General features: G+C 36.5%; 9 protein-coding genes and 2 long non-coding RNA genes across 24 annotated transcripts in view; 5 read left to right on the forward strand and 6 right to left on the reverse strand.

Annotated features, from left to right (window-relative positions):
* Window positions 1–3,695: 3,695 nt before the first annotated feature.
* Window positions 3,696–8,735, forward strand: LOC119074016 (cytochrome b5-related protein-like). Its single transcript, XM_037179952.1, has 5 exons — window positions 3,696–3,922; window positions 5,219–5,787; window positions 7,775–8,011; window positions 8,198–8,325; window positions 8,386–8,735. Exons 1-5 carry the CDS (start codon window positions 3,760–3,762, stop codon window positions 8,675–8,677), a joined length of 1,389 nt encoding a protein of 462 aa, XP_037035847.1. The 5' UTR covers window positions 3,696–3,759; the 3' UTR covers window positions 8,678–8,735.
* A 4,138-nt stretch (window positions 8,736–12,873) lies between these two features.
* On the reverse strand, window positions 12,874–15,786 carry LOC119074004 (WD repeat-containing protein 48 homolog). The gene is made up of 9 exons (XM_037179938.1): window positions 15,586–15,786; window positions 15,183–15,402; window positions 14,906–15,118; window positions 14,276–14,839; window positions 13,890–14,197; window positions 13,679–13,815; window positions 13,412–13,610; window positions 13,146–13,343; window positions 12,874–13,080 (listed from the first exon to the last, which is right to left on the reverse strand). Exons 1-9 carry the CDS (start codon window positions 15,628–15,630, stop codon window positions 12,979–12,981), a joined length of 1,986 nt encoding a protein of 661 aa, XP_037035833.1. The 5' UTR covers window positions 15,631–15,786; the 3' UTR covers window positions 12,874–12,978.
* Window positions 15,787–17,877: 2,091 nt separating this feature from the next.
* LOC119074044 (maltose O-acetyltransferase-like) lies at window positions 17,878–19,294 on the forward strand. The gene is made up of 2 exons (XM_037179990.1): window positions 17,878–18,911; window positions 18,991–19,294. The coding sequence occupies exons 1-2, from the start codon at window positions 18,381–18,383 to the stop codon at window positions 19,174–19,176; spliced, it is 717 nt and encodes a 238-aa protein (XP_037035885.1). The 5' UTR covers window positions 17,878–18,380; the 3' UTR covers window positions 19,177–19,294.
* Window positions 19,295–25,046: 5,752 nt separating this feature from the next.
* Window positions 25,047–45,364, reverse strand: LOC119073991 (CLIP-associating protein). 12 transcript variants are annotated; one of them, XM_037179909.1, is made up of 25 exons: window positions 45,215–45,364; window positions 43,717–44,184; window positions 34,647–34,924; window positions 34,453–34,577; window positions 33,506–34,385; window positions 33,327–33,445; window positions 32,676–32,726; window positions 31,840–31,962; window positions 31,614–31,727; window positions 31,310–31,330; window positions 31,117–31,218; window positions 30,908–31,046; window positions 30,697–30,844; window positions 30,494–30,631; window positions 30,246–30,419; window positions 29,927–30,180; window positions 29,635–29,866; window positions 29,478–29,565; window positions 28,986–29,078; window positions 28,509–28,901; window positions 28,299–28,440; window positions 28,056–28,230; window positions 27,791–27,997; window positions 27,599–27,723; window positions 25,047–26,848 (listed from the first exon to the last, which is right to left on the reverse strand). In XM_037179909.1, the coding sequence occupies exons 2-25, from the start codon at window positions 43,906–43,908 to the stop codon at window positions 26,791–26,793; spliced, it is 4,371 nt and encodes a 1,456-aa protein (XP_037035804.1). In that variant the 5' UTR covers window positions 43,909–44,184; window positions 45,215–45,364; the 3' UTR covers window positions 25,047–26,790. The 12 variants fall into 12 exon arrangements, with proteins under 12 accessions (XP_037035804.1, XP_037035802.1, XP_037035809.1 ...); XM_037179907.1 differs by having other exon boundaries at window positions 33,258–33,445; XM_037179914.1 differs by lacking the exon at window positions 31,840–31,962.
* Window positions 45,365–47,778: 2,414 nt separating this feature from the next.
* Window positions 47,779–51,490, forward strand: LOC119073993. Its single transcript, XM_037179919.1, has 7 exons — window positions 47,779–48,527; window positions 48,602–48,867; window positions 48,939–49,087; window positions 49,147–50,489; window positions 50,559–51,051; window positions 51,116–51,224; window positions 51,294–51,490. The coding sequence occupies exons 1-7, from the start codon at window positions 48,024–48,026 to the stop codon at window positions 51,403–51,405; spliced, it is 2,976 nt and encodes a 991-aa protein (XP_037035814.1). The 5' UTR covers window positions 47,779–48,023; the 3' UTR covers window positions 51,406–51,490.
* Window positions 51,491–54,894: 3,404 nt separating this feature from the next.
* On the reverse strand, window positions 54,895–79,101 carry LOC119073995 (monocarboxylate transporter 14). The gene is made up of 7 exons (XM_037179922.1): window positions 78,429–79,101; window positions 58,881–61,365; window positions 58,017–58,750; window positions 57,831–57,940; window positions 57,567–57,748; window positions 57,174–57,414; window positions 54,895–56,841 (listed from the first exon to the last, which is right to left on the reverse strand). The coding sequence occupies exons 2-7, from the start codon at window positions 59,881–59,883 to the stop codon at window positions 56,697–56,699; spliced, it is 2,415 nt and encodes an 804-aa protein (XP_037035817.1). The 5' UTR covers window positions 59,884–61,365; window positions 78,429–79,101; the 3' UTR covers window positions 54,895–56,696.
* A 693-nt stretch (window positions 79,102–79,794) lies between these two features.
* On the reverse strand, window positions 79,795–81,399 carry LOC119074056. Its single transcript, XM_037180008.1, has 3 exons — window positions 81,310–81,399; window positions 80,194–80,549; window positions 79,795–80,126 (listed from the first exon to the last, which is right to left on the reverse strand). The coding sequence occupies exons 1-2, from the start codon at window positions 81,367–81,369 to the stop codon at window positions 80,196–80,198; spliced, it is 414 nt and encodes a 137-aa protein (XP_037035903.1). The 5' UTR covers window positions 81,370–81,399; the 3' UTR covers window positions 79,795–80,126; window positions 80,194–80,195.
* Window positions 81,400–90,906: 9,507 nt separating this feature from the next.
* On the reverse strand, window positions 90,907–116,981 carry LOC119074021 (cAMP-dependent protein kinase type II regulatory subunit). 2 transcript variants are annotated; one of them, XM_037179958.1, is made up of 9 exons: window positions 116,606–116,981; window positions 110,028–110,255; window positions 97,840–98,024; window positions 97,483–97,583; window positions 96,884–96,979; window positions 96,678–96,825; window positions 96,524–96,599; window positions 95,465–95,647; window positions 90,907–92,541 (listed from the first exon to the last, which is right to left on the reverse strand). In XM_037179958.1, exons 2-9 carry the CDS (start codon window positions 110,242–110,244, stop codon window positions 92,411–92,413), a joined length of 1,137 nt encoding a protein of 378 aa, XP_037035853.1. In that variant the 5' UTR covers window positions 110,245–110,255; window positions 116,606–116,981; the 3' UTR covers window positions 90,907–92,410. The 2 variants fall into 2 exon arrangements, with proteins under 2 accessions (XP_037035853.1, XP_037035854.1); XM_037179959.1 differs by lacking the exons at window positions 110,028–110,255; window positions 116,606–116,981 and adding an exon at window positions 102,898–103,101.
* Window positions 116,982–118,308: 1,327 nt separating this feature from the next.
* On the forward strand, window positions 118,309–124,309 carry LOC119074027 (palmitoyltransferase ZDHHC15). 2 transcript variants are annotated; one of them, XM_037179968.1, is made up of 8 exons: window positions 118,309–118,619; window positions 118,706–118,827; window positions 119,228–119,334; window positions 119,400–119,496; window positions 119,550–119,690; window positions 119,754–119,886; window positions 119,948–120,077; window positions 121,003–121,711. In XM_037179968.1, the coding sequence occupies exons 1-8, from the start codon at window positions 118,475–118,477 to the stop codon at window positions 121,196–121,198; spliced, it is 1,071 nt and encodes a 356-aa protein (XP_037035863.1). In that variant the 5' UTR covers window positions 118,309–118,474; the 3' UTR covers window positions 121,199–121,711. The 2 variants fall into 2 exon arrangements, with proteins under 2 accessions (XP_037035863.1, XP_037035862.1); XM_037179967.1 differs by lacking the exon at window positions 121,003–121,711 and adding an exon at window positions 124,044–124,309 and having other exon boundaries at window positions 118,310–118,619.
* A 7,192-nt stretch (window positions 124,310–131,501) lies between these two features.
* Window positions 131,502–134,406, reverse strand: part of LOC119074065 — an 8,574-nt gene continuing 5,669 nt past the window's right edge. Inside the window, exons 2-3 of the long non-coding RNA XR_005087133.1 lie at window positions 133,827–133,829; window positions 131,502–131,512 (exon numbers count right to left, since the gene is read on the reverse strand). This is a non-coding gene — a long non-coding RNA (uncharacterized LOC119074065). The remainder of the gene's footprint in view (window positions 131,513–133,826; window positions 133,830–134,406) is intronic.
* Window positions 132,132–134,406, forward strand: part of LOC119074063 — a 17,137-nt gene continuing 14,862 nt past the window's right edge. Inside the window, exon 1 of the long non-coding RNA XR_005087131.1 lies at window positions 132,132–132,299. This is a non-coding gene — a long non-coding RNA (uncharacterized LOC119074063). The remainder of the gene's footprint in view (window positions 132,300–134,406) is intronic.

The following is a 134,406-nucleotide window of genomic DNA, read 5'->3' on the forward strand; positions in this document are numbered from 1 at the left end:
AAGCTCCTTTTCCAGTAAAGTGTTGCAAAGTCGAATCGCAAAAAAAAACCAAACGCTAAGAAAAACCAAAGCGTGAATTATCGCCAAGAAAAATCGCCAAAACGTATGAAGTTTCGCCAGGTACAAAGAAATAAAAGTTTGTATGTCTTCCCGAAATTTCACGTCTGAGCGTCTTTTCTTGGCGATGCTTCACCTTCACCTTCTATCGCCACAATACTTTAGCTTTCAAGACAGTTCCAAATTTCATTCATTCATTCATTCTCGCCTCGCCATACAGCGTTGGAAATCGCGCATACGTCGTGGTGCAAAGGCCCAGTTACTTTGACACATCAGACGCTTTGGATCGTTAAACTTTAACTTTTCTATTCATACAATTCGCGTTGGTGCGGGTCTCTCAAGTGTGATAATTACTTTTCTCTAACCCAAACGCGATGTTAGCTCATTTTAATTAAGCTGACAAATTACAATTGATGGCAAACCAACAATCAATGTGATTTTCGATTCGTTAGATGCGTGAATATTGAATATAACACTACACACACTATAACATCAGCACCAAAATTAAAATATTTCTCTGGGTCTGAATCTACAACTTTTGCGTACAGGCGCAGAATGCCTCACCCTCAGCGATATCAGTTATGTTTTAAGTAAACAAAAGTCACTTTCACCATTTAGAGTTTTTTGATTGATATATCATGTCTTTTGGAGTTTTAGGGTCGATCGTAATTGTTTAAACGTTTACAATTAGTATCTGCAGTTGAAAATAGCAATTACCACAACTTCTTAACATTTAAGTATAGTTTCCACTTAAAAAGAACACTCCGTTTAGCCTCCGTTTACATGACAGTTGTAAAATAGAACAAAAGAACTGTCACGCAAACGGAGTGGAAATTGAATTTATTTCAATTTTGTACTCCGTTTACGTGACAGTTCCTTTGTTCTATTTTAAAACTGTCATGTAAACGGAGGCTAAACGGAGTGCTCTTTTTAAGTGGAAACTATACTTTAGCCTCTGTGTTGTAATTATGGTACTATACGACACAACTTGACTATTGTGCAATAGAACCACTTATTGTGTATGTAGTGGTAACGAATCCCGGCAAAACTCTTTCAGAGCAAAGTTGGACGCAGTCTACAGTCTATATGTGTGATAACTTCTAAAACAAGTGATATCACTAGAGGTGAAGCTGTCAGCGTCGTTACGCAAAATTGAATTTCACAGCCAATTAATTGAAATTAGCTGGCATAGTTTTCCAAACCATTCGACAATCAATTTTTTCAGAAAATATTTGAACGAACAGAATTTTGACTGATAAATTTTCAACAAAAAATTTACCAAAAAAATTCTGCGTCGCATGTGGCAGATTAAAGTTCTCCGTGAGCATCTTTGCGACTTTGCGACGCAGAATTTTTTTGGTAAATTTTTTGTTGAAACTGCGGATTGTTTGTGATCGTGTTGTTCTGGACGCCATGGTAATGGGGGACTGAAGTTTCCATAATTTCGATAGACAACATAATTCTAAGCAAAAAATTATTCTACACTCTCGTAAAATTACAAACATTTATATTTTTAATTAATTGTTTTCTGATTTTCAAAGATCACGAGGTTTCCATCTGCCGTATTTTTCGAGTTATGGCTGACATAGCTCGCACTTAAAACGCTCATAGCTCTCAAATAAGAGACTTTTTAGGGAAACCATGAAACACGCATCGACTAGAATCTAAAACTCTATAAATTTGTATTTTAAACAATTTCTGAGTTATGTGTCCTATAGCTCTTAAGCTTAACACGCTGATAGCTCCGAAATTATAAGCTTTTATAAAAAATTAGTTTCAAATTAGTTTCTTAGAATTACGTCCTTAACATACTCTGAAAATTTCAGCCAAATCCGCCGGTAAATTCAAAAGTTTCGTTGTAACAAAGTGACAAAGTAACAAAGGTTGGTAAAATTCATCAATTTCAAAATGTATGAAAATCAATTTCTTCATACAAATTTCTACAAATTTCCAAGTTTTGAAATTTAATATATCGGCCAAATCTTAACCTTATGAGGCGTGTGATAGCTCGTTGAACTCGTATGGACGCCCAGATTACGAATAAAATACTTTGGGGGAAGTAGGAGCGGAGGGGGAAAAGTCAAAAGAGTTGTGTATGTTCCTCAGTCCTACGGAAAAAACATTTTTCAGTGTGAACGGACTTGTGTCACGGCCCTTCACTAACGTAGGGCCATGATTTGTTTTATATGGATGGTAATTGAATATTAAAAAGAATGTGGATAAAAAAGTTTCAAATTTAGGCCCTTGGACTAAGGCCGCTTTGTGGCCCTGTGTGGCCTTTTTGTTTCGTTTGACAGATAATTCAATACCGAAAGGAAATTGGTAAAAAAAGTTGTAAATTCGGATTCCAAAAATTACATCGTAAACTTTTGTTTTATACTTGAGAAGTACTTCGTACGGGCTTTTGTAAGCTAAGCGTAATTTTAAAGAAGAACACTTACAGTTAAATTAAAAAATTTTCTTTACCGTGAATTACTCTACGAAAAGAAAACTCTTTCGAGTACTGTGGAACGACAACAAATTCAAAACAAATTTTACGCGCCTTATTGTTCCAACATTAAAATTTTTTATTCGGGAAAAAATTCCCCGAAAACGACAATTTTATAAAACGATTTTAATGACACAATCCAAAAGGTAAAACAAACATTTCCTCCCTCGAACACTCCAGAAAATGTAACCGATCACAATATTACACAATAAACTACAAATTTACGCTGATTCTTTCTGATTCTTTCTTTTCGTAGAGTAATTCACGGTAAAGAAAAATTTTTAATTTGATTTAGCTGCCAAGCAAGATTGAGTAGAGTGTCTATTTATCCGAATTTATTTTGCTATCTTGGATAGAAAGAATTAGGTTTTCAGTACACTCAGACTGACAAAAACAAACATTTTTTTCCTTCGAGAAACCTCTATATGTGACGTCACGATCCTTTGTTTCGCAATATGCCGTTCAGACTGTGTTGTGTTGTGATCAAATTCAAATTATTTTTTAGTTTGAATTTGAACACGCTGATATGCACATGGTTGCGAGCAACAAAGGTGCACTGATGAGTCTTATAAAGACGAAATCAGCGTAAATTTGTAGTTTATTGTGTAATATTGTGATTACTTACAGTTAATTTGCAAAAATATGCAATAAAGTCAAGTACGCAATAAGGTTACGGAAGCATTTTGATAACGGATGAATAAGGGTTACGGGCTTATTAGGGCTACGGACATATAATGGTTTCGGGCAAAATAGGTTTACGGGTCGTACGGGACGGGGCTCAGTCGCAGCAAACGCTCCGACTGTTCTGATGGCTTGTTTTTGGAAAAGTAACAGCCGCAATAAAATATGGCTGGTGATTTGAAACAAGATTGAGGACATGTAACAGGTAATAAATAAATACAGTCAGGTTTGGAATTGTGTTACGGACGTAGAAGCTAGCGATTTCCTAACAAAAAAAATACTGGTTACAGCAAACACAATCTTTGCGCTTCCCTCATTATAACGAATATTTGATCCACGCTGTTCAAAAATACCTTATCTCCTCATATGTTATTATCTTTGATTATTCAACAACGTACAACGCGTTATCTAATCGATTCTCTCAACAAATTGTAATTAATTCAAAAAGAATGTTCCTATGTCACTCTACAAGTTTGTGCACATCCATAACAAGAAACTGTCGTTATTGTATAAAGCAAAAAGAAAATTCTTTGATGGCATCCAACACCAATCTAGAGCGGTCAGAGCCGTGTGGCGCCAGACAGAACCCTAAACAATCCACTTCGAAAGGTTATACTCTAAATTCAACATTTCTCAACCTGAAGAGTTCTAGCTTGCGTGGTGTGCCATTCCCAAATATTTTCAATTGGTTGAAAGGTAAACGAAATGTTCGCGTCCGGACAAAAATTAATTTGACGAAAGTGTGGTAAATACCCGTGTGGAATTAGAAATGTTATCGTAATGGGTGGTCGAGGGGGAAATAGTGAGACAGGTGATATTGACCAGACACCGTTCGAATAAGGTTGGATGGGATCGTGGGGATCGTAGTTCGAACTACGTGAGGAAACTATGTCCCATCTACTTCCATTAGCGTCTATTGGCGTACTATTCCCTTCTATTGATTGGTCACCAATACTGCAGTAATTTGTAAGAAAAACAATCGTTTTTTTTTCAAAAATATTTGTGACCGATTTTGCAGAAGATTGTCTTTTATAAAATTTTGAAAAAAGCTTCATAAAAACAATCTCTAAAATTTAGATGTTAAAAAACAATCTCTCGAAAAATCTTATTGGTCGATTTCATAAAAAAACAATCTGCAATTTTTAGCGATCTCTTCTTTTTCAGCCTGTTTCTATCCACTGCTGGACGTAGGCCTCCCCAATTCTCTTCCATTCCGAACGATCCGTTGCCACTTGTTGCCAATTTGCGCCTGCAATTCGCTTTATACTATTATTCCATCACTCTGGTGGTCTACCTCTAGGTCTTGTTTTGGGTGGTCTCCAGTTCAAGATCTTGGTCTTGGTCTTGGGTCTTGGTGATTTGGTCCAACGTTCGTCCGTCCTTCTTGCGATATGTCCCGCCCAGCTCCACTGTAAAGATGCTATTCTTTCCATGACATCAACGACTTTAGTTTGTTGTCGAATCCATTGATTTGTCATTCTATCTCTGAGCGGAATTCCAAGCATACTTCGTTCCATGGCTCTTTGTGCCACTCTTAGTTTATCACACGTATCGAACACTCTACGTTTCAGACTATTGTTCATTTTGCTTTTGAAAATTAGCCTGAGTTCATCTTCAGACCGATTTTGTTTGACTCCTCATTTAACTGTTGTAACATAATTTGCGCCTGATCTAGATCAGCTGCCATCACTCCAGTCTAATTTCTTAAAAATACTCTCCAGAATCAATGTGAATGAGGCTTTTAAGCCCCATAAGAAAATGTTGCTTTTTAACGGAGATATTCAAGTTTTTAGTTTTACACTAAACCGGTTATTTTACCGGTATTACCGGTTCGCGACACCCAAAAAAAATTAGTTCCACAACTTTGACCCCTCTATCATATTCCATAGTCAAATTTTCGATAAGTTCCCCAGCGCGCGCGGATGGACATAAGAACCCAGACTATGTTGGGATATTGCATATTGATGAAAATTTAATTATTTACACATCTAGTCAAACGCCACGATGATAATCTGGGACCATACTGGCGTGTTCATAATAAACTTTACGATTTAAACGATTTCATCGTAAAACATCCGGGCGGCGCTGACTGGTTACAATTTACTAAAGGTATCGATATCACTGAAGCATTTGAGGCGTCACACATCCGCAGCTTTCCAAAAGTGCAACACATTCTGGCCAAGTATTATGTCAAAGACATCGAATCACCACGAAATAGCCCGTACACGTTCGATGATAATGGCTTTTACCGAACGTTGAAACGCCGAGCTGACCCAATTTTGCAAAAGGTGGGATCCGGATCCTCTCCCAAGATTCTTATGATTCAAGACAGTTTGGCTATTTCATACATAATTCTCGCATCGTTGGGCATTGCAACATCTAGCAGAAGTCTACAAATACTAGCCGGCATTGCGCTTGGAATGTGTAGCATTGGAGGACATAATTTCCTGCACAAGGCAGATAATTGGCGACAATATTACCTTGATTTGTGTCCCTTATCATCGTTTGAATTTCGCATAACACATGCATTCAGTCACCATCTCTATCCGAATACAGTTCTTGTAAGTAAATGTACCTACCTCAGTACGATGTAGGCCAAGTACCGTGTTCTCAAAAAGTGTTCGTACATTTAAGTAGACGAGATCGGAAAATCATATTAGATTTTCATACGAAGAGCTTCTGGTATGCCATGGATATAAAAGTGTGACGTCGATGCGGCGCAAAATTTGAAAATTGAAATTAAAAAATAGATAACAATTTTCTATTAAAAGACATTGTTTCGCATGGAAAGCGTGAAACAGTCGACTTACATGAGACTCTCTTTAGTTGTATTGTTAACGATAATAGACAGTTTGCGCAAATGACGTATAAATTATACGTCGACTTATAAATATAAACTTATAAGTTATATGTAAGTCAGTTATAAGTTATAAGTCGTAAGTTATAAGTTATAAGTCGACTACTGATAAGGTCAAATTTATAAGTGCTTAAGTTTATACGTGAAACCATTAAACGTCAGAGGTTAATACGTCATACGTCTCTAAGTGATAAGTCCATAAGTGTTCACGATTAAACCATATGAATGAAATATACAAGTACGATATTATGTATCATATACACGCGCCAGGCAATGATTTATAGACATCTTCGTTGCTATATTACGTTTAAAAAAGTGACAGAATTCTATTACCTTTTCATTAGTGTTCGCTCCGGTCAAAGGTGTACACTTTAAGACTGGTTATTAGGACCTGACATATTGCCTTAGTACACCTAGCTTTCAAATCAAAAGGAAAAACCATTTTCTGACAATAACCTTAAGAATAGATGGAAAATGGGAAATTTACTGGTAATTGAGTTACAAACAAATTTTTTTTTTATTTTTTGTCGATGGAGAACCTAATTATAAGACACTTTGTCTCGTATCATATGCCAAAAAAAGTTAAAACTTTTTTTATAAATCATTTTGAAAGTCACTAAAAACACGAAAAATCGAATAGAAATACAGTATGTCATCAAAAATTTTTGTATTTCGATTCGAATTTACGTGTTTTCAGTGACTTTCAAAATGATTTATAAAAAAAGTTTTAACTTTTTTTGGCATATGATACGAGACAAAGGTTCTCCATCGATAAAAAATAAAAAAAAATTTGTTTGTAACTCAATTGTGGGTCATAATGTATGATTATTTGTTGTTTGATCTTGTTTTCTGTTTGTAAATATCCTGACATCATTGTGCAATCGAAACATAATATTACCAAAAAATTGTTGGATTTTGAGAAATATCCTAAAACGGAATTGCATATTACCGAGACTCCTTTCAAATCAAACGGTTTCTAAATTCGGAATGTTTGGCATTTGTCCGTTTCCGCAAAGATGATATAATAAAACTCACCACAAATTTGTGTCATTACTTATGGACTTATCACTTATAGACGTATGACGTATGAACGTCATTTGCACAAACTGTCTAATAAACGAGCGACTACTGCCATTTTTGTCTACTCCTGATTATAAAATCAACTGACTTTGTTTGTTTACGTGGACCAGCTGGTCAGACAGCTGAATCGAAATAGTGCACAAAATTGAAAGTCGTTCTCTGTAACTTGAGCAAAGAACTTGCTGGAAAGGTAAACAATGTAATAGTTTCTCCATACGTCAAGTTTTTTTATCGCTGTGACTATACGCACGCGAGTGCCATTCCACACAGATACAGATACGCGGGTTACACACCACAGTTGATGATAAAATGGCCGATTTCATACAAAAATTCACCTACTCTGATGATTCTCGTCGTCTTGATGATGTGGTGAATTTTTTGTATATGTAAAGTCATCAGAAGTGGTGTGTTCCCGCGTATCTAATAAAATGGCGGTCTGCGTGAACTCCCCAAAGTATACAGCCTTGGTTTTAGAGTATTCACAAGCACGCGCGAATAGCAATTTCACATTGGATTTGGTCTTTTTTTATCACATATCACCGATTAATAATCAAAATTGGATCTTAAAAATGAAAAAAAAATAATTTTTCCTTCTGACTTTTGCTTTATAGGATTTTGAAGTTCTAATCGCTGAACCATTAATAAAATGGTTGCCAAATCCTACCAAAAATGTCGTACAGAAATATCTTGCTCCTTGCTACTTCTATTTTCTGTATTCCATTTTTATGTTAACACAACTTATTGGTCGTATAATTTCACTGGCAAACGGTCGGCAAAAACTGAGATGGGAAAATTTGATAATATTTCTCGAGCTAGGCGCAATTCTGACATTTGCACCCACAATTTGGGTGAGTGTTGAATGAAAAAAATCCGAATCATTTCATATATTGCCTGGTGAGATGTGGTATTTTGAAACTCTGCATTGAAGAATGCAAAGCATCAAAGGACGGATACAATCATCTATCAGATCGAAATTGAGGCAAAGTTTACCTAAAAATTTGTTTAGTTTGTTAAATGGAACTAATTCTCTTCAGATGGGACTAACCTCCTTTCTATTAATTGTTATGACGGCATCTTTCTGGTTCGTATTCGTTGGCTTCGCCCATCATCATCCGAACACTTTTCATGACGGAGATGAACCTCGACCGGAACCAGATTTCGGGTAAAATTAGTCACAAGTTAACTTGCAAGACATTCCGCCTTGATGACACTTCTATATTAGACTCTGTCAACTGGATGCAACCATGGGCAAAACAGATTGGTTTCATAAGCCGTTAATATCAGTGTTGGTAACATTTGGTGAACATCCCTTTCATCATTTGTTCCCAACGGTGTGTCATTCAAAATTGGAATATCTTAAGCCGACGGTTTACCAAACGTTGCAGGAATTTGGAGAAGATTTACCGAAAGCATCACAGTTGGAACTCTTTCTCGGCGCTCAAGTGCAAATGGGTCGAACGGAAGGAACTACCTGGAAAAGCAGGAAAATCAATAGGAAATTGATGATTGGTTGAATATATCAAGTTTTTCAAATCGACTGAGTTTCTGGAAATAAACTATTCAAAATTGAAATCGAAATGAGTTTCCTGCATTCAAATCAAAAAAGTCGTCTATTTTTTCTAACAAATTCCAGAGAATTTTTGTAGTTTTTGATGAGCTTCTTCAATAATTTTGTATTTTAAAGTCGGATTAGCTCAGTTTATTCTTTTATTACGCCAAATATTTCGACTTCAAATCGAAGTCATCATCAGTGGCTGTAACAAATTTCATCGAAAAATCAGCGCATTGGACACAATACAACTTTTGTTTTAATGTAAAATTACTTCAAGGTCAAAAATCAAATCATAAAGTAAATTACATCCCAACAAAAATCTCTTCGAGAAAAGTGTGACGCAGTCTTTGAAATACAATTTCTAAAATGAATGATATCGCTAGAGTTGACGCTTTCAGCTTCGTTACGCAAAAATTAAATTTTAGACCCAATTAGTTCCAATTAGGTCCAATTGTTTCCAGTCTAAATTTTTTTTGTACAAATTATTTGGCAGATGATGAGAAAACCTAAGCCAGCTTGTTTGAACTAATTGGGTGTAAAATTTAATTTTTGCGTAACGAAGCTGAAAGCGTCAACTCTAGCGATATCATTCATTTTAGAAATTGTATTTCAAAGACTGCGTCACAATTTTCTCGAAGAGATTTTTGTTGGGATATCAGTCGTTTTAGAAGTGTAGTCAACACTGCTTTTTATAACAGTTTACAGTTTTAATTCAAAAATTTTACGAAAATCGAAAATTTGACGAAATTCGAAAATTTGATGAAATTCGAAAATTTGACGAAATTCGAAAATTTGACGAAATTTGAAAATTTGACGAAATTCGAAAATTTGATGAAATTCGAAAATTTGATGAAATTCGAAAATTTGACGAAATTTGACAAAATTTGACGGAATTCGAAAATTTGACGAAAATCGAAAATTTGACGAAATTCCAAAATCTGACGAAATTCAGAAAATTTGACGAAAATCGAAAATTTGACGAAAGTAATTCTCTATCTGCCACCATTCAAGAAATATCTCCAAAACCCCAATTGACCCACCCATTTCAAACTTTCGACATTTTTCACATATGCCCCTCTGTTCTACTCGTAAAGCTCTGAGACTTTGCCGAAGAAAGTAACTCTCTATCTGTCACCATTCAAGAAATACCTCTAAAAACATAATTGACCCACCCATTTCCAACTTTCGACATTTTTCACATATGCCCCTCTGTTCTACTCGTAAAACTCTGAGACTTTGCCGAAGAAAGTAATTCTCTATCTCTCATAACCCAAAAAAATATTAGTCCTTTCATCCTACGCTCGAGTAGCTCAAAATTTGGTCACTCTAATCACTCTAGCTCTAGCTCAAACGAATCTGCCCCGATTTTTTTAATTTTTTTGTTCGAATCGTGTTACGAATACCTTTCATTTGATGGGTCGCACGCCTCTGTAGGTTTCAATACAGCTAAGCTACAGCCGAAAACACGTTCCCGACCCTCGAAAACCACACTCAGAAACCACTTCGAGGCCAATAAAACAAAATTCTGATTTTTCCTGGGGTAATGGCGTATCACATTTTCATTTTTATGCCCACCCTGAGGTTACTGCAAAATTTCATGGAGATTGGCTGACTAGTTTCCGAGATCGACCGTCGATAGATAGACAGATAGACAGATAGATAGAAACATACAGAGCAAGTTGAAAGATTTTGATTGTTTGGAAAACGTTAATTTGGTGAATTTTCTATCAAAATGACCAACTTCAAAACGATCTAACATAAGACATTCGACCACTGTTTCGATCTGAGAGAAAATTTAAATACGTCTCTCGACGTTTTGCATTAATATGCAGTTCAAAAATACCATTTCTCATCAGGCCATGGCGACAGTGGTACTCGATACAGTGCTCTAAGAACACTATACCGATTTGCACATGTGGGGGCTTTTGGTAAAGAAACCACCGGACTGGCCACGAGTTAGAAAAGTTTGATGATGAGTTGAAACTTCATTTCAACTATGATTCACTAAACTTTTTCGTGTGCAAATCGGTATAGTGTTCTTAGAGCACTGTATCGAGTACCACTGTCGCCAAGGCCTGATGAGAAATGGTATTTTTGAACTGCATATTAATGCAAAACGTCGAAAGACGTATTTAAATTTTCTCTCAGATCGAAACAGTGGTCGAATGTCTCAAGGCTGTATACTTTGGGGAGGTCACGCAGATCGCCCTTTTTTTAGATACGCGGGAACACACCTTTTCCATACAAACAAATTCACCAATATTGAATTTGTATGGCGTGGAGAATTTTTTGTATGAAACGTGGTGTGTAACCCGCGTATCTGCATCTGCGTGACCTCCCCAAAGTATACAGCCTTGCGAATGTTTTATGTTGGATTCGACATTGTGCCTGTCTAATGGCACGGATTCGTTGTTGATGTGCTGAATGCTTAGCATTCGATTCAACCACATATAATTGATGACTTAGTCATCTGGTGGTTGAAAATTCAACAAATGTAGATACATTGCACTTCGTATCTATAGAAGAATCAACCATAGTCGCATATGGGTGGCTTATGAAGGTTTGAAAAAACTTTCATTTGTTCACGTTTAAACATATGTGCAAACTCTTCTTCAAAACGATGTATCTCCGGCAATTTTAAAGTTACATAGTCGAGTGATAGCTCGTTTTGCTCGTATTTGAAGCGCGAATAAGATAGAATAGGATTTGTGGTGATACAGGGCAAAGGAAAGAAACTAAAATTCTCGCCTATATATAGTTGCCGCGTCTCAAAAAAAATTTCTTCTTCTTTTTTTGGAAGTTAGACCACGTCAAGTCCTCCGCTATCGCTCCGGACATGATCATCGTCATAGTATATCTCCAATTCTAAAATAAAATAACAAATTCCTTTACATTAGAACTTAATAAAAATAACATTCTGTAATTCGACAATCTTACATAACATCGGTGGTCAAAACAAAAACTTTTCTCTTATTCCCTTGACTGTAAGTCAGGGTCTTATGCCGGAAAATACCCTAAAATGTTTGTCCCGAAGGTTGTATGAAATGTGATGAAAAATGGAATTGTTTGTCCAATAGCTTGTAAACACGATAACTTGAGTAATTGTCAACCAATTACCAATTTTATTCTTTTAATCGACGCAGAATTGAATTCCTGAGGTTAAGTTCGAAGATGGGCTATGTGGGATTAAGGATCTGGAAGTTATTCCAGAAAAACAGTATTTTCCACTGTTGGAAATTCAATCAATCGAAAAAGATTACTTTGATGGAAATTGATTTTGTCGGTTAGTTATATCCATCTATCACGGTGATAGTCAGCTATCACGGTGATAGTCAGCTATCACGGTGATAGTCAGCTATCACGGTGATAGTCAGCTATCACGGTGATAGTCAGCTATCACGGTGATAGTCAGCTATCACGGTGATAGTCAGCTATCACGGTGATAGTCAGCTATCACGGTGATAGTCAGCTATCACGGTGATAGTCAAATCGCAAAAAAAAATTAAATCGCCAAAGTGTGAACAAACACCAAGTAAAGTCGCCAAAGTATGAAGTATGAAGTTGTAGAGTTTTAGATTCTAGTCGATACGTGTTTCATGGTTTTACTAAAAAGTCTCTTATTTGGGAGCTACGAGCGTTCCGTCAAATTTTCGATTTTCGTCAAATTTTTGATTTTCATCAAATTTTCGAATTCCGTCAAATTTTCGAATTCCGTCAAATTTTAGATTTTCGTCAAATTTTTGATTTTCGTAAAATTTTCCATTTTTGTCAAATGAAAGCTGGAAGGTTGATATGAAAGAGAAAGTTATATAGTTATGTAAGAAGAATTTTTTCGTTCGCCTTCAACGCTGCCTAACAAAACAACATTAAAACATTGGACATAAATTATAAAAATCGGTTTTTATTTGATATACTACAATGATGTTGGCTTGTATACCGATCGACACTGCACAGTAACAAGAAAACAAAATCAACAATAGAATAATTCAAATAAATTACGTTCGATGGTGAGTCCAATAAAAACGAAGGATGGGAGAAACTGTCGTTAATTTAATTGCTTAAAAACTATAAGGATCCGCTTTCAAGTCCATCCATTATTCAACATAAATCATTGTGACTGTCGGTCGATCACATTTCGTTATCTGATTACAATTTTTTCCCTCTCACTAAATACGTTCAGCAACTTGCTTATGAAGAGTCACATTCGTGTGCAGCAATAATATAGAGTTTTGTTCACCTAAATCAATTCTTTCCCTCATCTCATCAGTTAAAATTTGGCTTGGTTTTGTAGTGAAACGTTAGGTCTCCGGTTTGTTTCCATATGAAATGTCGAACCGTTCGTAAATCCATATTGGGATCGAGTGTCTGATTGATAGCATGAGCACGTTAATCGAAATGAGAAACAAACAATGAATTTACGACGATCTTACCACATCATTGCACAACAGTTCAATTCGATCTTCCGGTGGGATTTGTGATCCTCCATCCGAATTTCCATCGCTTTGACTGTTTTGCGAATTGTTCGTGACTATTCCAGAACTGGGCGTTGTTTCGGCACCGAGTACCTTGTCCAACACATGTTCGCAAACTTTTCGGCATTGAATGAATTCGTTGGCAACGAGTCGATCCTATAATGGACGGATTGGCCATTCACTTCTATTGAACATATTTGGAATGCTTTTGCAAGTGAGCTTACCTTCTTCATACGGTCTTTCTGTCCGTTCACCATTTGAGGATGAGGCAGGAGATAGAACGGGATTTTTATGAATTTCGGCATCGTTTTCTCAATAACCACATCCGTAACCCAATTCGGTACGTTCTCATTCAAGAATGTTGTTTCATTCTCGCCAGCCGTATCACGAACTAATCGTACAAGGGTGCGACCCCCAACCTCACTGTATGGCAAAATCAAATCAATTTTGAGCATGAACCACTCGAGCTAAACATTTTTCAATGAAATTACCTCACAACCACCGGCGTATGCTTGGGAATTTCAAAGTATCCGTTTCCTCTCATATCATTCAAATCGTTCGACTGCGGATTGTGGCTCGGCGTCCAATGTTCCAACAGAGCTTGTAGGAGGAGAGTGCCAAAATTCAACTGGAAAGGACAAAATGAAAAGAAAAAAATTCTTCTCAGCGTCGGTCAGGCTAAAATCTTCCGGAAAAACAAACCTTTAAATCAGATGATCCAGCCTCCACGTAGTCAGGCAAACCACCTTCGGCAGAAACCCATGCCGCAAAACAGTCAACCTCATCCAGGACAATGGTTGGCATACCGATTTTCAGGTCAACGGTGAACCAATTCGGAATGTACACTCGCTGATTCCGCTTCTTCACTTCTTCGTCGAAATCCACAGTACCCAAATCTTCCACTTTAATCACCTTCAAAACGTCATACAGGGCGACATTGTTGTCCGAATCCTTTGTGAGAATGTGTCGTTTGTCGTTCAGCACCGAGAACTTCTTTATTGCCGTACCACCTAATGGAAATCGTGGAAAATGGACAATTTAATGACTCGTTGGTGTCTTTCTTTCGAGAGGAACTGGTCCGGTCATACCTTTGATATTTACAATTTCCGTGGTATTGATTGCAGGTCCGTCGGAATGATTTTCGCAAACTCTATCGGTTCGTGGCAATTTCCAACATTTTATGTCTGAATCCCAGGTCGTTGCCCACACACCACTTTGATCTAAATTGTAACACAAACTCAATACTGGCGCCTTCTCTTCACACACTAGCACACTGTTCGCTTGATTCCGCAATTCCGTCATAACGATTTTCTTATCTCGACTGCCCGATATAACGTGACTGAATGTATCGGTCATTAGCAGTGCCCACACACCTTCTTTATGCACGGTAATTGTTTGTACACATTGTTGCTGGCCCAAATGCCACACTTTGATTGTACCGTCGGAACTGCCAGACACAACTTTATTGCCGTCGTTGGATATAACCATTGCACGTATATTCTCCGAATGGCCACGCAGTTTCATTATACGTGTGCATGAACGAGGATCCCAGACGCGTATGGCATTCTCCGGTGATCCACTACAAATTATTGTGCCGGATGGATTCATCGCCAAGCTGTAGATGGAATCCCTTGAACCCGATAGACTAGATGCTATACAGGGGAGGGATGAAGAAAAGGTTAAAATCGTCATGGCATTTCGAGTGCACATATACTCACTGGTGACTGTGTTATTACTGGCTGTTAATGCTGTTAAGGTCGTTACATCCCATAAGAATATTGATTTGTCTAAACCAGCACTAGCCACCTGTTCTTTATCTTTTGCATAAGCCAGCGCTTGCACGTAGTCTCTATGTGTTCGTAGTGTTGACATACAAAACCCTTTGTGGGCATTCCATACTTTGACTGTTGAATCACAACTCGCACTGATAACTGCAATTGGAAATCGGAAATTAATAATCGGGCGACATTGTCATTGGCTCGGATTGACTCTTACGATTTCTTCCTCCACAGCAGAGCACAATGTCATTGACCCAATCGTTGTGGTGTTCCATGCTGTGCAGATATTCATTTTGATATTGTGATTGAGTATTCCACACCCTAATTATCGCATCTTTGCCAGCCGAATACAGTCGCCCATTGTTTTTGTCCAACTGTAGAGCATTAACACCGTTCCTATGTTTCGGCTCTTCCGCATCGCGTATCACAAATGATAACTGTTTGCGATAGAAATCAAATATTTTAGTTTTGCCGGGCAATTTATTTTTTCAAATCGTAAACATTGCAACTTCATTCACATTTGCATTGGTGCATACAGCCAGAAGGAATTTTTATCAATGTTTTTCTCTCTCATCGCTGTAAATACGTCTATTCTTCTGACATTTTATTGGTATACTCACTTGTAACTTTTTGCAGCCGGATTGATTGTTTTTGTGGGCTAGCATGTTTTCCCGTTATATTGTCGAATCGATCAATGTGTGTTGAATGAACTGATTCACCAAATTCAACTTCGAACGGCGTCAGAATCGACAAATTGGCATTTTTTAATTAAAAATTGTAAATTTGCGATCAATGAATTTTGACTTTACGCTTTTTTTGATGGTTTGTTGGTAGTGACAGATGGTAGGCAATATTTTCGTTAGATTGGACGTGACTGCAGGTGAACATATGAACTGATTGGCCGTGTTGGACGATAGTGTCTGATAATGCGTAGAAATGCCATCGTTACTGTCCAATATTGGACATTTGAATTAATCTAAAAAATTGAACATTAACTTGAATAATTATTAGATTAAGAAATGAAAAGTAAATTAGGAAATGATAACATCATATCGGAAGATAAAACATTAAATTCATGGTCAGCTACGTAAACATTTAGTAAAATGCATTCAAGCATAATGTGCAAGAAATGCGTTCATCAGCTATGAATGTGAACGTAAACAATAATGTAAACAATAAACATAAACACTGATGATATGAATTATGTGAAGAAACAACGCACTGTCTAGCACCGAAGCGACAGTGCGTTGGAAGAAACATGATATGAAATTGCATAGAGGTAGACTACCTAGAGGAATTATGACCGAAATTCATTGAAAAATTATATCACACACACCACTAACACGAAAACGTTAACTTTGCTTTGATTTTGACATTATGAGTCCCTTCACTTTTGACATTAAGAGTCCCGTGTACTGTCTGTACACGGAGCTGTCACACACACATTCAAATATATGATTTTTCATTTTAATTTGTCAGTTTGTTCTATTGAGAGGGCCCTTGTGAAATTGTATGAAATAAATCGTTATAAATACGATGGAATTTGGGAAATAAAGTTAGTTATTATTAACTCACCAAAACGAGCTTGTCCTTATTGTTCTCTGAGCTCAGGAGAACTTCCAACTAAGAGCTTGAAAACCAGTTCTCTGAGCTCAGGAGAACATATCAATCAGTTCACATGGGAACTGGTTACAACGAAGTCTGAACAGACAAAATCTAAGATCTTGGACTTAAGCGAAGGAAAGGACAAACATTGGTAGTTACAGTTTGGAAAGTAATTCAGAGCTTGTCTTATTAAATGATCTCTTAGCTCAAGAGATATTGAAAGAAATCATTTCGTGCAATTGCATAACATCGAAGGGTGCATTCCAGGTTCAGTACACTATTTAGAGTACCACTCATGATTGAATTGCGGTGCTTCACGTTGTAAACATATACTTACTATATATAAGTGTCTAGAGCTACTAGTGTCTAGAGAGAGTAACCAAAGACGGTAGGTAAAAAGAAGGTTCAGTGTAATGAATGGCTTTGTTCTTGCATTATGTCCACGACAAGGTTCTGAAAGAACTTTTGTCCTATGTCGTGGTAGCATGAGTCGTACTCTCAATAGGGTACTGAAACTTGACACTGTGTCAGTGCAAACTCTGTAAAAACCAATTTAATAGAAAATAGTACTCTATTTGGCAGCTGTCACGTATGATCAATTTTGCTTGAAGTATTTTTTCTTCGTTCTCATAAATATTTGATTTTTGAAATTAGCCTGTCATAAGTCAGAACAGAACAATACCCTCTAGAGGGTATTTGTCAGAACCAAGAGTCTGAGAGAACAGGTTGAGACTCCACTGAATTGATCATAAAGTTGATGGCAACAGAACTTTTTGTTGGTACCTCCATCTACTTCTCAGGTAGCGTTATGTGTCTAAAAATTGATTTATGAAAAAGTTCCACTGAACCGTTAATTTTGGACCTGTCGTTTCCTTAACCTGTTCCTACAGAGCCTTTTGGTCAGAACAGTATAGACTAGTTACTTGTCATTGAATATTTTTATAGAAACCAAGGTTCTGAAAGAACATGTTAAGACACTTACGAAGGCGGTGAAACACAAATCTTGACAATTCAAACATGTATATCGTTTGAAAAGTCAACTTGAAAACAATTTTTTTTTGTTAAGTTGAAATCGTCATATAAAATTTTCCAAACCTAGTTGGCGCTGCAGGAAAATTTTGATCACACCGCCTTTGTGATCAACTCGAAAGTGTCTTAACCTGTTCTTTTAGAACCTTGATAGAAACAAGGCAATTTAAAATCAGCTGATCCGATTTCCTTCATTCTCATCATAAGCAGTCAGCAAAATGTGAACGAACATTTTAATGTCGATGTCATTCATCTTCGATATTGGTGTGTCAGGTGTGTTGCAATCTCTTCTTTGGAACCTTATTTGCATTGTTTACTAACTTCATATTGTACACTCTACCACCATAATAATAAACAGTGGCCGGCTTGACCGGCTTTTCATGAAGGAAGTGATGGTATTTTTGTTGCGTCAAATGTTATAACTTGTTGATTAACTGTCAAAGTCATCTCACCTTTTCGTTTGTTTGTTATGAGGTATGAGGTAATAATGTGTTGAGTGTTGTTATCTTCAGCTTATCATTCACAATAAATAGCAATCATGTTTTACTCAGCCTCTGATTAGTAAAAGCTTTCAACTTAGTAGCAATTCACTAAAAGAGTAACGAACAATAATTGACTGCATTACGCGGAAGAAATTAGGTTTTTGAGTGTTTCTGGTGATTCTAGTGGAAAATCACAACATTTAGCCACTTCCGACTTCACAGACCAATCGATTCTATAATATTTTACCACTTGACAACAGTGATAGCTGCAGTGAAAGTTTAGAAACTCAAAACTTGCGATGGACACAAATATGCCACCGGTGAAACCATTTCCAGACCATCCAGATCCGAAGGAGTATCTCCATTTGTCGGAATGGGAGAAAATGTTAAATGGATTTCCATACCGGCCCTTTCACAGCAGCTTTCAGGAGCCGAGACTACGTTGCAGAGAACTAGTTCAAAAGTACAATCGAACATCGTACAACGATGAGAAAACGCGACGTTCCATTTTGGACGATTTGTTCCATCCCTCGTGCAAGGCCAACAAATCCATGTACATTGAGCCGAATTTCCGGTGCGATTACGGAGCAAATATCAAGGTTGGTGACTATTTTTATGCGAACTTTGATTGTGTCATACTGGACTGTGCTCTCGTTGAATTTGGAAGTAACTGTATGCTGGCACCCGGCGTTCATGTTTACGCTGCTACACATCCTTTGAATGCAGCCTACAGACAATTGACGGATATGCCAAATTATTATGAATTGGCAGCCCCAGTCAAAATTGGGAACAACTGTTGGCTAGGCGGTGGTTGCATTATCAATCCTGGGGTAAATATTCTTTCAATTCGTTAAATAATGGAATGCACAGCCTACAGTCATCTAATGTAATCCCCGTTCATTCTATCAGGTCACTCTCGGAAACAACGTTATTGTTGGAGCTGGTGCTGTGGTCACAAAATCATTTCCCGACAATGTTGTTATCGGTGGAAATCCGGCTAAAATAATTCGACATATGCCCGAACCATCACCGGACTCCGAACCGTTTTGGAAGAATATGGATGGAATCAGTGGAAATCTGATGGACTTGGAATGATTTCGTCGGTCCATTCAAAAACGTTTTTGTTATTTTTCGGTGTAAATCTTCTGTTGAGATTGATTCCGTTTCAATAAATTTATTTTCAACGGACGTGACGTTGAAACTATTTACAGTTTTCCGATCTGTTTCTTTGTAAACCAGACAACCATCTAATTCCATTAAATATTTCGTCATCCAATCTCAACGCATTTATGTTCACCAGATTCACCATCATCGATTTTATTGTATCTATCGTTGCTCTCTTATCGTCGATATAGCCGATACTAAGGCCTATATTACCGATAGGCTAATCACAACTTATTTAGGCATCCATAGTTCGTCATTCAGTGGTATCGTTGTTATCTTTAACTTTACCATTCGCAAAAAAGCTAATGTTTGTCTTTACAGCTGATTAGAAAAGGTTTTCAATTTAGTTGTATTTCTCTAAACGAACAAAGTAGTGCCGCTCAACTTTTACGATGGACACAAATTTGCCACCGGTGAAACCATTCCCAGACTATCCAGATCCGAAGGAGTATCTCCATTTGTCGGAATGGGAGAAAATGATAAAAGGTTTCCCATACCGGCCGGACCATAGAGACTTTCTTCAGCCAAGGTATCGTTGCCGGGAACTCGTTCAAAAGTACAATCAAACATTTTACAACGATGAGAAAACTCGTCGTTCAATTTTAAACGATTTGTTTCATCCCTCGTGCAAATCCAACAAATATTTGCACATCGAGCCAAATTTCCGGTGTGAATTCGGAGTGAATATTAAGGTCGGTGAGGGTTTTTATGCGAACTTCGATTGTGTCCTGCTGGACTGTGGTCCCATTGAATTCGGAAGTGAATGTATGTTGGCACCTGGTGTACATGTTTATGCAGCTTATCATCCTTTAGACGCAGCTCACAGGACTGATGTGGAAAATTATTTCGAATTGACTTCTCCAGTCAAAATTGGCAACAATTGTTGGCTAGGTGGAGGTTGCATTATCAATCCTGGGGTATTACTCCATACTAAACGTGGTGTCATTAAGGTGAACTGATTTATTACGACAGGTTACGCTGGGAAACAATGTTGTTGTTGGTGCTGGTGCCGTTGTCACAAAATCATTTCCAGATAACGTTGTAGTAGGTGGAAATCCAGCTAAGGTAATTCGACATATGCCGGAAAATAAAATCTAATGCAGGTAGAGAAACGATAGATGCAGTTGGTTCCATAAAACCTTAATATAGTTTCGTTTAAAAAAGGATTTCGAATGGATTAATATTTATTTATGACATCGAATGCAAAGTTCTTAATTAGGCTCTAAGATGTGTAATTGTAACTACAGGTGAGTCACAATACACATCGTGAGCCTAATAAAGTACTTTGCACCGAGATTCATACAACGTTTTATGCAATTCAGTAGGGTAATCCGATACTTACGCCGCCTGTGTGCAGTGTCTTATGAACCTTCTTTATCGCACTAGTGCGATAAAGGATTTCCATATAGTTTTATCGCACTAGTGCGATAAAAGCCACGTGGTGCTGACGTCACACTACAATTATCTTCGATATTTAGTCGATTTTCTTCATCGCATAAAACGTTGTATGCAACACGAATCGTATGCAATTACACATCTAGAGCCTAATAAAGTACTTTGCACTGGATTTCATAAATAACTATTATACCATAGAGACATCCAAAGTTTGCAAATTTTGCATATTATGATGTTGAGTGGCAAAAAAGCTGATTAAACGTGATTCTGGTACTTCAGTCTGAAACGTTCATGAGATTCGATAAGTTTTGAAACTAAATCAGATGAGTATTAGGCTTGTCTTATATGTAGCATAAAATCCATGTACAAGAATTCTTCAGTGAACCACAACCGAGTCTACGACCAAAGCACCGCTTAACAGTATTAACATTCTTTATGTGAGTTAAAACACACAATTTTATAGGCATTTATAAAAATTGGAGTCATGCGTTTTGCTTGAAGCTAGAGTGCTATGTAACAGATTTGATGACGTCAAGATAGGATTTCCGTTTCAACCCAGTCGCTTAAAATGTTCGGTTTTTGGAACATTTTTATCCTACTCGCTTTAACGACTTTGAATTTTATTTGTCTCGCTCGCACTTATGGCAATTCCATGTGAATAGATCGATCAATTGAATTATTATTATTGTGACGGACTGTGAAGGGGTGACTTTTCATTAGATGATGTGTGTCCATCTAAAACATTATATTGATTTGCTGATGTATCATGACTCTGTTTGAGAGTCTTCGTCTACTTTGTCTATACTTCCATCCTTCATCTGTTTGTTACATTTTTCAGGATCTATGCTCAGGAGAATAGTGTCTGGTTCACTTTACGTCATACTCTTCATGTAATACATGTTTTGGAAGTAAAACGAACGTGACAGGCCTGCTCCTTTGAATTAGCTCGAAATCTTTTTTCTTCGAACAACTTCCATGAAAGTTTATCTCATCTACTAATGAAACCAATTCAGAAGAATCTAAGGTTCTAAGAGAAGTCTAATAGATTCGCGCTATTTTACTTTGAAGTTTCGTTAGCCGTTGCTCAGTCCACGGATTTTTTAAGTTAAGCATTCTGATAATTCTAAAAAGAGAATTTGACAGCAAGAAAGAATTGATCGCATGAAATAGAAAATTCGACCGCAGAATACATTTTTCTTGTACAAAATGACTTGGCTGTCAGTTCCTGCAATCCTGGTAGCAGAGATGTATATGTTCCTGTTACAAAATTATCAAGAAAGAAAGATTTATCTTCTACTGCGGTCAAATTATCTTTTGCTTTCGATCAATTCTTCTTTTACTTGCGATCAGTTCGCTTTTTTATGTAACACTTACTCGTAGATATTCTAACAGTCCGTTGCCAGTTCGAAACGTTAAAAATATCGAATGTCCTATTTCACACGTATTGGTTCACTTTTCTGAAGTATCCCAGTTTTTGGTTAGTTGTTTGCGTGTGATAAATGATCCTCGGACCTTGGGCTTCATTATGGAACAGTTCGATGTACCAAGAAAACTAAATTCCTGATAGTCGCTTTTTACCAGAAATTTTCGTTTTCATGGGTTAGTGGAGAATTAATAGTATTTTACATGACTAGGGATAAAAAGATGAAAAGTCTCGTTTTCGTGTGAACTTTGTTGATTCGAAGCGAAGCCGAGGTCGATAAACACACGAAAAAGAGACTTTTTCATCGAAAGTAGGGCTTGAAACATGAAAAGTACGGTTTTCGACGCATGTAGCATGTATAATGATTTTTTTTTCGATTTTTATAGAGAGATATGCACCAGGTATGTGATGACTGATAATTGTTTTAAGATTGTTTGCTTATTAACTTTCATCGCAATATATATTCTTTGAAATTGCTTCTATGATAAAATATTTTTGGAAAATAGTACGGAAACTATGTTTCTTATTGTTTTTGTCAAAATCTCATTTATACAAAAAGAAAACGAAATTTTCTGGTAAAGAGTGAGGACGATCAGGATGAAAAATTTCCAACGATTTTTCTAACAGCTCTACCACAAAAACGACAATTCCAAGAGAGACGAGATATACCTCGTTGAACTCGTAATGAAGCAATGAAGCCTTAGGGCATAAAGGAACCACACAGCCTTCGGATGCTAGATGAAAAATGAGTAAACAACACGTTCGGTGTATATTGTTGGGATTTTGTTTATTAAAGAGAGAGATTGATAGGGGTAACTTTTACAAACAACTGATTCGCATTACTATATTTATAATCAATTTTAAACATTTACAATTTTAATGTTGCAAAAACTAGAATTTCTTTTTTGAGTTTTTAGTTCTTTTCCCTGACACAAACTATTTTTTTTAGGATTTTAGGATTTTGTGTTGTAATTTTTGGGTAAATTGTGTGCGGTTAATTGAAGAAATCTGTAAGAAAATGTTGGGGTCATCTTAAGTAACAAATTTTTGTTTGTTTTGTCTTTCTTTCTTCTATTTACTTTGTCATTTTAACGTTAACGTTTTATAGTTTTCACTGGATTTAGTTTTCTTTTTCGTATGGCTTTTTGTACGGATAATATTTATACTAAGCAGAGATAAATCAATTCGAAAAGCTCTACTTTCTTCTTAATATAAAATAATTTTGTTTAATTAAATGCCTTAGTAGTTATAGGTAGTTCTTTAATGCAACTTCTTAAAAATTTTCATCCTCCTGCGTCAACATAATGTTTCAGTTTTTTTTTTGTTAAATTATTATTAGTACGAAAGAAAAATAATTCGAAAAATTATTTACAGTAAAATGTGTAATGATTTTTAATATCTACATTCTGAACGTTCTTTTTTTGTTTTTAAAATAAAAAACCAACATTAATTTCAGTTGTTTGAATAAATTTTCATTTTTATTTTCTTTGTTTCTACGCTTCTCATTGCCATCCGTTTCAAAAAAAAAAAAAAACTACAAAAATATTTCTTCCATCCGGATCAGTGTTCTCATCATGTCTTTTACATGGATCTTCAACATTACACATAACTAACACTATGCCTCGTTTGTGTAATTTAATGCAAAGCAATCACACATGCGCACAATCATTACAACAGTTAAATCTTTTGATTTTCACGTTTCGTCTTTAGCCATTCGGCAAGCGGCAAGCGTAGAGTAAATTACATCATTCTCTCACGACGTATTGCCTTATATTTGTCACAAAATCTTGTACTTCATTAAATAGTTTTAGCAAATATTTTTCTGTAGAAGACCACACTAAGTTGAGATCATTTGCTATTTTAATTGAGGAACAACATAGGCGCTTTTCAACTATCCGGGCCTGGATGAAGGGTGTGATGAGTATGCTTTTTACTCGTGTACTCGTGCCAACATTATACGGATTCTATTCAGACAGTATTTTCTATAATTTCAACATAACATGAAATAGCTGAAAATCAACGTTCATTCTCATTGAACTCACGTCATTTTTCAATAAGAATAACTTCTAACTGGTCGTAAAAGACCACCCTGGGCGTAGATTCTCGTAGCGTTCATATTATGACAGTTCTTATGGGATTTTATGCATGCAACTGTTTCGAGAATCGGCGCCCTGGGTGTCTATTCTCATAAAGAGTATAAAATCCAACAAGAACTGTCAAGTTGCGAATTATTCCAAAGACAGTTACGAATATTTTGAGAATCGGCAATTTTTTGTGGATTTAACAATTTCAACAATCTTAAAGTTTAGACTGGTCCATTGGTATCCATACGATTCGTAACTTCTAAGGTGACAACTTTTTAAATTACGAATTCTTAAATTCACGAGAATTGGCGCCCTGGTAATTTACGCAGGATTGACGATAGACGATTTAGTCGAAAGAAAGAAAATCCTCAAATTTGTATTGTTCGGATCTACAGAAAATTCACTGTCAGATAAACGTAACGGAGTTTCTTAGAGAAACTGTAACAATAGCATAGGAATTGGCAAAACTTAGCGCTGCTGCATACGAAAAGTTCTTTATCAAACAGGTCAGCTGAAGATCTTTGCAAATCTGGAATTTGATTTTACTTTTTTTTTCTATTTTATACAAAAAACAAAGGGAAAACACTTCCAACGACAACATTGATATATAAGCTTTATACATTCATTCGATACAATAAGTATAAATTGTGGCTTTAAGCGTGTTTTGTGGTCGAAACATTTTCATTGCCCGAATATCGAAATATTCAAACAACAACAACAGCAACAACAAAATAAAAAGTTTTCGCATAAAATTTACGTATCAATTGAGACACCTTAGCAACTAACTTAAAATTTAATATCAAAAGAGGATTAGTAAATCACAAAATTGCGGAAAATTTATTTTTTTTTGTTTTTGTTTTTAATTTGCTTGCATTACGACCTGGCGATTAATGATTTCCTTTTTGTTAGCTTTTCCATAAATAATTTTCATTTAATTTCATTAAACTTAAATTTTCTTCTTTTGCTCCTCGAAACTATTAGATAGCTTCGGCTGTGAATATTGTTCTCTCTTTCTTGAATCTTGAATTTTTTGTTTGTTTATTTAAATCTTCTTTTTTTCACTCTAATAATTTTGTCTACACCAACTCGGTATCAAAAATGTTAAAAAATAATTTTCTATTCGCTTTGTTTGGCGGTGTGAATGATCGCAGAATAACACAAAATTAAAGCAAAATCATTATGAACTAATGGATCGATGTTTAATGCACATCATGTGAAAATTGCTACCACTGTCTGGTCTGGTAGAAACACCACGGTCAATTAACTCAAAATGCAAATCTTAAAAGAGTGGCATGGACTGGGATAGATAAGCAATTGAAATTAACGCGGCTCTCTTGTCGAAAAAGGATAGTCTATCAATGGACGATAATGTAAATGAAAAACTTTTTTAGAATTCGAGCGACGTGTTAAGTGCAAACGGAATGTTTGCATCGTTTCCGTTGATGGATTCACTTGGAAGTACCACCATCACTATGAGAATTTCATAAAAGGAATAGTGTACGCGTAGGCGTAACAAATCACTTGTGTAATCACTGGCAAGTTAAATTAAACGAATTGACGCCATAAGTGCGCCAAAAATTTAAATATTTTCAACTGACAGTTGCTCGAAATAACGCTGAGCGTTAAAATGACTTGCTTTGCGGTATGTTCTAAAATAGAAGGCGCACTTACGGTGTGAATCGTCACGATTTGTCACTACAGTTGAACACGTAAAACTCACAATGCACACCACTTCTGCATGAAAAACTTGCGAAGAGCCGCATCTGTTCTCCGTCAATTTATAACTCGAGTGAAAATAAAATCGGAAAAGGATTTTCCTTACTTTTTTAACATTTTAGGAGCGGCAACCTTATCGTAACCAAATTAAATCTGCTACTTCCTTTGTTCAAAGTATCGCGTTGCGCTTGATGCACAATCTTTCAGTTGTTTAACACATATTTCGCCATATAATACAACACTAGGCGGATCTTATCACTTATTCCCTGCGTCGTTATCGATGACAAATGTGATTAATGCGAAGCTCGGACTTGGTCCAGGGCAGACAAAAGACGACAGGGCAATAGAATTTGTGTTCAACGAAGTGATGCTTTATTAAATCGCTGGAACCAGTAAATTACATTTTGATAAATTGAAATTATAAAATTTTTCACTCCTAAACATTGAGACATCCGCTGACGATCTCACATTTGACATACAAATAATAAAAAAAAAAATTGAAAGAAAATTAATTAAAAACGAAAAAAGAAAAATTACCGTCCCATAGTATCACAGTGATGCGATCCATAGATAAGTTGATGCGTGAATTGAATGAATGAAAATTGCTTGGATCGGTTCACCGTTTTGTGATGTTAAAAAACAATCAAAATCTTCTAATTTATCGAAATTTCAAATTTTAAAACGCAAATGAAGGAAGGAAGAAGAAAGAAAATCATCGAAATTAGACGGGGAACAAGAGAACTAAACTTTTTAGCAATTAATTCTTAGATCTAGTAACTTTTGTTGTTCATTTTTTTTGGATTTTTTTTTGTTTTTTTTTTTTCTTTGAATTTATTCTGGAATAACGCCAATGGTTTTGCTTATTTTCCTCAATTTATTGGCAAATTTCCTCCCCTTAGCCAGTAATCACTTGGCATTTGATTTTGATCATGACGACTGTTTCAGCGATTGTTGTTGGTACTTCGCAATGTAAACGTCGAGCAGTCTGAAATTAATGAAAAATAAAATTTGGCGATTGTCGTATCAGCGGTTGAGATTGCGATTGAGTGTGGCAGTCGCTAGCACGTAAATAAAATCGAGATGAAGATCTATTGTCCTCGGCTTCGACTCACATTAGACTTTACTCACTACACTGGTTCTCTATTTCTAAATCGAATCTATCAAAGGTCAGAAGAGCTGCAAAAAGCTGCAAAAAACTAAATCATGACACTAGGAACCAACGCGAGATTTGGTTGAACATACAGTCAGAGGCGGGGAAATTTTAGCTTGAATTTGCCTTAGCTATTTTTCAGATGATCCACACATACAATCGAAACTGTTTATACGGTTTAAGCTACACGCAAGCGCATGGTAAAACCGTACAAACTAAAACAGTTTTGATTGTTTGTGTGGATCAGCTGAAAAACAGCTGAAGCAAATTCAAGCTAAAATTTCCCCGCCTCTGACTGTAGAACTTACTTTGTCATTCTAGAAAAACCTTTGGAAATCCTTTTGAAAATTCTGTGAAGAAAATCAATTCTCAAATCTCCCTGAAATTCGATAAAAAATGGTCGAAGAAAATCGATCCTCGATCCTACATGCACATTCGATCGATGTTTTCGCTTGAAAGAAAATGATTTAAAACTAGAGTGGAATCCACAGCAGCGTGCTCAACTACGTAATAAGTACTGCTGCACTGCCAAATATTTGGCATCGTTCTCGGCCCAACGAAGGAAGACATCAAACTTTTCCTTACCTGATTTTGCTCGAATTCAAAAGCGAAAATTTTGGTCTAACACGTTCTTCTCCAAGCCGAACATACAGCCGAACGATACAGAATACGGCTGCCTTCCTCACCATTGATTGATTCTCATCCGTCCGCTGCAAAGGAAAGAGAAAATGTTTCATTGCCAATCGGAAAATGGCGATGCCATCATGTCACACATACCAATGCAAGGACCGACATAATTGAATCCAATTGCTTATCGGTAATTCCAGTTCCCTTCGCATCAACCAATTCGGTTAACAATTTGATTGCACAGAGATTGGTCGGATATTCACCGGTGCCGATGATGGAATACAGAATGTTGAATGTGGGTTCGAATGGGAGATGGTTCGCTATGCGCGGCAGAATGAAGTCAATTTCTCTGGAAGTCTAAAAGGGGTGTCGTTAGTCTTGCAAATCCGGAAACCGGGATCGAAACGGCACTCACTTCTTTGCTCATTTTGTAACAGTCGATGATTTTTAACAACAACAATTCTAAAAAGTTCAGCCACGTGAGCTTCATCGGTTCGCTACGCATGATTTTGGCCAACACCTTGATAACGGCGATCACAATTTCATGTTGCGGCGAATCGACCAATATGAGTAACGCCTTCATTATTGCTCTGTAACGGAAGTTGCAATGAATTTCGTTGACGATAGGAAATCATTTGACCGGCGGTCGGTGACTTACTTAAAGTGTTTGATCGGCAATTCACAGTTACCGTGCCTAATACAATCACCCAGGTTATTTAATACTTGCAGTGTCGCGTCTGTAGGCGAGTCCAACGATAGCATAGTTGCCGTTTTGACAATTTCACTCTCTTCCAGATCACCTGCGTGAAAAAACGATTTGTTAGTTCGGCCACTTCCCTCATTAAATCTTATGTCGACGTGTCCGTACCATCAAATATTAATTCACCGGTTTGCGAAACCACAAAATTGGCCACATACTTCTGACTAGTTAGGGTCTTATGATTAGCATCAATGGTATCTAAGCGAACTGTATTCTCCGGCGTATTCGATTCCGTTGTGGTTGCCGATTGTGACTTTGAGCCGTTACACGAGTCATCCTTTTTCATCAACATGTGACCATTCAGTCCCGTTACCAATGACAGATGATCGGCTTGCTGATCACACATTTGACTAATGCCCGAATCTTTACTGTTCGAGTCCCGATCCAATTTCGTCTCGAAACTATAGTTCTGAATTTCAGCCGTTGTCTTACGCAAATTTCGGTACACCTCCTCGGTGTTCATCGGTTGACTTTCAACGGAAGATTGACGAGATCTTTGACCTGCGTAAATGATGATTGGTTATCGTATGGTCGATCGAATGCCACCACAATTTTGTGCACAGTTTTAGCAATGGAAATACTCACTAGAATAATTTTGTAGACTTAAGGGTCCTTGATTCGGACTAAGCAATAGTTTTGGACTTTGCGACGTTAATGGTGATGATGGACTATTATTACCTATAAAAAGCGAATAAATCTAAGTTTTTTGGGGGGCTCTAGTTTAGCCAAGCAAGTTTACAGTTCGGATGGCCGATATAGAGGGAAATAATGAATTCGATCGTGTAACACAAAGCATAAAATTCGAGACTATTAACCACCAGCTTCTCTCTTAACCTTTTAGAAACGGATCTGCCAAAAATGAGCCTCCGCTCATGTTATCTTAAATAGCAAAATGAATGTTCAACCAAATGAAGTAAAAGATTTCTTTTCATAAATGGTGGGGATGATAGAGGTAACCAAAGCAAGTAGCAGATTTATAAGACTAAATCGCGTCCGTTTCTGAAAGGTTAAGATTACCAACAAGAACAATGAAGCAAGAGGACAGAGGTCTTACAAACTATTTGCAACATCACTTACCCGACGTGCTTCGACGTAAATGCTGTTGGATGATCGTTTTGGCTGTATCCTGGAAGTTTTTCGGCATACCAGACAGGAACGCGGTCATCTATGGAATGGAAAATTAAACGAAAATTAATCGCTCGAATATAACGAAAGGCCATTGATGAACGCATACATTCGGTGTGCTGCAATTATACAATGAAATGATGCAGGATCGTGCCTGGTTCCGCAATTCCAAACTTTTCTGATCAACGGCCATTTGTACGATTTTCGTTATTGCTTTGTCAGCTGGTGATTGAGTGGGAAATTCGGTGGCTGTGCAATAGGTGGTCGCCAAATCCGTCAGAAACTTTAGCTGTGCAATCTTCGTTTTCGTTGATGGAGTCTGGGCCGCATCGCAGATTATTCTAAGTGAACAGATTCGGTTTCAAAATGACGCGACGAGCAATGTAGTCCAACACCAATACCTGAATGAAGCGTGCATTTGCAAATCCGGCGGAAAATATTCGTGCACCAGTTGCAGCGTCTTCCAAATTTTGCCATGCATCGAGCCCAACAGCTCTGTGCCCAACTTATTGAATAGCCGTGTGAGTAAAATGAACAGCCAATCGTGTAGGTCATTCGAGTGAGACAGAATCAGTTCATTGACGCTGTCCAGAAATAGGGCGTAGACCTTGGTGTGACTGTCCATGAACATTTTCCGAAACAAATCCAAAACGGTCTGCGTAGAATTCAATTCATGTAAAGTCTCTTCTCATTATCGAGCTATCAATGCAAACAACAAACCTGCAACTGGTCCGGTGTCAATATGTTTCCGTCCGACAAATAAGTAGTCAAGCTGGTGAGTCCATCTTTTCGTTCACCCCAATGCGTGGATGAGCAATACACAATTATCGTGTCGATGTCTTCGATCAACCTTTGACTGTCCAGCTTATTTCTTGATCCATTCCACGACCCAGACTGAATGGCACAAACGAAAAAACATCAAATCGATTCCGTTACCCTCGGTAAAACTGGGACAGAAAAGCACTCACATCATTCCGTCTGTACGAATCAAAACTCCTTTCCGAACACACTGACGACGCTTCACTTTCATCCGATTCATCGCGAGATACTTTTCGATTCAAATTCAGGCGGCCCATTTCCGACGACGGATCAAAATCATCGGGTGACTGTGGGAAAACGATCAATCGAATTGATGTTAAACATTCGGAATCGAACAGAATATCAAATTTACCAGAGCATCGGCCAGTGCATTTTCTGCCTCACGACTAGCTTGAAGAATTTTCTGCGCCAGAACCGGTCGAGTTGGATTGATCGGTGGACGATCTCTACGAGGACTACTTGTCTGATACGGCAAACGTTTAATGGAACCCATTGGCGTCCTGGAAGAGACACAACATAATTATCACTGATAACTCAACCACAATTTCACTGAGTTTCAGTACCGAGTTGGACTCGTTTCGCGTGAGTTTGATACGGATCGTGGAATGCCAGAAGATTTCTTGGGAATAGTACCAGTTTGTCGATAGCCAGAATAGGTGCTGTACTGTGACCGAGACGACGGTGATGTGCTTCGCGATGCAGCTGCATGGAATTTAATCAAAGTTTTAATAGGACCACCACTTCCGGGTTTTCTTTTCTCTGAAATACTTACGTTGTGACTGTGACACACCAGAAGTGCGCCGGGAAACAGATCGGTGTTCTGGCGAAGCTTGTTGCGGCGTTGCAACATTGTTTACAAGTTTCTTCGCTCGAGCTGTACGGAAGAGATTAGTAAATTAGTCTAAGAAAGGAAGAACTGCAAAGTTTTCAGGTCTTGTAGACAAAGTAGCAACAATTTCGTGTACCTTGTTGGGCCATTTGTCCCTCTAAAGTGGATTGAATGCATTTGGAGAAACAAGTAAATTTAAAGTTTATTTCTAGTGATTTTATTGGATGTGTGGACTGTGGACGTGAACACCCGCTCATTATTATGCGCGGCAATGATTGCTTTACGAGAGGAATGCTAGGTATCAGTCTTGATGAAGAAATATTGATCGGGGACATAGTCGTGTCGTCGTGTGTTACATAGACTGGTTCAGTTAATACGCGATCGAATATTGTGACACAAAGAACCGGCTTGAAAAGATAAAACTAAAAAATTCAACTTACGTAACGAAGCTGTACCGGCTGTAACCTTCATCCTAGCCATATTCGAGTACTGCGCTCGTGCTCTCGCTCGTTGAACAGCTGCTGTGTCGACTGCGGATATACTGCGAAAACCAGCTATTGGAAAGAAAATGAGAACATTAGCAAAGCCAGCCAGCAGTAACGACTCTCCGGTGAACGCAAACGAAAATTGAACAAAAAAAAAATGTTTCTGAACATCATGAACAACCTCGAACTGGCGGTTCTCGATTAGCAACGGGAATTCCACTCCGATTCCGATTATATGTTCGAGGCAATGACGGTGCCCGTTGCAATTTTCCAGTCATTAATAAATTTTCCGTACTTGTCGACGCTGTGTATCGATGATCCATTCCGAATTAAATGTTAGCACAAACAAACATAAAATCGTTTTGTATATTAAAGGCGAACAAGCCAGAAACGGACGCACACATAACAAATGACATTCAAGCCAGAAACGATCACGAATAATTTTTCGAAAAAACAGTTTGCTTAGATGTTAAATGATCAGGACCGTCCATTTATTACGTAAGGTGGTTTTGGTATTGTTGTATACGGTCCTACTACCTTTCACCTTTTCATCACTCTTACGTATTACATGAACGATCCCCTTCGACATACACACCAGTCAAAGACAATTGTGTTATTTTGGACAGGACTTTCACAAATAGAACTTACGGTCGGTGTACCTTTACAATAATGCGGATATTGAGGGAGGGAAAATGGAACGGTTGTTTGAAAAATTAGATGCGTAGAATGTGCTTGAAAGAAATTGTAGGAAGTTTCTGAAGTGCAGGTGGTGTGGATGTACAGGGTGATGGATCAAAAGCTTCTCTTGGTTTTAAATACTTATGGGACTACATCAATCAGCGATTATGGGGTTCGAATCCGATGACGCGTTGAATCTTTGTATTGTAATTTTGAAAGAATTAGGAATTCCGATGAATAATTTGTCAATGAGTCAATCGGATCGGATATTGAACCACAAAATCGAACTGTTCATTTAAATAGTTCAAGAGTGCTGGTAGTGTCAGACTCATTTTTTACCTGATGGATTGGCAGTAGCTGGACTCCGTAAACCAGATGACAAACGACGTTCTATAAATTACACACAGAAATTTAGTACACAAAATTAAATCGAAAACAAATGAGCTACGAGAATTTCTATAGGTTTTGAAGAGAGCAAATTTTATTGATTGTTGGACAGACATCTTTTGAAATGAAATTGTGTAGTGCGAGAACACACTCAGCTTATGAACCGAACCAGCAGCAGATTCGTCAGCAGCAGAATCGCTGGGTGTTCCGAAACTTTTCAGGCAATTAAGTCACTTCTTATTGTAATGAAAAAGACATTCTGAGTCCAATGTTGGTTATACAGAGAACCGAAACTGAAAAAGCTGCAACAAGCGCTACATATGCACAAATAAACGAGAAATCGCTTTCAAGTCTACTGTTCTGTTGTGCTATCAAACAAAGCTCTAAGTTTTGTAGGCTGAAAAAAAAAATCAAATTCTTAAGCGATCTGAGAGTTAGCGTAGTCAGCAAACGAAAAACAATTTGCTAAAACCTCTGATGTCTAGAGTAGAAGAAATTAAATTCATGCAATGTATACCAGACAGCCACACGTACTTATAACACTACCAGGCATTGAGTTAAGACTTGAATTACTGCCACGTAGACTAGCACTCATTGAACCACCTGTACCGTTTGTTGCGGTGTCCCGTTCACGGTCCAATGCCCGTTGCACGGACGGATCCAAGTTCGAATAGATTTGGTCGCCAGCATCCGGAAAATGACGTTTGAAACTCCAGAAATTTCTGCGATAAAAAGTTGAATTCAGTTTTCGCTTCGAATGGTTATCGTGCGACAAATGTTACCTTCTGCTGTATTTCCTGGCATCGGAATCCGCATCGGCAATCCCTTTGATAAGACTTTCCTTCAAATTTGGCAAATATTTCTCCATCGAACGCGGCGCCCAATCGTCGAACAATAAACCGAGAATTTCACACAAATTTGAGCGAATATCTTTTGACTTTGATTGGATGAGATTCTGTGTGATAATCGGTATGAGTTTCGGTGCGTGAGTGTATTTGATGACGAATTTCAGCGCAATGGAACCAGCGGATGCGATGACCTTCACCGAATTGGGTACCAGATTTATCAATTCTTGAACAATGTAAACGCAGAAACCGTCCAGTTTTGATTTGAGCGTCTTGCTCATAAATGCTATCGTTATGCATGCCTCGCGAATCACTTGCGACCGAAGCTCTTTCAAAATGTCCAGAAAAGCGATCGACAGATCTTTGAAGTATGTACTGAATATAGCCTGATCCATAATCAACAACGACCGAATTTTACGCAATGCGTCGACCCGTTTCTCCCAGTCCATATTCTTGTTACCGATAATAACGTTCATGGCTTTCAGATTGTCTTCAATATCTTTCGGACTAAAGATCGTTAATTGCGGCACCACTTCAAACGAAGCCTCAAATACTTCCCATGTCACTGCACCAGCATCACCGGGAGTGGCAATGTCTAGAGTCAACTTTTTAGGGCACGGGAGTGTTGCTGGTGTGCGTTTCATTATTCTGGGCTTCGCCGCAGAAGGTGTGTCTGTTTCATCCGGTTCCATGGCGCTTCTCAGGGCTGATGGTAGTAAAAGGCCGTCTTGACGAACTTCGTCGAATTTGTGTTCCAATGCCGCCATTTTTGTTGGATGAATATCCTTTTTCCTTAAGTCTATGCGAAGCTTATCACCTGAACGGGCAAATAAAATTGTTAGAATTCACGGCAAACCATAAATCGACAACAGTGACTAACGTACCAACATGTTTGTAAATCTCTACTAGAGTTTGAATTGCAGCATCACGAACAGTAGACGTTGGATCTCCAAGTAGTGAAACTATTGGCTGAATATAGGCTTTCACTGACAGCGATTGTGTGCCGTATCTAAAATGAATTTCAAATTAATTGAATCCATTTCATCCGGCGAATCTGATGAAAAAACTCTTTGCTTACTCATTCAACGTGCTGACGATAGTTTGGAGGAATTCTTCTCGTATTTTGGAATTTTTGTGTTTGAAGCAATAAATTAATTTGTCCAACAGTTGTTGTGGCAACAGCACACGACTTTCCATCAATTTGAAGAGCAGAAGTTGTGCTTTTTCTCGTACAGTCTCACGGCTGTCACCTAACCGATCGACCACTTGCGGTAAAACGGTTGGTGTGTATGCGCTAAAGTCTTGACCAAGTCTACCAATTAGTTCTGTGAAAGCTTCGAGGGCTCGCTGTGCAATCTGTGTGAAGAAAATATTTGAGGATGAGAATGAGAAATTGTAGTGCAAAGTTGGAACGCGCAGAAAAAGAAACCTCGATTCGAGGCACTTATTTTACACATAAGAAATGCCTAATTCGCAACTGTTCATTAATGTAATCCAGTCGAATTTAATATTCTAATTTTTGTATGGAAAATTGAATGAAAGTTTAACTATGGCCTTGGTTCATACAAATTTTACGTAAAAAAGATCATTTGTCAAGTGGATAATTGCTTTAACTTATATTCAAACGATTTTCTGGAACGCAGATTAGGATAATTTGGATAGATTGAAAATGAAGATTAGTTAAGCGAAACAATCAGATATCGCAGTTTCTTTCTAACATTATTCACAACCGTGACCTTTCATTATGTCTATGCAGTTCTTTGATGACTCAGCATTGGAGCAGAAACGAAAGAAATATTTTGGCTGGTAAATATGAAAAAATGCTTTCCAACCTTGCTTCAACCTTTCAACATTATAACAATAACAAAACCAAGAACAAAAACGTCGATTGAACTATGTCGGAAAATTCGTCAATCTATTTCCCTTCCTCTTTGAACAACAAAGACGTAATTTGTGTTTACAGGCAAGTTATACGACTAAAATGAAGAAGACGATAAACAGAGTCGAATAGAATAGACGAAGACACTAAACGCGACATTGCGATATGTATAGCTATCCAATGAATATTTTCATAAATTAGAACTTTATTCATGCAACACTGATTGAAACGACTACCGTTGACATTTTATGATTTAAGCGAATTATTGCCGTGCCTCAAAAATTTCGTAGGTGAGTTTTACATTGTACGATGCGTTTGTATTGGCAGCAGAAAACCAGAAAAGAATCAAAAATTGAATTCATCTCTTACTTAGCTTCAACGATAAGCTCTAGCTAGAACTGTTTTCTGTAGTAAGATGTATGTTACAGCAAGTGAAGTACAAGATTTTGTATGAAACATCATATAATTGTTTAAAAAAACAAAAGAAACAGTTCAAATGATTATAATATCGTGCCATTTGTTGACAGGTAAAGTCATCAAAATATATTTAACCTAGACGTTCATTGAAAAAGTAAGCCAAGAATTTAGATTCAACATTTGAATTTGTCATTTTTTTTGGTCTCATAACTGGAAGTAATCGATTGAAAGCAATGCGCCAACTGCCAACAAATAAAACATCAATTCCCAGTTTGTTTTCGAATAGCAATTTAGGTTACCAGAGTAGGGCATCAGACATCAGTAATACGTCCACGTCCAGGCATATGAGATAAAGTAATGATGAACACAATTTATAGGAAATAAAATGTCTTATGACGAAAAATGGCAAAATTTCGATTGATTGGATTTGCTCTTTTCATTTACGTGCTGGGAAATTCGACGACTTTATTATTCTATTTCATTACGATGAAAAGTATCGAATTCGATGTGATATTGAAGGCTATAACATTTATGAGTCAACGACTCCAGCTTTCGGAAAGTTGCCTGCTATCTAATACTATGCGATACTTTAAAGAAGAGGGATTCTTTTGAAAAACAGCCTACCGAAATCAAGCGCATTTACTAGCGGAACTTTTTATATGTACCTAGAAAGGACCTCGACCCTAGAAGCCAAAACCACTTTCAAAAATATTCTTCGAAGCTTGTGTGGCTAGTGATCAAAAACCGAATACATGCACTTTTCTTACAAAAAATTTTCCAGTTACACGAGCCGTACAGGGTCGTGTGGGGTGTCATTAGAAAGGTAATCACATGTACTATTGAGCCGAATAGGGACTTATTGGTTTTAAAATTCATCCACACTAAAATATGTGCAGTTGAAGGTTTTAATGGAAGACGTACTCTACAGAAATTTCTCCAGTTACACGAGCCGTACATGGTGGTGTGGGGTATCATTTGAAAGGTAATTTTATGTGCTTTTGGGCCAAATAGGGTCTTATTGGGCTTAAAATTCATCGACACTGAAATAGGTGCAGTTGAAGTTTTCAACCGAAGACTTACACTGTTCTTACTGAAATTTCTTGAGGTACACAAAACGAACATGGTCGTGTGGGGTGTCATTAGAAAGGTAATTTTATGTGCTTTTGGGCCAAATAGGGATTTATGGGGTTTCGATGCATCTACGATGAAATAGAAATTGAAATATTTAAGTGCCCATATTTCAGTATCGATGAATTTTAAACCCAATAAGTCCCTATTCGGCTCAATAGTACATGTGATTACCTTTCTAATGACACCCCACACGACCCTGTACGGCTCGTGTAACTGGAGAAATTTTGGTAAGAAAAGTGCAAGTTTTCGGTTTTTGATCACATTTCACCAGCCACACAAGCCTCGAAGAATATTTTTGAAAGTGGTTTTGGCGCCTAGGGTCGAGGTTCTTTCTAGGTACATATAAAAAATTCCGCTAGTAAATGCGTCCGATTTCGGTAGGCTGTTTTTCAAAAGAATCCCTCAAAAGAAGTAATAGACTTAATGTTGATAAAGAATAAAAATGCAGAGGATTGAATACCATATGAGCAGCCAGGCGAGCAGCTCATTAGCAAACTTGATTGATTCTTAGAACTACGTAATTTTGAATTAATGGAGCACAAGGTCGAAGAAACATTTTGCTGAAATTTTGCCTTTTGCAGGAAACTTTGCTGCGATTTAGCGGAATAATTGGCACTTGCTTCATCACAACACACAACATTTCATTGATTTCAAATATATTTTTTTTTTCAATTTGTTTAAGTGACACACGTTAAACGTTTAACGATCGACAACGATATTATGAAGTCATCGTATAATAGATTCAACAAAAAAAAAACTGATCAGCCAAATTGCTTATGATAAACGAGTAGCATATGTGAAAAAGAAGTCGTACCTAAACAAACACAATCGTTCAATTACATTTTTACACATTCTTCACGACACGGCGTGTTATGATAATATCAAAGGCCGAAAGAACAAAATGATATCACTACCTTACTGCAGCAGTAATGATTAGGCAATACGCCTTGACAGAGTAATGTGAAAAAAAAAATCTTCCACGGTCTTTATGGTTCAACGAGTTATTTTACCAAAAAAAAAACTTCCAAAATAAACAAAAAAAAAATCCGTTCTTCAGATGCAACTCTCAAGTCTCCACGTAGAACACTAAATTTGTATTATAGATAATCTCAGAATGTATTATTCTCGTCCTACCGATTTGGGCAAAGCGAAAAACCAGCAACCGAATCATTGGTAAATAAAAGCAGTTTTTTATACCTGTTGCTTAGCCGACTATTTGACCATTCACAAACGAAAAGTCGAGATATGTTCATTCAATCAATTTCATCTTCTGTTGAAAGTATCGCATGGAAAACCTAGCTAAAACTTGGAACTCGGATGAGGTCAAGAGAGGTCAAAATTTTGGGAGAACAATTTGATCTGATCGACCTGACCGACCGTCGGAGCTGACATATGCACCTTGATTCATTCAAAATTCGTAGAAATTTTTCAAGTGACTGGATGAAATCAGTATAAGCCTCCCGATGAACATCTGATCGCTGTAAGCAGGCTTCAGGTCAAATTTGATCGTGGAAGTAGAAGGTCGTTCAGGTGAAGACAGCTATTAAATGTCAGGTAAACCATACCTCATTCGAGCGTTGCTTCTTTGGCTTTAAACATTCTTACTATTTTCCCGTACACAACAATAACTTCCAGAGCTCGTCGCTTAGCTTTTGTCGTCGTTGTCTATAGTAACAGACGACTATAGCTGTTAACCGAATTCGAAATTGAAATTCATGTTGAGACAGACAACGACGAAGAACAATGAAAATTAAATGAATTTTTTTCTTTTCTCATTTAATCGAGAAACTGCATCTCCGACTGTTAGGTGAACAATGCTAAGTGATTTATTTTACGTGGAATGTTACAAAGGTAAAAAAAAATACGAAAATTAGTCTCAACCCATGCATTTCTTGCGGGAATAAAAATTCGTAAATATATATCTACCAGCCAGCACCCACATACCCACAATCGCTTATTCATATTTAGCTTTAATGAATTTATAATAGCGAATCAAAATTACGTGTGTAATGGCAAGAGCACATTGATTCTGATGTCACACACATGGTCTTCTGATCGGTTGTGTGTAATAGATAATATGCTCAATTTATGCTAAGTTTAGGTAAACTTAGGACGTGTTAGACGCTATATTAAAAGTAAATTAAAAAATGCAAATTTTGTTGATTGGTTATATAATGAAGTTGTGCGTTTGTATCGCTTGTATAAATATTCAGTTGTGGTTCAAGTTCACACATAGTATGTATACAAAATATATATTGAGCAATTGCTCTAAAAGTTTGGGAACACTCTGTAGAAATTCCATTGCTTAGTGGATAAGCTTTGTTTTCCAGAAAAAACTGGTCGATTTTTATATTTTGGAAAATGAAGTCAATTGTCTTGTGAAGGGCTCCGATATTTTGTTGAAATGGCATGGCTGGTAGTGGGTTTCCGTTACATACATACTCCGCTACAGTAAAGAGACGAGAACTGTAAATTGGTAGACTTCAACTTGAACTTCAATATTGAACCTGAAGTTTACGCGTTTCAGATTTAGGCTCACATATATGGTCTTTACGGTAGTATAGACATGACCTTAACAATCGAAATTATTTTTCAAGATCCAAAATTGACCTGTTGACAGAGGTCGTTTTTGAGGACACAGTTTTCGTATATTTTTGAAATTTCTGGAAAGGAACAAACGACCGGGTGAGATTGTTTTTAAATTACTCTAAAAACGACAACAAATTGCTTGCAGGGCGCACACAGATCTGAAGTTTAGATCAGAACCTGATGTCATCGTTTCTATAAAAATCTTATCTCCAAACTCTTCCACAATCAGAGAAACTATTGCACAACAAAACGAATCGTTCATAACGGACACAATCAATATAATCTTGGCAATCGTACAACATTTGTATTTTGTTTTCGATCAATATTTTTTGGCTTAATATAGCGCCGGCAAGTATGTACGTAATAAAAATGACATATTTCTACATCATTGCTAATATACACAGCTACGAAAAAACAAATATTATTAGTGAAACTGTGTCCAGATATGACCTTGGTACGTTGGCAATAGCACAACATTGAAATTTCCATGAAACCTACATTTTTATGGTGTACTGTTACAGTTGTTACAGCTCTTAATATTGGGCTGGTCGCCGCAATTTGCTATAACTTCTTTAAAATTTTAATTTAATTTAGTCAAATTATGGCTTCAGTCATAGCATTCGTTTCTATGCATAATAGCACAAATGACCACCGACACCGAATCGTCGACTAAACAGTTTTGCGGATTAAACCGCCTTAAAAATGGATAAAATCAATACTAACTAAATAGTGGCTAATCATCGGTTACCGACGAATGAAATGAGAGTTAATTTGTTCTTATTTATAGTATATTATTTGAATGGACGGAAGTGAAGGCGCTCGCACCAAACCGAATTCGATGGCGATAATTTGTAGACTCTCTAAGCTGCCTCGAGGAGAGGAGTAAAAAGTCAGATGATGATAATGTAGTAAAATGAACAAAACGTGACTGAGCTATCCAATAAATTTATTACCTAATACTGCTTTGTCCTCGGATAAAAAACCCACTTTCGTATCACAGCTATTAGATGCTTTTCCTCTTTGTTTCTCTGATTCCTTCTATTTCGTATTACAGTAATAAAAGTAATCAGAGAAACAAAGAAGAAGAACAGCTTATTATATAAAAGTGGGACTTTTACGTGTGCAAAACAGTAATGATTTAGAAAATAAAATTGAGCTGCAGTGAGCCCTGGACATAGTTAAAAGCTTGTGCAGATACTTCAAATATTAATGCAGGCAACACACATCGCTCCATCTCTCAGAGGCGCCGACTACGGTCTTGCCGCGAGGCTCGGGCAACACTATGACCAAATTAGTCGAGGCTGAGCAACACTATGACTCGACGACACAATAAATATCATTTTTACATCAAAAATGATTTAAACTGTAGAAGAAAACGAGCATGTAAGTCAAAAATTCTCGCTGCGTGGCATTTCACTTTAAGAACAATTCCAACGTTAGCTTCACTACTTTCTCGGAATTCTACATAATTTAAAAGAAATCCTTCGGTTCCACACGATAACTCGACTAACATCTTTTTATCGCTGTTCTAGTTTTGTAAGAGTATGTTACAACATTAGGAAAGTAAGTGAGTCATTACATGACAAATTTGAATGTGTGTGTGAGTATATGTATTCAAGTGTGAATGTTTATGAAACAAGAGCGTCAGCAAAGTTTTTGAGGGACCGTATTGAAACGGACTTTATCTTCATCCGAATTTACACTGGCAGCACAATTAAGAAAAAAATCGCTCGCTACGCTCGCAATTATCTTTTATTCTTTACAAAGCTTATGGATCTTATAAAGAAGTTTCGCCCAATGTTCAAAAGTGCCCAGGACACGGCTGTTTATCGATAATTAAATTTTACAAAAGCATTAATTAATAAAACATCAATTTTCGATCATACAAAAAAGCGACTTTTTTGGGCAACACTATACGAAAAAAGAAGTCGGCGCCTCTGCCATCTCTTCATTCTTATCAATATTAATTCAAGCTGGGAGTTAAAGGATACTATCGGGTCAATTATACAGATTTTTCTTAGAACAATTAAAGAAAATCCAATTAACATTTGAAGTTGTGCACGCCTATCACCTTAGAGTGCAGACGTTACGTATACCAAAAACCCACCTTTGAATTAAAGTTCATTGACGCGTTTAAATGATTTACAAAAACTGTAAAATAAAGGTTGGTTCCCATCAGTATGCTTCGGGAAAATGCACCAGTGTTCCAGTAAATGTTTGACGCAGATTTCACAGCAAGGGTTCAATAATAACTTACGAAAACAATTCAGTTCAGAGAAGGTAATGGACACCCAATGCACTTGTAAACATAGCTAACGCCGACCCGTACGAAACACCTATTCGTATCAAAAGCCTTTATTGTGAAACTCTTCATTTCTCTTACTTCATTTTCTTCTCTGCTGAAAAACTATTCTCCCTTTAAAATCACTTACATTATCCACTCTTTGCCTTGTTATCATATACAACTAAATTGCCGGAGGCAATATAGACAGCCCCGTACGAAGTCAAATTTCATAAATTCCTATTTAAACAGCTATATACCGCTATATTTACCTATATTTCACTGTAAATAAACATTTCACAGAGGAATATGCTATTATATAGCTCTATATGCCTGTATATAGCTCAATATAGCTGTATATAGGTATATATAGATGTCCATATATGGAATCCCTGAAACCCCTCACACTTAACACATTATTTCCATGTTAACAGAAACTCTCTAAGTATCATTTTTCCCACTTTATATCACTTTTAATAAAATCCAATATGGCCGCCGGCAGCCATTTTGTTAGGAGACCGGAAATAGTACCGACGCTTTACATTCGTTAATACCTTCCAAACAAAAAAAAATTCATGAAATTCGGTCAAAATTTACTCGAGATATTGTCAAAATACACCACGTTCACTGTACTTCCGAGTAGCCAGATAAGAGCTCACTCCAAGAGACCTAGCTCACGCTCCGGAGAACATAATTTCATAAAAAAAAATTTCCCTGATTGGTACGGTCAATACCTATCTAATAAAGCTAAAACAGACGAAATATGTTCAAATGTGGCCGACCTACAAGCAAAAACTGCTTGCCGCCCTGTGCCTGTTCCACACCAAGGGGTCTAACTCACGAGTCGGTCATCCGATTTCCATAAACTTTTTTTTTGTCGATCGGTATTGTAAATACCTTTTATTTGACGTATCACTTACAAGTTTAACGTTTAAATGTCCGGAGATATCTTCGAAAAACCGTAAAGCACTTATTGGGCCACAGCTCGGGAGGGGTCGATCCAAAATCACTCATCTTCGAGCTTAGCCTGTCTTTTGACATTACCAAACGGGAAAAAAAAGAATTTTCAAAATCGGATGCGTTTTACTCAAGTTATCGTGCAGACAGACAGACAGACAGACGGACAGACAGACGGACATTTTTTTTCGCGGATTTGGCATCTCTAGACAACCACAATAGGTTTCCCCTTACTCAGGGAGTCCAATTCGACGTGTTACAAACGTATGCGTAAACCTATAAGACCCCAGTACTTCGTACAGGTCTAAAAATACAATTACTCAGCTAACCGAAACCGAGGTTTACTCTACACCGATTCCTACTATTTTTAGAACAATTCTTAGTGGTTGGTCGAAGATATTTTTGATGATTCTGCGAATGATCTTGCAATGTACGTATTGATATCAGCAGAGTTTGCTTTGATTTATTTGAACGTTGGAAAGTTTAAAAATAGAGAGAAATTTGACCTTTCAGAAACGGCTTGTGAAATCATTTAATCTGTTACTTCCTTTGTTTAAAGTATCGTTGATGATGTTTGATAAAAAAATCTTTGTCATCGAGTCAACGGTAGAGAAAATTGGACTTTCTACTCTCCGTTCCTGTACGTGTTTCTGTTAATTGAACACCTCGACAAAACTGAAATTCCAACCAAACTCTGTTATTCAGTTAACCTTTAATAAACGGTTAAGCTAATGATCAGATATTGACAACGGTCTTTTAATGAGGATGGTAATAAACAACGAAGTGTGAGATTTGCTATCAAACAGCAAACGTCTGTGGGTCGAAAGCTCTTTTCTCTTATGAAAACAGCGTTTACTAATACAAAAGATAACCAAAAATTGTCACACATCTCACCTTAAAATGACTTCCAATCAACCATGGCATCAAGTTATCCACCAGTAATCCCAAATCATTTGACACAATTGAATTTTCCATATCACTCAGATAAGCAACAAGATCTTCGGCCAATTGGGCCTTCACTCGCATATCTGCTTTGGCCATTAACAGCACAAAGTCGTCTATGTTTTGTGGTTTATGATATGCCATTGCGAACGGTTTTGTTTTTATTACCAGTTACGCAAACACAACAAAAACACCGATTAAATTTTGACTTGTTTCCTTTGCTGAAGATTGGTGCAACTACATTGAACTTCTTTTAATTCTTGGTCTCACACAGCAAAGCACTTAACATAACGGCAAAATTATTTGACAAAATTTAATTCACAGACACAGATACAAGTGCGATTAAGGTACGCGAATTGTTTTGTAATTTAATAAACAATGACGATTCACTATACGATGGACTGGATCGTTTGACAATTTCTGAAAATAAAAAGAAAAACGTTAGTCAACTGCTATCGACGACGACGACGACACATAAGGAATTAATTAATTAATGTCTGACATTGCAAAAATGGCTTAACATCAGCAGCTATCGGTAGCAACTATACGAATAAACGATGACCTCCATTTAACGCGATGTTATACAGCAAAACGTATGTTAAGACAAATGAAGTAAAAGATTTTGCATATAAATACTTTGAACAAAAGAAGTAGCAAATTCATCCACAGCGACATAACCAATACGCGATTTTACATCGATGGGGTTATGTCTCTAAGGATGAAATTTGACAATTCCTGTGGCCTTGAAACAAAACCATCCTCCACAGAAAACATGTTCAAAAGAATTCGATTTATTCGATTTACGTATTTTCAACAAGTGATTGCTACAAAATCACTTAAATCGTTACATCTAACATACATTTTTGCTATACAAGACGTCATTAACAGTGCCCAGTTTATGACAACAATTTTGCCGTTAGCAGACGAAATTGATCATTGAGATCAAGTTTCCATTTCGAGAAAGTCAAACGAATGAAATATACTGAAACGAAAGCATCATATTCACATCGCAAAACAACAAAATTATTTTACGAAAATTTGAATACAATGCAATTTCCGAAACAAAACATTTGCCAGAGAATCAACTTTCCGTAATAATCGAAAAGAAAAAAAATTCTCGCGGTGACTACTGTTTATGTTGAACTTTGTTGTTTTAGTTGGCGCAATAGGTCGACCGAAAAAAGTGGATGGAACAAATCGTTTTTCTATTAAACAAATGCTCAGTCGGATCATAAACCGTCGTTTGAATGATTTGACGGTGCAGAGAGGGTCACAAAATTTTTTACACAAATTTTGACACAATAAACCGCTGAAGGAATTATTATTATGCAAAAAAAAGTATGTTACACAAAAACGTCAACGACCATCTTGAGCAGAGCTCATATATGACACCCTAAATTTTCATCAATAAATTTCGTCTGTAAATCCAATTATTCCACTTGAAACTCACCGATTCACATAAAATACAATTGAAAAGCTTTAGAATTCCATATTTTTCTCAACAATTTCCCTTAAATTTCAATGTTTTTAATAAGTTTTCCCGTAACAAAAATGCGATCAAGAATTTACTGTAGCAAATGACGATTATATTGTTGATGCAAACGCCACCTGTAAATAAAAGAGAAAAAGACAAGAGGTAAGGTAGATTATATGTGTGACAATAAAGCAGATTTTTGAGATTTTCACAGCGAAGGTTTGGTGTGCAAGGTAACGCTGATTTATACTAATGTATGAAAGAGTTCAGAAAAATTCACGCCGTAAGTGCGGTCGATATTCAAAAAGGAAAGTGCGGAGGTCTTTCTAACGTAGCGTCATTTTCATACAAGGAAGCGTTGAAATGTACTTTTCGGTTCACTTTTTCATCGAATCGTTCACTTAAAATTCAAATTTTAGGCATACTTACGGCGTGAATAGTTAAGGCGGATACACATTAGGCTTTACTTTCGTCGTATTCCCAACAATTTTGCACCAAAAAATACGACGATATTGAACGATGTGTATAATATATGGCGCACAAGATACCGAAGCCGAATAAATGAAAAAAATTGACATTAGAATCGACAAAATACTGAATATTTAGAATTTTGCGATTCTGCATATTTCGCATGAAATGAGAATACGATTTTCTTTCTTTCGTTAAATATTTCGAAATATTGTATTCTCAACTGACCCTAGATGGTAATGTGTATCCGCCTTTAGATTCAACAAAATGATTTCCAAGAAATCAATCGACGATTTGCAACAACGGGTGACACTACGACCGATATTTAAGAGGGATTATTTTGAAAAACAGCCTACTGAAATCGGACGCATTTTCCAGTGGACTTTATTTGACTCTAGAAGCCAAAACCACTTTCAAAAAAATTCTTCGAAGCTTGTGTGGCTGGTGAAAGGTTATCAAAATCCGAAAACGTGCACTTTTCGTACATTAATTTATCCAGTTACACGAGTCGTACTGGGTCGTGTGGGGTGTCACTAGAAAAGGTAATCACATGTACTATTGAGCCGAATAAGGACTTACTGGTTTTAAAATTCATATATTTACATTGTATTAGTTAGACACCCGGAGTGGGACAGACGGACGGATTTCAGCTGTAAAAGACCCTTGACTGTACGTCAAGGGAACTATCACTCATGATTTACTACATTAAGTACGCATTACTAAAGCTTAAAAAAATGTACATACTACAGATTGCATTTGGGCCAGATAGAGACAATAGTTTGCTGCGATTGATTTCATACAATCCCGAGGTGATTTCGAAACTGACCGAAATGAATCGACTATCACCATTTACGTGGGTCCGAGTCATTCATATTGTGCTGACGGTATGGTTTTATCGCACTTTGCCAGCTTTAAGTCCGTTTTGGTTTTAAAGTGCTTTCAACGTGAATGGACACAAGTAAATTCGAAAATCTTGCAAAGTTACCATTGACACGTGATGTTATTCCAAATTTGGACTTGGGCCGTAATTCATCTGCATCAGGCTGATCACCACCATGAAACCAATCAATCTTGGTAGTTGATATTCAAACAAATTGGCACTTAAACATTTCAACTTCTATTTCATATATATGGCTTAACATCGACTAGAGTTGGAAATTTATTTTGACGATCGAGAAAGTTTTTACTCGTAGAATTTCCTTTGTGGAGCTTGTGGAGTCACAATGAGGTGATTAGTTTTTTTAATTTTTTGCTATTGTTGTCATTTTGTGTCATGATAGAATTATTGTTACAGCCACTGATGATAATCTCGATTTGAGATCGAAATATTTGACAAATAAATTGGGTTTTCCAAACTATTCCGAGTTGCAACTTTAAAAAAAATAACATCGACTAGCGTTATCTCCTTGTCGTCGGTCTGATCATTGTTCTTGATTTGGTCGATGTTCTCGTTGCGCCTTGTCTTGTCTCGTTTTCACTGTGGGATTTGTCTTCGGGCAAAGAGCAGTATAAATAAAGTTTCTTAAAGAACAGGTTAAGACATCCCCGACAACCCTGAGTTGATCACACACAAATTACGTGAACGGCTGCGACGTTTATATGAAAAATGCAACTTACAAAAACAAAATTCGCAGACCAACACCATGGCGCCGAGTTAACATAATAAAAATTATATTCGACCGGAACTTGGGTTCCGTAAAATTTTTGATCTGCTGAGCATTTGCATGACAGTATGTTTATATACTTTGTCTCAAACTAACTGCAGTAAGCGCGTTAATAAAATTTAGTGTCACCAGTCTTCGTGGTTGTCCTAACCTGTTCTAACCTGAACTGGTATAAATACGAAATTTAATAAAAAAACAAAAAAAAAATTATTAGGAAATTCAAATTTTCGATCATGAAAATATTGCTCAAATCCACAATCCATTATTCTGGCAAATTATGTACATAGTTCAATGCTTCAGCGATCTGCGAAGCCTGACTTACGAAATCCTTGGAACAGAATTTTTCTCGACTTATGTGTGACCCAAAAATTATCATAGATGGCAACACCTGTACACTTGTACCCTTGACGCATGTGTGTCATAAAATGTCAAAATCAAGAGTCTCTTTAAAAAAACAAAACGATAATATGCGGTCTTGATAACAGTTCTGTTCTACATTAACTCATCAGTATCCATTGCGTCCAATGCATAATCTATTTCGTTTTGCTTATTGTGTAAAGCACTCTGTTCAGTTCAACTCAAATACCAGTCGAACGCACTGACGTATTTAACCTCATTGTTATTGTGTGGTGGAACATCCAAAACAAACCCGAATGTCTTCCAACAAGCGTCAAAAAGTCGAGGAATATCATGATCCCGATTACTGTCAAGACGCGTCCAAAGCCAGCACGCCTGCCGAAACTAACTCGGAACGACAGGACAAAATCAAAATGATAATCAAACGAGAATTTCTGAAGGAAATCAGTTCGAAAGAAGAGGAAATCAATCTGATTGATCACAAGCTCAATCAAACTAAACGCCTGCTGCAACGAGTCCGGTATGCCGTTACGATGAGTTATTACACGAAAAAGAATCTGGTCCATTCGGCCAATGAATTGAAATGTGAGAGTAATGCAACCGAGACAATTAGTGCAACGGTTGGACAGGCCATACATCCTTCGTTAAAGAAATTGCTCGGCAAGAAACCCATCGATTACGAGGAAATATTGAAGGGTCGTTCGCCGAGAAATGCGGCCAAAACAGCGCGAAGTACCTTGATCAAATCGAAGAAAAAAGGAACCGGCAAACCGGACAAAGATGTTGCTATCAATGAAATGGTATGAACAGACAACAAAGCTTTCCTCAATAATTTTGCCCAATTTTTAACGTTCCAACCTTCTCGACTCCACAGAAAGTTCCACGCTACATTTCGCCCACGAAATCAGACGTTCACATCGAGAAAATCAACTCGTCCCGAGGTCGGAATCAAACGAGTCACTTAATCGTTGTGGGTAACACATCGAAGTACATTGGTGACGAAAAGTCAGCCAACGAAGTCACTCACAAGTGGCTGGTGTACATCAAAACGAAAACGCCAGTCGGGATCGAGGATATGGTATCAAAAGTGCGCTTTTTCTTGCATCCGTCCTATAAGCCGAACGATGTGATCGAAGTAGAGTAAGTTCTGATGAGCAAGCCCTTAAGATGCAGAACAGCGATAATGACAAATTCGTTGTCTTTACTTGCAGTTCGCCGCCTTTTCAAATATCTCGTCGTGGTTGGGGCGAGTTTCCCATTCGTGTTCAACTGTACTTCCATGAAATCATCAATCAAAAACCACTGCAAATCATTCACAATCTAATACTGGACAAGAAAATGACTGGTCTGCAGACAATGGGTGAGTGTTCATTGTTGTCCATAGGCACCCAATGATGTTCTAACTTCATCTACTTTCAGGCGCAGAAACGGTTGTTGAAGTTTGGTTAGATCTGCCGATTCGAAACAGTGACCACGAAACAGAAAAGAAAAATGTTGTGAAAGCCGAGCCGATTGAAGAGACCAAAATTAGTTCCGCCAGCGAAACTGTGAAATCTGAAGTCAGCGTCCCACCGATCAATATAAAAATGGAAGAACCTCTAATGATAAACGAGCCACTGGAAGCCGACTTTCACGAAGAACTTCCGGAATCCGCTGAAACTCCTGTCGAGCTGCATGAACCCAAATTGGCCAGCCCAACGAAGAGTTATCTCAACGACATCGGCGAAATTTTCACAGATTCTGGGCCCATTAAGCTGAACTCACCCGACCAAGTTAAAAGTGTGAACATCAAGCCCACGCCTCCTCCGAAAAAGACTCTGGTGAGGTGTCTGGACAGCAATGGGAAAATAATTTTCGCCGAATTGCAAGTGGATCCGAACAATCCGAAGAACATAAAAATCGTCAAAACACCTACTGTGATCAGATCCGCACACCATCCGGGTGGTGTGAGTGTATCCAAGCCAAAAAATATCATCCAACTGAAACTCGGTACGGCTGTGGAACAGAAACGAATTGCAATTACGTCGAACGTATTGAACTCACCGAACCGAGTTGCCAAAGTCAATCCGATGGCTTCGACAATGGTTAATCCTAAACCGATGATCGTCAACAACAATCCAAACCTGACTCGTCTCAATCCAGTTGGGGCTAAAACTTCGATGGAAAACAAAAAAATTTTCTTCATCAAATCGTCAACGTCTGCAAATTTGAACTCAGCAAATCCACCGCCATTAGTGAGAATAACTGATCCCACCAAAGTTGTGCTCGCGCCTAATCTGAGAGCCAGCCAAGCTAACGAAACAATCCGCAAAATGACCCTGAACCCAAACAATGTCATAATGAAAAACGGCAAAATTATGATTCTCGACCGGGACAAAGCGAATGTAAAGCCGAAACAAGAATCGCTTCTCAAACCGCAAGTCAGTCTGTTGAAACCGTTGGTTCAAAAACAACTAAGCGACACAGCATCGGCGAAATCAATTTTAGTTCAAAGGCCATCGGCGCAACTACTTGGCAATCGCTGCAAGAAACGGCCACCGACGAATCCAATTATGAAGCGAGACTATCAGAAGGAATTCGGCACAATGTTTTTGCGTCATCGGTTTCAATCTGTTCGATCGGCTATCGAATATGTTCTGAAAAACACTCCGTTGGTTAATGGATTGGCCAGCAGGCCGGAATTCAATGCAGCCTTTCCGTTTGTCGTCGAGTCGCATGAAAAGTTTAGCAGTTTTCCGTTTGCCAAGAGACGATCGAATGAGGTATGAAGCGCGGAGATTAAATAATTTTCTGCCATTCGAATGACCCTAAATGACCCTTCTACTTTTCAGTGGTATCGTGCCAAATTCGCTCTTCGTATGATCCAACAGCATCCCGATCTTAAGGATCACTCGTTCTGGATCACTAGAGAAATAATCATTTTTGGTCGACGTTTTGGATACACTCCGGCCAATGCTGTTACGCTCAGCAAACATATTCTGAACAATGAGAATCCCTTCAAGGACATGATCAAACAGCACATCAAAGAAGAGCAACTGAAAAACGTTACGATAACGTTTAACGATCGTGTCAAAGACTTTCTTCAAAAATACGACGATTTGAAGAAAACGTATTCAATCACTGCTACGGATCCGCTGGAAATCGTCGATGTGGATGGTAGTGGCAGTGAACCGCTTGGCATGGACCTTAATTCCAGACAAAATGAAATATCCGGCGACAAATTGGTGCTAGATGTGAACAAAATCGTTCACGATGCCGGCTTGTTGGTGAACGATATGTGCCACAACATTCGAATCAAGCTGGAAAAAGAGGAAATTGTCGATGGTAACACGCATGTTGCGTTGGTTCTGGTGCGCTGAGTTTTTCATCAAATTTTTCTTCTTTTCAGGTGTTCTTTGTTCATCGTCGCAACTAGTTCTCTGGCAGGCGATGCGAAGTTTTATGGAAGATCTGGTACGTCGGTCATTTGCCACCAAGCCGCTAGCTGAACAAATCAGGTGAGTTTGATTGATTCGAAACTCAAAAGGTTCGCTTCTAAGAGACTGTGAAATTTCCTTTCATTTCAGCGATCTATCGGCAGAACGATGCGTTCGTGTGGACGATATACGAAGGGCCATATCGACGACAGAAAATTTTAGTTTCTTGACGAACAAGCATTTGGGCAAGCACAGCAGTTAGCGATTTTTGTAATTTTCTTCTTTTCTTTTTGTATTTTTATAGTGACGAAATAAAGCAATGTGATCCATATTACACAAGAGCGAAAGAGCGACACATTTTTCATTTAGACTTTTTATAGCGAGTTTTCTGGGCGAGTGAAATTCAATTATTTTCATATAAAAGCACACTTGACTCTTAAGTGACTGATCGAAAATGACCCATAGTTACTACGGCTAAATTTGATCATCATCATAAAGACCGGTACTTTCTTTACAATTACGTTTTGATATGACCACCCGGAACCACTTTTAAAAATCGAACAGAATTGCGACTCGGCCGTAGAATGTGTCTTGTTTCTATTGAACCAACACAAATTAATGATCTTCTTACTCATCGCCCTCAAGAACACCGGATACACCAGTTCCTTCAGTCGACAAGATCATTTCATTGTCCGGTAAGCTACTTATTGCGATGGTGTCATGATACCATATGAATGAATTGTTGAATCTTGGTCTTCTCATGGTTAAAAGAAACTTCCACAAGTTCTCCTGGCTTCGTACCCTTTGGCCAAATGGTCACCTTGTCTTAACAAAAACGTGCTTAATATTGGTCAAGACTCTCATTGTACCGGCGTTCACGTATACTGAGTGTGTTTACTCTAACAACCTTATGTTTGCTGATATCAAGTCACTCAAAAAAGCTTTCTCTGCGTGTGTTCACTTCGTGTACAGGAAGCTCCTCCATATTTGTATGATAAGCTGACTCGCGTAGTATTGGTTTTTTTTGGTGTTAAGGTTGACTGCAATATAATCGATCGTTTTTTGTCAAACGGTTTATGTTTACAATTCGTTGCCTGTGAGTGTGAGGGGGATTAACCGTCAGCGGGATTTGGGAAGGCTTGTTTCGACTATCTTAGAATTCACGTAATTTACCATATGCCTACCATGCATCTAACGTTCATCACCATATATCCGGAACATCGTGTTCCTTTTCCGTGAAAAATGGGTAACGCACTCAACCACCTCTTGATAACATCCACAGCGTTCATCAACATATCCAATAAAGAATGGTGATTTACGCTTCAATATCGGCTAATATTTCCGTTTCCGTTTTACAGAATGTAATTTCCAGTCCGATATCATTCAGAGGGATTCTTTTGAAAAACAGCCTACCGAAATCGGACGCATTTTCCAGAGGACTTTTTTATGTGTGCCTAGAAAGGTATTCGACCCTAGAAGTCAAAACCACTTTCAAAAAAATTCTTCGAAGTTTGTGTGGCTGGTGATCAAAAACCGAAATTTTGCACTTTTCTTACAAAAATTTCTCCAGTTACACGAGCCGTACAGGGTCGTGTGGGGTGTCATTAGAAAGGTAATCACATGTACATGAGCCGAATAGGGACTTATTGGGTTCAAAATTCATCCGACTCCGACTCCGATTTCACTATACCCAGCAAGCGATGTATTTCAATCGCTATGCATCCTAGATTACGCTAGGCCAACCAGGTAAGTGGTTAAGGACAATCACACAAGGAGCTGCCCCTCAATTGACGTACAGGCCGACTAACTACAACATTTATGTTCAGAGTACATATTCAAAAGATCCCCTGAGAGATTTACCCATATCTCAGTGTTTTCGATGATGAGTGCTGAATTGTAAATGTATAATTAACAATGCGATGTACATATACAAACTGATTCCGAGATTATTCCATCATTAATGGCCTGTTCTACTTCATTCATGTTAAATTCTTCAGAGTCCGTAATCCGGCTCGATTCCGATATTCAATCGATGGGATTGTCGTTCAGCGTGTGACTGAGATTCGTGATCTAGGTGTTACGTTCACTGAGAATTTGTCGTTCTGTCGGCATATTGAAGTTGCTGTAGCGAAGGCGTACTCCATGCTCGGTTTCGTTAAGAGGATATGTCGCGACTTCCGTAATGTCGAAGCTCTCAAGAGCGTTTACTTTGCACACGTCAGGTCACACTTGGAGTATGCGTCGGTCGTTTGGTCGCCGTTCTATCAGAGTCATTCCGACAAGGTTGAATCGGTACAAAAGAAGTTCTTGATCTATGCTCTGAGGAGAACTGTCAGAAGAGATCCACAATATCGCCTTTCGCCGTATGTCACCAGGTGCCAGTCTGTCGGTATTGAGAGTTTGTCGCGGAGACGTATCAACTTGTCAGCTATGTTCGTCTTTGATCTTCTGAGTGGCCGTGTTGATGCTCCTAACTTGCTCGCGAATGTGTCAAGGAGTTCGTCGGGTAGATCTCTGAGGAATGTCCGTTATCTGGTGCTCGAGCATCATCGGTCAAATTATGGTTTGTTCGAACCCATGAATTATGCCTCGAGGAGTTTTAACGTGTTCGCGCATCTGTACTCACCGTTGTTGAGTCGTTTGTCCTTCAAGACATTAGTGAGAGCTTTTGGTTTGACTGACGAGGTTTTGAAGAGAAACGGGTTCTTGTTGCGTGTGACTTGACTGTCTAAATCTTGTCTATTTAATCAACCCAACAACGTACATTATTACAATTTGATTTTGCGTCACTGATATGTGAATTCTTTTTTTTTCATTCACATGTTTCGCCATCTGCGCTGTGGACTCCACGTGTTTCACCGTTCCATCCATATGTACGACATCGTAACATAGCAGAAGGTGTATGGAAGCTCCGACGGGTCGACTGGGCCAACATACTGCCTCCGGTTTCTGCTTCAGCGGCAACATTGAGTTTAGTTTAACATTTTGCCGCCTTATGTATTTTGAGTTGATATGACGCGACGTTTTTGTATGTATTCATTGTCGCCAGCCAGTTAGCATATATTGCCGTTGGTTTAGAATATAAAATAAAATAAAATAAAAATTCATCGGCATTTGGAATACTGTTTCCAAAAAATTCCTCGCAAAATTCATTAATTCGTGGCGGAGTTCAAACTTGATGATTCGAGCAAAAGACCGTTGAACCAAATTTGGCGTCTTTTATTAATCGTCGGAAAAACATCAGATGCATCTATGATGAAATATGTACACCTATACATTTCAACTTCTATTTCAACGTAGATGCAACTAAACCACATAAGACCCTATTTGGCCCAAAAACACATTAAATTACCTGTCAAATGACACCCTACACGACCATGTACGTTTTGTGTACCTCGAGAAATTTCAGTAAGAACAGTGCAAGTCTTCGGTTGAAAACTTCAGCTGCACATATTTCAGTGTCAATGAATTTTAAACTCGATAAGTCCCTATTCGGCTCAACAGTACGTGTGATTACCTTTCTCATGACACCCCACAAGACCCTGTACGGCTCGTGTAACTGGAGAAATTTTTGTAAGAAAACTGCAAGTTTTCGGTTTTTGATCACCTTTCAAAAGAATCTCTCTCACGATTTTCTAGCAACATTTTTAGAAAAGCCAAAATTTTAGGGAAATTGGGAAATATTTTTTTTTCTTCTATATTTTAGCTTCGCAGAAACAAGAACGACAGCGTCAAATTGAAACAGTTTCAGTTTTTGTTTTAACTTTTTAAATATATTTTGCATAGTAATAATAATTGTGTGTCCTCTCTCTAATTTCCTAAATTAATATTAAGTATCGACGTGCACATCGTAATGTGCATTTATACACACTTCAGTGGTTTTTTTTTAGTATATAAATCAATGAACAAAATTAGTAAAATGTTGAAAATCGTTAAAAGTTTTACCATCTAGAGATTAAGTACAAGGGTCATAAGTACACTTTTTACAGTTAAGAGAAAAATTAGCACAAAAAAATTAATCTAAAAACGAAAAATCCTTCGCCTAAGATACAATTACGTCTATAGAACCCTGTAGTACACAGACAAAATTTTTTAGTTTTTTTTTTTCTTTCGTCGTTTTCCATTCCAAAAAACTGAAATTAAACTGCAAACGGAGAGAAAGTTGTGAGCGAGAGGGAAGATTTCGATTTTCATTTCCATCGAAAATGATGTAAGGTATCTGAAGGTGACACCAATAAATTGGAAGACGCTCAGAATTCTCGGACATCTTTTTCGTCATATGACACTACCACAGGTTGTATTATTGGGAACTTTAATTTTGAAAATTTGGAAAAATTCCGAAAAGATTGCGGAACGTTTTCAGAATTATTCGGAACTTTTCCGAATTTTCATAAATAAAATTCCCAATAATAGGCCCCGCGTCTTCCTACTAAATCGCAAAACTCTGTCTCTGTTTGGAACCAAAAAAACATTTTCAAAGAAAAATTTCGTCCCAAAATTTGTTTTATCTAAAATCTACTCAACAAACGTTTCCAACCTAAAAACCGAATAATTTCTTTGTTCCTTTCGTCTTACATTCAATTACTTCACTATTTTGTGTGGTAGGATTGTCCCCCTTCAAATTAGAAGGAAAATCCCATGAAACCCTAATTATATAATTGCGAGAGATTGTACATCCACGACTATGAACAAAGAATTTTTTTTGAAAACGATTCAAAGAGATGAGTGAGACGGTTCCGGCCTGAATGGCTGAATTTCACCGCCGTTTTACCGTCATATACTTATCCCATCGCTTTGTTGTGGAAGTATATGTTTCGTTTTACCGTGTAAAAATAAATGAAATGATTGGGGTAAGCGTACCAATCTTCGGACAGGAATCAGTCCTCCTATACCGATTGTTCTTCCATCCATAAACTGTTTTTTATATGAATGAGAGAAGAATAAGTGTCTGAGACTCATTCTTGTCCCAATATCGGTACACTCACCCTACACAACTGATGTTCGACAAAAATGGAATAAATAAAAAATGTGTCGGATGATGACAGACGTTACCACTAAAATATTGAACGGTCTCAGTGCCACAAGTGATTAGTGTTGCGAATCACGCGTCTATTTTATTAATGAATTGTAATCACTTACCGGACACCGTTCATCAAAATAAAATCCAAATTCAAACCAAATTCCACAACTTTTCAGAAACAACAGGCGTATCGCGATAGATTCATTAAATTTGTTGCTTTTTTTTGAAGTATCGCTTGACGTTGGATACAAAATTTTCTAATTCACCTGTTTTAACAAAAGATTCACTATTTTAGTCAAGGATCGTATCTCCTTGTCATTTCTGAAAGGTAAAAATTAAAATGACTTGGCCGCCGGAGTTCTACATTTTACAGAAAATTTTCTATAAATTTTTATCTGAATTAATGTCCATGTCCAATCTAAAGGTAAAATTTTTCCTTTAATTAAACATTTTTGCTCTACAAAAAATTTCTTTCCTTTTTGCCTATCTTTTCCTACCTAACCAATGGATTGTGTATATTAACTAAAACAAAATCACTTTTCATTATCACTGCTAAAATTTTCATCGTCGATACTATCGTCGCTCTCTTCGTCCCGATCTTCCAGAATGCCGGTGATGAAGACAAATACTCCAGATAGTGATATGAAAAATCCGCCAGCATAGAAAGCATAGTCCCATCTGAAAAACAAAATATTTCCATTATTGACAAAGAGTAAGGAAAAGACCACTTAGATTAGAAGGCAGGTAATACTAAGGCGTTACAGACGGCAAGCATATCTCCAGTATTATTATCGGGTCTATTACTTCCATCAATCAAAGTATTTTTAATCGGTTGATTTCAAATCTTGTACTTCAATTTTTTTAACATGTATTTTCCCATATAAAGGACCACATTACCCAGAGCTTGTCATTATTTTTGTCGTCGTTATCGATAACAGATGAATACCAGTATGTTCTTCTATTGAAATGAAACACAAACCAACATCAACAACGCCACAATCTGTACTTACATTCCACTTAATTCAAAACATAGGCCGGCTATTGGTGGACCCACCAAGTTTCCAACACCTTGTACCAACAGAACCAGTCCATAGGCGCACGTAAAATCATCTAAATTGACCAATCGGACCAGAATGATCGGCGTAAACGAAAATGAGCTCGCAAACGTGATACCGAATAAAATTGCCAGCGCGATCATGAGAATAGAATTCTCTACGAACACTGGCATCAGGCCGACGGAAACTCCACACACTGCAATCGGAATGGAGGAAAAATGAGGAATTTGTTGACATGAGGAAACGAGTTAAAGTAACAAGCAAGCACAACAAACAAATGTTCAGAGGGTGCTTGAATGTAACTACGTTCTGATTGTGCATGACATCGGCACAAATGTCCATACTCACCGACTAAACACACGGCGTATGTTTTTGGAATGTTTAACCACGGTTGATCGCCGGTCCAGCCGAGGAAAATCATGCCAATGGTATTGAACACACCAATCACCGATATAAGATTAGCCGCATCCTCCTCCGTGTAGCCATACTTCAGCATATATTCCGGCAGATAAAAGTATGGAACGATGAACCTGTTTGTTGATCAGACGATATTTTATAGCAACACTTTACCATTCCACTAAAGAATGCCTCGGATCAATTGAAGTAACTTACCAAGTAAACAGCAGCAAGGTTGAAACGCTAAAGTATGCAAATTTCGGATCCAAAAACAGAGAAAAATCGAAAATGGATTTTACGATGTCGACGAAACTGTCGTACCATTTCTGAAAAGTTAGACAAAGGAAAATGTTCACTCATCCATCAGTCAACAACGCTGCTGTTCATATATACGGTTCATACCTCTTCCGCTTCACAAGCTAATGTTGTCATTGAATTCCGATAAATGTTCGGACAAGACGACGCTCTCAGCCTGTACCGATGTGTGTTGAGCATAGCTCCTCGGTAATGAATCGAATTCCGATGGATTCGCATGTTTCGGAAATAGTTGGAATAGCGTAGATGGGTGTTCCGTTTCAAATCTCCATTCTGCAACGGATGGGCACGTTTATTGGCTTTGTAATGGTCTCTTTTCGATGGAATTGGTATGGTGATGTCATGCAGTTGCTGCGACTGGGTAGTCGATTTTTCCGTCGGTTTTTCGTATAAAATGTCCAAAGAATTGCCACGAAAACTGTTACGCATGTCATCGGTTTTGTGGACGGGTGATTCTAACTGCAGCGACAACCGGCTGGTATTGATGTTACTATTGAGATGATCAAATTCGTGATCGCCAGGCTCAGACATGTTCAGACTCAATCGATCAGCAAAATGTCCATTTTCATTGAATGAAATCTTCTCCGAAGCGTTCAGTGTTTCGGTGCTGGCCAGATTGCGTTTCGTTGAATTGACCTGTGGAATTGGTATTGCAACGGCCAACATGTCATTCCGCGACGTTATCAATTCCTCCGGTTTTTTCCGAAGTGATCGACGGCTGCCGTACTGTGGAGCACCGCTGGCATCGAAATCGGGAGCTCCCAAGTAGGTAGGAAGAAGTAGCTCACTTCGATACTTTTTCGTCAAATGCTCATCGGGGTCTGTGTGATATAGAAGACATGATGCAATTAGTAAATTATGTGCCTTTGGAACAGGCTGTGCATTGGCAAAATAAGGTACAAGAAGCCGAAATTGTTCTTTTATGAAAATAAATCGGAAATGAGAACTTACCCGGAATTTGTTGATTGGCTTCGGTGTTGTAATTAGTAACCAGTGTGTCTAGCACCGTCTCTTTGGCAGTGCCAGAGTCCAACATTTTCTTTATTTCATCCAAACAAACGCTGGAATTCGAGAATGTTTGCATACTCTGTGATCGGCTATCCAAACGATTCGATTCAATCATCCAATCCGGATCACGCATCAGTGAACCACAAACACAAATATTGAACAGCGTCCCAGCTAATATTAAACACGCTCCACGCCATCCAAGTGTTTCGATTAGCCATTGAGTAAACGGGGCATACAGGAACGTTCCAATACCAGTTCCGGATGCGCCGATTCCAGTCGCAAACGTTCGTTTCTTATCAAACCAAAAGGCAATCGAAACAACGGCCGTAACATATCCAATACCAAGCCCAAGGCCACCAATAAAACCGAACGTCCAGTAAAGCATTTCAATCGATGTGCTGATTGAGGCCAGTACGAATCCAATACCGGATAAAACGCCGCCAATGATTGTCATCTTTCGGCATCCATACTTATCGACCAAATTCGACATTATCGGTCCGGACAGCAGAGGCACTGCCAAAAATATCGATCCAATCCACGATGTCTTCGACGAAGATTCACCGAAATAAATCAAAAATTCGGTGTACAACAGGCCGAACGAAAATGAAATTCCATCCGCTATCAATGACACTATAACGGATGCGAAGACGACCACCCAACCGTATCCACCATCCGGGATTTTCGGTGGCGGTTTGTTTTTATGTTGCACAGACGACATAATCGAGTCAACATCGGTGTCAGTTGAAGTGATTCGACGGCGCCGTTGCTTGTGTGTTCCGGAAACACTACCAATGCTACTGTCACCATCGGACAGATCGCAAAAGGTGACCTCATTGGGACAGAGGAGATTGTTTTTGATTGTCATTTTGTCGTTGTTATTGTTGTTGTGGTACGTCACATTAACGGGAGGGTCATCATCATCGTTCCTTTTGTCACTGACTTCCATCTTCAATTTGTTAAATTTCCTTTTTACTTTGTCTTGTCGATTCTATTACGTTGAACGTTTCAGTTTACAGTGTTCCAACGAGACGCCAAAATCAGTATGATATACGATCGGCACCCACTCCTCCAATTGACCTACTTATCACCCGGAAGATCTTCCGGTTTCTGGCTGTTACAATACCGATGACCACTTTGCTGTATAGTATTTGCCATAAATGTATGCACTCAGTGTAAATACGGCTTTCGTATTTTCCGATAACAATATTTTCGCTAGGCCAATGATCATGGACGGAAATTGAAATTAGCGCCAATCCACACACACAAAAAAAAACTCTCGAACTTTTCTTCCTAATTTACTTTTCTCAAACACGTATGCACATCATCATCATCATCATATCCGCATTATAATTTAAGAAAACCAAACCAAAACAACCACACGAAATTTTATTTATTTTAGGTGCGGCGGATATCCTAGATGCTTTTTCTCTCCGTGTATGATTTTGAATTGAATTTTATAATTTCTGTTGAATCAAACGAAAACAAAAAAATATTTTTTTTAATCAAAAAATCATTTCGCTAAGTTTCCGCTCAATTAAAACTCAATTCCTTCTGATTGTAGAGACGATCAATCTGAACAATGTCCTTCAATCGGCGCTGATGTTCTTGTTGTTGTTGTTGTTGTGGTTGTTCTTGCTGCTGTTCTTGGCTTACAATAACACACAAACCGAGCGATCCAGTTTGTATTGGTTTACGTTGTGCATTAGCCAAGAAAATCGATTTAAAAATACTTCTGATGTGACCTCCCGTTAATTCACCACAATTATTACGACTATTTTCAGACCATACGTCAGATCTTAGTCGCGGATCTCTAGCCGTATACCGTAGACAAAGTTTTACAAATTCATAAATACAATTGTTCCTGATTGTATGCATTAATGACCGGCGCTTTAGTGCTCGCGGCGTCACCAAGCTTTTTGTTTTATTTTCGGTAATGCACCACCTTATATCGCTATTGGTTGTTTTTTTGGTTGTACTACTTATTTCCGACAGACAATTCACTGTTTAACTAGCTTGGATGTTCCAAAAAAAATCTTTCGCAATCTCTTTCCTCTTCTTCTGCTTCGTCAGTCCTTCTTCACTATGGATTCATGAAAACAAAATAAAAATCACTTTCCGCCTAATAAGGCATGTCAGAATCCTCCGTCAAAGCACATTTTGAATGGAGTTCGTATTGCGCTGTCTCTATGAATTGTCTCTTATTCACTTCAATTTCGATTTTAAAGTTAAATGTTCCGCAAATGGTTGTTTCGCCGTGTTTTTTGTTGCTTAATTATTAAACCGGCGATAGCACATTTGTTACGTAAAACTATTACGATATCAGCGAAACTGAAAATTATTACTGGAAAACGTTCAGTGAAGCTGATAGGCTGTCTTCTGCACTATGTGTATTGCTTTTGTTTTGTTTCGTTGCTCCGATGAATGAAAACTGAAATGAAATGTAAATAAAAACAAAATTACAAATTTGCAGTGAAAATGGGTTCATTTAAAAATAAAATTCATTAACATCAGGAAATGGATGCCATTGCCATTCACTTTGATAGATACGTTGATGTGTTGCGTATTTATATAATAGAACAAGAGTGATGCACCTGACTTTGATTCTAAATACTTAAGCCGTAATAATAAGTTATAGGGACACGGCAAAGTAGTGTTCACTGGATTGAATTGAAAAAAATCGGTTTTACTGGTTCGGAACCGGTATATGCTCACGGTGGGGTTGAACAAAATTTAAATTAAGTCGCGAAACCACCTCTGATTTTTTTCATATTCTTATTGAAAGACTCGAGTACTATAGGGAACCACATTCAGTTCGCGGATCTATCCAGCCGTTTCGGAGAACCGGCACTCATGGCCGTGCGGAACCGACGAGTCAATTTGAATACAGATTGTTATCGCAATGTATATAGGGCTAATTCTAAGCTAATTTGTGTTGAAATGGCTTCCCTCGACAATGTGACCACGTAGCTGCATGCTACAGCCAGCTAAAGTCGAAATTTCGACATTTTTAAATCGTGATATGTCCAAGATAAATAGAGTTTGAAACTTTTTGAATGGCGATATTGGTAGATGATTCCATGCTCTATTAAACGCCGAGAAAGGATTTAAAAAAAAATTGTCTGAATTGTACAATATTTGAAAAATGGTATTTTCACCATCCTCGGCGATACTTCGACTCATCTGTAATACACAGATTGACCCTGTCTGCAACAAAACAATATTGCCTGATCAGCCTGCAGTCTAAGCTTTACAACGATACCAAACTTGCCATACCAACCTCACAACAAGTATCTGTTACGACATTTTGTTTGTAGCAAGGTCACTCTACGACAAACTTTTCAATTTATTATCTATCTTCAACTGCCCGTTCCTTTAGGGATGAATGGAATTGTTATCTATTTTTCATAAATAAGTGGTTTAAGTTATTTGAACCATTTCTTACAATGATTACGTGTATCTGGAGTCGATTAAAGCTGATTTCAACATATTTTTGGGGTAAATTTCCTCTAACGGCTAACGAACAGCTTTAATCGACTCCAGATATACGTAATTATCGTAAAAAATGCTTTAAATAACTTAAACCACTTATTTATGAGGAATGGATAACAATTTAATTCATCCTAAAGGAACGGGCACTTGAAGATAGATGATAAATCGAAAATTTTGGCGTATAGTGACCTTGCTACAAACAAAATGTCGTAACAGATACTTGTTGTGAGACTGGTATGGCAAGTATGGTATCGTTGTAAAGCTTAGACTGCAGGCTGTTCAGGCAATATTGTTTTGTGGCAAAAAGTGTATACCTGTGTATTACAGATGAGTCCAAGTTTTGCCGAGGATGGTGAAAATACCATTTTTCAAATATTGTACAATTCAGACAAATTTTTTTAAAATCCTTTCTCGGGCGTTTAATAGAGCATGGAATCATCTACCAATATCGCCATTCAAAAAGTTTCAAACTCTATTTATCTTGGACATATCACGATTTAAAAATGTCGAAATTTCGACTTATGCTGGCTGTAGCTACGTGGTCACATTGTCGAGGGAAGCCATTTCAACACAAATTAGCTTAGAATTAGTCCCTCTATCCGTTGCGATAACAATCTGTATTCAAATTGACTCGTCGGTTCCGCACGGCCATGAGTGCCGGTTCTCCGAAACGGCTGGATAGATCCGCGAACAGAATGTGGTTCCCAATAGTACTCGAGTCCCTCAATAAGAATATGAAAAAAAATCAGAGATGGTGTCGCGACTTTATTTAAATTTTGTTCAACCACACCGTGTGCTTGTATCAATACAAAAAAAAACCTGAACAAACATCTCCTTTGTAATAGACTTTAATCAAGAAGACTAGTAAGAACATTTAGCAGAGGAGTCGAGTCGATTTCCCACATTTAATTAGAAATTACATTTTTGGATCTATGAAAGAAACAAGTAAGATTGAACCTACATTCGGCACACCTGGTATGTCGCTTGGCATCATTAATATCTCGTCATCATAGGTTAACTCCGTCAGAGATGAATATCACCGTTGAATTGGTTCTTACTTTGCCACGTAGTTTCTTACGTAGAATCGAGCCAACAAAATTACAATTCATGAATAACAACTAATTGAAGTCAACAAAACCAATTGCATAACAAAGACTATTAACATTAACAGAGAAAATTGTGATTATTGTGCAGGATGACGAAATAGTCTTGTTTGATTTTTGTTCCAAACTCGTCGTTGTCTCGTTCTGGGAACTCTCACATAAAAACGTAACCAATTGAGAGTTGACAAATCCCAACTTTGAACTTGAATTTCTCAGCGGTTTTGGAACTATGTTACATGGAACCACTTTTATGTTAAAGATTTAACTATCGATTAATTAATTGGCTTTAATTTTATTAATTATTGGCGATTTCGTCTAACAAAGTTAATTAATTAATAAAAATTCAGAGTTAACCTACGTGAACTGTGCGTTGTCCGATTTCATAAAAATTTAATGAATCGTGAATTGTCCCATATACCAACGTCATAGGACAACTCGCGGTTTATTGGATGGTTAGTTGACCGATCATTTTTTCTTCATCAAATGTCTTCCACAGCGCGAGGCTATTTATACTAAATCGAGCCAAAAAGCAAACAAACAGAGCAAACAGCTCTTCCCTTATCCAACTTGATCACGTGAAGTGAAAAACAGTGAAGCAGAGACGCTGTTTCGACCTCGGGATTCAGTGGAGGTCAGCGAATAGCGTGATCTAGCCATCATCAGTTGTTCCCACTGATCCAGAATCGTTTGATACCCTTGTTACAGAGCATGCGGCATTTTTTACGTTGCGATTTGGCAACGGACTATAAACAACACTAAGGCTTACCCACAGCGCGAGGCTATTAGTTTAACAAGCGAGAGCATAATCATTCAACAAACAAAGCAATTGCTTTTCCCTTTCCCATGGTTCATGTTTAGTGAATTTACTAAAAGAAGAGACTCTGTTTCGACCTCCGAGTGTGATGGCGGTCTTAGAATAGTACATAAAACTATTCATCATCAGTTGTTTCCATCACACTCGTTCACAAGACAGCAGTAAAGCTTTTAAGAGTGATATCGCCAAAACTTCAGGTGATTTTTGTAACTTTGGGAACAAGTGGTCTCCGATTTTAATGAGTGATAGCTCGTTGCATTCGCCTTTTAATTCTAGGAAACACGTATCTGCCATTTTTTTGAAAAAAAAAATTTACTTTCTGTGAAAAGTGTTCAAAAGTGAACACATGTCAGAGGGTACCGACAACAGTTTTTCGACAATAACTCAAGAGAAAATTATTTTAAATTATTGTAATGTTGTACGAATGTCGGCCTTGGAAAGAGCTACAGGTAGAGTATACGCACGGCTTGGTGCGAGTAGATCCGCGAGATTTATTATTAAAAATATAGTGAATGATCAGAGAGTCCGCCTTCTCTGCAGCTTCGATGTTCCGCGGAACTGAGTATGGGGTGTTGTAGCTGGCCTCACCCACTATCGTCCCACATATAAATGAACCCAGTACTTTTGTGCTGCAAACCTACCGAAGTCTTGTAAAAAAAAGTTGGTGCCAAAATGCAGATTTTTTCCTTCTTTCTGTACGCCCAACTGCTGAAACAGCGTCTGGAACGCTTCTACGGGAATAATTTCATATAGTCTACCATTCTGTTTCCTTAGATTAGATTAGATTAGATGGGAGGGTGTAAGCCCAGCACCTAAGCCTCAGATGGGCCTGTTGTGCTATTGTACAAGTCTCTTGATCATATGGACTGTGATTTTACATCATATCTCTCCCGACTTAGATTGTTCACAAATCGACCGTGTGTTAACGTCCCATACGTTGTGAATTCTCCAAGCCGTGGGTGGTATGCGAATACCACAACCATCACTAATTGACCTGTACATTTTCCCAAAGATGGCGCTATCAACATTGTCATGTTGTAGCTCTTTCTACTATTGACATTATGTCGATATGGTTTCTTTTATGGAGAAAGCGAATGTTGGGTTTTTTGATATTTCCGACTTTGTTACGGTTACGGCTATTAGTTTTAGGTAATAGCAAGTGTCTAATCACCATAGGCCATGAGTTGCCTCTTCGTATAAATCGCCATGCCACCATGTGACTGAACTCGTTCTGGCGTTGCAGGTTGTAGCGTTTGAATGATTCGTATTTCGTCATATCCCTTGACATCCATACAACGTATCAATCAATAGATCTGTTAAACCTCGCGGTCATTTTGGAGTACAAGATAGTTTCTGTATCTTGGGATTGTACCACAGCAAATTTGTAAAAATTTGCTATGTGGTTTTGGGGTGTCAAATGAGAACCCGAAGCGTTTGTACCTTACCTGCACTAAAATTGACTGCCAGATGCCATACGGCAATGTGTCATTTTCGTACATTAATCGAGCACGTAATTTAGCATTAGCTTCTGGTAGAGTCGATTGTTAATCCGTAAACCGACGCCACGAAGCACATGTTAAATAACAAAGGAAATAACACAATTGTTGATATCGCACAATGAGGCGAGAACGACTTTATTGATCAAAGAGAAAATGACCTACGAGAACAACACTTTGACTTCGTTAATAAAACCTTTAAAATAATTTCACCATTTAAACATTACAGCAAAATAAAAACACCAAAGCCGTAAAAGTTGGCACAGAAATTAGACAAAATCGAAAATGAATTCACACACAGCCACACAAAAGAAACACTTTTAGAGAGCAACGCATAAACACGTCCGTTCTCTGTGACTGCCGTTGTCCAACCCTTCTGTTTCCTTATACGCTTCGCTATGTCGCGAACATAGATCGTTACAACATATCCAGTGTTAGTAATTCGAGTGAAAAATTATTAAATTTTTCTAAGCGGATTTTAGTCAAATAAAGTGTTAGCGTATAGCGCATGATCTTAGGACTCCGGAACAGTAATTAGTTTTTCAACCGGACCAATATTTGCTACGGGATGGAAGTTTTGAAAAACGATATGATCAACTGAGAGCAAATGGTTTTCCGAACTCCCATCCCGTAGCAAATATTGTTCCACATAAAAAACTAATTATTGTTCCGGAGTCCTGAGATCATGCCCTACACGCTGACACTTTATTTGAGTAAAATCCGCCGAGAAAAATTTAATAATTTTTCTCTTGATATTACTAACACTGGATATTTTGTAACGTTTTTTTTCCGCGACATAGCGAAGCGTATAAGGTAACAGAATAGTAGATGATATGAAATTACTCCCGTAGAAGCGTTCCAGACGCTGTTCCAGCAGTTGGGCCCACAGAAAGAAGGAAAAAATCTGCATTTTGGCACCAACTTTTTTTACAAGACTTCGGTAGGCTTGCAGCACAAAAGTACTGGTTTCATTTATATGTGGGACGATAGTGGGTGAGGCCAGCTACAACACCCCATACTCAGTTCCGCGGAACATAGAAGCTGCAGAGAAGGCGGACTCTCCGAACATTCACTATATTATTAGTAATAACTCTCGCGGATATACTCGCACCAAGCTGTGCGTATACTCTACCTGTAGGTCTTTCCAAGGCCAACATTCGTACATCATTACAATAATTTAAAATAATTGTTTCTTGAGTTATTGCCAAAAAACTGTTTTCGTTACCCTCTGACATGTCCTCACTTTTGAACCTTTTTCACAGAAAGTAAATTTTTTTTCAAAAAAATGGCAGATACGTGTTCGCTAGAATTAAACGACGAATCGAATGAGCTATCACTCATTAAAATCGGAGACCGCTTGTTCCCCAATCACCTGAAGTCTTGGCGATGTCACTCTTAACTGAACAAGTGCTGAAAGTCTACTTAAAAAGGTTGCCACCTACATATGGAAGATTCGGACTATGATGAATTCTGAATCGTTTGATACCCTTGTTACAGAGCATACGGCATTTTTAACGTTTTTTGTATTGCTATACAACCACCCTCTTTACCAACTAGTCTCGACAAATAACCCGTAAGATTCTAAGTGAAGGTTTGTTTACCGAGATCGATTTATTGGGTAAATACCGTACCCATATAAGCTTACCAAACTGTATAAGCCGAAGTGTATTAATAAGTGTGGATGTACGTTTTCAGAGTTTGTGCTGAAACTACATTTATGATGTGCTTTATATTTACATAAAAGTGTACATTAAAAATAGCCTGCGTCGACAGTCGCTACGTTCATTTTTTTGTTGTCACTCAGAATCAACAATTTGGAACTAATGCGGCAAACTTACGTCTCCAGTTTAGTTCAAAAATTTGTACATCAAACGAAAGGTTAAAGTTCAAAGTATACCAACTGTGATAAGAGATCGTTTTGATAAGGTTTTCTGTCAGCGATTGTGTGCCTCCCTCATATTTAGCTCCAAAACACACACACTTACACAATAATTCAGTTGCAACTGTCTTCTTTGTGAGCTAACAGATTCGCATCAAAAGTATTTTTCATTATTCGGATTATTCCACCACTGCAAAAGCCCTTTCCCTTCATTATCTTACTTAAAAGCTCAATGGGGACGGGTTTATGGTGGATCCCTTATGGGTGTGGTGTTTATTCTGTTTGAATTGTTCTGTAGCAGAATGAAAATATTTTCGTTGAGAATTTCGTTCTTTCCATCCAAGAACATTATATAAATAATCATCTGGTCTCTCTCTTAACGAATGTAATGACGTCAATGCGGACGAAAATTCACAATTCTGAAATTCGTTTTTTTTTCTTCGCATTAAATATTCTTTAGCTGTGCCGATTTTAGCATGTTTTTATACTTGTATCGTCTTCATATATACACGCAGCCGAAAACGACCTTGTTATCTCAGCCGATTTTCTATTTACCGCAAGTATAATTATTACAATACTGAAGAAAGACAGACGCACGTGTAAGGGTAGGGTCGATTGACCTAGATAACACGCAAAATGAAATTTGGAAAAGGCTCTTAGGAGTATTGTATACATGTTGTGGTATATGAGCATTGAGCATACAATAAATACAACGTTTTTATGACGTCAACGAAATTGATGAACACATTAACCTGTTCACAGTTAAAAATAGTAAAACAGTCGATTAGATGTATGGGTGGTTGTTGGTATATTTTCCACATCTGTGCAGCGTGAAAAACCTTATTTTCTCTACTCAAATGCGGCGAGAAGATGTCGTTTTGTTGACGCTCTCTCTGATGACAGTGCAGGTGATTTTTTTTAAATTTTCTCAACTCTTATTTCTATGGGTACCACAGTTTTAGGGCCAAAAAAGTGCGCACTTTTCTCCGTCCAACATAAAAAACACTATTCGTAGCACGAATTTGGTACCACGGACGAAAAGGTCTTTTTGGGGTAACCTTTCGCACGCTAAAAAAGACTTTTAGTCCCGATATGTACCATTTCTCATTGCAACTATGACTTCATTTTATGTGTTCACCTCGGGGAGAAAATAAAAGAATTACAAGTCGAGCGAATGTCACTCTTGTTGGAATTTCCTATTTTCTCCCTTAGAAAACAAATAACTATTCCTTAATAAGTTTGGTTTTGGCGTTTGTGACTTGAAAAATATTTACTTTCATATAGATGACATCAATGATGCATAATTCGATAATTGTTAATATAAGGTTGTACGTCTTGGCAATATTGTTATATTGATGAGTAGGACAGTTGTAACGCGAGTCGAAGGCGTGAGTCATAACCTTACGAGTCAAAATAACAATTGGGCAAGAGGTGCAACGGATGGAGGAAAATCGTATCCCGAAGAAAATATTGAAAACCAAACCTGAAGGAAAGAGGAGTGCACCAAAGGCCAGATGGTGCGATGCAGTTCTATCAAATCTTCAAACAATCGGTGTCACACGTTGGGAATCGTTAGCCGCGGATAGGTCCGGTTGGAGAAACATGTTGGAGAAGGCCAAGACCCATAATGGGTTGTAGTGCCAGTAAAGTCAGTAAGTAAGTATGTAAGAGGTGCATAAAGAAAATTTAGCATTTCGCACGGAAAATAGCTATTCTGTTTTCTCAGCGCCCTTAACTGCTCCAGCGCTCTGAACCTAGCCCATAGGCCATAGGCAAAGTCGTCACTGTATAAACTGCGTTTTTGTTTCTCTTTCGTAAGGTTTTACGTATTAAAAAGCCGACGTTTAATTTCAGTAAATTGGAATCGCAGAATTTTTGTCTTAAAATTTGCAAAGAAAAGTTAGTCGAATGCTTGTGCCACACTTAAAAAACAACCATGTCAAAACGTGGAAATTGCGCAGCTTGGCACAATTTCAAAATTTATAAATCGAAATTTTTCTGATGGCTTTGTATTACCAATTGTATTCTAGCAAGCAAACAAGAACAATTATAGTGGTAAAACTGTACAGTGTATGCATAGAAAATTTTACACTTTTAAAAATAAATTAAATGAAGTATGAGCCGCGATGTTCTTTTTAATATACTACGTATCTCGTCACCATTTGTGATTGGGATGTCTTTTTTGTGTTTTTCTCCGTCATTTTGGTGTGCAAAAATGAAATAAAGTCTAAAATTTGAGCATGTCGATATTTCTTTTAAAAAAACCGCGGGTTGGCAACTCCATCACATGCTGGTGTCAAATTTGTCAAAATAAAGTGGTATTTTGACTGCGTCAAAACGAAGTTTGTTTGCTAGAGAGGGTATTGGTGTTACACTTGGATGAATTAAAAAGGCAGTCACTTGCACTAAATGCATTCACTTAGTTACTTGGTTGAGCAAAGGTTTTATTTATGATCAAATATCAAAAAAAAAGCCTTAGGTCTGTGCTCAGTAAAATGTATTTTGTCTATGGTCTATTATTAGAAGAAATAACTAAAAAGTGTCCAACTTGCTACGGGCAACCGAATCATGTCAAAATAAAAGTATTTATGCTCCTAGGGAATCTCAAGAAATTTATTTGGGGAACTAACGGAACTACTTTCTATGGAATGTAGGTTTGCATAATAATTTACAGTAAAAGGGAGGAATTTTTATTGATCCGAGGCGAAGCCTAGCTCAATAATCCCAAGTAGTAGTGGGTTCTCATTTTGCTTCCTAGCATTGCAATTTATATAGCTGGGATGAAAACATGAAACGTTCAGTTTTCGGAAAAATTGTGTTAATCCGAGCCGAAGCTAAGGTTAAAAAAACACACTAAAACGAAACTTTTCAGTTTGATTCTGGGTTTTGTAATGGATTTCACATGCTGGACATCGAAAGTAGAGCTTGAACCTTGAAAAGACGCTTTTCGTGGCATGTAGCATGTGAAGCTATTAAAACCGAACATCCGAAGATTCTTCATTACAAGTTTATCGTAGCATAATACACAAACACTTGTGAAAATAAATAAATTTTTCGAAAATTTTCATTTCCGCTTTTTAAGCTAAGAGCTAACCGATCGATAATGGAATAACTTAAAAGTGCTCGATGTGCAAAATGAATAAATCAAAGACGATTTTTCTTTCACCTAAACTACGTTCGTCAGACATGTAATCTAAAAATACATTCGGTTCGGTTTGAAAAAAAAAGTTTCGTGTTATGACAATGTCAGATGTCATGAAATTGATTTTTTTTAGGTAGATACCTAACCAGAAAGTACACAAAACAAATAAATAAATATTAGTCAGAGTAGATGTGAGTTTCATTTTTGATACACTTATATTTATATTACATGTGTTGTGTAGGCACAGCATTAAATTAAAATAGCCCAATACGAACAAACAGTCAGTGTGAAGAAAATTGTACTTATATTTAGAGGACAATTTAAACAATTTAAAATGCTTAATTGATCACATTTACATAGCAGAATGGGAGATTAGGAAACATGTTTTTTAATTAATATGTTGCTGTACACAATTGATAGGAGCTTAGGACGTAAATGTAAGCAACAATTTGAATCGAATCGATTCGAGTTGTGATGCAACGAAAAACCGGCTCTGTTCGGATACAACTGAGTTTGGTTTGTTTGCTTTTGAAGTGAAAACGCGTGATATACTTCCGGCTATGCCCCGATACCTCGGTCCTTAACAAATGAAATGAATGGAACTTCAATACCGTCTGATTACAATCAAGTTCTAACTGAATGTATGACGACCAGAAATTGTATGTGGTCAATAGCACCATTTGCTCAAAACTAATTTCTCGTTTTTTGTCGTTTACCAAATGCTACCGAGACCTAGTCAATGTTCTCAAAGGCGTTGTATTCGAATATTTCAATAAAAAATGCTGATTTCGCATTGGATCGTTATGCACAAAGTAAAGTGGAAAAATCAACATTGCACGAGTACTAGTCGTCTTTAGGTAATGTGACGGTTCATTTAGAATTTATTGTGACAAAGAGAGCCTTGGGTGGACTGAAATGAACCGGTTAGTGAATTTGGGCGCGTTAAAATCTCAAGTTGTTTATCACGTTTTTCATTGCTTTACTATCCAAAACAAACACACAAGTTTGAAGTAGCTGCAAGATAACAGACGAACGAAGAAAAACGATTCAATTGTGCGATATGCCTTCTGTTTATCATCTCACATTCCATTGTTTTGCAACACGAACGTTTATTTGATTCATTGTTGCAACTTCGTGGAATTTTTAATTCTTTGCATTGCAATCCAAACAAAATTCATTTGTTGGCTTTGTCTATCTAAGTAATAGTTATTTGTTAACCTAGAGTTTTTTTTTGACATTTCATTTCGACGACGTAGCGAGAGCTTTAAGGGCTTTAAGTCACCCGAGAAAATGAAATTTCCTAGTTTTTTCCCCGAACGTCTCACGTTTGATACAACTTCTTTCACTACGTCTGGTTTATCATTTATTTGGTTATATCATAAGACACTAACTAGAAGATCTCACCGTTTATTCTTGTCGTCATTGTCGACAACAGTCGTTTCTAAAAGGTTAAGTGAAGCACACAACTGATTACTTAAACTTTCATATGCTCAAAACAAACGAGGCATTGAAAACGTGTTTTGGTCCTTTTTTCATGACGAAATTTTCGAAACTGTCAAATGAAGTTAGAACTTTTTCTATTCAAAATCGCGATTGCTGCATCTGTCAATGAAAACTAGGACCAAAACACGTTTTCAATGCCTCGTTTGTTTTGAGCAATATATCATTCTGACAATATTTATGATGAATCAAGTGGAATGTACAGAAAAATAATGGGCTTTGTTCTTCGACAACGCTTTCCATCTATGACAAAACATTCCAAAAATATTTCATTTTCATTCGATATCGGTTCGTTATCAAAACATAGCTAACGCCGACCCGTACGAAACACCTATTCGTATCAAAAGCCTTTAATGTGAAACTCTTCATTTCTCTTACTTCATTTTCTTCTCTGCTGAAAAACTATTCTTCCTTTTAAATCACTTACATTATCCACTCTTTGCCTTGTTATCATATACAATTAAATTGCCGGAGGCAATATAGACAGCCCCGTACGAAGTCAAATTTCATAAATTCCTATTTAAACAGCTATATACCGCTATATTTACCTATATTTCACTGTAAATAAACATTTCACAGAGGAATATGCTATTATATAGCTCTATATGCCTGTATATAGCTCAATATAGCTGTATATAGGTATATATAGATGTCCATATATGGAATCCCTGAAACCCCTCACACTTAACACATTATTTCCATGTTAACAGAAACACTCTAAGTACCATTTTCCCCAAGATACTTCAATTTTACTAAAATCCAATATGGCCGCCGGCAGCCATTTTGTTAGGAAACCGAAAATAGTACCGACGCTTTACATTCGCTAATACCTTTCAAACAAAAAAAAATTCATGAAATTCGGTCAAAATTTACTCGAGATATTGACAAAATACTCCACGTTCACTGTACGGCCGAGTAGCCAGATAAGAGCTCACTCCAAGAGACCTAGCTCACGCTCCGGAGAACATAATTTCAAAAACTTTTTTTTCCCTGATTGGTACGGTCAATACCTATCTAATAAAGCTAAAACAGACGAAATATGTTCAAATGTGGCCGACCTACAAGCAAAAACTGCTTGCCGCCCTGTGCCTGTTCCATACCAAGAGGTCTAACTCACGAGTCGGTCATCCGATTTCCATAAACTTTTCTTTGTCGATCGGTATTGTAAATACCTTTTATTTGACGTATCACTTACAAGTTTAACGTTTAAATGTCCGGAGATATCTTCGAAAAACCGTAAAGCACTTATTGAGCCACAGCTCGAGAGGGGTCGATCCAAAATCACTCATCTTCGAACTTAGCCTGTCTTTTGACATTACCAAACGGGAAAAAAAAGAATTTTCAAAATCGGATGCGTTTTACTCAAGTTATCGTGCAGACAGACAGACGGACAGAGGACTTTTTTTTTCGCGGATTTGGCATCTCTAGACAACCACAATAGGTTTCCCCTTACTCAGGGAGTCCAATTCGACGTGTTACAAACGTATGCGTAAACCTATAAGACCCCAGTACTTCGTACGGGTCTAAAAATTATCAAAAGAATCAAGATTGATGAGATGTTGTCGATAAAGTTCCTATATTCTCTCCGATTTTGAATCAGACACTACTCAGAGAAAGTAAAAGGAAACGTCACAATTGTTTGGTAACCATGAACAAAACAAAAATTCCCGAACTTGTCAATATAACCATACATTATCTTCTCCTATGTTTACTGTCTACACCCATTCCTCTCGAATTTAAATATTATGTTGATATGAGGCACGCATGAATTCTTCGGTCTGGCTGTACGGATCTGACGCACGTGTACGAAGAAACAGTAACGATTAAAATAGTAGAAAGTGTAAGCCGATATACGGCGAATTCCATAACCTGTCTCGTGAAGATTTTTTTTAACAGCTCGAATTTCAAGCCTCGAAATCTTTAGGTCCTTTCTTATAGCAACCTTTCATGGGATTTTATTTTATCAACTATTCGACCGAATTCAAACAAATTCAACATTGCGACCAATAGTTCTGTTGGTCACGGGACAGGTCAAGGATTGTTTCATATCACATTTAGCACAGGACGAACATAGCTCCCATACGTATGGTCTCAATGTGAATTTGTTTGTGACATTTGTTTGATAAAGTGCATCTCCTTTACGGCTTTAGCAGTATAGTATATTGACCCTGCGAGTGGTAAAGAAATACGAGAAACAAGGCCAAGGTGTGAAGCAAATAAATATAATTACTAAGAAACAGGGGATAACATCCAGAACAAAGTTCTATTGAAAGAAGATTTTAGCTTAAATTGTAGCTAAGGTTTTTATGATTTTCACTTAATTCCGAATGCGCCTTTCGATCTAAGTTGTGACTTACAATCTATCACATTAAGTTTTATACAAACTAGCCTGAACCAGTATTTACTTGTACAATCACGAAACGTTAAACCGCAGTTATTGGGCCAGCTTCGACACATTTTTTTTTTAAATTCGCTATCAATTACACAGCTCACGAGATCTATCATTGCAAATTATTCATTTTTAGACTTACATTCAGATATAAACTCGATTAATAAAAATACTTAGCAGACAAGACAATCGATGACAATCAAAAGTGGTGTTTCAATGAGCAACAACAACAACAACGAAAATACAAAGAAAAAGATTTGAATCTCAATATTTAACGACATCGTTTTGATTACAAGCCGAGCTGATTAGAAACATAAAAATGTGTTAAAATGTAGGACAAATCGTATTTTTTGTTTATACTTAATTAACTCAGTCAGAGAAAGCATCAGGGAACATTATTTAACATTGAGGTAGGCAGATGAAAATTAAATAAAAATTTCATTGAAAAACATATGGTCGCGAAGACTCGTTTGAAATTTAGTGAACTTTTTTCGTAACGCCTACGCCTACAGTGATGGTTGGATTTTTATATAGTTCAGGGCCGAAAACGGCACTTTTCAACATTACTTCTTTTGGTACCTTGAGTTCCTGTGCATATTAGAATTAGGGTGAAAACGTTTAGAAAAATTTTAATTTTTAAAACTTTTCCATGATTTTACGTCTAGACTACTGAACTTATTAGATCCACATCAATGGGTTTCAACATAATCAAGTCAGCTCTTAGCGACAGCAATTACAAAAGTAAGCGAAGAGCTTTGGTTTCTGTTATCTATTGTGGGAAAATGTTCGATAAAAAACTGATGAATTAGAAGATTGTCTATCAATCAGCTGAAAATATTCGGATTAAAGGAAGTAATAGACGCTATGTTGCTAAGTATGACATATGGCTGCTGTATGTGAAAGGAAAGGTATAACTTTTAAAGATTTTGGTGCAACCATCTCATCATTTATCAGGAAATATTCTCAAATGCGTGTGCTCCGTCTCCCATCATCGAGTCTACTCGAATTTTCTGATACAGAACCATCATCGCTTACACAAATTACATTGTCATTCTACATAACTTCTAGACCCACAAAATGAATGGTATTGTGGTTGTTGTCCCATTAAACCGATACGAGTTATACAGAAATTTCGACTAGGAAATATTCTAAAATTGCATATAACCGCTGTCAGAGCCTGTGGATCTAAAAACATCACATCCTACATAAAACAAAAATGAGATAAGTGTTATTCCCTTGACTGAAAGTCAGGGTCTTACACCAGAAAATACCGAAAAATGTGGGTAACAAAAAGGTTCACTGTGATTGAAAATGTATGAAATGCTATGAAAAACGTTAAATGTGGGTAACAAAAAATCGTTGAGGGCACGATAACTTGAGTAATTTTTAACCAATTTTGATGATTATTTTTTTTTAATACGTGGAATTAAAATCCCGAGGCTAAGTTCGAAGATGGGCTATGTAGGACTAAGGTTCCGGAAGCTATCCGAGAAAAACGGGATTTTATACTGTTGATCATAGCCTCAATTAAAAAAGATTACTTTGATGAAATTTGATTTTGTTTGGTAGTGTTGGTAAATCATATAAGTTTGTTTTCGACGTGCATGAAACTAGTAGGAAGAATAATGTCATCATTCGATGCCCATCTTTTAACTTGTAAACATCTCTTCCTAACAACTTGATAGTTGACTATCAAATTTGATAGTTGACTAACAACTTGATAGTTGACTAACAAATTTGATAGTTTGACACTTTGATTAAAAAGTGTAAGAAATTTTAATAAAAAAGTTAAATTTTTGCAGGGAATATAAGATGAATTATCTCAACTAATTTTTGAAGATTTTTTTTACATACATGGTATTAAATGAATATTGTAAAAATTTTACGAGTGTGAAGTTTGCGGCCAGAGCGAAGCGAGGGCCGTAATTCACACGAGTCGTGACATTTTATTCACGATTGAAGGTTTTGTGAATGGGAAATCGAGGGATTATTTTTTCTCGGTCTACCAATAAATTTCTCCTTTTACAAATATTTTTAATCCCTTTACCATTATAGAGTGGTACTGATTTATCGAAAATATTGGTAAACTGAGTTATTTTTAACGATGAACCAAAAACTAATTAAATTCATTTATTACCATGTCACCATGTGAAGGTATATTAAGTACCGGGGAACTTCCTTTTTTTACGCAAAATTGTAAGAGAAGAACATCTATCGCACTTTTTTATTTTGTGAAAAAGTCCTGGTTCCACATTCACAAAACAAGCTTCGCATCTACTCTGATGTAACAAAAAGGCAATCAAACAGAATAATAGACAGCTCATACGAGTGGGAAGTTTACGGCCAGAGCGAAGCGAGGGTCGTAATCTACACGAGTCATATTTTATTTATGATTTGAGGTTGATGCTCAAAAAGTGGTCAAAAATAATTCCACCTTACCCTCGATGGTTTCCAAGAAAAAAAAAATTGTCAAATTTTACTGTCATTTGCCTGGAGTCATTAATATAGTAAATATATTATGTATTAAATGTGAAAAGTTTTCATGAATACGTCAAAAATACACTTAGAAAAGTGTCAGTCAAGGGACCTGACCCGCCCAAAAGGTGGGACCTAGTTTTGTGGAACTGCACAACGTTATTCTAAGCAAAAAAGTCCGTTTAACGACAGCTGCCAAATAGAGTACCATTTTGTGTGAAAAAGAAATTCCAGATTTTTTTACAATGCCAAAAATTGTTCGGTACACTGTCCAGTTTCAGTACCCTTACCCTATTTAGAGTACCACTCATGCTTGAAGTGCGTTGAATCGGTTCATTTTAGGGACATTCCGTAGAACAATTTCTTGTGAAAACGTTTAACCTCTCATTGATTTCATTCATGCCTTTTAAAAGCAATCATTTTATCTCGACTACAACTGGAATTTTAATCAAATATGACGACAGAATTTGTTGTACCTTTTTTAATTTTCAAGTACTCGATAATGAAGTATACAGCGACTAACGCTTGCAATCCAGCCACTAAAAGAAATTTTAGTTTTTCGATATTCTCGTCATTTCCAGGTGATTTCCAGGGTATATGGTACATTAATGTAATATGGCTACCCTTGTCACATGCGACCGCGTATGACTAAAGACATTTTAAACACTGGGAATATCAAAAATCTTGAAAAGTCCTTATAGTGGCTGGTTTTGAGGAGTAAGCGACTGTATGTACTTCATTATCGAGTACTTGAAAAATAAAAAAAAGGTAAAAGAACTCCTATCAATCTGCGATATTACGAACAGGCTTAGCCTTTAACGGATTGGAACGCGTAGGTATATCGAGAGTATACCGTTTGGGTCTATGTAGCTCCTTTCGATCTAAACATTTCTAAGAGATCGATGCAAATTCCGTTGCTTCGTTAGAAGTAACATACAATTCGCTACACAATAACATTAACCATATAGCTTTGTTCGTGCCGTCGTTGTCGATACCAGACATACCAGATGACAATTACAACGTTTAATTACACAGAATTCAACGGATATAAATAAAAAGTGGTTTCTTTAAATACAATCCAACCAGCGCAAAATATATTCAAAGAAGCTGCACTATAATTACAGCTGAATTGTGTGGGTTCGGAACATGTATTATGTAACCGCTAGTCTTAAAAATAAACCATTAAAATCAAGGCAATACTTACGTTGGATTAAGATTCTTGCCAGGGCGTTTACACCTGATGATTGTCGCCGACGACGATTAATTGACAATGCGACAAGACAAAGAAATCGATCGATCGAAAAATCGACAACACTAAATGTTACAGAACGTATATACGTCTATGCAATACGAAAAAAAAGCGACAAAATATCCAGAAAAATCGATTATAAAAAGAACACTAAGCTCACGAGCCAATGGAATTTTCCACAGTTTGATTTTTTTCTTCGTTCACTTGATGAAAGTACGTTAAGCAGTGTGAAATGCACTCTGAGACTGTACGGACATATATATCATAAATCGAATAATTTCTACCGAAGAGAATCGAAAATTAATAACCACGAAATATTGTTTATAAACAAAAGAAACGATCGAATATTGGTTCCACTCCTATTTGCACACACAAAACAAAAAATCGAATTGTAAACGAATTTTCGCCTTTCTGATTAGAAAATCATCACTTTTCGGCCCGCGAACAGTCGAAAAAAGGGCAACAAAAACCAAAATTTAATATTTCTTTCGGATCCGAATAAAATTTGTAACTGGAAGAGAAGGCACAATCTGTTGTGGTATGTTAAAAATTTGCACACTAATACAACGCACAATCACTGGCACCAAATGGCTCTGGCAACGGTTGAACAAAAACTGAAAGGTTCGTCCGCACAATTCAACATTTTCTTATCACGATGTGTATAACGGGTATTCAGACAGCCGGATATTTTTAGAGAAACCACTATATCGTCTCTCTTCTAACTATTCCTAGCCATGCGTCGTCTATAATGTTTTCACAATGTGTCATTCACGTACATTTCTAGCGAAAGAGATGAAGCGAAATCGTTGACTCCAATGCGAGAGAGTACAATGTTCTGCTTACGCTCTGGTTTTATCAATCGCATGGCGTTCGAAATTGGAACAAGTGAAATCTTATTAAGGTTCGAACAGCTGTTTAGGTTTGCGATTTCATCATAAAGATCATTCACGTGCTTTTCTCGGCCGAAGGTCACTACGTATTTGCTGTGATAATGAACTGGGCCGTTGAGTTCATTCATCATTCATTGATATAATTTGAAATGGAATGATGATGATGTGCGTATGGTAATAGGTTGTTTTGTTACAGAGCTGACCTATCTACACGAGCCCATTGTTAGAGCTTCTCATCGTCACCAACTTCCAAACTTTTGTTGTTTCTTATCAGAAATTTTAGTTGAGACGCTATTACGGCGATCATTTTGAAAGATTCACCACTTCTTGACTCACTGTTGTGAGGTTTTTTGAACCAAGGACGTTAGTCTGCGGCTTATTGAAAAGCTTGTGTGTATTAATGATATGAACAATTTTCAAATTCTGTAATTTTGTAGTATTTAAGTGTAACATGAGGTCTGGTCTTAATTGTAATAGCTGTCTTACACATTCTAACAGTTATAGTAACAAAAAAAATCCACTTTATATTTGTGATCGTTCGAATAAAATGCGGAAAGGTCGAATTCTCGTACAAATGGTGTCGATCCGAGGCGAAGCCGAGGTTAATAATTACACTTAAATCAACACATTTACGTGTAATTACTGACCTCGGCTAATAAATGCTAATATGGGTAACGTAAATTTTCGATATGTAAAAAAATCGCGGGTATAACAAGGTTTATGGTACATCAGTTGCGGCTTCGTTGTTCACATTGGCATGAACCTGTTGATAGGCAAATATTGTTGTTATAGAGATTGAGAAGCACTTGTAAAACACATGATTAATTTACCTTTAAGGACGTGTTGCCAACATTTGTCTAACTCCAGCCCTAATTGCATCCACAAAGTAGGTGCTCTCATTCGCAGCCACCCTGTTTCGATGAGAACATTCCCATTCCGGATCTTTAGCCATTTCAGCTACTTCTTCAGCAAATCTACCAGCCCATGCCGTTTCATCTCCCAATGTTAATCCCAAAGACGCAGCTCTCTCTTCCGATAGTTGGACGCTGTAGTCAACATTCTCCTGCAAAACCTTTGCCTTCATCGATTCGATGCATCGGCTGCATGTTACGATGCTGTCCTTTAGAACAGTGTCCCAAATGATATCTTCGTATATCAGAAATGTGAACAGGCGATAGGTTAAGTCCTATTTGAAAAGAAAGAGTTGTAAAATTAAGTAAAATTAATCTGCACCTACAAAGGACTATTTTTATTGGCAATGATTTATTGATTTATTTCAATGAAATGTAATTTTGTATGTTGATGGCCACAAAAATGCATTAAGAAGAAGAACTGCTAGTTTCCCTGAAAATCTTCGAAACGTTGTATATAAAATGCCCCGGTAAAAATGACGTATGATTTCAATAAAAATTTAAACTCGTATGAATTGTGGCTCTCGCTTCGCTCTGGCTGCAAAAACCCATGACTTACAGTCAAAAAGTTAGTCGAACTATCAATTCCAATAGAAACATTCAGGAAATGGTGAAAAATAACTTGAGAATTATGAGACACATCATTAGATCCACAAAACACAAATATCACAATCGCGAAGAAGAAACTAAAAGACTTCCTATTTCCTCCTATATTGCTATAATTGATAATTGAAAAATTATCATTTCGATCTGGTGATTTGATTCCAACAAAATTGTAAAAGGATCACTCCATTCCAGAATTATTTCGGTCATCCAACCTCTGTCTGCCATGAACTTAGTATTTAGCACTAAAACGTAACAAAAAAAAAATCAAAATGCAGCTTTCAGTCGAAATGCCTTCAGCTTTAATCCTGATTTTATAGGGACTGATCATGGGGACTAGAACGATGAGTGGCACATAAATAGTGCATATAGGTACGATTCACTTGAAAAATTGATTTAATTTAGGTGTTTAACATGAATTCGGCAACTTACCATCTTTTCATAATCGATCTCTTCAGTGGCAGGCTTACGTTTACTCTTTTTGTCTTTCATTTTGAATTGCAAAAAAATTGATTTTCAATTAAAATTTTTTCGATATTCCAACGGTATTCCGTCGTTAGGATGGGATCAGTTCAGATTTAAAATAATTTAGTTTTCACACATCAGATATCAGCGAAATTTATTTAAAATGCAAATTTTCAATACTTTGTCCAACAAAGCATAACCACTGTTCTCGACGAAGTTTCTGGCTCAACTAATTTACTCTATTTAACGTACCTTTGCATTAGGGGTTTGTACATCGTTTGCAAGAAGTGGTAGTGAGCACCTGACGAATACATAGATTTATGACATTATGCTAATTGGCATTTAATGACTGGACACCATAAATCGAATCTATGTGCAGTGTTTCAAAGTTGAAAAGAATTTGGATTTGTTTCTTTCACAGATTGGAATTTTCTTTGCAAAAACAGAAGGTAAAGTGTCATTGAACAAACTTTACTTAACACATTTGAGTCATAATATTATTTTAAACCCAAATTCATTCTTAGGTATGTTTCTAAAAGGTGCATCCCTTCTCTTCAAAATATTTTGTCAAAATCACAATCATACCGTTGGTTAGTGGTTAATGTAGCATGGTATGATCGGTTTTTCAGTTAAAAACTAATAATTTTTCTTTAGTTTTTGAAGCAAAATTGAGTCTAGCGGTGAGAGGAAATTTCGTCAAGGTGTTTCGTGATGACTATTCGCAGGAACGTTTTCATTAAAAATGAAACAAATCCAGAAATTAGACGAAAATTTATTTTTTCGTTACTTATTGAAGTAATCTTAGTGCTAAGAACTAACCACTAGCCTACGTCGGGAAGTAATACATTCATGGTCAAAAATTCGTTACATCGAAAAAGTGGACTTCGTGCGCCTAAAGTAGTTCTTTAAGAGTTTTCTTTGTTCCATGTTGAATAGGACGTAGCGTTGAATTGAGTCCCTGCTAAATATTCAATTAACACCAAAAGCCTGGTCAGAATCCGCTCTGCCTATTAAAAGTGGAGGTATTGGAATCAGGCACGCAACCGAAATCGCTATACCATGCTTTCTCTCATCAATTCACCAAGTTTCTGATTTGGTGGATGATCTGTTATCTGAAGAATACCGACAGACTGATCCTCCTAAATCTGAAGCAGAAGAACTTTGGTGTGAAGAGTTTGGTGAATTGCCAGATGAGGGATTACGACGTTTTCAAAAAATATGGGAATTGGACGCAATCAAAAACAAAATCGATTCCTTGAGCACATCTTTCGAGAAAACAGTAGACAAAGCAAGATTCTTGGCTAATTCTATAACACAAACAGGCGCTTGGCTTCAAGTATTACCATCGCCACAATTGGGAACACATTTGTCTAATGACGAATTCAGAATCGCAATGTCTCTTCCAGCCTCATAAGTGCATCTGTGGAGAAAAAGTAGATGAATTCGGACGGACGACATGGGCTATCTTGTTCAAAAGCCAAAGGTACAAAAGTCAGACATGCGACAGTGAACAATATCCTTCAACGATCGCTACGATCAGCTGAAGTACCTGCAATTTTGGAACCACCTGGTTGCACTAGACCATATGGGGAGAAGCAAGACGGATTAACTCTAATACCCTGGGCAAAGGGCAAATCATTGCTCTGGGATTATACGTGCAGAGACACCTTCGCTTCATCATATTTGAGTTCAACATAGAAACATGCAGGACATGCAGCCAAAAAAGCAGAAGTTGACAAAATCAATCACTATTCCGACTATCAAATCAATTTGTTTTCGTGCCGGTCGCCGAACTTTTTGGTCCCAAGGCCGTAGTGACTGGAAAGCAATATAGTCGTGTCGTAGCTCATTTTAGAGGGAATTTCAAGAGATTTCAAACGATTATAGAATCGACGTAAAGTTTCACTTGGTTGCAGATTCGTTGGCCTTCTAGTGTGTAAAAAATGGTACTAGAAAAACCATATTTCTTTTTTAATTTATGCAAAAACAGTTCCAAAATTATTTTAGTATTGCTAACGTTAATAAATGTAGCAATCCTGGAATTTTTTGTTGTTGTTTTAGTGATCAGGGAACCTGCCCGCAGGTATTAAAAAACAAAATACTTTTATCAAAACGCTACACCCTAATGTTGAAGAGTTGTGGAACAAATTTTTACCGGATAATGGAAAATTGTTTTTCCAGCCGGATAAGAAAAAGGTCGGAAAAGCCATCAAAACCTTTAAATTTGAATATTGCCGAAATTACAAAATTATTTTGAAAATTTCTTCTGTTCTGTAAAGTATGGCTTATTTCCGATATTCAATGGAAGAACGTTTTTTTTAGTTGAGTCTGATCTGAATCGAGTCGGTATTAGTTTCCCATCAAAAAAGGTCCTTTTAAATTTTTTATAAAACAGTTGATATTCGAATGCTACATTCAAGTATTTCTGATTTCTGGCTAGCCCGTTTTGAGATATGACCTGGAAAAATCATGTATGTCCTAACACGATTTTTTTTTTACATTTTTTATAGATCACTTAAAGATACTTACTTGCGAAACTAGTTCTAGTCATTCTTAAACAGACATTTCATCATTACTTCCACTCTCCTTGATTTCTGTTCAAGGACTATGCAAATTACAATTTACTTCTACGAAAGCTTTTTCGTGTGACCTAACTATTGTACGAAATTATTTACGGCAGAGTAAAATAAACCAGGCAGGAGCGGTTCATTTTCGAAACGTCAAATAAGGGACCTAATACACTGTATGAAAATGAACTCAAATGAACACTGATATAAATTGGAAAATTTTAATCTGTCGTGCTTTTGGCCATTTCTTCGTCTAACATTCGGACTTTTAACTAGTTTGAAGTCACAAGAGATCAGTTCTTACAAAAAGTGACATCGTCATGGTTCACTGTCTTCCCTATCCTAGAACTATAAGACTGCAAGGAATTCACCCGGGATTAATGGATCTGATTGGAATTCTATTTAAAGTGAAGGTAACAGCAGGTCAGCTCTTAAGGAAAAACCAGAATAAAGCTCTGAAAAAGCAAACGAAGAACAAATGTTAAATAACTTAAGGCGCAAGCCCACTGGATATGTTGTAACGATCTATGTTCGCGACATAGCGAAGCGTATAAGGAAACAGAATGGTAGACTATATGAAATTATTCCCGTAGAAGCGTTGCAGACGCTGTTTCAGCAGCTGGGCGTACAGAAAGAAGGAAAAAATCTGCATTTTGGCACCAACTTTTTTTACAAGACTTCGGTAGGTTTGCAGCACAAAAGTACTGGGTTCATTTATATGTGGGACGATAGTGGGTGAGGCCAGCTACAACGCCCCATACTCAGTTCCGCGGAACATCGAAGCTGCAGAGAAGGCGGACTCTCTGATCATTCACTATATTTTTAATAATAAATCTCGCGGATCTACTCGCACCAAGCCGTGCGTATACTCTACCTGTAGGTCTTTCCAAGGCCGACATTCGTACAACATTACAATAATTTAAAATAATTTTTTCTTGAGTTATTGACGAAAAACTGTTTTCGGTACCCTCTGACATGTGTTCACTTTTGAACACTTTTCACAGAAAGTAAATTTTTTGTTTCCTAGAATTAAAAGGCGAATCCAACGAGCTATCACTCATTAAAATCGGAGACCGTTTGTTCCCAAAGTTACAAAAATCACCTGAAGTTTTGGCGATATCACTCAGGCCCGGACTGGCCATATGGTGAATACGGGGGATTCCCGATGGGTCTTTTGGATTTTTGTATGAGAATTTTTAATTTGTGGGCCTTTTTAAATTGAGTTGCATGGAGCCCCCGATGGGCTTTTTCGAGCCAGTCCGGTACTGATATCACTCTTTCCTAAATTTTCTAGAATCGAAACGCTTCACAAAGATTTGGCCTTGTAAAATCCAATTTAACTAAATTTACAAATCTGCAACATACCCTTGCCAAAGTCTGCCAGTATAGTTCAGCCTTATAATTGTAAATACAGCAAAATCGATCGTCTGGTGCACACAACTCGTTCATATAAGTTCTGGGAAAATTTTAGGTGCGGCGATTCGAGCAATAAAAAACACCAAGTGACTTAACTTAAAAAGGACATTTATTTCACTTCCATTTTCCAGGCTCTTCTGTTATAATTAATTCTGTTTTTATAATCTAATTTAATGAGAGTCCAATTTTCTTCTCATCATTGATGACACTATAAATCAAAATATTTAGATCGAGTGCCTATCCTTTCCTTATAATACTTATTTCAATGACAAAATTTCCAATTTCAATTTCTTAAAGCTATTTAGTGAAGATTTGGTTTTTCTCAACTACAGTGGATGTTGACAGAGATGATCTCTTTGAACGATTATTTTATGCCTGGGTTTTGCTTTGTTAGAGAATGATTTTGAATGTTAAGTGAACTAGGGTTGGTGTAATTCCCCATTCATTTGTACAAAGTGTTAATGTTCCCGTTAATTACATTCATATTCTTGTTAGCCATTATGTGATGAATGAACAAGCGACAATAAAAAAGAAATTAGTAGAGAAAGAAATAGTGAATCAATCAGCAGAGGTATAAATCACATGGGTCATGCTGCTACACATGCGTTACTTATACCGCACACATAACAACTCTTCTCGCAATTGTATCTAATTTACAACAAGATACGTTAATGAAATGTGTCGAAGGTAAATACAAAAAGAAGTCGATCCGAAAGCGATGTATACATGGTTGGTGGTATTTAATGTTCATATATCGCTCAAGTCATACTTTTCAACGTGAAATACGTGAAAATTTGAAAAACAAACGATTTACCTGAACTTTTAAGACATAAGATCCAAATTGTTTAACCGTTTGTTTGTTTGTTTCACCAATTTTAAGACGGAACATATTTGGATTTCGGTTTTATGTTGCTCCAGCATAAGACGAGACGCAAATTTAAAAGTTGAATAATTAAATTATGGAAACGTCTTGTATGTCATGAGTCAACTCTCATTGAATGTTAGTTACTTGTGCTGTAATTTTCAATTCATCTCGAAGCTGTCGTTCATTTTCATACAGCCGGTGTTGTCAGCACACTAATAGCTATAATTAACAGTAAATGAACTGAAATTATGAAATAAGCGTCAGTGCGATGTTCCCATCAAAAATCGTCAATTTGTTATTGTTATGATGAGACCGAGGCTCTTAACAGCTCATTGCTGGTAACTCCGCCACTTTTACCACTTTTTCTGAAAGAGAACGTATCTCTGCGAAGATTTGTTCATTTGAATGGTAAACGACAATAGGTAATTGGTAGAACCGGGCAAGTACAAGAAGAAATCCCCATCAATGAATAAACATATGGATGGACCAGATTTCTTAGTATTTATTGTGTCTAAAACACACGTTCGAACAATACGTTTTCCAAGATGAGTATAATTTATAATTATGTAGTCCGACAGCTAGGATATCCAATGGATATTATCCATTCGAAATAAGCAATGAATAACCACCGAATATAGCAATTATCTGTCACTTACCCAGGCGGTTCAACGTATAAGGTCAACAAAATTCTTTGAAATTTCAAACTCCGATTCTTTCACGGACTTCTTTCGATCGCAGTTCTTGCGACAGATTGAGACAAAAGTTAGTTTTACATGAACTAACCTAGACCGCCATATCAAGAGCTCTCGCTTATTTGTGTCGTCGCTGTCGTTAACGAATAGATGAAATAGCTGTTCATAGAGGTAAACGTTACGTTTAATATTTTTGATCGCAATTGAGTGACATGCCAAATGATCAATGTAAAAATGAAATTTCTAAATTATTCATGCATGCACTAGCATATTACACTGCACTACTGGATGTGATTGTCCCTTTATGTTCTTATAATTAGAAATTTATGAATGAATTCATTTAGATAACACGCGGAGCGTTATGTTAAATTTTCAAAGATTTTCTTTTGTATAAAAATAGTTTTTTCGCGTGTACAATTCGGATTTGTGTAAATAGAGTAGTGTTGGAAGGGAACTGTTGCATAATACTCAGACGAAGATAACATGTTTCAGTGTAAATCAAATAAATCGCAAATGGATAATCTCTCAGTAACTGGGAACATATATCACGATATCATCACCAAATTTATTAGCTCTTCTGTTTAAAGCGGTCGCCAAGCGTTTCTGATACGAAATATTTTATTTGCATGGCACACAGTACTTCATTTTCATATCTGTAGTTCTTCGCCGATAAAATATCTTTCATCCTTGTTATGCCATTGCTATTTCGACCACTAAGATTTTAGCCTTCGATTTCGGCGCTGGCTCGTCAAAATATTGTGTTCAAACAAGAACCTAATCTACTATTGCTGCAGGACCACTATTAACAGAAGGTCACAACTTAACTTTGTCTTTTCTGTCGATATCCATATAGAGACGGCGTTCTTTGTTATAAATTTGATATCGGTAACCTTAACGGTGTCATCAATAAATGATGATCTGTAAATAAAGTTTTCGATGCAGCCAAATGTGAAGTACTACAACTAAAAGAAGTACAAGATTTGGTTTCGAAGTTAGAACATTACGCGGTACTTAAACCAAAAGAAGTAACAGATAGAATCGATATGTAGTGATATGCTCTCCGTCCATGAAAAGTTAATGAAATGATGAAGTGAGGTCTGGATCGAAGTGCGAACTATTCAAACAAATATAAAGGTATGCGCACAATGAATTGGATGAATACGAACGACCTACCTATAGAATTTTTATAGACAATGTTGAAGTGATACGGTTTGTTACGTTTCTAGTACAATTAAGAGCCGAGCGAAATCCACAGGCTTGTGTGTTACAAAAAATGTTTTTTTTTTCTAAGATTGTTTTTATTTTCGTACAGATATCGAACTATTTATTATACTACAGCAATGAAAATGTTACCATGTTGGTCGATAAATGGAAACGGAACAAAAAATTTTGGTTTAAATAAATAAATAAAAATTGAAATTTACAATTTTACAAAAATGACTTTTTTTGTTTTTGTTTTATTATGTAATGTGATTGTGTGTAAATTATGAATTTTTAAATGATTTTCTAGTCGAAATAACAACAAAAATTGCTAAAATATTTGAATTGAAAATGGCAAACAATTTGATTTGGGATCGATTAATTAATTAATTTTTTTTTTGTTTTTCTTCTTCTTTTAATATAAAGTTAAATTATTATGTTGCACACTCTTCACCGTCCGTCCCTAGTCGTTTTGTTATAAATAAATTAGATTTCTATGCTTTAAATTAATATTTTTCAAACTAAAAATTAAGTTGAGCGATCGAAATGACTTGGTTTGTATTTTTTTATTAGTAAAATTATAACAACAAAAATAAGCAACAAAAATACGAATAACATTCAATTTTAAGCCGTAGGTTAAAATTATTAGAATCTTTTCTCATCATTTCCCGTACAGTCAGAGTCAACCGAATTTATATCGAAATTTGCTTCAGCTGTTTTTCACCAGCTGCTTCACACTTCCAAACACACACAACGTTTATGGGTGTGATCATCCGCACGTACTAGCAGTGGAATAAAACCGTTTACACGTAATGAGCGGTGTGTTTGATTAGTAGATCAGGCGGTGAAGCAGCTGAAACAGATGTCGATATGAATTTGTTTGACTTTGCAACTGCACTTTTTTTATTGATAATAAAAAACCGAAATGATTTTGATGATGCATTTAACAACAGATGAACTGAAAATAAATATAAAATAAAATTATTCAACAAAATATTCTACGAGAACACAACAATATGCTTAAAAATAAGATTTCCATTTTTGTTTTTGTTTTTGTTTTAATTATATTAAAAATAACATTTACACATTATATATGCAGGCGATTTTTGTTTTCATCATTTTTAAATAATTCCTTTTTATTAGGTTTCATCATACTTTTAGTTTTCTTCTTGTGTTGTATTTCCTTTTTTTTTAAATATTCCCATTGGGAGCATATTGTACCAGAAGAATGGACATTTTAGCAGTTGTCTGCCGACTCGAAAAAGATCCAACGATCGCACCAATTAATCCTTTAATCCTACAACCTATAGCGAGGCGACAATGGGACATTGTACATAACGATTTTTAGATTTCTAAAAATAATCGCACAACCCATGACTCATACACCATTTTAACAATATGTACCGACACGCGTACAAAAGGAATACGTTAATTGGTGTGCCATGTACAATTACACTGTCCGAACAGTAGATAGGAGTCGCATTGAGCCTCGTTTATACGGAGTTAGTCGAATATTCTGAGTCATTGAATATGAAATCAATGTTAACGCACATGCACCGCAGGTACATTTTGTCAACATTAATGTAAGGTACAATTTTCGACAGTTGTGCCATGATATCGGCGGTAAATTATCCATTCGGTCAGTCGTGTTTGAATTTGTAACTGATCAACGATTCCCAGCAACGGAATTTCTTGTAAGAAAATTTTGATTTAGATAAAGAAAGAAGCTTCCGGTGCCAGAAAAATTTAATCAAATTGTATGCACTGTATATGGATCGATAATAAAGGGCTGTATAAACTACAGAGACTTCAGAGTTTCGGTTTTGTTTAAACACTAAAATTATTCGGTTTTCGGTTTTGATGCTGAACATCTATTCTTCCAGTACCGGGTACAGTGTTAAGAGTTAAATAAATAAATAAATTTTGTTATTTTAACTTTCATTCTATTTTGCAAATATTTCATTTTTTTTTTGTTATTTTATGGTGAAAACGTCCAGCATCTTCCATTTTTATTGATTTTTTTTTGTAATTTTTTTTACTGATATTCATATGATATAGTCATTATAAAACATACATTAAATAGACTTTGTTTTTCATGTGTTTGAACATTTATACTTAATCATATGGATATTCTAAGACATGTAGAACAGCACATTCATACGCCCGCACAATTAAATTAATTAGATTTTGGAATTTAGTTGGAAACAGTGGTAACGAATTGTCATCGTTGCATGTTCAACTGTCACATGCATTGTCACATTATTAACATACGTGTTTATGTTCCGTTGACGTTGCGTGTGGAATGCATTGGATTGAGGAAAAATGAAAAGAAGGAACTTTTGATCATTTTAAATAAAAAATAATCCGACAACAAGAAAGAAACAGCTCAAACAGAGACGAATACAAAGTCAATGAGAGGTCAACACAATTCTAATTACAAGAAAGAAAATTAGGGAAAAAAATTCTGAGATTCAAAAGAACCGACGGCAATGCATAAAGGAGAGCTGGAAGCGTTTCACTGGGAGCATTGGTTCCGTTGTTACGACTTTATGGTATTATGGGTACGGATACGTTATTTTTGGATCTGTAAATCAAGTGATATTGGTGGAGTAGGGAGACGATTCATGGAAGTATGTCGATTGGAATTTGATTAATTTTGTTGTTGTTGTTGTTGTGGAACGTATCGTCCGACTAGATTTGTGGAAATAAACCATTTTGTGCGGGCATTAAAAATGTTCGTTATCTTTAGACTATAAATTTCCTTATGGATTAAGGTGCAATGTTTGCTTTTAGTTCATCTTCTTCTTCATCATTTTTTTTTATCTTCATTATTAAATAGACTCTTCATTTTAAATCTTAGTTATGTATAAGTAAGCTCTTCTCAAAAATGTTTTTTTTTTTCATTAAGGATTAATAATTAAAATCTTTCATTGCAGTAACTTGATTGTATGCTGGATTTTTTGTTTTGGGTTACTGCATTGCAATTAAAATAACTTGTTTTGCTGTTCCATATCGAAATAAGATTGAGATTTTTTGTTTTGTTTGTTTAAAAACTGACGCAGTCGTTTTTAAGTTTAACCTTTCGCAGACGGCAAGCATTATAAGCATTGTAATTTAAGTCATTCAAGTCATTTTGAACAGATTGCGATACAAAATCTTTTACCTCATAAATTGTTAACATTTTGTCTTTGCAATCGAATTAGACAGAGCTCGTCGCCTTTATCATATCGCTGTCGATAACCGATGAGTCTGCAAAAGGTTACAAAAGTTCAGAAAGAACTGTTTCATCATTTTTGTTTGTTTTTTGTGTGTTTTCTTTTACTCAAACTTACATAATATTGCCATAGAAATGTATACACCGAAATTGCTAGAATTTTTTTTGTTTTTTTTTTTTAAATTGCTTCTTGTTCTGGTTGTTCGTACAGGTTGTACATTATATATTCATTTCAAAGACATGTTTGTATATTTAGTAAGGGGAGGGGGCAACAGATAAAAACTATTTTGCGCGATAATTTTTCTTTCTCAGAAGTTTTTTTTTGTTTTTATTTCTTTTCTCTCTGTCTGGCGTTAAACTATTATACTATCGAGAATTGAAAAACAAACGAGAAACTATCGAGACTCCATAGTGCTTGTCTTCTATAATAATCAGTAGTGTTATTTCTTGTTATTTTTTTTTTTTCATTTTTTAAATTTAATTTTAGGTTTAAGTTTTCATTTCATTTTTTTTTGTTTGTTTTGGTTTTATAAAATTAATTTTTTTGTTTAAAGTCATGCAATTTTGTTTGTTTATTTTCAATACATTCACACATTTCCATAAAATACTTATTTATGACTCGAGTAATAATTTTTTTTCCTTCACGTCAAATTTGGTTTGATTAACTTCAAAATTTTCATTTTGGTTTTTTTTTTTTATTTATTATTTTTTGGACAATAAATTTACAATAATTACGATTTGAATTTTTTCTTCTTTTTTTCATTTTCTTTTTTCTCACTAAATGACAAATAACAGATCACAAAAATAAATTATTTTATAACAACCAATACACCGGCTTTTCACTTTTAATTTTTTTTCATTTAAAATTTTCCATTTTTTTTTTGTAAATTAATTTTTTTTTTTTAATTTCTTGATATTGGTTTCCTTATTCATTAAACATTTATTTTCATCTTATTTTATGTGTGTGTTTCTCTTTGTGTGTTTACTTCTCTTTCTCTTTCTTTTCAATCCATTTTCTCTATCTTTTCAATTCATTTTCCAATTCATTTTCAAAAAACAAATTATTTTCCTCATTTTACTCATTAAAAACGATCAATATTTGATTGCGAAACATTTATCGAACGTCTTTGATGTTATTCTTGCTGCCAAAGATTTTGATTAGTTGAGCCTCGTAATCACCAATGTTTCGTTTCATAATATCCATACATGGGCCTAAGAGCCGTTCAAATGCATCCACATCCAAGACTACAAATATTTATATTGGAAAAAAATAATCAATTTTTGTAATTTCGATTTCTACATTTTTAGTAACTTTTTTTGTGTTTTTGATTAGAATAGACGACAATCGACAAGAACAAATTTCATTTTTAACAAATTAGCACATTAGCAGTCAAGAGTTTGATTTTGCATATAACTTACGTTTTGACCCCGAACCAAACAAAAAATAATTAAAAATTAAAGAAAAACTCGGACATTGAAAAACTATGAAACGTGAGATTATGTGTAAGCATTGTTGAACATTCACAGTAGGAAACAAGAGATTGTTCACAAAATACGCCTGAAATGCTTGCACAAATTTTGACATTCAGACGTTTTCCATAAACATACTCGTGGTGACATGACGTCTAAAAACGTGTATAAGAAAAACGTTAGTCGTTGCGTTCATTATTTTATTCGAAAAAGGTGCATCAAAATAAAGATGTTATACGTTAAAAGTTAAAACAAATAAAGCTCAGTCGCTGAACATTGAAAGTTTTACAAAAGAATGTTCGTGACACAATATTTTTCACTGATTTCTACATTCTTTACAGAAAAAGGCGTAATTCCGGGACAATATTACCACATAAAATGTAATGTTAATATATCGAGAGCCGGTGCACATATGAGTTCCTCACTGGGCAATGGTTCCGAACATATAATTACACTACCCGATGTGAACGAATTGAATTAGTTTTGAGCGATCCTTAGGGTCGGATGTTGGAGCTAGTACATCTGATTCGTCACACATCCAAATTGATATTAAAATCAAACCATTGGTCCAATGGTAACGACACTAATTTTTTTGTAGGCTGATTATGCCAGATATAGTTGACAAAATTATGACTTATCTGACAAGACAGTCCTTTCACGAAAATATTACCTTCTTCATTGGACCCCAATGGTTTCATTTCATCGTCAATTTGGATAGATTTGGATTTACAGTGTTATGTTTCGGGGAGTGCAAAAATATGGCATTGTGTGGTCTTATGAGGAACTGATATACATACAAGGTTCTCGGTCGTGTCGTGATTATGGCTGAAATGTAGGCCAACGTTGTGCGTTGAAATAAACATTTTTCGATGATTTCTTCAGAATTAAACTAGAAAGTTGATTTCGAGAGTGATTTTACCGTTTTGTGCTTTTTTTTCGTTGGCTTATTACGTTGTGACACTTTTTATTTCAACATCCAAGTGCAGGCTACATTTCAACAGCTCTTAACAAATTACTATGTCGATTGCGGACACGTTCTAACAAATCAACTAACTACTTGCAACTGAAACGATTAACCGTTCTGCATGCCCCCCATTAATTCAAATTCATTGAATTAGAAACGGCCTTTAAATGGGGTTCCATTGATTACTTTCGTAATTAAATCAATGAAAAAATGAAGTTTAATGCAAAAAGTTCATTTCTTTTTAGGGATTGAAGACGGAAATTTCAATGGAATAGTTTAATAAAAGGGAGCTAATGGAAAATGACTACGAAAGGGAAATTCAAAATTCAAAATGCTTACTCATAGTCTATACGTATTGTCGACGCGAAAAAAAAAATTGGAATCAATTCGTCACGTACAATGACAGAATTATTAATGAAATATTTCCCGAACGAAACACCGCGCTTGACTGCATAGTGTACATGAATTTAACATCAATTAAATGGACCGATTTATCGGTTCAATGAATTTCAAAAATAAAAAAAATTAAAAATTTAATTTCTTGCAGGTACGAACATTGTTAGCTGGTTAGTTAGTTATATTAGCTATCAGTGTACTTAGTATGTGCGAACCAAAAATGTTTAGTTCTGCTTCAAAAAAGTCAAAATTACCGAACTTTAATCTTTATAGTATTGTATCGCAACGAGGATACTTGCGCTTATTGGATAAAATCAGTCATTACATTGGTCGTGTTTGGTCAGTTTTAGTTTTCGGACAGGTAGTCAGGTTCAAAAATAGTAAATCAAAAAAATTCATCAAAAATAAGGTCAAAATGTTCTCTGTATATTAAGGCCTATTGTGTGAGTTGTGTTTATTATAAAAACCGCATTGGCGTACACCGCACCAATTACTTTGAAAATACAAAAACAAAATGCAACGTAAATGAAATGGAAATTTATAGGATTTTGAGCTGCGACAAGGAAAAGTGCTGGTGGTTATTTGAAAAAACGACAAATTTCTCTCATTTTTGTACACAACGAAAAAAAAATTGAATCAAACTAGTGGATGACTGCACTTTTCACAAATTGGCGTTGTTAGATGGGGGAAAAAATAATTGAAAGATTAGACATTTCAAAGCAAAAACGAATTCTATTTCGTTTGTAAAATCGAAAGCCAATTATGGAGAGCAGAAATGCGGAATAAAATGAAAAATTTTGATAAATCCGGAAGTCAACGTTCGAAGTGTCTAATTGTAACAAGTTTCAATAAAAAACAAATTTAAACTGAAATCATAATTAGCACACTGGTAAAACGATTTTTTTGTTTTGCTATATCATAACTTGCACGCTCTATTAATAATTATAAATTTATAAATTAATTTGGTTTTAATCGACATGCTTGACATAAGAATTTTTTTTAGTTTTTTTTTTTTGGCTAACATGCAAACTTCATTTTAAATTCCAATAAAATTTCTCTCTAAATTTTGTTATTGATAATATCCAAAGTAGTTGCGGTATCTTTATATCTGTAGTTGCGAATGCCACGTTTTAAAAAGTCCACGCATGGACCGAGTAACCGTTCAAAACACTTAGTATCCAAAACTTTTTGGTTAGGGTTAGTAGTTGGTTAAGATTGTTAAAAAATAGAAAAAAAATTAAGAAAATTAAAACATCAAACAAGCAATGGACTTTAAGTTAATTAATTTTTTTTTGATCGACAAGAAAGAATTAAAATGATCGATTCGGCTGTACTTACATGCAACTTTGACATTTTCAACAGCATAGGCTGATGCAGCTCGTGGCCGATGCGTTACCAAGGCCAATTCACCGAAGTAAGCTCCTTTACTGAGTCGCGATATTTCCACTTCGCCGTCATCTTGATCGAGACGAATTGATACTGTGCCATCTTCAATGAAGTACATACCGTCAGCGGCATCGCCTACAAGATTTACAAAATTTATTTAACCACTTTGTTCGTGACGGGTATATCATCTGTTATAGACAGCGTAGATAACAGTAGTACATTACGCACCAATGTGACGATGGAAGTGGGCATTTATTGTGTGAAATTTACCGATTTGAGGCGAAGCCGAAGTCGGTAGACACACAAGAAGCCGTTTATATCATTTATTGTCTCATTGTTAAGCTAGGTATTTTACTCAAAAGTTTGGGGTAAAGTTTCCCGCCTTGAAGTAAAGTTCACTAACGATTTTGAATGAAAATTAATAAGAAATCTAACGTCAAGCGAGATAATTGAAATTTTCAATTTGCAGAACGAAACTAGGAATTGTCTCCAATGCCCTGTTTTGCGACTAACGACTCAAACAGTAGGCAGCATGTCTGCTAACGTCGACCCATATAGCAAAACCAATGTTAAAACAAATGAAGTAAAAGATTCTCTATCAATCTGATGGACATACTTAGATCGAACCAAGCGTAATAGCTTCGTCTGTGAGAGGTTAATGTTCTCAATAAAAACAGCATGAAAAATCAAAATTTAAAAATTCTTTATGTGTAGTATCGACACCTGAAAGTGTTACCACACCATTAGACACAATAGGCAGTTACTGAAATACTGAAGAAAGTATGGTGAGCCTCTGACGACATTTTTTTGAAGACACATTGTCGAAGTATTGTTGAAAAAGGATCAAAATGCTGTCTTCAGCGGAGAACTGTTTTTGTAAAATTGTGTAAGTAGTATTGATTAAGATCGGACATTATTCTTGAACACCACTCACATCTCGGGACGAATTGTATTACATTCCGAAATAACAACTAATTGTTAGCAGGAAAAAAAACTTTCCCAAACATTTACCTTGTTTGATAATCCTTTCATTTGCTTTAAACGATTTAGGTGCGAGAGCATCAGCAAGATTCAATCTCTCGTATGACTGAAAGTGAAAAAACAAATTTAATTAAAAAAAAATCTCATCAAACCCAGTACACCTATAGGCTATGTCCAATCGTACCTGTAGAGTTTTTAACATTGGCACCGTGTCCAAAAGGCTTTCGTACATTTTACGCTTTCTAAATGCAGATTTCAATAAAATTCGTCGGAATGTTTGTCGATCCATAGCCCACAATTGTCCGACCGTTTCAGCTTTAATTGTTGCCGCTCTACAATACACGGTTTCTCGTTAATTTCATTTAGAGCCATAAATTGTTCAAACAATACCTGGGCATGTTATATAGAAGAGCAAGTTCACCGAAACTCCCGCTATTGTTGTATGTATGAATATGATTTTCACCGACATATGCTTTGTATGTCCCACTGAAAATTCCGAGAAAACAAAGTTATGAAAGGGATTCAATATGTTTAATGTCATTGTAGACAACGGTGCACTTAAAAAATATGCTCCGTAAAGGTAAGTTAATGTAGTGCATGCTTTTATCATAAAAAAACCACAATCCGTTGAAAACCCGAAAAAAAAATTCAATTTAGCAAAGTACTGGGAGTTTCACGTTTTTTAACAGAGCCTGATGCATCATCAAAGCTATTCATTACGGAAAAAAATGTTGATGTAAAACCATGAAAGCTTTTTGAAAGTTAGTTCACATAGTCCATTGCAGTAAGAGCGAATACAGTGATGCTTTGGAAGCACCATGGGATGGTATAACGATAAAACGCTTGAAAGCACATAGGATCGACAGTGTGCAACAGTGTATTCAATCATCGATAGTAATCGGATTCGATGGAGAAAAAAAATCAAAATATCAAAGCGGATTGTTTGTTGAATGACTATATTCACCAGCACAAAGTATAAAGGCACTCACGACTCAATGACATAAAAATTGTCTCCATCGTCACCCTGTCGAATTACAGTTTCGTCCACTGTAACTTTTCTTTCGAACATAGCATCCAGAACTTGATTCATCTGAAAAGAAAATTGTCGTTAGCACCGGCACAGCGGCCGAATTCTGATAGAGATTCTCGTTGATTCTTATCGACAACCATTTTTTGGTATTTTGGTATTAAATGTTGGAATTATAAAGTTTTGTCGATAGGAACTGTGACCGACGTTACTTCATATGCGTAAAGTCTATTGTTTGATATCGAATTCATCCTTTCAATATTTTTAACATGCATTTCACTGTATTAGGGACCACCCTGGCTAGGGCAAAATGACTTACCTGTTCTTTGTCAAGCGATCGAAACAGTAGAATATTTCTGACCGATTCTATTAGACGAGATCGTTGTTCATCACTTTTCGGGAATATGGCAACAGCTCCTTCATCTTCATCTGCATCATTTTCTGGATCATAGGTTTCAGCGAATACAGATTTACGACGTGTCGCAAATCGGTTGACTAGTGGTTCTGCAATGTTTAAAAATGGAACACGTTACTCAAACATATTTTATGCAAATTCGATGAGATGAGTCACGCGAGTTGCCTCAACAAAAATAAGATAGTGAAACAGAAAACAAAGAGCGACACTTTTTTGAGACAATATTTTAAGAAAAACCAACAAAACCTTAAACAAATATCGAAAACTAAATAAGATCAAACGTTACAACCTCTACGGTAAGACAAATATTTCAATATTTAGAGACACTTTCAATGTGTAAAGATGGTGAAAATGTAGCTGATAGATTTTGAACGTCATATTTAGTAAATTTATTTTCGTTTAAAAACAAGGTAAACTCAGATCGCATACAACATTTTATGGTCAAATTAGTGAAGCTTCACTAATTTATTGTACCAACCTTTTATACGGAAGAATGTTTAGCTTAGATTTTACGAATCTCGTTACATAAAACGTACTATGAGATGGATAAGGTACATTATGCCTAGTGTACACTTTGGTAACATTAGTATGCTTCTCTAACTGAAGAATTTTTGCTGCAACATACATTCCCTGCCTAGCAAATAAGAAATGTTGACCTGGCAGAGGAAATGGTGCACTTCTTCTTCTTCTTTTTCAGCCTGTTTCTGTCCACTGCTGGACGTAGGCCTCCCCAATTCTTTTCCATTCCGAACGATTAGTTGCCACTTGTTGCCAATTTGCGCCTGCAATTCTCTTTATACCATTACTCCATCTCTCTGGTGGTCTACCTGTAGGTCGTGTTTTAGGTGGTCTCCAGTTCATGATCTTTTTGGTCCAACGTTCGTCCGTCCTTCTTGCAATATGTCCTGCCCAGCTCCACTTTAAAGATGCTATTCTTTCCATGACATCAACGACTTTTGTTTGTTGTCGAATCCATTGATTTGTCATTCTATCTCTGAGCGTAATTCCAAGCATACTTCGTTCCATAGCTCTTTGTGCCACTCTTAATTTATTTTCGGAAGCTTTTGTTAACGTTAACGTTTCCGCTCCATATGTGAGCTCAGGAAGGACACACGTATCGAACACTTTACGTTTCAGACTATTGTTCATTTTGCTTTTGAAAATTAGCCTGAGTTTTCCGAACGCTGCCCATGCAAGACCAATTCTACGTTTTATTTCTGCAGTTTGGTTGTCTAGACCCAACTTCAATTTGTGACCTTGGTGTAGGTACACGTAACTGTCGACTCGTTCAATGACAGTATCACCGACTTTAATGTCTCTGTCGTCGTCAATGTTTGTCATGATTTTCGTTTTCGACAAATTCATCTTGAGGCCGACTTTGTTTGACTCCTCATTCAGCTGTTGCAACATAATTTGCGCCTGATCTAGATCAGCTGCCATCAGGGAGATGTCATCTGCGAAACGGAGATTACTCAGGTACTCTCCATTTATGTTGATACCCATTTCACTCCAGTCTAATTTCTTAAAAACACTCTCCAGAATCGATGTGAATAACTTAGGTGATATGGTGTCACCCTGTCGTACACCTCTGCCAATTCTGAATTTTTCAGTGCTTTTATGAAGTGCACGTTGAAGCCGAAATGATAACGATTCGTCAGTAGAATTGTACATCCTTTCATCAAATGCAATACAATAGCACTGTGTACAGTCTGCAGAAATCGTTCTTCACGAAATTTAATAACAAAAAACGTTTGGCTTCCTCTCTTTGAAAATTCTTTCTTTGTTTTAGATCGAAACGGATTTACAACAATAGCTAGCATTGTGATAGCAACATTCCTAGTTTTACAATCTACAGATATTTTGCCAAATGTAATTTGGTCGTCTTGTTCCAGCACAAAATGGACAGGATGGCTCAGTGGTTACGCACTAGCCTTTTACCAAAATTCCCGTGTCAGACAATTCCACATGGAATTTTTCTACATTGGTAACATCCTGAAGTTCACTCAAGCTTTATAATTTGGGTAGTTGCACTGTGGTTGCAACACATACTGAATGACTCGTATGACGTAGCCCAAATACGATTTAGGCGAGATAGTCTAGATTTTGGCGAGATATCAGTTAAACTCACTTATTGGTGAGGTTTCTAAGCTTACAAATCAAATCAAAAAATTCGAGGGAACCAAGCTCAAGACCAATTGTTCCGAGTACCACAAATATTGATATTCTGTGTTGTGGTCGCTCTTGATTATTTAATCGACAATTCGATTCTCGTGCCCACTCTAAGAGTTATTAGAGTGGCGACGAGAATCGAAAACACGTAAGAGTTACACTTGAACCATATCGCTAGTATAATTATCGAATTTCTTAACTCTTTTCATTCAGATTGATACGATGAAAACATTTACATCGCTTACACATAGAGCTGAGCCCCTTTTTTCGACGTCGCTGTCGATAAAGCATGCCTGGCGAGAGCGATTAATCGATTTATTGATTCACTAGTACAAAGTACAAGTATATACCGCATACCTCACATAAATTACTGCTAGTAATTATCAAATTTATTCGATTAATCAGCCAGTAATTTACAATCAAATTATCATGTTAAACAAGCAACTTAATCATTCTAATCATTGCAGGGTAAATACTTGTTCAATACAACACAAAAACTTGTTCGATAGATGAATACCGATTGCCGATACATCTATCGAAACAAAGGTGTTGCTAATCGCCCGGATATACCATAAAATGGTTGAATAACAGGAAGCACGCTCTGATATATCTAAGAGATATTTACACTGCAACGATGATTAGGTCCTAATGTCAAGTCGGCTAAAGGGCTATCCATCTGTCGCTTCTATAGGCAGAAAAAGCCGGACGAATGTGCTAACTTAAATAAAAATAGTCGGCGATCGAAGGATTTATGGTTGACCCGGTGTATGTAGTGTATTACGTTTACAGGAAAAAACGTTTATTGTTCCAAACATTAGATTAGAAAATGATCTTGAAAGACGACACAACGACAACAAACGTTTTACTTCATACAATTCGTTGCGAATAATATTTTTTTTTCGCTTTAAACAACTCTTTTAACAACGAACGACACAAAAATAGACTTTCCACCGCACATTATTATTACCGCTTTACATAATACATAATAATACCAGCATGTCATCAGTCAATATCAGAAATTCCTACAATTAGATATTCAAATGAACGCTGTGTATTTTGAAGAATACAACCAAAAAAAAGTACCGAAGTTATCTCAATACAGAGCGTTTGTACGGCGTTTCCATATTCTAACTTATCAACATCTTATCAGAAAGACACCTATTTACCCGACAAGCGTCTTGTCTAACACGAAAGGCAAACAATGCCGTTTTTACAATTCGATACATTTCTTTAGGATCCACCTCGAATGCCTATTAAAGCTGAATAAAATCCGATCGACTATGAAGACGTGAAAGTGTAATGTGGTCGGTAATTTTTCGGAGAATTCGAAGAAAATCATAAATTGATAATATGGTTGGGTGTTGTTGACTTTTTAACTCATCATCGTAGGGAATATCAACATCTGCAGAAATACCTACGTTCAGCAGACGAAACGTTTTAGGATTTTTTTGCGGGGTTTTGAATCGCTTTTTTACGGTCTGTAAATTACCGATTGAATTGTACTTAAGGATTATTTTTCTGGAACGACAAATACTACAATGTCTGAGATGAAAAATATTCTTTCCAATTCGATAAATATTCGGATCGGAAAATTGTTCATCGAAGTTTGAATGAAGTCATCAACATGTTCGCATCATTCAAAGTTCAACTATTGAACTTCAAAAGTTGCGTTTAAATGGAGATGCCTTCCAATACAAATCATGGCCGATTTAAAGTTCACATTGTGTTGAAAAATGAGGAAAAGTCTATCTTCAATCGAGGCGAAGTCGAGGATATTATCACGGAAAATTCTGATTCCTCGGTGGCATTATGCTTTTGTTGTGTTATATCGACGAAATCTCATTAAATATAAAAGTTTATTTTATAAAATGTAGGGCGTGGAGCCGACGCGACGGCGAGCCGGCAATAACACAACAGGACACAAATTTTTTTCTCTCGAATTGCTTTAATTTTTCATGTGTGTGGCGTGAATAACCTTATTTTCTTCACTCAAATGCGGTAAGAAAATGTGGTTTTCTCTGATGACATTTCAGGTCATTTCAGACAATTTTTATTTTCTCAACTCTTGTATTTCTATGGGGTGAACAAGCCTTTTCTCTCTTTGCAACTGTCACTTTGTTTGGTTCTGACCACGCAATTACGTGTTCACCTCGGGAACTATTGTTGGAATTTTCTATTTTCTCCCCTTGGCGTAGATTCTCGTAGCGTTTGTAACTCACAGTTCTTATGGGATTATTTGGAGTTACGAAAATACGAGAATCGTCACCCTCTCTAATCAAATAAATATTTAATGCTGTAGGTGTCTAAATCGGAATTTGAAGTAAAAAATCTTTGACAGAGATTTTTGAGAAGGTCGAGGGTGGTGTATTAAGCACAAGCAGATATTTTCCTGTTAACGTCAACACGATTTTACTTTCACTTCAAATATTTGCTATTGAAATACCCCATAAAATTAGGAGCAAAGTCCATTCAATGTTTCCACTAATTGAATGTGAAATCTCTACATCTAATTGTGTCCGATCGGCCATAATTTCAATCAATAGACAGATACGCCACTCATCTAAGCCGGTGTATAAATGTTATGTCATCATCAAACACACAGAAATAAATAATTGCGTGAAATTCCAGCTTGATTCACCCAACAAAATCACCTATGTTTTATAATCTTATTATTCGGGAAAATGTTTTACGATCGAAAATATAATACCGATTTAGCGCGCAGCCATAAAAAAATTTATTGCGCCAAGAAAACCAATCTGCAATGTTTGATTTTTATATCCTCATCAGACTTACCCGATAAAACATCGAAATTTTGCATTGTTTCATTCGGTGTTTGCTGTAAAACCATGACAAACTAAATGGTACCACTCGAAAAGTAACAAAAGTTTATTTCACTTTTTAGTATTTATAACACTGTTGGTCGCTCAGATACTAGGTCGCGTATACGAAATTTTCGATTGATGCCTTTCCGAATCAAGGTTACGTAATTTAAATTATCGTTTCGGCTTACGGTCACGGTCTGTTACAGTGGAAATTCAGTATTTGAAAAAATGACTAAGTTAATCAATTCAGCTATTTTCCGAAATTTTGTAATTTATTGGAGGAGGCGCAGTCAGTCAGCGAATTAAATTATGGTGGCGTCCACATTGTCGCGGGAGATGAATCAAAAACTTTAGTAATAAGTGAAGGGGAGGGAGGCAACACGAAAGTGGAAATACAAAAAGTTGTTGTTTGCTTCATGTCTGCTGTAAATTAGCACGTTAAAAACAGCCAGAAGATTTCTTGTTCTTTTTGAACAATAAAACCGTTTCAAGAATCTTAGCAGCCATAAAGTGTAATGATTTAACTTGTTCAGAGGTTGTAATGTTCGGCTGGCTGTTACTTTTGAGGTCTTGGAGGAGTCGAGAAAATGATCTAGCTTTAGTTGCATTACAATTGCGCTCCCCTCAATGTTTCAATTTGGCCTACCAAAAGATTACGTCGGTATTGCATGACCCCCTAAGACAAGAAAATTAGTACAATTAGGTGCAAGTTGCGTGGATGAAATAATTGGTAGACTGCCAGTAAGTGCAATAAATTATATCCAATTGCGATTTGACGGTTAAATGATTTTTCGAATAAATAATGAATAACGAAATGAAGACTTGAACGCTATAATTGAAATGATGGACATCTGTGAGTGGGCAAATAGATTGTTAAACGACTTTATTAGCAGAACTTATAACGTGAACAACAAAATGTCTGGTGGCCGTACATTGTTTCAGCTGGCAAAACAACAAGTTTCCTACTGAAAATTGAATCGAAATTCTTCAAAAGTTTTCATATCTCTCGTCGTTACAATTGTAAAATGTAAAAATTTTAACGAATGTAAACCGACAGAAATCGTCTCAAAATATTCTTTAAACTTCCTCATGCAAGTCATGAACAAAATCAATATTTGTATACGCTCATGCTTATGCACGTTCTGTACTCATAATAAGTGTATTTGCCAGTGTGCTCTCAAAATATTTTCAACCAGACCGAACATATTAGGGCAATGATTTCACTGACAAGAGTTTCTGTTTTTTTGTTATTCAAATGGCGGTCTGTGTTTGTGTAACCTTTTACTTTGGCAGGGAAACGAAAATAATGTGATTACCCTAAAAAAATACAATCTGCTCAGGGAAAATGTGTACATAATTTTATGAAACGTATATCACGTTTAGCGAAGAGGCAACAGCAAAAAAAAAATGATTTTCCTCCAAAATATTTATGAGGGCTCCTTGCAAAGTGTACAAACGTATCGAGGAGATACACACACCCGAAATGATCATGTGTTATGCATTAGAAACAACAGATTTTCATCAACTGTTTGTTCGCTTAAAATGTTTAGAGAAACAAATTCCACTTCAAAAACAGAGTCACTGTGGCTGAACTATTTGAATAAATTTGAATTATTTTGCGCTTAAAAATATGACTGAATAAACGAACTGAAAGATTAAGCTTTGAAATTTTTTTTCTGTTCTTCTTCTCCTTATTTTGTATTTCAAATGAATAAATGATATACTGTCGAGCAGATGCAAATTGTGTTTAATAAGCCTTTCAACATCCGATTTTTTTTTTCTTTATTTCGGTTTGACGTACTTATGGTAATAAAATGAAGGGAATTAAGGGAGATATTATTACCACTGCCTGCTAAACAGACTCTTTTGGGCACTATCAACACGATCGGATAATAATTTCCCTAGAACACTATCATTGACACTACCTGCCTGACTCACTATTATTGATAAACTCCTGTCTTCCATCACCACTAATTAAATGTTAAAGCGCTTTTATTCGCAGGCAATGTATACATTGACTAGGAAATACGATTCGCAGGCGCCTGCGATGAGCATCATCCCGAAATTTACATTGTGCGTCATAGAATCTGCATAATATTTCTACATGTGGGACATACAAAAAGGATGTGTTTCAGTGTGGCCACACAGATTTAAAATCGTTGATAATTACATTAAAATGCATTTCTGAGGTGTGAAATGTATGACCCGACTCCTCCAAAAGGGGGAAGCGCATAAATTTGACTTCCCAAAATGCATAGAGGGATTTTTTTGAAAGTGGACCAGGCTCCGTCGGAGCTATTTTTTTGCGACGGTTTGTTCATATGCCCAGATAGCCCTTGGTCCCAATAGTCCAAAACCGCAGTCGTTTAATTTTCATGTTTGCGTCTTGGCTGGTGGTGAAGGTGCAAAAGTCGAAAAAGGGTGTTTTTTATACGTGATTTACTGCCGCTGCAGACGAACACACATGTGTGGCGGCTCGTTGGATAGGTACTGTCCAGGAGACCCGGGGCAAAGACAGATATCAAATGTGTACACAAGCACTATTCAAAAATAACAAAAAAGTGTGTATCAGTCAAAGGCCGGAAATTTTGATGAGCTTTATTAGGTGGTATTTTGTACCTGGTGACTGGTGTTGTACAGATCAGTGGTTGCCCTGATAGAGGCTTAACCCAGCTCTACAATTATACCTCAATTGCCATAGAAGTGAAAGGTTTCAGGATACTTTTTTGGGTATAAAGCAAATGTCTTCCTTCACTCGAAAGCAAAATATTGATTTTAGAAAAATACACGAATTATGCTGTTTTTGATGTCGAATTATGACGGCCTTTGACTGCCACAATATTTTTGCTATTTTCGAACAATGGCACAGAACATGTAAGATATCTATGCTTGCCCCGGTTCTCCTGGACAGTACCTATCCAACGAGCCGCCACACATGTGTGTCCATTGTCTGTAGCGGCAGTAAATCACGTATAAAAACACCCTTTTTTCGACTTTTGCACCTTCACCACCAGCCATGAAGCATACATGAAAATTAAACGACAGCGGTCTTGGACTATTGGGGCCAAGGGCTATCTGGGCATATGAAAAAACCGCCGCGAAAAAATAGCTCCGACGGAGCCTGGTCCACTTTCAAAAAAATCCCTCATACTTTTTGAGTTACATCTTTGTCTGGCAGTACTGAATCGCGGACTAAAGGGCTCTACCATTCAAAAGTATTCGATCATTGAGTGATTTCAGTGTAAATTGACAAACTTTGAGATGGCGCCAAAAATCGAAATGGTACCGGATTTTCACGAAAGATGGCGCATTCGATAGCTTAACCCTTATTCTTTAAAGGAAAAATAAAAAAAAATATTTTCACCAAATATGAAAATTCGGAGAATTTTCAATTTTCCCGAAGGTCGGCATGGCCTGGGAACAACTTTGTTCCCCGACTATGCAGACCTTTGCAAAAATTAGGATTTCTCAAAAATTTCATATTTGGTGAAAACATTTTTTATATTTTTCCTTTAAAGATTAAGGATCAAGCTATACAATGCGCCATCTTTCGTGATAATCCGGTACCATTTCGATTTTTGGCGCCCTCTCAAAGTTTGTCAATTTACACTGAAAACACTCAATGATTATTCGATCATTCACTTTTGAATGGTAGTGTATATCTACAGCCCATGACAGTTGTAAGCTCTGTGTTGGATATTCTTATGTTAGGATTTTTGTGTAGTGAATGTGAGTGAATGCAACTGCATTTGATTAAAGTAACGCCATTCTGTGATGACCTTCAGTTCATCTGGGCCGAAATGTACAACAAAACGGATGAAGTAAAAGAATTTGTTGTACCAATTAATGGTTGAGTTGTCATACGTCTTTTATTTCTACAAGTTCAAATGTAAGAAATTTTTGCATAAACGTTCGTACTGAAATATGTATGCATTTCCCACCCACTGCTTCAGAAAGGAGAATTAATTTCGTAGACGGTGCTTCGGTATTTATTTCGAGACAGCATAACCATTAAGATAAACCTAAGAAGCCGACAAGAACACTTTCGCTCACCCATATTTTACCTACTGCCTTAAATCATACATGCTATCAGATCCACGGTAAACGTTCAGCTATTTGGATTAATTTTTAATTGCAAATAACATCCCCATGTATTTTCCATTTTGCGAAAAGAAAGCGGGGCAAAACACAAACTTTTCGACGTTGAATTTTAGTTCGAGAGGATAATAAATATAAATTCAAATGAAAATAGCTGAAGGGTTTCGGTTGGGTGAGTCTTTAAGCTAATTTTCATCCACATTTCTGACAACTATCGGACCATTTCAGAAGGGTTGGCATAATGTAAAACAAACGATTCGGAGCTTTCCTTTTACCGCACACGAAAACACATCAAAAAATATTATCTTCAGACATAAATTCATCCGTTGATAACCTATATATACAACATACACGCGTGTGTATGGACCGTTCGCCGTGTTGAACAAAAGATTAATAATTTTGTGGAGATTTGACAAAAAAAAGGGTTTTGGACATTGAATGTTTTTCATTTTTCAGCTCTGTGCTGGGCTGAGAGGACCTTATACCATCGATCTTCTTATGTGGCGAAAGGTTTACAAAATCCTGTTTTTGAAAGATTGTGGGTGAAAAATTCACCAACAATATGGGAATGTATTAGACAGATTATGGGGGTTTTTTTCTGGGAAAACATAAAGCGAATAGCATCCATTCGAAATGGTATAGCTCGGTAAGTTTTGAATGTTGGTGTGGCATGTAATTAATGATAAAACTTAATGAATAATTTATTAAGCCATTAATGAAACGAATAATTCGGGTGGATAGAGGGGGCGGATTACTGGCGCAGTATTTCAAACAAATTGAAAACAAAAGCAAAAATTTTAAAATGGGAAACAGGTTGGACATTTAAAAAAAAAGTCTCTGCCTGTCTCTAATCGAACACTGGAAATTCCAACGGCATTTTGTGACAATCACTTTTCCATAAAGGAATCAATTAAACTCCGAACAAAGTTCTGTAATCCTTTCTCTCTTTTTTTTAACTTTGAAGTAGGTGATACCCACACAAGTATGCAAATGACCAATTACACTGCATATAAAAGAGCACTAATTTATGCCAGAAACTTTCAATTAAGTTTTTCTCGTCTTTCAATTAAAATTTACCCGAACCGAGAGGAAACCGATTTATGAAAGTTGAATTAATTTTATTTCTTTTAAACCCGATAGGAAGCTCATCTGAATGAAGTTGAAAACAAACTGTAAATAACGTCCAACCAGGAACAATATTAAACCCACCATCATCATCGTATATGCTATTTTATCGCTCCATCAACATCGTGTGTATGTGGCTGTACGAGGCTATATGTGTGCTTCAGTATGGAAGTTATGATTCGAGTCTTTTCCATTGCTTTTACAACGAATCTAAACGAAACATTGGGGGGATAGGATTTTTATAGAGGCCTGTTGTGATCGGGTTTAAAAATAAATTCATATTTTGTTTGGGTTGACATTATACTGTGTGGCTGGTGGATTTATTAGTGCGGCAACACATAATCAAACAAAAGTATGTTTGATTGATTGTTCAATGAACTGAAAGATAGACACGTAAGCCTTCGATACATCTAAGCCGCATGAATAGCTTCATTTTCCTTGATGCGATCAATTTACAATTCGTTGGACAAACCGATGGATTCGTTTCAAATAATATTTGCGTTTTTTTTTTGTGTAAAGAAAGAACGGTTTTTTAACCAACACAACAGCAACATCAGTATTGCACTTTGTTAATTTTCTCATCAAATTACGTTAAATGATTTAAAGGAAGAGATTTCACCCGATAATGGCATGTGAAAATAATGAAGAGCTTTATGGAGCATCGAATATTAACTCATAACGAGTGAATGAATGAATCAATACCCGACTCTCTATAACCTCTTTCGCTCTAAATTTTGTGTTTATATAATGGTCTTTGTGCCATCCAATATATCTACCATCAAATGCCTTTTAATATACGGAGCTGTTGGTTCTATGAATACATTTGAAAGGAGCATAGAAGATGGTAAGCAAAATTTGAATAGGTTTCACTTGTTCAAGAGCTTTAGTGTTTGTGTATTTTGAAAATCATCAAATCATTAAAAAAAGAAGAGTTTTGTAGGAGACTGAAAGTATAGAAATGAATGATAGCATTCTGTAGCATTCCCTCTGATGTATGTTGATCAAACACGATAATAGTCGCAGTGAGAGTATCGCTTGTAAATGTAAAGAAAAACATCCGCTTAGAAGGTGAACTCGATGGACTGGGATAAAATAGAAGATCCTCTGTGAACCGAAAAAAATCCTTTCATCAGAAAGTCCTCAAAGTTGAAGAGAATCATCAAAAAATCCTCAGAAAATTGAATAAAATAATTTGAAATCCAGGAAAATTACAAAGGAAATCCTCAAAAGTCGATGAATATCCTTGAAAATCCAGTAAAAACGATAAAGAAAATCCTTACAAAAAATCTTTGAAAATCCTATGAGGAAAGCCCTTCGTCAAAGAAATTTACAAAAATCCGTCCTCGGCTGAACCTGAAATTCTTTGAGCCACGTACTTCTAAGATTAAGTTTCTGATTATCCTGTCTCCTGATGCCAGGCTCCGGCCGGGTTCCAATATTTTTTTTAAAATCCGACACGCTCATTTCTAAGCATCATCATGATTACCATTTACTGTCTCTCACTGTCCTTGAAATATTTTTAAAAACAAATCTACCAATTACACTTGTTGCAGTTGCGCGAGGTAATTGGATAAAAATGTAATTAAATTCTCGTCGGAATCGTTTAAAAAAAAAATAATAAAATTTTCTAAAATTCGTGCAGTAAACAGAGTTCCGTTCGCTTCACGTCACCATTCCCATATTTTTACGAATTTGATTGCTCTATCGAGTTTACATTAACGAAACATAAACATTAATTAAATATGAAACTGACCCATATTCAACATACGCGAAGAACACAAGTGGCAACATTGAATTGGAAATTGATTTTCGTTTAATATAATTTAGAACCAAAAGGAAAAGATTTTTGTTTAAAAAGCCTTAATCGACACAACTCACCTTCATCTACTGACATAATACTTTCGTCAGGTGATGGAACTTCATCGGCATGCACCATTGTTGTTTTTCTGCTGTCTTGTAGCTTTGAAAAAAATTCAACTGCATAATCTACAACATCACCGGGCTGTTCAAGGAGGTAAGCTATGGAAAATTCTAGTAAAACATCTCGAAGACTGTCCGGAACTTGGATCCGCTGTTTAGGTGGCTGGTTCGACATTTTAATTAAACCTTTGTGGGGAGAAAGAGAAAATCAAATTAATTTCGGTAGGCTGTTTCAACAATATGTTTTGTTGGAAATATTTACAATCGAAAAGGGAACTCGCATCAGTACTACGCTGATCATTAAAACTTTGAACACACACAACGATTGTTCATTAAATTTTACCCAGCAAAAAATTCAATTAAAACAAAAATTATTAATGTGCCTTTCCTCAGGCCCGGACTGGCTATCAAGCGGTGCTTGGGGCGAGGAGACTGAGTTTAAAAGGACTAAACTTAAATATATTTGTTGACTGGACTCCGTAATTATCATTTTAGGATGGGCGTCTTCATCTGCCGTCGCCTGCTCGCCCACCACAGCCGGGCCTGCATTTCCTATTTACAATACTTTTTTTTTTAATTAATGCACTGCAATAAGCACTGCAGGATGTAGTATATTAAATTCGAAAAGTTCGGTGGGTGTTCAGAACAATTTCATGTTATGTTCATTGTTCACCTGACACTTTTCGAACATCATCATCGCACACTGAACTGAGTATTTTTATGTACACACCGTCATATTTGCAATACACGTATTTTAGTCTGCATAATCCACCGAAAAAGTTAACCATCATTGTTTTCGACAGTTCGTAGAAATGGTTTTTAATTAGAATTTAAAGTTAACTACAAAGCACATATTGGAATTATGTTCAACGAATAAATCAAAATGTAACGCAAAAAAGGTATAAAATTCAATTATATGGCGAATGATAAGGCCATACGTTAAATGTATGCAATAAAATTGTGTAATTTAAACAAATCATATGATACATATGCATAATTTGTCGTTTAATTTTTGTTTTTGTTTGTTGTTGGTTGGTTGGCTTTTTTTTTTTTTTTCGATTTCATTCTTTCAATTTGTGCTTCGCGTATGTTATTCCGTTTGTGTAACTCTAATTTTACGTGTGGGCTGGTTGTTGTTGATTTAATAAATTTATCTGCCATCACAATTAAGCGGTATAAAAGAACGCTATGCCAGAAACAAATTAAAAACGACGACAACTTTCGGTTCTATTTTCATAAAAATTTTTAAAGAAAAATAAATAACACCAAGAATAACCTGAACTATTCACGCCTTTAGCATAAATCATTAAAACCCAGAAGACGAAGAAGAGAAAAAATTATTTATTAAAAATACTGAGGTGTACTTGTGTCGTCGACGTGGACACATCACACAGATAATATTGCTTATTGCAATTACAAACTGTCAACGGAAAATTAAAACAAATTAAGCGTGCCGTAACTACCGCAACTGAAATTTTTCCATGATCTCAGAAAAAGGGTTGAATGGAATGTCCTGTCCGTACATTTATACGAAAAGATAGATACCTAATCGTGCAGAAAAAAGAGATATAATTCGTTTGTCTGTATTATATCTATGGAAATGGTAAGCCTCTATTATATACCTATACGACTGTTATACCCTCACCATTAATAAACTAATGCGAACATCTCGAAAGCAATATTCTATTAGCTCAACAGCCCATTTATTATATATGTTATAATGTATGAACATGAACACAATGATGTTTTGCAAAACGAATCTCCAATTTGAAAAAAGCCCCACGTTTATATTGAAAATCATTTTTCTATTTTGAATTTCATTGAAAAATTAAAAAGCCACGTAACTACATAGTCGTATACAAGGTTTCTCTTCTCTCTCTCACTCTCGAACGACATCAATTTTCTGGATTCTATGGAATATTCTGATTTTTTTTCCTCACTTGTCAATGTGTATATATATATACATAATACGGGCAAAGGTTGTGTCCTCCAGCACATTATATGCCGCAAATTAATTTGCAACGTTTATGGCCCGAATATGTATACAATGCCATACAGTACAGCCCTACAACCGTCATGTTTTTTTCCGTATTTCTACCAGAAATATCCAAATGTTTGCAGGTGTACCTATACACCACAGCAAAATGACTGTAAAATTCTAATATAAATTATAGTAAGTTAACATGCACACCATGTGATACGTGTGCATATTACAGAACCATAGTGCAAGCATTCCATTATAGAATCTATTAGGTCAAAATCGGCACATATAAACAATTGGAAAACAGGTTTAGTCGCAGCGATGTTGTATATTGTTCGGAGACGAAAACATATTACACGGAAACATTGTGGGACAAAGTTTGTGCAATTATTTTGTTGCCGCCAAGGGGCATCTTTGTCCTAGATGTTACTGTGAAATGAGGAAGGTATAATATACGAAGCAGACAGATACGTGATAGACGTTGTGACGTAATAAGGGGCCGATACTATTATTGGGTGATTTTATCAACCGCGACGGGAGCCTATTAGTGACCTATTTTGAATAATTAATTCGCCCAATTTTAATTTGGTTTTTGAATCGAAAAACAAATATCCAAATTCTCGTATTTATATGCTTGCGTGATGAATAAATCAATCGAAAGGCATTGTTCTCCTCTTTCTTTCGTTGTACGATAAGAAGATATAATAAACGGAAAGTATTAGTTTTCGATTTTTACGAACATGTTCCTCCGTTTGTGTGTTTGTTTTCGATACGGGAAATGCTCGATTTTTATTCATGGCCCCATCACATTTTCAATTTATCAAAGTTGAGAGCATTTCACATATCGACATTATACGTACATGTGTCGAACCATGTTAAAGGATCGTATAACATTTGAATTTGCTACCAATGATGTCTGTAATTTGTTATGGAAGAAACACATACTCGGAGAGGGAGACAGTACGAAGCAATATTGTTCTTTAAGTGGATAAACAAACCATAAATTCAAAACTGTATCAATTGGAGATCAATGAAAAAATGTTTTGGAAATTTTTTACCGAACGCAAAAGAATTAATCAACACAAAAGTATTCATTGTGTCAGCACTCATTCCACAAACATTGAGATAAATAAAAATGTCTTCAGTTCAACGACGCTCAATGTTTAAAATACGTAACACAGTTGGTGAACAGAAACACAATTAGGTATGTGGTGGAGTCAAATACATTTGGAATCAAACTGAATGGTATGACGACTATGCGTACCAAAAAACTAATGTCTTATCTAGGTTCGTCAGTCTTCAACTATCAATGGGGAGTATATTTAGAATCTAAGGCAAGATTTTCATCTTCAAATCTTTAGTGCACACAGAACAGTATGTCTTTTAATAACTTCTGTGTACCGGTTTACCCAAGCAATTGACTACGTAAATCTAATCTACGTCGATTCATCAGAAACGAACAATGAAGTGGTTAACAGTTAATTCAATAAAAGGCCTTGCAGCCGGATTCAACAATTTTTTTTTGTCGTAATTTGGTTGATTACCAGATATTTAGTTAAACAAATCATTTATCAGAAAATCCAGTTGATGGTACCTACACAACTTTGCTATTTTACGGTCGTGTTCATGTCATTCTTATTGGATTGTTTTCTTATCTCGATTCGAATTGGAATTTTTGAAGATAACATCGAAGATGAACCTGTATCCCCAAATTAATAAAATCGTTTGCAGCATGTGAGGCAAAAGTTCAGGGACGATTTTTGGGAATTGAATCTTTAAAATCCCCAAAAATTCCTAAATTTAATTTTTTGATAAAATGTAAAAAATATGACAAGAAGTTACTTGGTTCGTTGGAGGCCGGGGTTATTTCAGATAATTGTCAAAAATTCTGCAAAATATTAAGAAAAATTCCAAAACATCCGAGGACATCAAAAACAGTTGAGAAAGTCCTAAAATGGTCATAGGTCATTTAAGGAGTAAATATAGTAAAAATCGCTTGTAAAATTTTAGAAATTTTGCGAATTTAATTCCCTTAAAATCTGCCCTGGACGAAAGACTAGCCACTAAACCTTGCTTAACCAATTACAAAAATTTTACGACTTCTTCCAGCATCATCCATTAAATCTCTAATATTCGGAAACGAGCTAATTTTAATTGGTAGAAAAACACTCAACTCAATTCTGTTTATGTTCGATGAATGAAAAATGATGCCATTCAGGTACTTCATACAACATTCTATTCAATGAATAGAGTAAACTTCATTCAAACTCAATTCAAAATCCATTCGAAATTGATTTCTGAAAGAAAGGCGAGAGAAGAAAAAAAAACCTCCATCCGTACAGCTCAACTTTATGACAACCCTGGGGACATGTTTTGATTAAATTAAAAACATATTATGTAGAATCAAACGTCGGGGTATTTCTATTTTCTTCTTCTTCTTCGTTTTTATTTTGTTATGCCATCAAAATTGGAATAATGTCTGAAGAACAACGTGAACTGATAACATTTATTCAGACAGTGAATGGTGAATGAAATTTTGATTTTCGGACTTTTTCAAGGTAGAGTAAACAAACAGCGAAAAGGAAGAACAGTGTTGATGTGTAACTGTTAAATTGATATCGAGATCAGAAGACTTAGCAGATGTTTACACGAGAACGAGAGTCTACAGTAACATGAATATCCATAAATTCCGCCTTTTTTTGTTGAGATTTTTTTTTGACACACTTATCTACACATAAAAAAATACAATTTTTTATGTAGAGTCAAAGGGAGTTCAAGGATGCCACATTGAGGTATGTTACAGTAAGGAAGAATTTCATAAGCCTTCCAGGAAAATAAAATCGAATGCCAAATTCCGTAAATCGGCTGGAAAAACTAATAAAAAATGTAAGAACGAAGCACACAACAGTGAATAGGAGAACAGGTGCAGTGAAAAATTTGGTAGCTGTGAAAAATGCAACTATTTTGCAATGAACCGACCTATGCAATCTACATAGTTTTTTGATTACAAACTGAGTATGGTTTTGCTGCTATGTGGTTTTCGTTCAAAAATATTAAACTTTATGGCCTAGCTATTTCACATCAAGAAATTTATGAGAAAATAAATTACGATTTGAATGGCATGCTCTTAAAATGTATTTAAGGTTTTAGTGTTTGAAAAGAACTTTTTTTTTGTGTTTGAGAATAAACAAATACGCAAATGAAATGAGGCAAATAATGCAATATAAATAGAAGACGAAAATTTAATTAGTTTTTCAGCGAGAGAGACACTCCTACCTGTACTTTTTAGCATAATACGGACGGAGCCACCACACAACAAACATTTAACTTTAAAAACTATATTTCGATGTAAATTTCCTTTAACAATTTCAACGTTATATAATATGCCTATATGTGTGTCTGTGTGCATTGAGTATTATGTATATTTTATTCAGCATTTTCCGACGTCTAGGCTTATTATACCGAATTTGGAAATCGGTGCTGATTCTGAATAAATTGCAAAAAAATAAATAAGAAGAGAAAATGGAATTTTGTGGAATAAAAAAAGAAAACAGACCACCTATGGTGCCGCAAAGAGCCTTATATACTCGTCAACAAATAATAAAAAAAAAGTTACATGAATCGCTTCTCAAACCAGCATACAATAAATATCTAATTGATTTTAAATTGATGAAAAATGGGAACCGCGGCTCAAAGTGTAATTGATTCCTTGTCGTCCTTTCAATACATTAACTATTCGAAAAGTCCTGATGGTTATAACGAAACTTAATATCAAACGCTTAGGAAAGCGATCAAAACGATGAATTCGGTGTCGGTATCTTTTTCTTCTTCTACGAACGAAACACACGTATCGAACACACATCGATGCGATATACTGGAAACCGAATACACTAATCAAATGAAGAACATATGTCGAGATTAGTGAAAATTAGATTTGTATTTTTCTGAAAAACGATCGAACAGGTTACACACGCATAATATATACCTATTGATATACCTGCCATTATACGAGAGAATGGAAATAAATAAAAAAAAAAATAGTCGGTGCATAGCACATGATTATACACTTGACAAGAATCAATATTTATAGAAAAAGAAAGAAAAAAAAAAGATATCTCGCATCAATTCAATTGAACTTATCTGCAGCAAGTAAAAATTGTTGTGAATTGTTTGTAACATTACTTGGTTTACAGCACGTAGCAGCATAAGTTATACCTCGAATTATATATATTACATTTAATGTTTAACTGTATTACTGAAATATATAAAGTAAGTGGTTGTCCTTAATCGATAATGTGTGCCTCTATATATGATGACATTACTCACAGATCTTTTTTAAAACAAGAAATTACATTAATACGAAAGACGAAAAAACAAGCCACTGAAACGAACTAATACAGCAGAAAGCTAAATGAAAATTTGCACACAACGCGTATTGGATTTTATTTTATTACACAAAAAAAGGGAATAAAAATTCACGCTTTACATAACATAAAAAGTGTGAATTTCAATGTTTACATGCGAAATTTTAAATAATTAAATCCATCCGACATACCTCAAGCAGATTTTTTCCACAGTTTTCCTCGATGGATTAAAAAAAAAAACTTTTCGTTTTATGCCAAATATCCCGAAGAACCTTCAATTGAAAAACCAATATAATCAGTTTTTCCCCAAATATTTAAACTCAACACTGTCTACACCGCTATACCCTACAGTCTTTGGATTTTTTCCTAGATTATAAAAACATTCCACTCACAATAATGTTTCACTGTACAAATTTTACTTTGATGAGAAAAATTTAGTTTCAGAAAAAATCAATTTTTTTTTTAAACGGCACACACAGTTTCTGTCTTTTCCTTCACTAAATCAATATGGCGATATGGCGATCGGCGAACTACAGTGACAAGAGAAGACAAGCATAATCAGCGTGTGTGTATGTGTAGGAATTATATGAAAACGCGTGGGGATAAGGTAGAGTACGTTCAATTCACACATTCAACAGGGTCCAATCACTAGGCTTTCTTCCCGTCAAATCCATTTGTTTTCTTACTTCATTCATAAATTAAGTTAATTATTTTTCACGAGAAAAACTCTTCGTCTGATGACAGTTGAGTAGTGAAAATGTCAATTTTTCCCCTCTGGTTTTGGCTGAGGAGAAAATAGTAATTTTTCTCACCCGAACTGTCACCTTTGTTTTTGTTTTGAAAAATGGTGTAACAAACTGATAATTTTGTTCGAGTAGAAAAACTGTTATTACCATCTCCTCGCAAATATGAAAAACGTTGTGCTCACCTGGAAACTCCAACTCGAGCGGTTCGTTCTTATTGGAATTTCGTATATTCTTCTCTTGGTAGACAAATGACTATTTACACATCTCTTACAGTTGTGGAATGGATTCATTTATAATTTAAAAATTTTGGGATTCCTAGTTAAGTAAAAAAAAACTGCCAAAAAAATCACAGGAAAACGAGAGGATAACGAGAGCGTTAAAGAATTGTAAACCCTGCGATTTTCAAAAACTGTTACACATTCTATTTATTCTATTCTATTTAAAACTAGTATCCAAATTCTTGACACAAAACAGTGAAGCAGAACCAATGAATGTACAAACCAGGTATGGTCTGGCCATACAAACCGGAGGACATAGCGATTTCATATAAACAAACTCACCTCCCATGAGAGGTGAGTTTGTTTATACGAAATCGCTGTGTCCTCCGCTCCATACATTCAATATTCCGATATATTGTGTTGACGTTCATCGACCAGAACGTCAGTAAAATTTAGACTTCATTTTGCTGCAGCTGTTTTTCAGCTGACCCACTCAAAAAACAAAAAAAGGTAATTTTTTACCATTATTACGCGCATGCATGTCACTATTAAACCCGTATAAAAAAGCACTTTTGTTTGTATGAGGTTACCATAGCTGAATAACACCTGAAGTAAATTCATGTCTGAATTGTACTGACATCCCCTGTCACAGTTTAGTAGAGTCATAGAGTTATAAGTGTGAACGAAAATTTTATCCGTCGGAATAGCTACAGTTTCCTTACTTAGATTGAATTAGAAATTTAATTTTCAGAGAGGTAATTTTGTGAAAAAAGTTTTTTGATGATCAACGTCACCTGGAAAATTTTAATCTTTTCTTCGATGAAAGCGATGAAAACCATCAAATCGTAACGCTGCCAAAAAACTGAACAAACTCTTAACTAAATGTCAAACTTGAAAGCAAAACTTCGACAAACTTCAATCTGTTAAAATGAAAAATTTGTTCTGTCAATCTACACCTTATCTCTCGCTCTCGTAACAAAAACATAAGCATTCATTGCCTAATCTAATATTTTTCGGACTCTTAAGTAAAATGCTAATAATATCGCAACAAATCGTCAAATTGATCAAATAGTTAGTGCATAGTTAATCGATAAATATGCCGGAAAGCAATGGCAATAATTACCAGAAACAGCAAACCCCATGTTTAGTGGTTATAAAATGTGTTAAATTTATTCCAGTTCTTTTTATCCTTTCTATCTTTCTATGGAGCTACTATGCGTACGTATTTCAGCTGTGCATTTGTAAGTTACACTCTGCCATCACAAATCAATTTGTCGACTGTCAACATATGATCCGAAAAACATTTTTAATTTCGATGCGTTTTTAGTGTACGTACAGACGGTCTACGGGAAGATATTTATGCTCATATTCTACCACATTCTGTTCGTAATGTTCCTTTGGGCGTATTGGCAGACAGTTTTTACTCCAATCAGAACGGTGCCGTCAAAGGTGAGTGGTAATTATTGGAAGATATGTATGACGAATATGGGTTGTAATGGAACTGAAATTATCGTTCTGATAAGATAAGTACATTCGTCGTGTAGATTGACTAATACGTTACACCTAATTCGACTTACTCATAAAATATGCTTCACTGCTATCGACTATAAAGAACGAAATAAGCTCTGAAATTTCTGACTATTTTACAAAAGAGTATTTACTGCAGTTGGTACTCAAAGTACTCATTTTATGATTGGGACGTTGCCATTAAGATTATTGAAATATGGAAATTCTTAAATATTCGCCGTTCATCTCGAGGGGTACTTACTTCAAATTAATCCTTGGAAGTCGGTGACCCCTCGGGTTCATCTCGCCAATTTCACTCACAAAGTATTTACAATTGTTACAGTTCCACATACCTCCAAGCGAAATGGATAGACTGACACGAGCCGATTCACAAGAAACACAAAAACAGATTCTGGAAACATTTGCGAAAGATCTTCCCATTAGCAACAGGTTGCTACATTGATTGAACACACCATTTTCGATAACCAAAAATTTACCACAAAATCCATTTGCAGAACAATAACCGGATCGGTTCGTTTCTGCTTCAAATGTATGCTCATTAAACCGGATCGGGCTCACCATTGTTCCGTTTGTGGAACCTGTGTGCTGAAGGTATGAACGAACATAATGATAGTTTGTGCAGTGCAATCAATTTATTTAAACAGATGGACCATCATTGTCCCTGGGTCAATTCGTGTGTGAACTTCAGCAACTACAAGTTCTTCATCCTATTTCTTGGCTACGCATTGATATACTGCCTCTACATATCACTCACATCGCTCAAATATTTCATCCTATTTTGGGAGGTGAGTGTCTTAACGCATTGAGGTTCGTCGATGAATTAACGAGAATTTTTTTTTTGTACTCAGGGTAAGCTTGATGGCGGAATGGGACGATTTCACATTTTATTTCTATTTTTTGTGTCTGTGATGTTTGCGGTCAGTTTAGTTAGTTTATTCGGTTATCATTTGTATTTGGTGGCGTTAAATAGAACGACATTAGGTAAGCTCTGATCGGGTTCGAATTGATTTGGATTGTTTCACAATTAAATTTCCTTCAACAGAGGCCTTTAGAGCACCAATCTTTCGAGTTGGTGGTCCCGACAAAAATGGCTACCATCTAGGTCATTACAACAACTTTCAAGAAGTCTTTGGTGATAACTGGAAAATTTGGTTTTTGCCCATTTTTAGCAGGTATGTTCGCTGTTACTGTGAATATCATTACGATACCGTAGCCTTGATTTGGTTTTACCACATTTCGATTTACATGCAACTTGCCACTGCAACATTATTCGATCCGTGATTCCGTTCCATTCACTCGTTCATTTAGGCTTCGTCTTATATCCTTAGTTCAAGTTTCAGTCGCTTCTCGGAATGGTTTTCTATTAATAATATCACCGGTGCTCCATAGCAATAGCAAAGTCAAATCACTTATGGTTCATATCAGAATCACTCCTGTTTCATATCAGGGAACAAAGGAATATTTCGGATTGGCCTTTTCTTTCGCTCACCTTACGACAGTCAAACTACCTTTCGAATGGATGAATTGTACTAATCGGTTTTTTTTTATACTGTGGGTTACCTGGGACCAACAAGTTGGTCATGAAATGAATCTGTGCATGCTACTTAAAATTGCAATTTGATATCAACTTTTAAGAAGAATCAGAGACACTGGCCATAAGGTCCAACGCGCTATTTAGTATAATTTTAATTGATTATCTCCCGTGTCATCTTTAGATGCAACAGAACCAGTGTTTTGTCTGGGTAGTAACGTCAAATAGTTATAGCTCGTTTTTTGCTTTTTTGCTTTCCAATTCAGATTCTTACAAATTAGTTTACGATGTGTTTAAGACAACTGAAGTTGTAGTTGACGCTACCCCCACTACTTTTCTTTGTATACGTAAATCACCCAAAGAAGATGCATTTGTTACAAGAACCCGAACTAAATAACCGTATCCAGTCTACCTTTCTAATAGTTTTGCTAGCAATCACATCCATTAATCATCTCATCCTAACGTTTGATCGAAAGATTTTCTTTTTGCAAAAAATTAACACTTCCGTTTGGTGTCAGTAAAAAAAAAAAAAAAATTAAAAATTTTCAAATTTCTGAAAATATTAGTTTGGGCGACGGTCTGGTGTACCCGACACAAAGTCAACATTTGTCAACCGTTTATGAATCGATAAGTAATAGTCCAACGTCAAGAATTGACATTGAACGTGGCGATGAAATTAAACCATTGGAAACGGTTTTAATTGACGTTGCAGAACATACAACTGAAAATGATCGAAAGAAGTCGGACAATGTGTTGTTATGAATGAAATGTATGGTTCGCGCATATATTAATTGAAAAGAGAAAAATGTGGAGGAATGAGAGTTGTGATAGGTGTCGTCATACATACATTCTGTGACTGCCTTATTTTATCACGATAAAAGAAAAACAAACACACACACAGACACACGCATAACGTATGTACAAAATTAATAAATTGAAAAAATTTAGCAATAAAGAATAATCTCCAAATTAAGTGTTCGTAAACGTTCTTGGTCCTTGATGGAATTTCGTAAATTAAATTTTCCTTTTTGACGTCCATTTTCTTTCATAAATTTATATTTGAGAAAACATTTCGTTGGATGCATTTAACATGTCTTGGGCACAAACTTTGTTGTCGTTATTTGACTCAACAACAACAAAGAGTAATTTTAATTTGCATTAAGCTGGGAAGAATTTTTAAAACGGGAAGATGACGATTGTTCCCTCTATTCAAATACGTTCGAGATCTCTGTCCTGTCAACGAGAATTGAAACATTTGTAGTACTTAGAACACCATAACAAGACATTTAAAATCAATTTCTACCACTCCCTACATACAAATGGCAAACGAATCGTCCGTGTGATCGTTCGATATTTAAAGGTTCATTTATTTCATCCGCTTAATCTTCTGCTATCGCTTCTTAGAGCATCTTGGATTCTTCTGAGTTTAGTTCACCAGCAGATAAAGTTCCATGAACGTCTAATAGATTTCGGTTCATTTCAAAAAATTTATTAATAAATGTGTCAGGTCATGGAATTCGCCATATAAAGGCAAGTCATGTACACAATTCGTGTCTTCGAAAAGTCAAAAAATTTCATTACAGTCGACTTTGAAAAAAAACGGACGCATTTCGTTTCAGCTGATCCACTTATACAAAGAAATGTGGTTTGACGTTTTTACGACTACCGCACGCGTTTGTGCAACTATTTCACCCGTATAACCCGTATAAACGCTATAAGCACTTATGTTTGTATGGTGGATCAGCTGTATCTGAAAGATATGTTGAGCGAAGGTTTCAGTTATGACTTTTATGCCGGGTGCCGGTTATGAATCGGTTGCTGAACTCAAGAAAAACCTATTGATTTTATCGTCGCTATCGATAACATGGTTATCTGAAAACCAGAGATGTGAGAGCTTCGTTAAAAATTCAGTTAGTAGTCGCGGTTGTTCTGAAAGGCGTTATAAGGAAATTTCGTAGCAAATTTTCAAATATCTCTGTCGTAATGAAGCTTTCGATTCACCTGACGAAGCCATTCGCAGAAAAAAAAAATCGGATTTAATACAGGGGACGTCAGTAAAATTTAGGCTTGAATTTGCTTCAGCTGCTTTTCAACTGATCCATTCATTCAAACAATAGTACATTACTATGCAAGGGAAGTAAAGTGATATCTCGTATCCAGATGAGAAAAAGTATCCGAGGGCGGCAGCCCGAGGTACTTTTACTCATCGTGATACGAGATATCACTTTATTTCCCGTGTGTAGTACGACGTTTTACTATGCGAGTGATGTAAAGGTTATTGCCTATACATGTAATAGCCTTGTTACATGCACCAGCATAGTAAAAGTTCTTGTTTATAAGGGTGAAATAGATACATCCACACGCGCGTGGTAGTGGTGAAAACCTATAAAGACGTATCAGTTGTATTTGTATGAGTGAACCAGCTGAAGCAAATTTATGCCTAAATTTCCACTGTGACGTCCACTGTGTTGTGATACGTTTGCCATTTGTATAAAATGACTAACAAAATTCTTACATTTTCAATAATTCGTTTTCAATTTAACATTTTAACAAATTATATATTTCAACGCATAAGCTTTATATTTCGTAACATAATTTTGTTTTTTTGTACATTATATACTTACTTATACAAATTATATTTTAGAAAAATAGAAATTGTATTTAAGAAAGCCTCGTTCACATTTTTGTTTTATTTTTTCGTCGTGACACAAAGTCAAATTTTACAAACAAATTTACACATCAATGAGACTGGAGGTAAATGAAAGCTTATTCATACGGCAAAACTATAAACGAAGTTTTCCTCACCATGTTGGTTACGAGTGAAGGAACTTAGTAAGGACACTAATGTAATGACTGTGATATCTACCGACCAAATTCTTTTGAAGTACGATTACTCAATTAATAGGACATGACTAGAGGTTGCATTTACCGACCTCGGTAAATTATCGGTAAATAGCACCAAGTGTACTAACAATACTGCGTAAATTGCACATTTAACAATTTATATTCTACGCGCAAAAGTCCATGTTCAAATGTTAGAATTTTATCCTACGCGCAAAAGTCCATGTTCAAATTTAACAATTTCCATTCTGCGCGCAAAAGTCTGCTCTGACCTGCAGGCGCTATCGACCGAAAATTTACCGAGATCGCTACATGTAATCTCTCGACACGACTGTATTTATGGTAAATATGTAGACGATTGACGAAATCTGGGATGATGATCAAAGTAATTTTTTTTCTGAATTATCGCCTTCTGTGGTCAACAATGACCATTCTTGAGCTTAAAAATCTAAAGCTTTCGTCTTTGCTCGACGCTGATCTAAGGCTCCGAAGGTTTGTGTACCAAATCCAATCTCTATGTTCCTTCTTTAGTTTCTCTTTCTCTCTCTCTCTTTCTCTAATTTTATCTATTTACCCAACGGCTTGCACCATTTCCACTGTTTTATGAAAATCACGGATTTTGATTAGTGAGATAAATGTTGTGTGGTCGTGGCATTGCATTCGTTTTTTTGCACCGACAAAAATACTTTGTAGACGTAGAAGCAATCCAAAAATTGTAGATTTTGTAAAATAAAATAATTTTTCTTCATTTCATTGATGTCAATAGCATTGGCGACGGTATAAACTATCCTATTCTTCATGCGGAAGAAGACACTGAGCTACTTCTCGGTGATAATGCCATGGATTACGAGAACGAAAGCTGTAGCATTCTCATTGAGACGTCATAAACCAAAAGTATTTTTTTCCTATCAATGTCCAACATAATGTACCGAGAACCCAATGTGTTAATTATTAAGTTTTCCTTAGCTTGTATTTTGAAATGAATTTAAAAGAGAAGTTGAATGAATAAAAGAAATAAATTTATTTACGAGACAGTGGCATTGTATTCTGTACGCTTGGGTGGCTGTATCAGTCTTACTTTTTCGTAAAACTGATTGAATCGGTGCGTCTAGAATTCACACACAGGAAAACATTCGCAGTTTAATCTACTTACGAGCCCAGTTAGATCGAGCCCCGACACTGTATTTTTCTCGCAGAACATTGACAACGATTCCGAATAAGTAATTTCGTCCCGAGTCCCGACTTCAGAGCATTCAAAAAAGTAAAATTTATTGAATCCGTCGCAATGTTCAACGATGACACTGATGAAGACATTGAATTTTTACTGCATGCGTTAACGCGACAGATCTCTCGATTTTGAGTCGAGCGCAAATTGAGCTATTTTCCAGTTGAATATTTCTATCAAGATGTTTCGGCTAGGCCCTTCTATCGCTCGAAAACAAAAGTCGTAGAACAAAACACCGAGTATCGAATCTACTGGGAGTTAGCCCAGCTACAATTACCTCAATGGTACGAACAGGTTTCCCATTACATGTTAATTTGTAAATGTACACATTCTGGTTGGACTCCCAATGATTGGTTGCACCTTAACTCTTTCGTTAGGCGCTGCATACCACAATCACACTAGAATAACGAAAGATTTGGCATTGTCATCATTATGATATTTTGTCCATTGAATCCGGTTTATAATTAAAATGATTGAAGTGATTGACGTTACAAATGTACTTGAGAGTAAATAATGGACGATGACAATTCATTCGCTTGGAAATCGCTGTTCGAATATTATGAGTGAAGAGCGAAAATTGTGTAGAATTTTCGAAACAAATAAATAACAGCAACGGTTTGATGAACCGCGGTTAATTCGAATTGTTTCAAAATGTATGAATGACAACCGTGGCCCTACGTTAGTGAAGGGTCGTGACGCAAGTCCATTCAAACTGAAAAATTTGACAAATTTTTTTTTCCATAGGACTGAGGAATCATGGCCCTACGTCAGTGAAGGGCCGTGACGCAAGTCCGTTCACACTGAAAAATTTACCTTTTTTTTTTCGTTGGACTGAGGAACTCACAACTTTTTTGACTTTTCCCCCTCCGCTCCTTCTATCCCCACTTAATTTTTTCGTAATCTAGGCGTCCATACGAGTTCAACGAGCTATCACACGCCTCATAAGGTTAAGATTTGGCCGAGATATTAAATTTCAAAACTTGGAAGAAATAGATTTTCATACATTTTGAAATAGATGAATTTTACCAACCTTTGTCCCTTTGTCACTTTGTTACAACGAAACTTTTGAATTTGCCGGTGGATTTGGCTGAAATTTTCAGGGTATGTCAAGGATGTAATTCTAAGAAACTAATTTGAAGGAATTTTCATAAAAGTTTATAATTTCGGAGCTATGAGCGTTTTAAGCTATTGAACTATAGGACCCATAACTCAGAAAATATGGCAAATAGAAAGTTCATTTAAAAGACAAATTTACAGAGTTTCAAATTTCAGTCGACACGTGTTTCAGTGTTTTCAACAGAAATCTACCATATGGGAGCTATGAGCGTTTTAAGTGTGAGCTATGTCAGCCATAACTCGGAAAGTTCGTTTAAAAGACAAAGTTGTAGAGTTTCACTTTCTAGTCGACACGTGTTTGATGGTTTTCCCCAAGAATCGATCATTTGGGAGCTATGAGCGTTTTAAGTGCGAGCTATGTCAGCCATAACTCAGAAAATATGGCAGATAGAAAGTTCATTTAAAAGACAAAGTTATAGATTTTCAGATTTTAGTCGATGCGTGTTTCATGGTTTCCCTAAAAAGTCGCATATTTGAAAGCTATGAGCGTTTTAAGTGCGAGCTATGTCAGCCATAACTCGGAACATATAACTCTCGTATAAAAGACAAAGTTATAGAGTTTTATATTCTAGTCGATACGTGTTTCATAATTTCCCTAAAAAGGGTCATAAGTGGCAGATGTTGAGGAAGGAAATTTTTTAAAATTGTGAAATATATTGCTTTAAAGAATGGAATTCAAACGGAAGAAAGCCGAATCATCTGCCACTTGTTGACGCAAATTTTTTTGTTATAATTCTCTTTCTAAAATTTTTCTTGTAAAATTTTTGTTGATCATACTTTCGCGTGTTTTCCTCATCAGATGCCATTTGTGACGCATATCTTTTTGCGTGTCGAATCTGTAAGCGTCACCTACACCGATATCAGTTCTTTTGTAAGTGGATAACAGAACAGCGTACAGCGTGGATACAGCGTCACACCTCCACTGTAAGTGGTTTTGGGCGATGAATGAATGCCACAGTTAGACTTAATGAAAATATTTGTTATTCTAAACTTTACTTTATGAATGGGACACGTTAAAAGTAAATGTTATGAAAGTTGTTAGTGCATCTGTCTGTAACGATTTTTACTTGTTTGCCCGTACTTAGGACTCATGAAACCACATTTTTTGTTTCAGTCGTAACAACGCACTTCTAGAAAAAGTGCTATTAATGACAGCTGCCAAATAGAGTACTATTTTGTATGAAATTTTATCCCCACTCTTTTACAGTGTAAAATTTTGTATGGAGCACTGTCAAGTTTCAATACCCTATTTGGAGTACCACTTTTGCTTGAAGTGTGTTGGTCGTAACCATAAATGGCATCGGGGAATCTGGCACACGCGATCTAAGTATGCGTCCGTTTACTACATGCAACGAAAATTCATGGCTGTGCCAGATTCAATTTGTATGGTGTGCCAAATTACCCCACGCCGTCAATCGTTAATAAATCAAAAACGCAATTTATTAGGTTTTGACACCTATTCGATTTTCGATTTTAGAATGCGCGTTTTTATAGACAAAAGTTGTCCGCTCTTACTATCATTTTTTTGCAATAATTATTGCACAATCCCTACCACTTCTCTACGATCTCCTACCACTCTTACTTACAATATCACCCCATTTAAGTAATTGCCGTTGAACAATCCGCTACTTTTTTAATCATCGTATTTATTTGGCATTTTTTTCTAATTGAGGTAGAGCTTCTGTTGAGAATAAATATTTTTTTAATAAACTAATTACCATCACGATTACTATAATTGAATTAATCATTTTATTTTAGTAACGCAAAACGAGCGGAAGAAACTATCGCTGAATATTCAGCCAATAAAAGTTACTCCAACCGATGATAAAACCGTATGAGACGATGGCTGTTGACGACATTAGACGGACCGTTAGAAAAAGTTGAAGATGATGACGGCGCCGTTGGCTATGATCCGACAATTGCAACCGGTTCAGTTGGAATTCCCTGGCATCCCGGCTGTCGACAATAACCTTAATCCGGAATTGAATCGTGAATAGAAAATTGCGCCATTCCACCTTTGTTAGCAATCACATACATTTATCATCTCATCCTAACGGTCTGGTGTACCCGACACAAGAAAAAATGTGGGGAATGAGAGTTGTGAGAGGTGTGGTCATACATACATTCTGTGACATTAGCACGATCCAAATTAAGTGTTCGTAAACGTTATTGATCCTAAATTCGTAAGTTAAATTTTCCTTTTTGACGTCCATAACATGTATGTCGTAGTTTTCGACTCGCGTATCTGTGTGCCTATAAAGTTGGCGCGCTTTTTTGCTTAAGCTTCAACTGAAAGTGATGTGGGCAATACCCACCCCCAAACCCAATATAATCCATCCGCGTAACTTAACTAAAGAATCAGCCACACATTCATTGACTTAAAGATAAACATAACAGATAAAGTGTTTATTGTGTAAAACGTACTTAAACACATTCGAAGACTTTCACTTCAACATTAGCAACATTTGTTCGAATGTACTGCTTTTGTAAAGCATTACATTCATTACATTTCGTTCACTCATTCATTTTGAAAGTCCTTGCTTCTCAGAATACAATAAAAGGATTCTTTCATTGAAAATGGTTTCATATACGAGCGAATGCTACCATAAACGTATGGATGTTCATTGAACGTCAGACAACATACTACGTCCTTACTTCTTGTCACTTGCCATCCCACTCTTCACGGACTTTACATTTTTTCTGAGGCTGACCTGATTGTAAGTAAGGACCAGCAGATTCAAAACTTACAAGAAACTTACATTAGAGGAGGTTATAGCAAAAAATGGAATCATTGTTGACGAGGGCCAACGCTTGCCCGCCTCCAGAAATGCTGCCATCAGGTCAAAGTAAAGTTAAAAGTCCAAAAAAAATAAAAAAACAAATCTGTGAATAGATGACATCTATTAGATGAGCCAATTTTGTCGAAAGCGGCGAAAAGACTATTNCACGAGAAAAAAAACAAGATTGTGAATACTAGCAGGACGATCTATTAGATGAGCCAATTTTTTTGTTCGAAAGCGGCGAAAAGATTTCGGTTCATTTCAAAAAATTTATTAATAAATGGGTCAGGTCATGGAATTCGCCATATAAAGGCAAGTCATATATACACAATTCGTGTCTTCGAAAAGTCACAAAATTTCATTACAGTCGGCGACTGAAAAAAAACTGACGCATTTCGTTTCAGCTGATCCACTCAACAAAGAAATCGGTGCGTCTAGCATTCACACACAGGAATACATTCAGAGTTTATTCTGCAATTCTGCTAACGAGCCCAGTTAGACGCGAGTGAGGGCACTGTGTTCTTCTATAACCACATTGATAAGGATAAGGAATTAATTGAATCTATCACGATGTTCAACGATGACACTAGAGCGTAGAGTTTTTGTTGGTGTCAGTTTAGACAGAGCGAAATCCCGACTGTAGAAGTCTTTCCTGTCACAAACTGCAGCCTAGAGGTGAGTGGGCTGCCCATAAAATGGGCTGCCCACGCCCATGGGCATGCCCACGGACATGGCATGTGCACTTTACAATTTCGTGGGCATAGGGCGCAGCATGGCACTTTTCAAAAATTGTGTGATCCCACAACTTAAGTCTTAAGTGCAGTCTAGACTTTCCGTACGATGTAATATTCATTCAAGGAATTTTAAAACAGCTATCGCACATAAAATGTGTTTCCAACTGTGCTGTCAACATCGGTTTCGCCTCAGATTGAACATTTTCACATTTTAGCGAAAATTTCCTATGTGGCCTTGGGCATGGCTGGGCAGTGGCGCATGCTTTTTAAGATTCTTGGGCATGGGCTGCGCCGTGGGCATGCTTTTTTTTAAATTATTGGGCTTTGGGCAGGGCGGGCATAAAAATTAGGTATGCCCACTCACCTCTACTGCAGCTAATAAATCCACTTTCCGAATAATGTAGGTCACAGGACGATTATATAATTGTCATGCCATAAAATTGTTAGCTCAACATAAAGTCGAATCTTAGGCTGTTACCCTGCACATTTGAAATGAACCGAAATCTTTTCGCCGCTTTCGGAACAAAAAATAATTGGCTATCTAATAGATGTCATCTATTCACAGATTGTTTTTTTTATTTTTTGGACTTTTAACTTTACTTTGACCTGATGGCAGCATTTCTGGAGGCGGGCGCGTTGGCCTCGTCAACAATGATTCCATTTTTTGCTATAACCTCCTTAATGTAAGTTTCTGTGTAAGTTTGAATCTGCTGGTCCTTACTTCACAATCAGGTCAGCCTCAGAAAAAATGTAAAGTCCGTGAAGAGTGGGATGGCAAGTGACAAGAAGTAAGGACGTAGTATGTGTCTGACGTTCAATGAACATCCATACGTTTATGGTAGCATTCGCTCGTATATGAAACCATTTTCAATGAAAGAATCCTTTTATTGTATTCTGAGAAGCAAGGACTTTCAAAATGAATGAGTGAACGAAATGTAATGAATGTAATGCTTACAAAAGCAGTAACTTCGAACAAATGTTGCTAATGTTGAAGTGAAAGTCTTCGAATGTGTTTAAGTACGTTTTACACAATAAACACTTTATCTGTTATGTTTATCTTTAAGTCAATGAATGTGTGGCTGATTCTTTAGTTAAGTTACGCGGATGGATTATATTGGTTTGGGGTGGGTATGCCCACATCACTTTCAGTTGAAGCTTAAGCAAAAAAGCGCGCCAACTTTATAGGCACACAGATACGCGAGTCGAAAACTACGACATACATGTTATGGACGTCAAAAAGGAAAATTAACTTACGAATTTAGGATCAATAACGTTTACGAACACTTAATTTGGATCGTGCTAATGTCACAGAATGTATGTATGACCACACCTCTCACAACTCTCATTCCCCACATTTTTTCTTGTGTCGGGTACACAGACCGTTAGGATAGATGATAAAGTATGTGATTGCTAACAAAGGTGGAATGGCGCAATTTTCTATTCACGATTCAATTCCGGATTAAGGTTATTGTCGACAGCCGGATGCCAGGGAATTCCAACTGAACCGGTTGCAATTGTCGGATCATAGCCAACGCGCCGTCATCATCTTCAACTTTTTCTAAGGTCGTCTAATGTCGTCAACAGCCATCGTCTCATACGGTTTATCATCGGTTGGAGTAACTTTTATTGGCTGAATATTCAGCGATAGTTTCTTCCGCTCGTTTTGCTTACTAAAATAAAATGATATATTCAATTATAGTAATCGTGATGGTAATTAGTTTATTAAAAAAATATTTATTCTCAACAGAAGCTCTACCTCAATTAGAAAAAAGCCAAATAAATACGATGATTAAAAGTAGCGGATTGTTCAACGCAATTACTTAAATGGTGATATTGTAAGTAAGAGTGGTAGAGATCGTAGAGAAGTGGTAGGGATTGTGCAATAATTATTGCAAAAAAATGATAGTAAGAGCGGACAACTTTTGTCTATAAAAACGCGCATTCTAAAATCGAAAATCGAATAGGTGTCAAAACCTAATAAATTGCGTTTTTGATTTATTAACGATTGACGGCGTGGGGTAATTTGGCACACCATACAAATTGAATCTGGCACAGCCTGAATTTCGTGTGCATGTAGTAAAACGACGCATACTTAGATCGCGTGTGCCAGATTCCCCGATGCCATTTATGGTTACGACCAACACACTTCAAGCAAAAGTGGTACTCCAAATAGGGTATGAAACTTGACAGTGCTCCATACAAAATTTTACACTGTAAAAGAGTGGGGATAAAATTTCATACAAAATAGTACTCTATTTGCAGCTGTCATTAATAGCACTTTTTCTAGAAGTGCGTTGTTACGACTGAAACAAAAAATGTGGTTTCATGAGTCCTAAGTACGGCAAACAAGTAAAAATCGTTCAGACAGATGCACTAACAACTTTCATACATTTATCTTTTAACGTGTCCCATTCATAAAGTAAAGTTTAGAATACAAATATTTTCATTAAGTCTAACTGTGGCATTCATTCATCGCCCAAAACACTTACAGTGGAGTGGTGACGCTTATCCACGCTGTACGCTGTTCTGTATCCACTTACAAAAGAACTGATATCGGTTAGGTGACGCTTACAGATTCGACACGCAAAAAGATATGCGTCACAATGGCATCTGATGAGAAAACACGCGAAAGTATGATCAACAAAAATTTTACAAGAAAAATTTTAGAAAAGAATTTATAACAAAAAAATTTGCTGTCAACAAGTGGCAGATGATTCGGCTTTCTTCCGTTGAAGTTCCATTCTTTAAGCAATATATTTCACAATTTTAAAAAATTCCTTCCTCAACATCTGCCACTTATGACCCTTTTAGGGAAATTATGAAACACGTATCGACTAGAATATAAACTCTATAACTTTGTCTTTTATACGAGAGTTATATGTTGCCGAGTTATGGCTGACATAGCTCGCACTTAAAACGCTCATAGCTTTCAAATATGCGACTTTTTAGGAAACCATGAAACACGCATCGCACTAAAATCTGAAAAATCTATACTTTGTCTTTTAAATGAACTTTCTATCTGCCATTATTTCTGAGTTATGGCTGACATAGCTCGCACTTAAAACGCTATCTAGCTCCAAATGATCGATTCTTGGGGAAAACCATCAAACACGTTGTCGACTAGAAAGTGAAACTCTACAACTTTGTCTTTTAAACGAACTTTCCGAGTTATGGCTGACATAGCTCACACTTAAAACGCTCATAGCTCCCATATGGTAGATTTCTGTTGAAAAACACTGAAACACGTGTCGACTGAAATTTGAAACTCTGTAAATTTGTCTTTAAATGAACTTTCTTTGCCATATTTTCTGAGTTATGGGTCCTATAGTTCAATAGCTTAAAACGCTCATAGCTCCGAAATTATAAACTTTTATGAAAATTCCTTCAATTAGTTTCTTAGAATTACATCCTTGACATACCCTGAAAATTTCAGCCAAATCCACCGGAAAATTCAAAAGTTCGTTGTAACAAAGTGACAAAGGGACAAAGGTTGGTAAAATTCATCTATTTCAAAAATGTATGAAAATCTATTTCTTCCAAGTTTTGAAATTTAATATCTCGCCAAATCTAACCTTATGAGGCGTGTGATAGTCTCGTTGAACTCGTATGGACCCTAGATTAGAAAAAATTAAGTGGGATAGAAGGAGCGGAGGGGAAAAGTCAAAAAAGTTGTGAGTTTCCTCAGTCCAACGAAAAAAAAAAGGTAAATGTTCTCAGTGTGAACGGACTTGCGTCACGGCCCTTCACTGACGTAGGGCCATGATTCCTCAGTCTATGGAAAAAAAAATTTGTCAATTTTCAGTTTGAATGGACTTGCGTCACGACCTTCACTAACGTAGGCCAGGTTGTCATTCATTACATTTTGAACAATTCGAATTAACCGCGTTCATCAAACCGTTGCTGTTATTTATTTGTTTCGAAAATTCTACAATTTTCGCTTCTTCACTCATAATATTCGAACAGCGATTTCCAAGCGAATGAATTGTCATCGTCATTATTTACTCTCAAGTACATTTGTAACGTCAATCACTTCAATCATTTTAATTATAACCGATTCAATGGACAAAATATCATAATGATGACAATGCCAAATCTTTCGTTATTCTAGTGTGATTGTGGTATGCAGCGCCTAACGAAAGAGTTAAGGTGCAACCAATCATTGGGAGTCCAACCAGAATGTGTACATTTACAAATTAACATGTAATGGGAAACCTGTTCGTAATTGAGGTAATTGTAGGCTGGCTAACTCCAGTAGATTCGATACTCGGTGTTTGTTCTACGACTTTTGTTTTTCGACGATAGAAGGGCCTAGCCGAAACATCTTGATAGAAATATTCAACTGGAAAATAGCTCAATTTGCGCTCGACTCAAAATCGAGAGATCTGTCGCGTTAACGCACTGCAGATAAAAATTCAATGTCTTCATCAGTGTCATCGTTGAACATTGCGATCGGATTCCAATAAATTTTACTTTTTGAATGCTCTGAAGTCGGGACACTCGACGAATTACTTTCGAATCGTTGTCATGTTCTGCGAGAAAAATACAGTGTCGGGGCTCGATCTAAACTGGGCTCGTAAGTAGATTAAGACTGGCGAATTTTTCCTGTGTGTGAATTCTAGACGCACCGATTCAATCAGTTTTACGAAAAAGTAAGACTGATACCAGCCACCCAAGCGTACAGAATACAATGCCACTGTCTCGTAAATAAATTTATTTTCTTTTATTCATTCAACTTCTCTTTTAAATTCATTTCAAAATACAAGCTAAGAAAAACTTAATAATTAACACATTGGTTCTCGGTAATTATGTTGGACATTGATAGGAAAAAAATACTTTTGTTTATGACGTCTCAATGAGAATGCTACAGCTTTCGTTTCTCGTAATCCATGGCATTATACCGAGAAGTAGCTCAGTGTCTTCTTCCGCATGAAATAGGATAGTTTATACCGTCGCAATGCTATTGACATCAATGAAATGAAGAAAATTATTTTTATTTTACAAATCTACATTTTTGGATTTGCTTCTACGTCTACAAAGTATTTTGTCGGTGCAAAAAAACGAATGCAATGCCACGACCACACAACATTTAGTCTCACTAATCAAAATCCGTGATTTTCATAAAAAGTGAATGTGCAAGCCGTTGGGTAAATAGATAAAATTTAGAGAAAGAGAGAGAGAGACAAGAGAACTAAAGAAGGAACATAGAGATGGATTTGGTACACAAACTTCGGAGCTTAGATCACCGTCGAGCAAAGACGAAAGCTTTAGATTTTT

Source organism: Bradysia coprophila, unplaced genomic scaffold (genome assembly GCF_014529535.1).
Source record: "Bradysia coprophila strain Holo2 unplaced genomic scaffold, BU_Bcop_v1 contig_138, whole genome shotgun sequence".
NCBI lineage: Eukaryota > Metazoa > Arthropoda > Insecta > Diptera > Sciaridae > Bradysia > Bradysia coprophila.

What these genes read in the sequence shown, in the direction of transcription:
- LOC119073993 (XM_037179919.1), top strand. Translation starts at nt 48,024, where the DNA reads ATGTCTTCCAACAAGCGTCAAAAAGTCGAGGAATATCATGATCCCGAT. An exon ending in GACTGGTCTGCAGACAATGG is followed by an intron (nt 49,088 to 49,146) that starts GTGAGTGTTCAT and finishes ATCTACTTTCAG; the next exon opens with GCGCAGAAACGGTTGTTGAA. An exon ending in CCAAGAGACGATCGAATGAG is followed by an intron (nt 50,490 to 50,558) that starts GTATGAAGCGCG and finishes TCTACTTTTCAG; the next exon opens with TGGTATCGTGCCAAATTCGC.
- LOC119074004 (XM_037179938.1), bottom strand. Translation starts at nt 15,630, where the DNA reads ATGCTAGCCCACAAAAACAATCAATCCGGCTGCAAAAAGTTACAA. An exon ending in GGAAATTGTAAATATCAAAG is followed by an intron (nt 14,198 to 14,275) that starts GTATGACCGGAC and finishes GATTTCCATTAG; the next exon opens with GTGGTACGGCAATAAAGAAG. An exon ending in CATACGCCGGTGGTTGTGAG is followed by an intron (nt 13,611 to 13,678) that starts GTAATTTCATTG and finishes TTTGCCATACAG; the next exon opens with TGAGGTTGGGGGTCGCACCC.
- LOC119074027 (XM_037179968.1), top strand. Translation starts at nt 118,475, where the DNA reads ATGCCGGAAAGCAATGGCAATAATTACCAGAAACAGCAAACCCCATGT. An exon ending in TCAGAACGGTGCCGTCAAAG is followed by an intron (nt 118,828 to 119,227) that starts GTGAGTGGTAAT and finishes CAATTGTTACAG; the next exon opens with TTCCACATACCTCCAAGCGA. An exon ending in TTTTTGCCCATTTTTAGCAG is followed by an intron (nt 120,078 to 121,002) that starts GTATGTTCGCTG and finishes TGAAAATATTAG; the next exon opens with TTTGGGCGACGGTCTGGTGT.
- LOC119074044 (XM_037179990.1), top strand. Translation starts at nt 18,381, where the DNA reads ATGGACACAAATATGCCACCGGTGAAACCATTTCCAGACCATCCAGAT. An exon ending in GTTGCATTATCAATCCTGGG is followed by an intron (nt 18,912 to 18,990) that starts GTAAATATTCTT and finishes TCATTCTATCAG; the next exon opens with GTCACTCTCGGAAACAACGT.
- LOC119073991 (XM_037179907.1), bottom strand. Translation starts at nt 43,908, where the DNA reads ATGGCATATCATAAACCACAAAACATAGACGACTTTGTGCTGTTAATG. An exon ending in AGAGATTTACAAACATGTTG is followed by an intron (nt 34,386 to 34,452) that starts GTACGTTAGTCA and finishes TTGCCCGTTCAG; the next exon opens with GTGATAAGCTTCGCATAGAC. An exon ending in ATAATTGCAGCACACCGAAT is followed by an intron (nt 29,566 to 29,634) that starts GTATGCGTTCAT and finishes TCCATTCCATAG; the next exon opens with ATGACCGCGTTCCTGTCTGG.
- LOC119074016 (XM_037179952.1), top strand. Translation starts at nt 3,760, where the DNA reads ATGGCATCCAACACCAATCTAGAGCGGTCAGAGCCGTGTGGCGCCAGA. An exon ending in TATTTTCAATTGGTTGAAAG is followed by an intron (nt 3,923 to 5,218) that starts GTAAACGAAATG and finishes TTACACATCTAG; the next exon opens with TCAAACGCCACGATGATAAT. An exon ending in TCTATCCGAATACAGTTCTT is followed by an intron (nt 5,788 to 7,774) that starts GTAAGTAAATGT and finishes TTTGCTTTATAG; the next exon opens with GATTTTGAAGTTCTAATCGC.
- LOC119074021 (XM_037179958.1), bottom strand. Translation starts at nt 110,244, where the DNA reads ATGTCGAACCAGCCACCTAAACAGCGGATCCAAGTTCCGGACAGTCTT. An exon ending in GATCGCTTGACAAAGAACAG is followed by an intron (nt 97,584 to 97,839) that starts GTAAGTCATTTT and finishes TTTTCTTTTCAG; the next exon opens with ATGAATCAAGTTCTGGATGC. An exon ending in CAATGTTAAAAACTCTACAG is followed by an intron (nt 96,600 to 96,677) that starts GTACGATTGGAC and finishes TTTCACTTTCAG; the next exon opens with TCATACGAGAGATTGAATCT.
- LOC119074056 (XM_037180008.1), bottom strand. Translation starts at nt 81,369, where the DNA reads ATGAAAGACAAAAAGAGTAAACGTAAGCCTGCCACTGAAGAGATCGAT. An exon ending in AGATCGATTATGAAAAGATG is followed by an intron (nt 80,550 to 81,309) that starts GTAAGTTGCCGA and finishes CTTTTCAAATAG; the next exon opens with GACTTAACCTATCGCCTGTT.
- LOC119073995 (XM_037179922.1), bottom strand. Translation starts at nt 59,883, where the DNA reads ATGGAAGTCAGTGACAAAAGGAACGATGATGATGACCCTCCCGTTAAT. An exon ending in AGCCAATCAACAAATTCCGG is followed by an intron (nt 58,751 to 58,880) that starts GTAAGTTCTCAT and finishes TATATCACACAG; the next exon opens with ACCCCGATGAGCATTTGACG. An exon ending in ATACGCCGTGTGTTTAGTCG is followed by an intron (nt 57,415 to 57,566) that starts GTGAGTATGGAC and finishes TTCCGATTGCAG; the next exon opens with TGTGTGGAGTTTCCGTCGGC.